The following is a 143,789-nucleotide window of genomic DNA, read 5'->3' on the forward strand; positions in this document are numbered from 1 at the left end:
TATTCATGGAATCTCTATGCATGGAATCTCAGACTTCCTTTCCTGTTTTTGTTTCCTTGGATATGCCCTCATTTTACCCAAGGACTGATATGCCTTAATATAGCTGAAGTTTTTGTATTTCATAGGGGATATATTTTGACTTAAATCCTATGAAACTGTACAGGAATTGCACAGGTCTGGAAGCAAGTTCAGTGGTTCTTTAAAGATATGCATAAACTTTTAAGAATTATTTTATTTAGTGATACAACAATTTTAGTTGAAAACCCCACCAACCTACTGAAAGAATTTATAGGATTTGAAGGAATTTTATTGCATTCCTAAAAATATCTTTTGAGTGATATTCAGTGTACATGTATGCATATAGAGAAAGAGAGAGCTCATACAACACAGTATGGAGGCATCTTGCCTTCAGATTAGCTTCATTTCTTTTCTGGTTTGTTGTCTTTCTGTTTGCCTCAAGTGCTTGCAGTGTCCTTGATCAGCATATTAACACACACGTGTCCTTTTAGTTCCTGACAGCATCTTCTCTGAACAATCTGTTCCTTTTGTGGCAGTGCAGGTGTACTCAGGTGTCTGCAAACCAAGACAGCAGGGGGGGAAAACAGAGGGTAGAGGGGGGAACTTGGGAGCCCTGCCAGCTCTCAAAGCAGTTCTGGTTTGAGTAAAGCCCAAGAACTGCTAGTTCTCTCTGCTTGACTGCTGCAGTTCTGTGTCCAGCACTATGGGAGCTGCTCTTGCTTCACACACATGGATGCCTCCAAGGACACAACCTGAGATGCTAAGCAAAAACAAACTTACCTAGAACCTTGCCATTTTCATCTCCAGAGCAGAGAGAGTCACTGAGACAAAAACACTTCTTGAAATCAAAGGAAAACCCAGAGTTGCATGCTTTTCTAGCAAGGCATGTTATGCAGTGTTGCAGTTTCCCTCTCCTCCCCTGTGAATCTTTAAGCCAGGTACTGTTTTGTGCCACCAGGAAACAAGCCTATCTATCTTAGTGACCCCCTGATAGTTCCTGAGTTGTTTGTACTCCAAGGAACATCTCTCTGCCAAACAGCAGCTGCTCAGACTCACTCCTGAAGTTACAGATTGCTGCATTTCAGTGAGCAGTCATCCCAGGTTGGGCTTCAGAAGTTGCTCTACTCTGGTGATTGTTAGCTGAGAAATAGGAAGCATTTCTTTGGTGTTCTTATTTGCTTTTAGGATATGATCTTTATCTCTTCCTTGTGCACCTCCAAGTGATGCTGTCAAAATTAAGGACAGCTTGGTTGTATGTCAATGAAGTTTGCACTTAGCCTCAGCCTCCTGACCCAAGGATCTTAGATAAGGTGAGAGCTGCGTTCAGTGAATTTTGAGAGGAGAGTCTTTCTGAGGTTAGAAGGAGCCTGTAACAATGCCTTGAACACTTTCTAGTCACTGGACACCTAACTGTAGTAAAAAGCTGATTTTTATTTTTACTAGTGACCTAGTAGAGCAGTCAAGGAGATACTAAAACTGTTTAATTTTATAGATGGTAAAAATTTAGGCCATAGTCACTTCACAGTCTTAAAAATCATCCTTTTTCTTTTTCCCTATAGATAAGGAGTCATATTGACTTTCCCTCAGATATGATTGTGGAGTTCTCCAGAAATGTTTTAAAACTTTGATTACTAAAAGCAATTGTTTGGAAGGGGTTTTTTTAGGGATATCAATGGTGACTACAAAGCTCCAAGGAGGACAGGATAAAATAAGAGACTTGTGTGGGTTGGCTGATTTAAAATACCTTTGCTCAGCATTTTAAGTATGTGGCTTGCTGGCAATCCATTTTATAGAGCCTGTCCTTGCTTCCCAGAAGCTCTAAATTTAGGAATGCAGTTAATGTGAAATTAAGAGCTGTCCATGCTTAACACACAGCTAACTATGGAGAAAACCCAAGGAGGAGCAGTTGAGCTGGAAGAGACTGGGATAAATATAAACTGAGTGTGATGTGGATGGATGGACTCTGCCAAACACGGTGGGTGAATCTCCAGGGTACAGTTTCATGCTTCACTTGACACCTTCTAGGTGTGTGGCAGTGCTGAAAAGGGACTCTCTTGTGCTTATTCCTGACTCCAGCTCTGCTCTTTGGATCACATCATGACTTTATCCATTTAAAACAGTTCCAGTAGGCTTGAGTGGTTTTTTCCTGCTGGTTTGTAGAGTGACTTGGCCAATGCAGTGAGTACCAGACAGGTGCTGGGGAAGAGAGTGGTGTATCCTGGAGGTACTGGTGAACTGCTGGACTGGCTGCCTGTGCACCTGCAGTGTATTTCTGTGTTTAGCAGGAGCCTGGAGGAAACTCTGAGTTCATGTGCACCTGAACTGTGGCTTTCTGCATGGGCACTGGGGGGGGCAGAGAGCACTGCAGAGTTCCCAGCCAGCTGCCCAGCCTTGCTGCTGCTCTGAGTCACTGCCCAGAGTGAGAGAGGTGACACAAGGACAGGAAGGAAGGAAGGAATGCCCTTTGGAGCAGAGTGAGTGTCAGTCCCTGCTCTGCAGCAGGTGAGGCATGCCTGAGTCTGTCCTGATTTGCCAGCAGTGCATGTGGGCAGCGGCTCACAGTGGTGAGTGATGACAGCTTCTGACTCTGCTCGTTTCACAAAGCCCCACGGTGTGCAGAGGTCTGATTGCAGGTTATACCAGTGATACCCCTACAGGAACACTTACAGATTCTGGCTAAAGCTAGGCTTTTATCCCTCAGCCTGAACTCCACTGGTACTGGTTCCATGGGCACATGTTTGCAGAAATCAGTCTGTGCAAATGGCAGTGCCCAAACCAGATCACTGAGTGACGTGATGGAGACCTCTGAGGGCTGGTCACCCCCTGCAGACACAGGGGAAATTTCAGCAGTTGTAATCATTGACACATGTCTGACCTCTTCAGCAGGTCTCTCCCTCATTCCACAAGGGAGGAGCAAAAGCAATTGTAATTACTTAGGCTAATTATTGCAACTCATCAGTGAAGCTGATATATGTAAGCAGTGAGCTGATCCTCCCTCCAAAGTACAAACTCTAACAGTTAATTTCCTTTATCTCTCTGTCACCTGCAGTGAATTGATGTGCATTTTCACCCTTGCAGAGGGAAAGGTTTTCCTGACAGCTGCCTGTTCCAATGTGAGAGACATGCAGATTTCCTTGATTCTCCTTGTTGTAAGGGTTTGAGTTTTAGTGTGGACCAAGTCTTTGTGAGTTGGGTAGGAAATTCTGAGAGTATTAATCCTGACTGCATCTAGGTAGTACTAGCCACATCACAGATCCACTGGGGAGATTTGTATTTCTGTTAGTGTGTGTAAATTAGGTCAAGGACAAAAATATACACTGATTTTCATTTTTGGGGGTGTGGGGCAATAAAGATGAACCAGAAGAATAGCTTGAAGGCTGTATATTTAGTTATATTTCAGCCTGACCCTAAAAAAAAGCACCCAATTGTGTTGGTTTTCCTATTTAAAACAAAACAAAACCATATAATGACAATAACAAGAGCTCTCAAACCCCTGATTCAAACCCCCAGCTTTGTTTTGCTGTTCAGAGTTTCAGGAATTTACTATGGTCGTAGAAAATATTGTTCTGTTTTGTGGAGGGATATTTTTTCTTTTTGTATAGGAAAAAGGAGGACACACCCCCCATGACTCTTAACTGTGTTGCAATGCCTCCAGTAGTTCAATTTGGTAAGATAACAAAACCAGTGCAGAACTTAAAAGGCAATTAATGCTTTTGAGAAAAAAAAAAAAAATTTAAATGCCATGCTGATGGTTTGGGGGGTTTTTTGTTTGTTTTTGGTTTGGTTTTGGGGGGTTTTTTTTGGGGGGGGTTGGGCTTTTTTTTTGTCTTTTTTTGTGTTTTGTTTTTTGTTTTTTTGTTTGTTTTTGTAATTGAACCGTTTTTCCACAAAACCTGGTGTTGCAGATTAGGTGCTCATGTTCAGGTCTGCCCTTTAGTGAAGTGAGTGTACTAAATGGCAGATGGGAATGTTGATGATTCACTGAATATATTTATGTGTCAACACTACCTCACCAGAAAACAGCTTACCCAGAGGGATATGGAACTTAAAATTTGTTTTCAGTGCAGCCTGCTCTGTAGTACAAATACAGGGAGCTCTTGCTGTGAGAAGACAGATGGGAGAGCCCTCTGTGATGCCTGTCTGATCACCTGAGAGGGTGATCTTTGCCTTTCTGCTGCTCTCTGTGCTCTCTGCCCTTGCAGTCGTGGCCAATAACAGCACCTACAGGCTGTGCTGCTTTTGGACATCCACTGCCAAGTCAGCCCCTGTTCACTGTGATGTGCTTTGTCTTACCTGGGAGTTCTCACCTGTGTGTGGCCACTTATCTCCTCCTGGCAGAGATGAAAATACCCTCTGCTATGGAAAACTGCTGGGAGCTTGACATCCTCTTCTGTAAATCTTTGACCACTTCCAGCAGCTCCAAGGCAGCCCAGGGAGAGGTTGGCACTGACCACCTCAAATTCTCTGCTATGCAATCTGAATAAATTTGAAAAATGCCATTTTTAATCTCTTGAGCTTTTCCTTTCAGCTGCTTCTCTACAATCATGATAGCCATAAATCATGTTTAGCCTAATCTCATTCCTCATTTTTATTTTTAGTATATGACTCCAGGAAGTGTGGCTTAAAAAAATAATTTTAAAAAGAGCCAAATGCTCAGTAAAATCTGTCCCTCGAAAAGAAATATAAAAATCTGTCCTTCCAACAGTATTGTTTGGCAATTCAATTAGTTTTGGTTGACCTTCAAATGCCCAGTCTTGCTGGGCTGTGCCTGACATTTTGCCATTCAAGGAGTAAAGGATTATCAGCAGGAATTTAACAGTAGTTTTGCAAGCCAAGTGCCTGCCACTCCATCCTGTGGGTGGGACTGGGGCAGCGCTTGTGTGACTTGCAGTCGACAAAAGTTGATGGCAAATTACCAATTTAAAATTTTATCAATGTAATTATCACCTGGTTTATTTCCTCATCTCCTCCCTTTAGAAGAGATAAAAAACCCCAGCATTCTTGTTGTGCTCACAGAAATGATTACAAGTAATAACGTTATTTACTTAGTACAGTAGATTATGGAAATAGTGAGACCACATGTGAACAAAAACATAACTCATTTTGTCCTTTATCTTTCCTTCAGGAAGACTTTGACCTGAAAGTCAAAGAAGAAGAGAAGCTGGGGCCTGGGTCAGTCCCAGCAGCTCAGCTGTTGGAGCAGTGATTCATTTGTACCCATTCTCAGTTCCAGCTGTGGTGCTGATAATGAAAAGCTGACAGCTGAAGGGCAGAGGTGGAAAGGACTTTGTCCAGCAAGACAGCAGCAATCTACAGCTGGGCTGGGCTGCTGAGATGTAATTTGTTCACCAGTCATTTGATTACTCAACAGTCTACATGGATTCACAGGACTTGAATTTCTAAACAGAATGTAGACAAAAGTTTCCTTTAATGTAGGACAAATCCCTGCAATGCTGTAGTAGAGTTGACACAGGGCACAGGATCTCTGCCACAGCTCTCTGCTGGGCTGCTGTTAAAATCAGGTGCATAATTCATGCTCAGCACAGGCAGTTGAGACCATGACTCATTTGTGCCTCTCTAAAATATTAAACTTCCAGGCCACTTCAATTACAAGCCTGGCAAGACATACAACCTGATACAGTAAAATATTTATCTATGTTACCCAGGTAATGGCAAAAGAATCCAGTCATTACGAAGAATGCTACTTGTGATTAATTATTTAATTAGTTTCTTTAATCATTTTGGCTGCCTAGGAGTAGAAAGAGCTGCAGTTGCATGGACATTTCACTTACTAAAGTATTTTGGAGATGCACAAAAGCTTTGCATCTTCAGGAATATAAGCCTTTAAGGTATTTGTGCATGTGTAAGCAAGTGTTAGTCTGAAGGAGGGTGGAAGTTAAAAGAAACTGGACAAACTTAAACTTCTGTAATAGCAAATATTAAAGATGAATTCTAAAAGAGAATCTGAAAAAGATCTCAAGGTATTTGAGTTTTCAGGAGGGGTACATACTAACAGTGCCTTTAATAAATGCACTCAAATAGCACATGATAAGTAATGAAGCTTTACTGATGAAAGACTAATTTAAATGTTCTTGATGATGAGGTGCAATGTAACAGAATTAGTGCTTCCAAATTGCTAAAATGAGAACCTGGTCCATGAGCTTTCTTTTTAATCTAGATGGTAGCAAGAGCTAGATTTCACATCCATTGTATCACAGGTTCAAAATTCAATTTTTTTGTGTTTATCTAGGCAGCCCTGTAGAGCTCTGTGTGCAGACAACAGATGTACCTAGCAGTGGACTTTGCCTGGAACTGAATGCATGCAAATGGCTCTGAATGTGAAACTGTAGAATGCACTGAAAAATCTGAGTATTCTAGCTCATGTTTCCCTGCATAATGAAGTCACTGACTAGCATGATCAGATTATAAAAAGTCATCTTTGGTGTTTATATAATTCCTAGGTTCAGCTGAACTATTTTTAATCAGGAATTCAATTGTTTATCTTGTATGTTCTTTTATATCCTTTCATCCTGCACTTGCATACATTGTGATGACCTTTTGTGGAAACCCTGCAGGATTTTTATAACAGTTCAGCTGAAATTCAATGTGAACTCCATCAGCTGTTCCAGGCTGGGTAAGATCTCAGCAACACAACTCACAGGGTGAAGAGCTTCTGTGAACAAGGGTACAGAGAGTTTTTCTGTGATACTCATTGCTTTTCTACTGGAACAGAATGTTAATCCGTTTATTTTGGAAGGATATTTAATTTTTCATCTGTTTTTAAAGACAGTGACCAGAGACTGTAGGGTTTTGGCAGCTGCTGATCTCTGAGTTGCAGCATTGCAAGACTAAAATTGCAAGATTTATCTTTTTGTTTTGAACATAAAGTCAAGTAGTGTTTTCTAAGGCCTCTGGCAAATACTGTTGAGGAATGACTGCTCCTGGGTGTGTTGGTTACAGCAGTGGTTTGCAAATCTTCCTGAGGTTCTGCAATGATTAAGGCTTCTGCAGAGTGTATTACACAGTGTATTTGAGCAAGCTTGATCAACTTTTTTCCCTGCAATCTATTGCCTTGATTCTGCAAATTCACAAGTGGATTCTACTCAGTTGTGTCTTCACTCAGCTGCTAGCTTGCACTTTTCCATCCATCTCCTCAAGACATAATCCACAGCTTCTAACAGGCCATCCTGCACAGCAGTGCTTGCACCCAGTCCTTCCAAATGCACACTTGGATTCTTTCTGTAACTCCCTGGGGTTACCTTTGAAGAAGTTGTGATGCTTTGGGTTTCTGTCACAGGAGGAGGAGCAGAATGAGCTGAGCAATGCTGTGCAAGTGTACAGTACAGATCACCCTGGCTGCTTTACACTCAGTGGTAGCCTCTGCCTGACCACATGGCAGGGCTGTTCCCATCCTTGCTCACCTTTCACATGGAAAAGTTAGTGACCAGGAGCAAGTGTGAAGGTATCTGGCAGCATAATGAGTAGCAGAGATTACCTTACCTGGAATGTGAGCCTTTCTGCTGGAGATTTGGACATGTGTAATTAATGTTTGCTCACAGCCCCAGATGCTCCATCTAGGAGGGGGAGCCCAGGGAATGTTTTTGTGCACTCCTCCAACGACTGATGTTGGTCTAGGTTGGGGTTGGTTGGCTGGGGTCATTGTTTGTTTGTTTTTTATGTATACCACATCCTTAGGGGAGAGATGATCAATATTTAAGGAATGTAACAACTCCTATATTACCTCCTCTTGGAGACAGAAGTTACCACAATAAGAGTGTGTGTTGTAGGGAGTGGAATGTGCAATATCATTTACATAGTCCAAATTACTGGCCTCCACCCCAACCTGAGACAGCAATAGCTGGTGTGGAACAAGAAGGTGTCAAGCCTCTGCTTCCATTCCTCCTTGCCTTCAGGAAAAGAAAGAGCTTATCCCTGGGCATGGTAGATACTCCTGGAATATCTGAGACATTGCCCTGGCCAGGGCTGCTCCCTGCTAGGTTGGCAGCTGGTAATCTCAGGCACCAAGATAGTCTGGAATTCAAGAACCACCCCATGGTATGTCCTGTTTCTTCGCCAGTCAAGCCTGAGAACCCTTACTAACAAACTGTCACAAATGCAACATAATTTGTTCTTCAACTGTTGTTTATTTTTGTGTCCATTTTTGGTAGCTTTGCCTTGAAAGAAAGAATCTAACTCAGTCATCACTAAGTATTAACAGTGGAAAAGAGGATGCAAGGCTGGGTTTAGGAGGCAAATTCCTTGGAATACACAAGTACAGAGAAGAGAACATGAAAGAGTAGGTTAAATACTCAAGCCTACACTCTGCTGTATTGAGCTCTTTCTCCAGCATATCACTGCTTTGATCCATACTTACAGTTTGCCAATCAAGACACATTTTATGACAAGATAACATTTTACTTACTTTTTCACATTCTTGTTCTGACTGAGACTTTCTGCTTCTCTGTAAATGTTTGGCCTAAAAGGTTTGAATTAATGTCTTCTCTTTAGACAGATGCTGCCATTTAGAAGTGTTATCTGAAAGACATGCAATTAATTCTTGACCTCAATTAACTCAGTGCACCATTCTCAGAGCTGAGTGTGATAAGCAGTTATGGTTCTATGATACTGAATTTGCTGTGATGTATCATTCAGCACTACCACAAGGCACATCTTGTTTGATAATTTTTCAGAGCTTCAACACATCAGCCTGTTCTTCATTCTCCTTCCTCCTGCCTTCCAAAACTTGTAGTGGCTTCCACTGATGTCTCAGTCTTGACAATTTTAAGTGGAAGCAAGTGGAAGGATCTGAGTTCTACCAATAATGAGACTTCATTTATCAATCTCACAACTTCATTTAATGCCATTTTTCAACCCCCAAAGCTGGGGATGGATCCCCACCTGAACAGCATGGTGAGTGTCCTGCTCAGAGCCTCCAGCTTCCAGTGGAAACCTTGGGGCTGTAGAGCAGGGAGGTGACAGCTGGGACCTTAGAGAAACTTGCATTTGAGACAGTGTGAGATGAGGCACAAAACACTGGTCAGCTTCAGCCTGGGCTACATTGGATTGACAAGGGGGTGTAGGGCTCCAGAGAAGCTCAGTGGAACTGGGACTACTGATATTTCCATATGGAGAAAAAGGGGTAAGAGTTGAGCAGATAGTTGAAAGGGTTTTTATCTTCCACTTGCATCACTTCTGTTTGACAAAGGGAGTTTCTGTTATGCTTTCACTTTCCTCAATATTTTTTTTTGAAATACATAGTATTACAAAAATAGTATTACAGTTATAGCTATCATTAGGAAACTGTATGATTTTGAAACCTTACTTTAGTTTCTTTGTTCCTTTTTGTTGACTTAGGCTGAACAAATCAAACTGTGTAATCCCTTGTGGATTCATCCATGCCATTAGGATTGCTTTTCTTAGCCACAGTTAACAATGGAGTAATGGGTTTTACAACATTTTATTAAGTTGAAATGCATCAATAGCACTAATGATAAACAATTGTGGTATTTCAGGAAGAACAATTTCCAGCTCTTACTGCACATGCCAACCTATGGAGCTTCTGGGCAGCACATGACTGTGTGGCATGAAAATAGGAAGTAATTGTCCCTTACAAACATGTTAGTGGCACAGACTTAAGGGAACTGGTCTTGGATGTCTGTGGTAAAAAACACATAACAGCATTTCTATCATCTAGATAAAAGCTCCTCTTTGACTGATGACTGTTGCCCAAGTCTGTGCTGTTGGCTGCTGTAAATCAGGATAAAGTGGTTTGGATTGGCTGTAGGGAGGACAGGAATGGCTTTATTGTTGATGCCAGTCATAGGACAGGGCGTGGTGCCTCCTCCCTTCCTCTCCTGCTGAGCACATTGGGCCTGCCCCTGGCTTAGGATGATAAACTTAATATGAAACTACCGCTAAGATCTATAAGGGTTTTCTGGAATTCAACCTTCTCCTGCATCCATGGAAAAAAGAAGGCTTCAGTTAGGACCTAATTGTGGCCTTGCAGTACCTGAAGGGAGCCTATGAGAAAGATGGAGAGGGACTTTTTACAAGGGCATGTAGTGACAGGACAAGAGGGAAAGGATTCAAACTGAAGAAAGTAGGTTTAGATGGGATATTAGGAGGGAATTCTTTACTGTGAGGGTGGTGAGGCACTGGCACAGGTTGCCCAGAGAAGCTGGGGATGCCCCATCCCTGGAAGTGTTCAAGGCCAGGTTGGATGGGGCTCTGAGCAGCCTGGTCTAGTGGGAGAGGTCTCTGCACAGAGCAGGGGGGTTGGACTAAACGGTCTTTAAGGTCCCTTCCAACCAAAGCCATTCTGTGATTCTATGATCTTTCCCTGTAGGGAAAAAAACAAACAAACAAACAAACAAAAAACTAAAACAGGATACCTTTTAATGCTTAACTGACAGTGTTGTCTACCTTAATTAATGATTACTCATTAACCAGTGCCAAGAGTATCTTTAACTGAAGTTTTCCCAAAGAAATGCTTAATTGCTGTTAACAGTGGACGTCAGTATTCTGCATTCAGCAGAGAGAGTGCAACTGTGTTTTTCAGGCAGGTAGTGAGGCTGCAGAGGATGTGGGCAGCTTGAATGCAAATCATGGTGTGACTTCTCCTTTTGGATTTCCTTGAGCTTCTGCAAAAACTATATAAGCAGCTTGCACCATGGATGTGTTCATGACCTTCTTTGGGTAACCAAGTTAAACATAGTCTTGAGGAAGCTCAGCAAACAGTTGCAAAGCTGCATATGGCATCATAAGACAAGGAGGTTGCATGCTGTGCTAAACTGGGGGAGGGAAGATGAGGAGTATTTCAATAGATCTCTGTCCTAATCAGATTTCAGTGATGGTATTTATTTTACAATACTGGCTTCCTGGAAATGTACAGTGGACCTTGGATCAGACCTATTAGTTTGTCCCCAGGTCTTCAGTCAGCTCAGATAGGATGAATCTTTGCACTTTGGCCATTGCTGTTTGAAATCACTGGAATTCAGCACATGGACAAACAGACTCCCCCACAAAGACAGCTGTTGTTGTTACATTGGACTCTCTACTTTCTTTTTCAACTCAAAAATCACCACTTTCCTGAAACATCAATATTAATTTTAGGTTGAACCGATATAGAATTCAACAAACATAAGAAGGATAAAGTAGTGTGAATAACTCTTTTATTTTGTAACAAGCTGTTCACTAGGGATTGAAGTGTGATAATCACATTTAATAACAGTGATAAGTATTTATTTAGTTCTCTAGTATTTATGATTTGATCTACAAACACTGACTTGGTATTAAGAGTTTACCAAAACCCAAGTAGGTCAGTCTGGTAAATGCTGACTTGAAGTGAACTTGAGTTACAATAAGAGCTTCATCTGATCTTTATGCAACATATGAACTTTATGATCAGGACCATACAGCATAGTGCTTAGTTTGTCAGTACAGATGGAGAGAAATATTAGAGATTAATTCAGGGCTGTCAAATTCCTGTTTTTTTCTATATATATTTTTTAAAAATGGCTAATCACAAAACAGTGTGATAACTAGAAAATGTTAGGAGTCCCATCTGCCTAAAAACAGGTTGGCTTCATCTCTGTGTTTGTAGCAGGCTTCCTTATGCAAACTTAATGGGCTTACAAAAAAATCTTGCAAAGTGCAAGCTTATCTATAATCAGCATGTTATCATTGCCTGGAGTAGTAAGATTCTGTAGATGGGATTGAATTAAATCAATGTTATGGACAAAAGATTTCATAACCAAGCAAACAAAGAGGTTAAAGATTAATTAGTTGGAGTAACTCTAGAGCTGCTTTCTTTCAAAAATGCCAACAAACCAACACAAAACAAGATGCCACAAAAATCAAAAGCAAACCCTCAGCTCAAGCTTACCTTGATGACAGCAGTGTCAATGGGGTGAAGAAAACACCCATGGAACTGAGTTGAGGACCCAGTTTTGCTGTCAAAGCTGCCCAGTGACTGACACACAGGGAGCAAGGTTAAAACACTCCATAGAGCAGCAAAGGGAGTGCTGCTCACTGGCCACCTGGCTGCATTGTGCTGTATCTGTTACCCACCTTTAATAAGAGGCCTCTGTCAAAGTCTTCAGTTTTGCTTTAATGTGAAATCAGACACCTCAAAACACCTGAATTATTCAGCTCACAATGACAGGGGCTGGTATGGAGACTTTATTACAGTATGAAAAGGCATTGTAATAGCAGGAACAACCTCTCTGGTTTTTAAGATTATATTGATTTGGCCAACTGTGAAATACATTGAGTAACCTTACCAGATCTGCATATGAGTTACAGAACATGTAGCTGCAATAAGAGGCCTTATATTAATCATATGGTGGACCAAGAGTAACCCAAAAAATTATAAATATGATGTGTACATCTTATGTAAAACAGATTGAAAAGGAAAATCCAGGAGTGGCATTGTGTGAGGGTTAGCAAGCTCTGCCTAAGAGGAAAATTACGAAATTTGCATAGAGCTGGTAGAAGAAAGGGAGCAATGGCTACATCTGCCTCATCTTCTGCTAGTCTTGACTAGCTGGCAAGTTGGATATTGGAAAATGGGATATATTCTGGGTTTTGTTGTCTTACAAATGGTGAAGGTCATGAAGAAGATGACTGCACTCTTCTTAACAGCTCCAAAATTCCTTGATTTGCTCCTGTTATACTGCAGAAAGAATAAGTACATTCAGATATTAATGTACCCAGATTCTTTTGGGAGATCAAGATAGCCTTCACTGAAGCATCATCTGGCTTTGTTCCCCTCAGCAGCTTATCCTTAGAGTGTCTTTAGATTCTCTGTGGTGGAAGTAATACAGATGCTGGTTATCACACACAAAGGAAATAAATGCATCCAAAACCAGTTAAAAACAAACCCTTGACAAATCCTAAATAACAGAGTACTTCTAAATATTAGAACATAATCCACACCTGAAAAAGTTTATGAACTATCACTTTTTATGTGTCCATACCCAGTAAATCTATTTTGACACTGCCTTGGACTCAGCAAACAATTGGAAAGTGTCGGGTTCGGCTGTCTGTCTCTGCCCCAACACGGGTAGAGTGGTTCTTGGGTGGCACGCGTTTTAAAGGACGAGTCTGGACTCTTCAGCTTTTTGGTCTTCGAGTTGTTTATTATTTCTTATCTACAAAATTTTCTGTCTGCCCAACAGAGGTCTGATCTGCAAGCAGTCACAGGCACTCTCTGACCACCCACGGGGCGGTCATGTCTTTTTATACTAATATCTACGTACATAATATTTACCTTTATTTCCCAATGCTTTTCACCCATGTTGGCAAGTGCACCTTCACCATAAACCAATCCCCAAATGCCAACATCACAACAGGAGATGGAGGACAAGAAGAAGAAAGAAGAAGGACGAGACACGCCCTGATCCCTCCATCTTGTCTCCATAACCCCCCTGTACCCAAAAACCTCAAAGTCTATATTTCACCTTCTAAATGTGTCCCTTTTACACCTTTTACTCTAAAGTGATTCTCTTGTCCTCAAACTCTTGTTATTTCTGTGGATGGATCAAAATCAAGCCACCAGACACTTCTGGCAACATTCCAGGATTTTCGAGACCCCCAAGGGTTCTCCTGGCATCTCTGGACATTGGGAACGATGTGCTGAGATCCCACAGGAAAGCACATGATAAATAAAAATTAGGTATTAAATGGGACAAAAATGCCTTCCCTTAGAGAAAGCCCAACTATGCTGGCCAATTAACTTGAGCAGCAGCAACCCACCAGATGAGCTCCATCTGAAATGCAGAGCAGGGAGGATGCAGTACGCGTTCTTGACAATCTCACTATATAAAGACCCGTTGGACGCAGGACTCAGTAGATGGAGTGATGGGACCGCAGCCAGCCCCAGCATTAGACATGAGCAGTCTTCTCTCTTCCCCAGTACTTTTGCACACTGGTATTTTAGTATCCTGATTTTGTGTAGCTTTGTCTTCCACGTTGCATGGCCTCCTTGGCTTGCTTTGCTCTGAGAACACCTCAGAAGCTGTGTGTCAAACTTTATTTTTTACTTTGTGTTGGACAGAACTTCAAGCATTGCACTGGAATTGCCTCACTGGAGCCAGAGTTTCTTCTTCTGTCTGTGTCTAACTGTATAAAATTCCCTTGGGCAAAATTACAAATGCAATAATGCCTGGTTATAAAATGTTTACTTGGTCTCATTTAGGCTTACAAAAATTTTGGAATGAAATATTAACTTAAAGAGCTATGTAACATTCCAACTTGCATCATATTTAATGATTCCTGGTTAAAAAAAACCAAACAGCCAAACAAACAACATCCAAAACCCATTTCAGGTCAAATGCTGCTATTTCAATGCTTCAACTTTTTATTCACTCAGGAAAAAATACATTTAGTTTAGTCTGTCTTGCACTAGTGATAAAAAAATGGCCCTAAAACAACTCGAGACCTTAACCTGGCATCCTGCAGTCTTGTTAAACGAGCACAGTCTAAGATCTAATGTCAGCTGAAGCTAGTAGAAGGGAGAAGAAAAGTGTGCATTTATCAGGAGCCTGAAAGTTTTGGTCATGCTTGTGATGTTTCCTCTGAGGCCTATAATTTTTTTAACGTGAAAAAACTTAGCCTTTCATCCAAAGGTTTAAATATTAGAGAAAATGAGCAAAAATGACAACTCTGTTTGCTAGAGCCAGGGGACCTGGCAAGGCTGCAGCTGGCTCGTCTTGGTGAAGGATCTGGAGGTGCAAGCAAGGGAAGGAAACTTGTCAGGGGGCTGAGGTTCAGTTAAAGCCTTTTTACATAAATTCAGGAATGTGACAAGTGTTAAAGTCAATGCCACAATTTACTTCCTTTTTAACTGCTGCTTCGTGTTACCCTGAAGTGTCCTTAAATTATTATAAGAATTAAAGTGCAAACAAAAGCATCTTTGACTAAAAGGTCAAATAGGCTGATAACATTTACTTCCTGGAGAGAAATGACAAAAGGCAAGTGGCCTGGGTTTTATGTTTTGTGTATGATAAATGAAGGTGAGCCTTCAAAGGCACTTGTGTGTCTGAAAGATTACTGAAAATAGATCTTGTAAAAAGCATGGCTGATATTGGATGACTGCAGGAAAGAACATGGGATCAGCTTGCCACTGAAGTTCAAGGGACTCGGACAAGCACGGTTCCTCCTGAGGTGCAGCTGCTGGAGATGGAGTAACTGATACTGCCCTTTAAATCTGAGAATCTACTTGGAGAATGGAAGTAATTTTGTCTTTCTTACAGAGGTTGCAGTAGAAACTACTGTTACAGAGTATTTTGGAGGGTTTAACTGTTGTAATGAAAATGTTAAATGTTCTAAAGACAGTAATGCAAAAATCCCTCACACTGGGGTGTTTGACACTGCAAAGCAGCTCAGAATTGAAGGTTAAATGTAATTTATTTTTTTCCATATCCTAAAACTTCCTCCCTTTTGTGTTTTGGTGTGGGTTTATCTTTTTTCCCCCTTTTTCATTGCAGATTATAGAAAACATAGGTTCTTGATGCTTCTTCAAACTATGACTTTTCCAAATCTAATGCTAACTACTTAATTCACTTGAGATGCTTTCTGTATTTATGTTCCCCTGAGTATATTCCCCATTTCATATTATGCATCTTTCAGCAGCCCATGCTCTGCATGTTCCCATCTCTGTAGTTCCTCATGGCTGTTTAGTCTTCTTCCATGTTTTCTATCATGCTCTCTTTTTAAAATAAAATTTTAGATAATTCCCCAAGTAGCCAGTTGTTTTTTTTTTTCTGAGAGGCTGGAAGCAGTAGTTGTTTTCTGTTCTGTAGAATTTCTGAGTTTTCTCAGAAAATTTATTTTCTTGTCCTTGCTCTCTGTATGACAGAGATTATGATTTGTAAAATGCCATTTTGTTTTTACTGTTGTCAGCACATGAGTGCATCCTCTTAACCCTTTCTGCTCCAACCACATGGCATCTGCATGGAAAAGATTTCAGTTTGCTGCAAGGAGAGCAAGCAGGGAGAGCTGACTGAATCTGGTCGTGACAAATGAGCAGCTTCTGATTTGCCAATCTGTGACCCAGAGTGAGGTTCACAAGCATTCCAAAACTTGCTGTTTCCTAACTCCAGAAAGCAATCCTTCAGCTGGCCGGCGTTGGCAGCTCCCAGCCTGGATTCCATTATGGCTGTGCCTCGAGGACTGCTTGGATGGCTGTGCTGCCATTTACTCCTCCTTTTGTTGTCCACCCTAACCCTGCAGCCAGGCTGGGCTGCAAAGATGTGCCACTGAAGGGCACAGTGTGACAATGACAGCAGCTCAGTCACTTCTGACAGTGCACCCAGCCAGGAGACGCGTTACCTTCTTCAAAAGGCCTCTGAGGAGTTTGTGGCTGACACCTGACTGGAATCAGAGCCAGAGCTCAGGTCCAGCCTGTGCAGTAAGCTGGGTGCTCCTCTGGACAATTGTTAAAGCAGCCAAATACAAACAGTTTGTTTATTACTGTGTCCCCTTCACACCTCTAACATGTGCTCCCTTCTCATGGGCAGGAACAAGCCCATCCTTCCCCTGTGTTTGTGGCCTGTGGGTTTTATGAAGGTAAGTGGGAGACAACTCCAATATTTATTTATCTGCTCCAGCAATCACTGACATTGGTTAATGACCTAATTTTACCAATGTTCATATCTGTAGCTACCAGTTAATAAGCACATTTAAAAGTATTTTCACAATGATCAGTAGTGACATCCCTGTCAGTATTTCTGTGAGGCTGAAAAGAGGAAGTTATGGGGGGGTATTCAGTCAAAAAACATGTAAACTTTAGAGAAATTATTTAAAAGGCCACAAAGTGAGAGCTGCTTGTATTAATACTTAGCCCTTTTTTTGCATTTATAGTAGTAAAAAGACAAACTATATATAATGAAAGCTCAGAGATTGAGGAATGGCTTCCAGAAAAGGGAATTTATTTTCTTAAAATCGAAACCAAAAGTCACTTGTGATACTTCTGGGCTTCAGAGTTATTGACCTAATAAAAATTTGCTGCTTTTAGTTGTCTCCTTCTTTTTGTTTGCAGTAATGGCACACATGTAACTTGGTACCAGAAAGGATTCTTCAGAGGCTCAGACTGGGTGGCACAGCTGGCTTCTCCAGAGCAGTGGGGTTATTTCATTGTGCACACTTCCTAGCACTGGGCTGTCCATGGGAAGGCCAGGAAATGAGGAATAGGGGTGGGTCTTTGCTAGGAGCTCATTCAGCAGAATGCTAAACCACAGCTTCCTAAGCTCCAAGGCAGTCACTGACAAAGAATGAATGCTTTGTACAGCTGCTTCCCCATGTGCAATTCCTTTCTGCAGGATAAATTGCCTAATTCATTACTTGTCTAACATCATTTCTGCAGTCCCTCATTGGATGCACCAGGCTTCAGAATAGTGTTCCAAACTGTGCAGTGGGAATAAAATTAAGAGACTTTAAATTTTCTAAAAATTTATTATAATAAATATTCTAAAGCTTGGAATGATACATAAACTAAGCTTCATTTTGCTGTTTGATGTAAAAAACTAAAATGTATTCTTAATAATGGCCTAAAAATTGTCCTTTTCCTACCTGAGAATTTTGGAGCAAAATTTTGCTGAGAATAACATCAAGTGTATGCCCAGAGTTGTTTGTATGAGATATATGGGAAAAAAAAAACCCAAACCAACATAAAACTCAAGTTCTACTGATGCTGGTAGCACTTCAGAAGAGCTCAAGCTGACTGCATAATGATTACTGAGCACAACTGTCAGGTTTAACCTAGGAATAAAAATAACACAGGCAGAAAAACACCCAGACTTGGAGACACTTATGCAAGATGTGTCCTTTTTGTCAAAAAGGTCAGAAGTTTAGTGTTTTGTTTTGCTCAAGTAGAATATGATGGTATTATTTGGTTGTTTGCATTTTTAAGTTCTCAAATTAAATTTAACTGCAATAACAACTTTGTTTGCTTCCTGGAATAGAGGTTGGGATTTAATTTTGTTGATGGTACAGTCATCCCTGAAGAATCATTGTCTAGGAAACAGTCGACTAGCTTTGCACATGGCATGGTTAGTATGGGAAACCGATAGGTTTTTCAGTCCCCATATTACAATTTGAACTTTTTTTTTTCTTTTTTCAGCACAAAAGACCTTCTAGCACATCTCCTTGTTAAGGTGGTTTCAGCTGCTGCTCTTCCTTAGCAATGCAAGCAGAGTTAAAATCATTTGCAAAGCCATTCTGCTCAGTGCAAGTGTTTTAACAGCTCAAGTAAGCAGAGGGAGCAGCCTGGTCAGGCCAGAGAGAGCTGATGCAAGTCTGGCAGCGCTCTTCCATGGCCCTTTCAGGGGTTACAGAGAGGGCAGGAGCAGACCTGTGTCTGACAGGCACAGTGAACAGACAAGAGGCAACAGTCCTGTATCACCACAAGGGAAGATGCAGTTACACAGAAGGCAAAACATCCTCACTCTGGAGTGGTTTTGTAAAGGTGCAGGCTCTCTGGATGGGGCTGTTGGGTCCCTGCCCTCAGCTGCTTCTGTGCTGGCATCAGGTGTCTCTGTAGGCTGGAGACCATCACAGAGTTGGTTTGGAGGTGGATGATGTTTGTGGCTGCTGGGCAGGGATGAGAGAGAAGGAAGAAGACTGGAAAAGTTGAGCTATAAAAAGCACACACCAGGGACTTAGACTACAAGGACAAGACAAAATGCACTGTTGCTGTCTGGGCCCAAAGGATCTTTCTGGCAGTGCTGAGGGAACCTGTGGAGCATCCTCTTCTACCTTCCCTGACTGCCCAAATTTAACCAAAACCCAAGGGTGAGGGGGAGTGGTGGGGCCGAGCCATGCTGCTCCCTGCTCATAGAACCACAGTTATACGGGATGGAGAGCACTGGTTATCCCATCCAGCCCCGTGTCCTGCCCAGGACACCCCCAGGAGTCACACCGTGTGCCTGCCTGGGAGTGTGGTCCAAACTCTCCTTGAGCTCTGCCAGGCTTGGTGCTGTGACCACTGCCCTGGGGAGCTCGTTCCAGTGCCCAAACACCCTCTGGGTGAAGAACCTTTTCCTGAGATCCACCTAAAACCTCCCCTGACACAGATTCAGGCCATTCCCCGGTTCGTCCCCGTGTCGCCCAGCCCGGCTCCGGACGGGCGCTGAGGGCAGCCCCTGCTTGTGTCCCCTCCGCGGAGCGCGGGTGTGCGCGGGCTAGCCCGGGATGCGCTGCGGCACCCGTCCCGGTGTCTGTCTGTCTGTCTGGGTGTCTGGGTGTGTGTGTGTCAGTGACAGCGGGAGGGTGCAGGGGCTGTGCGCTGCCCGGCGGGGGCGGCGCTCGTTGCAGCGCCAGCCCCGCTGCCGGGCGGTCAGGGCGGACGCGGCGGGGGCGGGGAGCGCGGCCCCAGCGCCCGGCATGAACCCGCGGCGGGAGCTCGGAGGCGGCGGCGGTGCCGAGGTACGAACCCCCGCCCCCGGCAGGTGCAGGGTCCTCCCCCTGCCCGCGGCACCGCCTGCCCTTGCGGGGCCGGGGCTCGGCGCGGTCCCGCCCGCGGAGCGCCGAGCCGGCAGGGAGGGGAAGGGTAAGCGAGGGGAGGGGAAGGGAACGCAAAGCGAAGCAAAGCGAAGCGTGCCAGGCCCGGCCGCGGGCGCGGGAGAACCGAGGTGAACCCGCGGTCTGCGCCTGCCCGCCCGCCCGGCCCGGCGCTCCCGCCTCCCCCGCGCTCACGCCGCCCGCCCCCCTCTCCCTCCGCAGGGAGCCGCAGGGCGAGCAGCGCTGCCGCGGCCGGGCCAGCCCCCGCCGGGTCCATGAGCCGCCGCCAGCCGCCGCCGCCAGCCCAGACCGCCGCCGCCGCCGGGCCCAGCTCCCCCAGCCCCGCCGCTTCCGCCGCCGCTCCGCCGCCCCGCCGGAGGTGAGTCCCGGGGCCGGGCCGCCGCCTCCCCGCCCCGCGGGCCCGGGCTCCTGTCAGCCGCGCCGGGCCGGGAGAGAGGCCGCCGGCAGCCGCCGGAGCGCCCGCCGCCTTTCCGTGGAGGGGGAGCCGGAGGGCGGCCGGGAGCACGCGTGAGTGCCCCGGGCCGGGAGTGCGGGCTGGGCTCCCCCGTAGCCCGGGCACGGAGGCGGCGCCGGCCAGAGGTCGCGCCGGAGCCTTCGTGCCTGCCCCGGGGCGGGGGTCGCTGCCTGCCCGGGGACCCACGGCCGGCGCGGGAGCGGGCCGGGGCCGGGCCGGGGACACCCGCGCCTCGCCCCCTCGGGCACCGCTCCCTGTGCCGCCGTGGTTTTGCTGTCCCCACTCAGGGAGCGCTCCCTGTGCCGCCGTGGTTTTGCTGTCCCCACTCAGGGAGCGCTCCCTGTGCCGCCGTGGTTTTACTGTCCCCACTCAGGGAGCGCTCCCTGTGCCACCGTGGTTTTACTGTCCCCACTCAGGGAGCGCTCCCTGTGCCGCCGTGTTTTTGCTGTCCCCACTCAGGGAGCGCTCCCTGTGCCACTGTGGTTTTACTGTCCCCACTCAGGGAGCGCTCCCTGTGCCGCCGTGTTTTTGCTGTCCCCACTCAGGGAGCGCTCCCTGTGCCACCTTGCTCTCCCTCTCTCTGCAGGACGGTCCCGTGCCCTCCGCTGTGAAGAGCATGGCCGTGACTCTAGAGCAGGCCCAGAAGTTGGGCTACACCTGCCTGAAAGCACTCCTCAGGTTCGCTTTTATGGTCGCCAATAACCTGGTTGCTATTCCGTCCTACGTCTTGTATTTAATTGTGCTGCAGCCTCTCCGAATATTGGACAGCAAAAGCTTCTGGTATATCGAAGGAGTGTTATTTAAATGGCTTTTAGCTATGGTGGCTTCCTGGGGCTGGTGGGCAGGATACACAGGTAAGAATGTCTTATTAATTTAAAACATACTAATGTGTTAAAAGACTGTTTTCATAAGGGGATGTATAGGGGAATATTTGACTGTAGTAGATATGCAGGATGTTCTTCTTTCAGTTGTCTTACACAGATGTGTTTCTGGTTGAGATGCTGTGTAGTGAAACATTTTCTAAGTTATAGCTAGGAACTTTATGTGTTTTAAGAGGTTTGCAGTCAGTATTTTGTGCTAGTGAACTGGGAAATATGACTTCTCCTTAGTATCTTGATCATGTTTAGTGTTTCACGAAAAAGATACATCTCAGAAGAGAGTTGAGTCGTACTATGCACGTCGCTAGTAGAACTAAACTTTTCTTATATTAAGTGTGTGCATCTCTAAATCATCTCCCCTTAGAAACATCAGGAGCCAAGGCTAAGAAGTTTGACACGAAGCTCGTGTCAGAAGAGTAGGTCTTCTGCTCCTTGCAACAGCGACTGTCTTTTGTGCCGTCTCAGAAGGGAGGGAAGCAGAGGGAACCTCTTTCATTCAAGTAGTGATGCGGAATGTTTCTCAACCGTATGACTCTTCATTTACTGTTAGCAGAGCTAATTACAGTATCTGTAGGGGTTTTCCTCTGCATGCTTGCTTTGTGGTTATTACTGAACTTGTTTTTGCTCGTTTAGTATTCATAGGCTCATCAAGGTGATGGACTGAACTGAAATATTAAGGAAGGCTCTGGTCTTGTCCTCGAATGCACTGATTTTCATCTGGCTACTGCACTTCATGCAAAAAACCAGCCATCAGTTCTTTGTATGAGCTTTGGAAAGGGAAGAAATGAATCTATTGAGTGCAAAGTGTGAGCAGCCCTCCTAAAATTCTTTCCTTCTCTTCTGCCCAGGCTGCATCTGCAGGTCTTGTGTAAACAAGAAAAACAAGGAATGGCAGCAGACAGCTCTGGAGTCTGGTCAGACTCCTGATTAGTCAGAAAGTCAGTGTTGGCCCAGACGGAGGCTTGTTAGGCAACGAGAGCTGACGCCTCAGTGCCAGTGTGGCTTTTGGTACCCTGTCCTGTGCCTTTCCAAGATGCACAAAGGTTCTGTGGATACTCTAGGTGAGCTTCCCTTGCTTTTTAAGGACATGGTGGCAGCAGCAGCAAGCTGGACTCTGATCTGTCGAGCTAGAACTGTCACAGCGTTGCACTGCTTCAAAACTGCCTTGCCTGGTACAGCTCAAGCTTATCCAGAGATGCTGTTTAAAGACCTTTTTATATGTTTGCTCATTAAAAGAAGTCCACATGGTGTTTGCAGTGGCAGGTACACTTGTAAAAGTCTGCTTTGTGTCATAAAGCACACGGGTCTTCCAGGAGGAAGGACTGACTTTCAAGATGTCTCGTGTACTATTAATTGGAAATGGGAAAGTTTATGGCCATAATGGTGATGTTAAAGTCATTCAGCTTGTGACCCCGAGGATTAACTGTGTGTACTGAATGTGCTGGTTAAAATTCATTGTCCCATGACAATTTTTGAAAGCCATTTCCTCAGGGTAGTTTCACTGCTGACTGCAGAACTGTGTGGTTTCTTTTGCCTATTGCTTGGAAGGTGGTCTTAGCATGATCTGCATATCCTAGAATCTTCCTGAAGCATCTGTTGGTTGGTGTTGCTGATGTATCTTGACAATTTGAAATAATTTGTTTTACAGTTTTGAAATGTCTCAGTATATTTGTTTGAAGTATTTACAGACTGCTATGCAGAAGTGTTTAAGGGATGGTGTATGGGTAAGGAGGCCCTTCTTTTTGCTTTTCACTATGAAGCATGGCTGTTGGGGAGGATTTTGAGAAAATGCTTGTATGAAAGTTTAGTTTAAATGCATTTTATTTGACATTAAGGCGTTAGTGTGTTTTATACTGAAATTATATGAATTAGCAAGAACAGTTTATTTCTTTGTCCTTTCTTTAATCTCATCAGTGCTCTCTACCACTTGCAGAACAAACCTGGAAAGTGTATCTGGCTTCAACATATGCAAACAGAGTAATCTGTGTCCTTTTCCAGATTAATAGTTTTTTAAAAACCTGCCACTAGGTTCCCTGTTATTTATACAGTATGACATAACTAACTCAGAACTGAAATACTGCTTTATTAGAGTTGGTGTCCAAGACTTGCAGTGGTGCATCTGAAAGTGACATTGCTCCAGAATTCTTCTGTTCTAAATTCAAAAAAACTAAGTCAGAGGTAGGCTTCAGTATGTCCTATCTTTGCAAAAGTAAATACAAGACAGTAGATATGCATGGGTTCATGGAAAAGATTAAAGTTTTTGTCTTTTGAGTAGCAGAGTAGTTGGTGATGGATTTTTTGTTGGTTTGTCTTTAAGAGGGTAACCAGATAAATAAGTTCACTTGTCTTTTAGTTGGAGGGAGTAGTCTGTTTCAGTTGTGTTGCAAGTATGTTTTAGTTCTTTTGTTTATTTATTTTTTCCCTTTCCAAGCTTGGGTAGTCTCTTGGGTAAGAAGTGACATAAATAATTTGTAATTAAGGACTTAAACTCAGCCTCCAGAATAGATTCAGGGCAGACTTTTTTTGCTCCCATAATTTGTGTGTAATGTGTAGGAGAAAGCTCGACACCAAATGAAGAGAATATGGTGAGTGCTAGCTTACCCTTCTGGGCTTTGCTGCTGTTGCATAATTGTTGGTATATTTTATTGAATATAGCTGGAAGAGCTGAGGAAGGACTCCTGAATCATGTCTGCCCTTCTCTTCCTCACCCTGTCTAAACCTGGGGGTTTTTCTTAGGAACATAGAGGATTTATGATCACAGAAATTACCTGATCTGTGTCTGTATCAGTAGCTCTAATCTGTGCTTTTTGATAAATGTAGGTGTTTTCTGTTTGCAGATGCACTTGATATTCTGTAAAGAAATAGCATATGACTGCACAAGCAAATTAAAGAAGGGACTGGGAAGAGAAATTGTAAAGGTCACTGTCCTCTCCCTAATCTTTTTCTTCTTAAGATGCAAGTATGAGAGAGAACTTGTGCATAATTGGTTTACTTTGATTTTTAAAGGGCAGAGTTTGATAAATATCTCTGTTGTTCTCTTGGGCTTCATAGGGTTCTTACAAAAATGAAAAATGGATATCTTTTTATGAAGAGTGTACAGACAGTCTAGCAATGTTATTTTATTTTTATATGATTTCAGAAAGGCCTTCTTATAACTCTTCTAAATCTCCTTTTTTAAGGGCATTTTTTTGCCTTCAAAATAAGTGTGTTGCTCTTGTAGGAGCTGTTCAGCCAGGGCACTTGGAATCTGCATATTAGCGTGATTTGAAAGGCACCTTTGAATAATACTTCTAAATATTTTCCTGCATTTGTTGGAAGATGCATTCTAAAAAAAGCAAGCTCAAGAGTGCTTGATCCTTCATTGGCAAGTACCTTTTTCCCCTGTACTACAATTTGTCATTTAATATATGAGTATGCCAGATAGCACTAAATAGTGTGGTAGATGGGAGGGAGATGGAGCATATCTGTGGTGGTGAATTTCTGACGATCTTTTGCTCACCTACAAAACTAGTTTTAAAGCAATTATCTGAGTGATTTCATCTTCTTTGGTCAAGTATTGCAGACTCAGTGTAATATCCATGTACTTAATCAAATCACCAAAAATAGGACTGCCAGAGAGAAGCTTGCTTAATTAATTACACACAGAGGAACTGTTTGGTTGCCTCTGTGCAGTCGGAATGCAGGAGTTGGTCAGAGCCCGTGATGGTGTTGTTGCAGTGTTGCAATGAGGAGTCTCTGGGACTCAGAGCAATCAGCTGGCAGTGCAGCCCTGACACTGGGGATGCTGATGTTCTGCTCCAGTGTGTTCCACACAGCTCATCCTACCGTGGGGAGCGGGGCTGGTGCCTCTGGCTGTGGCTGGGGAGGGGCTGGCAGGGTGAATTGTAGCTATGATATTTTCCGAAAAATCTTTTCCTTAAGATTTTTTCTCTTGAGAAGCTGAGAAGCCTCAAGAACAAAATGTAAACAATAATTATCTGCTGCTTTGGAATGCAACAGGTGGATCTGTGATTGGTCTCATGTGGTTGTTTCTAATTAATGGTCAATCACAGTCCAGGTGTCCGGACTGTCTTGGTCAGTCACAAGATTTTATCATCATTCTTTTTCTATTCTTAGCTAGCTTTCTGATGAAATCTTTTCTTCTATTATTTTAGTGTAGTTTTAATATAATATATATCATAAAGTAATAAATCAAGCCTCCTGAAATACAAAGTCAACATTCTCGTCTCTTCCCTCATGCTAAGACCCCTGCGAACACCGTCACAGCGAGTGTCCTCTGGCTGCAGCAGTCATCAGCTCTTGTGTCAGCACCAGCAGAGAGAAGCTGTGGGCTCTGCAGGCTTGTGTGCACCTGGGCAGGGGGTTTCTTCAGATCTGTGCCTGGAGTATTTCATATTCCAGCAGGAGAGAGGACACCTTGACAAAAACTTGTGTTTCAGCCTCTCAGTGACACACAGAGCAGTATTGGATAGGTCAGTGGGCTGTGGGCAGGTGGAATGGAGTAATACACCTGTGACCACACACTAAAAACTATGAGTGCTGTGACTGTGCTTGCTGGTGTAATGATGCAGTGCTTAATTAAAAGTGGACCAATCCTATGGTGTTACTGTTCTGTGTCAGCCAGGATGGTGACTAATTTTAAAGAGTGTCTGTAAGAATTGTCAGGTTTTGTTAAGTGAGGAGAATTTCTCTTTCCTTCTCTGTTCAGCCAAGTAAAAAAAGCTAAGACTGAGATTTTGATTTTTAGTTGTCCCCATCTCTTCTCCTTGCAAGTCATTTAGCTTTTATTGGCTGATTTATACAAGGGATTAGAATGAGACCACTCTATAATTTTTTCAGCAGTCATACCTTTTTTTTCCTTCTAATGCAAAATCTTGTTTACGTTTTATCAGCCAACAGCCTTAATTCCTCTAATCGTCTAAGAATGCAAATATTTTTGTCTTCCAGAGCTGTAAAAGACCACAGGTGGAGTTGCTGTGACAACACTTCCTTGGTGCAGACAACATGTGCTGTCTGTGCTGCTTCTCCTGACAGGTTGGCCCCTCTCCTTGGGCAGGAAGAGCAGCAGAAGCTGAAGGACAGCAGATGAGATAAAGTAAATTTTTTGTCCCATACAAGGCAGGCAGTGTTATTTCAGGAGACCTGTCTGTGCCTCTAACCCTGCCACTGGTTCTGCTCTCCTCAGTTCCTACGGTGTGATTTTTCACTGGCAGTGTTTTGCTTTTGGGTCTGGTCACTACTCTGAGGACTGGGCAGGGAGAGGCACAGGGAAACAGCTTCTGTTTTGAGGTCAGGCAGTGTGTGAAATGGAGAAGGAAAATGGTTCTTGATAACGTTTTCTTAGAATGTGCAAAAGTACCTGAGATGTGCAAATGCTGAGATCAAGCAGGAATTTTTGCCTTCATTTTGCTGTTTGTAAGAGGAAGTTTGTGTTTACCTTTGGAGCTGTCTGGATAAGAAAAGGTCACAGTTGGATGAGCTGGGGACATTGGAGCTGTTTCCACTGTGGCCTCAGAGCAAAGGCCCATCTCAAAGGCAGCTTTGCGTAAGAGGAGGGAAGGTGTGCACTGAACTTGGTGTCATCTTCTTTGTACATGTCATGTGTCTGTACAGAATGCTGTACAAAGACCCTTGTCCTTTTCTAATGGCATGAGAAATCACATCAGAAGATCCCCATATCTCCTTCTGGGGACATGGGTTACAGTTACCATACTTCTTTGTACTTCTTCTAATGCCAGCAAATGTAATCTAATGTGTCAGGAGCAGTAAAGCTTGTAATTAATTTTTCTATTGTATCATTTCACTGTAAAGGGTCATTCCAAAAGATTAGATAATGAAATATTCTCTGAGTTGATTTTTTTTTTTTTCAGAAAGCTGCTGCCTCCTGGCACAAAGCTTAGAGTAAAAGCTCACACTTGTTTTTGTTGTTTGTTGCTATTTAAGTCCTTTTTAAATTTCTTGTTTGTTTGGGTTTTTTTCCTTTTTTCCCCCCTTTTTTTACAGCAGGTTAGTCTCCGTTCCTGTTTCACCTACTGTGGATAATACAAGAATTATTGCAAGCCTACCAAAGCATAGTAAAGATGAAATTATTGATGAATACATATACAGAAAGGTATGATTATATAATTTGAAGTCCAGCAATGGCTGTGGAATGCTTCTAAATTAGCTCATATGCTCACAGCCAAAGGAAAGTGAAGTTTTAGCAATTCTGGGTTCCATTCTTCCTTATAGCCGAGTTTGCTATTTTTAGCATGTGTTTTTATCCCCCCTACTTCATCTGGGCCTTTTAGCATATCTATTCACATTAGTCTTCTTACTTCTCCCTTCATTACTGAGGGGATATGACTAAGAATACCTGAGAGATGTGTCTCTGTTCTCTTTACCTTTTGCTGTTCTTTTCCTTGATGTAGGCTTTTAGGAACCATGTGAAATAAATAGAGGAAAGCTTTTCTCCAGCTCTGATTTGGACAAGCATAATCTTAGAGAGTTAAATACTTTGTCCACAAATTCTTTGCAGTGAATTTTTTTTGCAATTGAACAGTGTCATCATGTGTATTGAAACATGTGAGAAATTATGCCTTTATGTCAAAGATGCAATTTCTCACTCTCATTTAATGTAACTAAAGCATGGAAGTTTTAGAGATTTTCTGGGAGAAAATCTGGAAGAAAGGTGGAGGAAAATAAAATTCAATTTTTAATGTAGAGAAGAAAGCTCTTTTTCTCTAAAGTTTTGTTCTAGGAAATTACTTTTTTAGAATGAGGCTCAAACAGATTAACAGAATACATCACTTTCCATTTTTCTGTCATGTGTGTGAGAGGGACAGAAAAGTCTTGCCAAAGGTTAGTTTGGCAAGGTTTGAAGGTGCTGAAAAATGGAAGAGTTGTGCAACCCTAATTAGACAGGGTAGTTAGTAAATCCTTTATGGGATATAATCATAGTGCTGTAACTCTGCAGGGTGAACTGAGCCAAAGTACAGCTCCAAGATATGTAGTCTGGTGTGTGTTGGAGTGGGGTGTCAGCTCTGCTGCTGGGGATGAGGTGTCCGATGCGGGATTGTGTAGGCACAGAAGTGCCCTGCTCCTGCAGCCACACGGCTCAGTCCAGCCACCTGTGGGTGCACTTACTGAAATAAATAAAGCTAGTACGCTTGCATTCCCAAAAATGGTCCATGACACCAGTGAGGGATGCTGTGTATGGGGCTGTTCTGGCCTTTTCCTCACCCCACACAAGGCATTTCAAGCAGGAAGTGCCACAGCAGAAATCCATCCCAGCCTTTTATACTCATCCTGCCACTGCTTCAGTTTTATTGGCCAAATATTTTATGATGTATGGTGGTCTGGATCACAGCCAGCTCTGGCCTCTGCTAACACTACACATCCACCCCTTTTTTTTGCTGGGTGACATAGAAGACACAGTCCCTAACCCAGTTCTTTTTGTGGGTGTGGTGAGAGAAAGTAGGTACAAAGAGCAGAGAGAAAGAGGAAGGAAATGCATCTTTTGGTGGCAGCACCAGCTTTAGTGTATTTTTTAAACTACTGCTTATGGCCTCAATTCAAGAGAGCAGTCCCATGCAGGTCAGGGCTTTAGTATGTGAATGTCACTGAAGTAGATTTCTTCATCTTTTCTTACTATTTTCTTAACTGGTTGATGTTGTTTAGACTGGAAGAGTGCCTTCTGCCAAATTCTTTTAGAGAAGAAAAGTAAGCCTAGGGTGAGAACGAAGGACTAGGATAAACTGAAAACTAGTTCATAATGAAATAAGTTCTGGTGATGGTTCTGGTGCAAGCTCAGCAATGGGGTTTCTCTTAAGTTTTATATGTGTACTATTTGAATTTGTCAGCTACAGAGACAGTTGTAGAAAACTTCAAAAGTACTTAAGCTGCATGAATAGCCAAAACAATGCAGAAGTTGTTTGATGTTCAACAATATAAAGTAATAAACATTTAAGTGAAGTAGCAGTTTAGGAAATAGATGAGTATCATGGTGGAGAGCTTAGGGAAAGTTTTGTCCCAGTGAACAGCTATACCTTCAGTTACAAAACTTGTAAAGAGCAGAATGGAGAATAATACTAAAAAATATCAGTGGTTCACCTTCACAGTCCAGTAGTTTCATCTCAGTTGTTCTAAAGCTATTGAAGAATTAAGACCTCTCTAAGAGGGTCACCAGCCTCATTAGTGCAGGCTGAAATCAAACCAGAACCATTTCACTCACAGCTGAACTCAAAGCAGAACCAAATTGGACAACTCAGTGATTCTGCTTCCTGGGCAGAATGGAAAAGATTCAATCTCCTTGACTCTGTGTAAAGGAGAAGGTAATTTTTAGTGTCCCCATTAAAAGGTAGAACATTGCAAGTCGTGTGAGATTTAATAAGACAGCAGTACCTGGAGGTTATGTTTAATTTTTTCCTTAAATACTTCCATTATACCTTTTCACAAATGCTTTGCCAGATAATGCCAGTGGTGTTCTTCTTTTTTTGATTCATACAACATAACCGTAAAACTTCTTGTTCAAATGTTACAGTTCTAAAGGTAAGGAATTGTCCTTTTTTAAGGAGTTTAATAGTTCATAGCTTAGAGATTCACCTCAGTTTTGTAATTTAAGTAAAGGAGGAGAGGAAAGATGAATAGCTTTATTACTGCTTCTCACTTGTGTGGAACTAAAAATAGAAGTGGTGTTCTAAGAGCAAGGAGCAGAGCTGCTGCTGTTTGGGAGGACATGGCTTCAGGAAAGTTGACTCTTTAGGACAGTGGTGTGAATGCTTGTGGATTTGGGGCTTTTTTGGTGGCAAAAGGGAGGACTTTGTCTGACTTCTCTTAAAATTTAGTTTAATTTGTTTTCTATCATCCTGTGGTTACAAGCATGTGGAGTTTCTGTGAAAGTCCATAGTGTCTATGTTTGTTTGCCAGAAGTGGGGGAGAAAAGCCCTATCAATATTAAGAACACATACTTTTGGTTAATTTAAGCATCAGTTATGTTTGAGTGTGGTGTTTAAGGTGGGCCATCAAACACCATTTTAATGTAATTTTCTGACTTGGGTGTTTATTACCCCTGTAGATAAATGTGACCATGTTTAAGTATAGTTTCCTGATGAGATTCAGCTACTTGTTTAACAGCTATTCTTTCTCTCAGCTCTCCCACACTTCTGATTTGCTTCCTTGCAAATCTGTCTGCAGTTGACCAGATGGTTCGGATTTCAGGCATGATTGTGTTCTCATGAGTTTTGTGAAAATTGACAGCTGAGCAGAGGAGAGAGACCCAAGTTTGTGCCTCAGCTGAGGGTGCTGCAGGCAGACTCAGCCATTGTATGTCTTATTTGACATCTGCTGCTTGTTCAAACAGTGCATCAATGACTCAGGGTTTGCCACAGTGCCAGTATATCTTGTCCACCCTGTTGGGGAGAAGGAGTTTAGACAGTGGGTTTTTGGGAAATCAGCATTTGTTACTTCTGCTTCTGGAGCAACACATTAACCTGGCAGTGGCAGATGGTGCTGGAAGCAGCATCCTTTCCTGTGGGGTTTGGTACACCTTGCTTATCATAGTATTTTAGGTCCAAAAGGCATATGCAGAAAACTCTTTACTCCTAATATTAGGAAAAAGGCTAACTGGTAAAAGAACTTAATATATTGAGCTTTTAATACCTTCTACTAACTTATTTTTACAGAAGTTCATGTAGCCTCCTAAAAAGAGGACTGGAAGGATATCAACCTGACTGAAACTCCATCCTGATTTTGGCTAGGATGGTGTTAATTTTCCTCTTAAAACCACATCAAGCTCTCAAGAAAGAGCAGTGATGCTCAGATTCCTGTAGGCAGGTCAGAGTAAAAAAAAAAAGTCAGTTGTGAATCTGACCCAGGGACATGTAGAAACTTGAAGGTCAAGGCATATTTGAGTATATTTGGGAAAACCAGGGAGAGAGCAATGGTGTGGATTGTAAGGAGCATGAGAGTCTGTCAGGAAGGGTTCTGTACCACTGTTGCACCACTCTGGAAGGCATCACGTTAGAAGTGTGGCCTCTGGAGTTATGTACCTGAGCCTGTCCTATTTTGATATGCATAAATATATATAGATGGCCTGGCAAATCTCCAACTCCAATAGCTGCCAGTTTGCTTTCCAAATGCATTCTTCATTCTTGCCCATTTTTATTTCCTGTGGTTGTCTCTGGCATGAAATTCAGTTGTTGTTGCTCCTGTCAACAGCATTACTTGGAAATAAATAGAACCATAGCCTGTGTATGCATTAATAGAGAATGAAGGACCTGTGAGGCTCAGCTTACATATGTAAAAATGTTTCCAGATGCAGGCATGGTTAATATAAATGTCTGTTAAACCTCTTGCATGGAGTGGATGATGTGAAAATGAACAGACGAGTATTTTTTGTGTTTGGAGCTCTTCTGTTTGTATTATCAAACCTGATACTTTGGTCTTCTAATGTAGTAACAGAGGAAAGGAATGGGACAACAGCAAGGTCTTTGCCCAGATAATTCTGTTGTCTTGGTTAACACATCTCAAAATTCTCAAGATCATTTGATGCCTATCTTGGGCTTCTCAAGTTTGACGAGATTTTTTGCAGGCTAGAGGAGCACTTCTGTTCCTCTTCTCCTTCAAAGGGAGAAAATACCTTTTTGTTCCTTTGTTGCTCACCTGCTCTGATTATTTTTAACATCCCGCTGAACTTTAAAAGCTGAAATGCAGCACTGAGTTCATGTAACCACGAGCGGTGTCCCTGTGTGTCACTGTAGGAAGGCAAAGGGTTCTTCTGGGTGGCTGCTGTGGGAAGGAACACTAGCAGGTGGCCTCCTCCTTTCTTTTCCAGTTCCATTACCACCCTTTCCTGATGCTTTGCAAGAACTGCGTGGTAAATGTAAATCTGGCTGTCTGGTCACTCCCTGGGTTTGATCTGAGGCATTTTTTTTTGAGCAAAGCATGGAGGATTTGGTTGGGTAGGTAGAATTTTGTGTTTGAATGGTACTGACCAAAGTTCTTACTCTGTGGGAGTGCTAGACTTCTGTAGCCTAATTTTTTTTAAAATTATCTTTTCCTAGTTTTCTTTTTGTTTGAAGAAAAAGTCATTTGTAAGACTTCTGGCAAGAGTTTTAGGAGTAGGATATGCCAAGGCACTAGTAGCCACATGTCATAAAAAGGTGCATTTAAAGTGCTTACAGTGCCCATTGCTACACACAGACTTAAAAATATTCACATTAATCATTTAATTGTAAAGCAGAAGTTTGAGAGTCCTCATATCTTCTTTCATTTGTGGCACCCTTCTATATTTGAAATGGAAAAGCTTATTTTCACAGTCTCTTTCACAGCTCTGTTGTTCAACCCCTTTATGGGTGCTCTCCAGAGAAACTGCTCTGCACTAAAGTAGTTTTTAACTGAACTACTCTAAAGTCTGTTCTTTTTCTTCTTTTGTTCCCTAACATTTTTTCTGCTGTCATTTTCACCATTTGTTCTAAATCTATTGAAACTTTTTTTATTTGAGCTGTAGAATTTTTCTTTAATGTGAGCAGTGAAAAGAGAGAGAAAAAGAGAAGCCTCAATTACTGTCATTGCAGTAGCATATTTCACAATTTGAGCCTGAGCATTTCATTGAAAGGTGCATTCAGTACTGGTTTGTGCACCGAGCATGAAGGATAGGTGTTGGAATCATCTGCTCAGAATGTTCCAATAAATTTGTTTCTAGGGATTGACTATTTTATGTTAGTAAAAGGTATTGCTGAAGTACTTCCAAGTACTTGGCCACAAATCCAAGGTGCTTCTTGCAGTTGTCAGCAGGTGTAAGGGGATTATTTGTTTTGTAATAGTAACATATGCTAAACTTTTTGTAAAATTAGGAGCAGTAAACTTTCTGCTGCTGCTTTGAGGTACGTCAGCTAGAATAATGTAATGAGAGAGGCTGTTTTTTCCTGCTAATTGCTTAATTTGTGATAGCCTGACTATGCCATCAAAGGTATTTCTGATGTTATGATGGGCTTCTGCTTACTGTCAACCTGAAACCTGGCCACACACTTAATTCTTAAAAGTCACTGAACTGTATAGGATAACTCGGGGCAATTTAATAAGATGTTTTGTTCTTATTTGTTGTGTCATACCAACAAAAGTAATACATAAGTTTCCAGCTAGAATAGGTATCATACACATTCCAGCATGCTTTACAAACTTACTGTGGCCTCTTGTTTTAATAATGGATTTTGCATAAACAGAAACATAAAACTAAATATAGGCATTTGCTATTATATTTATTTGCATCATTAGCTTCTAATTGGTTTGTGATTAAATTATTTCATTAAATTTGTGGTAACTGAACATCATTTCCCCCAACCTTTATAAAATCCATTATTTGGAAAAAATTACCCTGGTATCTTACAGGTCCAAGGGACAGTCTTTTCACAGTTCGTGTTACAACTTCCTTGTGGTAGGTTTTAGATGAGAAGTTTTTTAAAGTCCTTGAAACATAATGATGGAAACATTTAACACTTCTCTTAAAAGGTTTATCCTTTTTTCTTGCATTTGAATGTAGTTATTTTTTGATTCTTTGCAGGCCTTTCATTTTGAAGCGTGCCCCTCCGTGGTGCAGGTTGAGCATGTCCAGTGCCTGGCTGTGTTCTGTGGCACATGGCCACACTGTCCTGCTGCAGCTGGAGGAGGGCACAGAGGTGTGTGGGTGGAGAGGAGAGTAATGCTGCAGCTGCTGATTAGCAGCCAGTTTTATGGCTTGAGGATATTGATTTTCAGATTATGCTACATCTGCCTTCTCAAGTGTTCTTGTGATCATTCAGGTGCTCAGTATGTGTTTTTTCTGTCCAGACTTGACAAGTTGAAAAGATTTAAATGGTCACTGTAAGGAAACCACAAATAAATGCAGAAAAGGGCCTTTTGCCTTTCCCATGTAGGCTGTTTGACCAAAGTAATCTAAAAGTAAAGGATTTTCCTGGCACTGCTTTTATGTGGTGATTATTTGTACTGGACAGTGAGCTGGGCTGAGAAACATTGGCTGTAAAACAAGACATCGTCGCATCTTGTTGTGGTAACTTAGGCAAGAACTGAAGAATATGAAGAGGTAACTGCAAGGTGTCAACTTGGTTCAGGCAAACAGAAGGTAATGATCAAACTGGGATATAGGGGTGGTCTTACCACAGGTAGAATCTTGACTTCCACTAATAGTATTGTTTTCTTGACTTGAACCTTCAGCCACTGATTAAAGTCATGCAATTTGTTTCCCTGAGGAGGAAAAGCAGATTAAGACCTGCTTTTGTTTGTTTGTATTTAATCAATATGACTTATTTAAAGGATAGATGAAATACCATGTTTTTCTGAGCCCAGTTGATTTGAACACTGAGGAAATGGTTTCCTTTCTTAGTCGTGTAATTAGATTTTTTTTGTAACGTAGCTTGTATTTTGAAGAGCACAGTCTTAGTCCTTAACTGTTGTCACTCTGGCAGCTTTTCTTGCTGTGTGCCCTCTTGCTGTAACCCTTGCCTGCCCCTGGTCCCAGTGGTGCAGTTCAGAGCTAAGCAGTTGAATGCTTGGGGCTGATCAGGCCTTTTCACCATGCTATTAATTAGGGTTTCTACGTAGGGAGAGATGAAGGCAAACTCTCACTTGGAGTTCAAGCAAGTTCCACATCTTGTATAAAGAAAAAGCAATGTTTGCTCACTTCCAGTCTGATTGCAGTTTTCTGGTTCCTGTGTTTCATAAACCTCAAGGCACTTCAGAGATTTTCATGGCTACCAGAAAACCCTTGGTGAGTTACCTCTCTAACTATTATGTAAGTGCTCTAGAATAGCTGTGTTTTATCAGTTTCCTGTGAGAAATTGGGTTGCAAGAAAGGAGAAAGCAGTGACAGTTTCCAGGATTCTGCATACCTTTTACCTCCAAGAGTCTCTTGGGTAGTGCTCTGAAAAGTTTGTAGACCCAAATCATACAGTAACTTAAAACTTTCAGTGAAAAATGTGAACGAGACTTACAACAAGTGTGTTTTCATTGCTGGCCACCCTTTCCAGTCCCCATGCAGGATGTAATAACTAAATTTGGCTGAGTTCTTCTGCTGTTCCCAGAAAGACTTGGTATAGCATGGCCTTGGGATATTTGTTGGAAAATTGCTGCATATGTCGTGTCATTTCTGCAGCTGTGTTTTTTGGGAAAAACATCTGAAAAGCTTCAAGATGCCCTGGTTTCCTTGTTATTATATTGGAAGCTTGCAATCTGCAAATCTGAAAAGGAGAGGAACTGGCCATCTCTTCCTGGGCCATTTCATTGCTATCTGCCACCAGTTACTTGCTCTTTAAAGCCCTACTTTTAATTTACTGGAGGATCTGGACTAAGTGAGAGCAGAATTTTCTGTATGGCTGGAACTGTGGCTTTCAAAATACCTCAACACTTTTTTTCCCCCTCTAAAGAGTAAAACAGCAATTTTTGCAGAACTTTGTAGTGGTAGAGCTTGCTCCTTCAAAAGTAACAATGAACATCTTCTGCAGTCTTTATCAGGATTTGACTTTGAGCACCTCAGCAGTTATCAGCAGAATATACTTAAAGTTTCTGTAATAAATTCTTTCAAGTCTTATGTATTGCTCTCAGAAGCAACCAGGACTTGAATCTGTCCACTTCAAAAGCAGAAAAATCAAGTGTGGATTGCATCCACCTATTTACCTATCTATGATAATAGATGATTCTTACCTTTTTTTCTTTATAGCCATCAGACTTTATAGCCATAAAACAGCTCATGTTTTATTTTCTTCTTGGAACAGCATTACAGATTTTTTTCCAATTATTTATTTAAAGCCTTGTTTTTGCCTTGGAAGTGCATTTTTTTTCAGTGAGTCTTTATCCAGTTTATCCAGTTTCCCCATTATTTACATTATTCTGGACTACACAGTGCAGACCCTGTTTCTGTCATATAAAGAGGAAAATTTGATCCCAAACAGCATGCACCTCTGCAGAAGCAGCTGAACAGTTGAATGGGAGCTGTGGGAGTGCTGTCTTCCTGGGCAGTGACTTGTTGGTTATTAGTTTTGGCCAGCTTGGTCTAGGCTGGCCAGTTTACATCAGGATTCCCAGAGTGAACAGCTGAGATTGCAAAGCAGGTTTCAGCCTTACCCCCACTCTGAAAGAGAGAGCTCTGTCTGGAGGAGAGACCATTATCCTAATGGGGTTTTTCACACATTTGGGTTAGTGTACTGTTTTTTGGTGTTGATGACACAATCTGAGATGCATCCCTTTGCTCTAGGGCTGAAAAATTGGCTCTCCTTTCTGGGCATTGTCTCCCCCAGACCCTGACTGGGTTTTGTCTGACTGCCTTATCCCTATATCTATTAGCTTGTTAAGGCTGTTCGATGTGCGAGCTGTACTTTCTGAGCCACCTTAGCAGTTGAGGCAAGTGCAGTACCTTCTGAAAGAGTCTTTTTGGCATCAGGGGAGTTTCACATCTGGAAAGACAAGCAGCAGGATCAGATTAGTAATGCATACCATTGCTAGTGACTCAAAAGGAAACCGTAGTAATGGTACTGTAGTTTTTGGTACAGCCTCTGGGTGATTTCTGCTGCCTAGTCAGTTGCTTCTGCAAAGGCAGCTCAGGTTATTGCTGGGATGCAGTACTTGAACTGTGACAGGGGGTGTGCTTTCAGACTGCTCTCTTGGGGAGAAAATTTTTTCTTTGTTTTGCTTTCCCCAAACAAATCCAAAGCCCACTAAAAATTAAGCAGCTGTCACCCTGTCCCTGCCTCCTAAGTAGTGGCTCTGTATCTCTGTGACATATGGCTACAAAAATTTTGTACCAAGGGTGTTTTACTTTATCTTGTACATCAGCCTACAAAAAAGTGTGGGGAGGATGCAGGTTTTCAGCATGTTCTAAACATGTTCTTTAAAAGAACAAAATTCTACACTTGCTATGCTTTAGAGACCACAACATGCCTAACAAGTTTGTTTCAGAAAGAAATTCACAGCAATTTTGAAGGTAACCTGGGTGACTTGTCCTGCTTATGCTTTTCTCGTTGGCCCAACCAGACTTGCCCAGCAGGTCTTCCAGCGTGGCCAACCACAGTTCTGTAAGGATTCATCCTGGTTCAGCTGGGGCTTGCTGCCCCATCATGCCATCTTCTGATAGCCCTGATTGTGCTGGCTTGCCCCTTCTAGTTTTGGGGTTTTTTTTCCCACCAGCACAGATTGTCCTGTGATGTTGCAGTGACTCTCTTCTGCTTCTCAAGTATAAGAGCAGCTTAGGTAACTATTTTAGATAAATATCTTGGATAAAGATAATGTGGGAAATAATTGGGGCCTTCCCACTTTACATGTTGGAGTTTTTTGTTTACTTGTTATTGCTCTTAAGTTTTGTATTTGAGTAGGTGTCACTAGCTGTATCTGAGCATTAAATAGTAATTTGGGTATCTTGGTGTTCCAGTAACCTAAAGTAGTTCAGTTTCAGTCTCGCTGCTTTCATGTGTTATGTTTGTCATGCAGACAAAACAGTGTCCATAGAGGAGTTTCCATACTGTAGCTAAAGAGAAAAATATCTAAATGAAGATCTTCAGATGAAAATATCAAGACTTCCTAGCAGTGAACACAATGGCTTATTCTGAATGGCTAAAATGCATTGTTGCCTCCAGCTCCTGGGGTTGGTCCCACTTTTTTTCCTGAGTTTGATGATCCCAGATGAATCATACTCTGCTTCTTTCATATTAAGATTTGAACTATCTTTCAGATTTATCTTTGCTGCAGTTCTGCAGCAGTAAGACAGAAAAACGTTGCCAGTTTTTATTTGCAATATGTGCTTTGTGATTGTAAAAGCTGCTCCTTCTCATGCTGCAGGATGAAGTTGTAGGTTTTGTTGTAGCTGCACGTATCCACTAAGAGAGAGTTCTGTTAACACTGTGTTTTTCCTCCTGGTATCAGGCTGTTAGAATTGTTTAGGTTTTTAGGACTTTGAGGATCATATAGCTCAAAGCCAGGTTAGTTGCACAGGTTTGTGTCCTGTCAGGGTTTGAACGGACGTTTCACAACCTCATTGTGCAACCTGGAAACATACTATAGTAAAGATGCTTTGGTGGTGTGGTTGTTGTGGGGGTTTTTTGCCTTGTGTTGAAGTGGGGTATCCTGTATTTTTTATTTGTCCCTGTTACCTCTCAGCCTGTCACTGGACACTGCAGGGAAGAGTCTGGATAAGCCATCTTTACACTTCTCTCTGGGTCTCTCTCAGGTACTGACACATGGGCATGATTTTCCCTCTGAAGCTTTTTTGTTCTTCAGTCTGAGCAGTCCCAGCTCCCTCAGCCTCTCCTCCTATGAAGATGCTCTGGTTCCTTCATCATCTCAGTGGCTCTTTGTTATGGTTTAACCCCAGCCACCCCCCAAGCCCCACACAGCTGCTGGGTCACTCCCCCACTAGCAGGATCTGCAGAGAATTGAAAGTAAAAGTGAGAAAACCCATGGGTTGAAGCCAAGTTTAATGGGGAAAGCAAAAGGTGGGCACACAAGCAAAGCAAGGAAATCTTTCTGCAGTTCCCATGGCGGGCAGGTGTTCAGCCATCCCATCCCTGGGAAAGCAGGGCTCCATCGCACACGTGTTTGCTGGGGAAGACAAGCACCATCCCTGCAAACATCCTGCTTCTTCCCTCTTCCCCCCACTTCATATACTGAGCATGAAGTCCTATGGTATTTTCTAACTTGAACCCAGGAGGGAACAAGTTCTCCACTCATGCAGCAGATGGGTCATTTTTATAAGATAACAGTAGTTTTTAAAGGGAAAATAAAGAGAAAAGTGCCGTAGCACTTCTGTTCCTGTCGGTGTTTGCTGAGTCAGAGCCTGTTTGTCAGCTCTGTTCCTGCTTGCTTAGTGGCACAGCAGTGATGGTGCAGATGAGCATGGGTAAAGTGCTGTAGCAACCTGCTGGGTTCAAGTTATTAAAAATACAGAGCCTCAGCCAACTGCTGTTTGCTTGAAAGGGTGATAAGGGTAACAATAATAGGAAACTTTGTATTCATAGCATATTTTCCTTACCCAGCAGCACTGGGATGTTGTTTTACCAGAGAAAACCAACACTCTTTCCTTCTCTCTCATTCCTCTGTAGTACTTAAGCTTTTGCAAAAAAGCATGCTGGGAATGTTGTAGTGGTGTTGTATTCCAGAATTGCTGCTTTCAAAGTAACTTTTCTTTTTAATTCTAGAAAAGCCAGGCTGTTTTTCATAAAGCAGCCTTACAGATAGAGTTTTCTTTGCAATTAGGATATGGTTTGCATTGTAACCATAGTTAAATTACTGTCATGTGAATATACAGTACACTGAAAAGGACTTCTAAGGTAGGGCTTAGGGTAGTCCAGCATCAAATTTGCCTCTTGTAAAAGCAGACATCAGTGTTACAGGTGAAACCCTGAAATGTTGACTCTTGCATTTTAAAACAATGGAAAAGTATTATGTGGATTCAGTATTTAAAGTTGTGTGCTTAATTGGTGAAAATCCTTTTTCACTTGTAAAAATTATTCCTGTGGATAAACAGACCAAAATACAGGACCCACAGCCTTGTCTGACAACAGGTCTAATTAAGTAAGTGCCAACCTCTATGAGTGGAGGTAGTCTGTGCTGTTTCCATCATCTTCTCTGACCTTGGACTTGAATCACAAAGTGCAGAATGGTAAAAAAAAATTGTATGTCTTGGCTGTCTCTTAAAATTTTCAAATCCATACTCTCTGTTTAAGGAGGAGTAAAACATCTCTGGACCAAAATTCCATGTGACATTTTTTTCATACGATAGATCTTGTGATCAGTGATTTTCAAATGAGGTTACTTCCATTGTGCAGTCTTAGTAAGCTGCAAATCTTGTCTTTGCACTATGTAACAACTTAGCTGAGATCCTTCTATTCAGAACCTCTTTAAAAATTGATTTATGAAAATATGATTCTTTGCTTCCATCACTTATGGCATTACAACTTTTTGGTCATCCCCAGCGTTTAGAGGCTTTTGACCAGGAAAAGGCAGAAGTTCATCTTTAGCTTACATCCTTTTTTTTGGTTTATGGTAATCTTAAAGACAGTCCTGTAAAATTAGTCTCTATTTCATGTTGGAAATAGATGTTTTTGAACGTTATTTCTTTCCACACTGTAACTGGGAATGAGCAGAATGGTACAGGATGTCAGCTTTGCGCATAAACTGAAGTGGTGGCAGTTAATCTGAACTGTGTTTACTCTTGGCTCAGATTCATCTGCCTTTTTGGGGCCCTGGTGACAGTGTGCTTCTAACTAGGTAATTTTTTGTGTGCGTACTTTAAAACTTGTCAGGATAATTTTCAACTTTTAGGCCCGATATTTAATTGCAGTATCCCTTAATAACCTTACCTTGTGCTGATTTTTTATTTTGAAATATTCTTTAATGGTGAGAAAACTTGCTAGACTACCCCACTGTTTTGCTTCTCCTTCTAGACTTCAAACAAACTATTTTTTTTCTCCTGGCCATTATACCATCTGCAGTCTGTAAGGTATTAAAGCTTTAGGATATTACTTCATGAATGCATTGATGTTCTTCTGAGTGGTTAATGTATTTTATCTGTCACTGGGGAGGAATGTGCTGCTCAGCTCGCTCCTTCTGCGAGTGCTGTGACTCATGAGCACGAGGTGCTTCAAAAGGATTTCAGCACTCCATCTCCTTCTTCAGTCTTGCAGTTGCTTTTCTAAGAATAGAAACAGCAAAACAGACAGCGGGGTTCCTTCTCAGCTGCTACAGTTCATTACTACTGTAGTCATGAAAGTTGACATCAACCTTCACATCTCACAGTTCCTGTTTACCTGTGGGGCTGCAAACACTGTGACTTGTACTGCTCCTTGGGAGCAGGCACCACCATCTATAGCTGGGCTTCCAATTTGGATGATCAAAACTATGAGATGTAGGATTTGGGTGCCTCTACATGTCAGGCAGTGTTGTGAGAGCAGCATGAAATAACTGAGACCTCCAGAAAATGTGGGGGGTATGTCCAGTGCAAGACATGTTCTTGTAATTCTTAAGATATATTGGAGCTCTTCCTTAAATATCTGCTGTGGTCATAGCTTGTTATTCTGACAGGATCTTTTAATTTTAAAAGTTTTCTCATCATGTAAACTGCTTGCCTAATACAACTGCGAAATGCTGAAGCTCTTGAAATGGTATTGCCAGTGCTTAAGTCAGTGGAAGAAGTTTGCTTCCTTGAAGGTGAGCTAAGGTTTTGCTGATTATTGATTCTCATTCACATATGGGTAAAAGGAGCCCTCTCTTCAGCCACAAGCGTCATCTCTTGTGCCAGTGAATTATAGAACTCAAGTAAACTGTACCCTTGAGGTCTTGAACGTGCACTCCAGGAAAATTAAGTCAGTCTTCAAAAGCAGTCATTGCTAGAGCCTCTTTCTAAAAGGAACTGCTGTGCTTTGGGAAGAACCTGGTTCTTGGCTTGGTTAGAGAGGTGACAGAGCCAGGGCACCTGTGTTGTAATTGTCTCCTGTTTTTAACACTTCTGACTGTTGGTTAATTGAAGTAAGAGGGTGGGTTGACTTAGGGGATAAATATTGTGACTACTGAAGTGTTCTTGTCCACAAAGCACATCTGACTTTAAACTGCAGGAGGAGGGAACAGAAGCTAAGAAGAACTGAGAGCAAAAAGAAATTTGTGTTGTTTCATACAATGAAGCATAGAGGTGTGCAAAATGGTTGGTCACAAAAAACCAAAGATGGTGACTGGGACATCTTAAACCCAGCCTTGGCTTATTAACATATATTGTAGGAATAACCTCCCTTTATTTGCAGCCTTCCCTTCCCTAGCTTCTGTTCCTACTCTGAATTTTCCATGTCAAGTGTTTTTCTTGATTGAAATAAAGGGGAAAATTGTCAGTGCAGTCAGTTTGTCATCATAACAATCTGAATCAAGTTATCTGTAAAGGATGCTCTTTTTGTTAGCGAATTTTGGTTTGAGATTGCATGTTTACCACCTAAAGATATGGATATTGTGGTAGCCTTGAAGTCAACAATACTTCTGTTAGAAAGGGTACATTCTTTAATAGAAGAAGGACAGTATATGAAGTGAAGCTATGTTTAATGAGATATGATATTGTATGTATGTTCTTCCTTTTCTGTGCTGTATTTTTATTCATCATCTGTACCTCTTGTGTGTTACTAAAAACCTTCCTTGGCAGTTGGAATTTTGGAAGGAATGGGTGGGATAAGAAGAGCTGTTTTTCTCTTTGAAGTAGTATATGTCTGATTTTATGTAGGTGCTTTGAAATACATTCTGACCCTAAAATACATGCTTAATAAGTGTAAAAGACTAACTGTATGGTAATTAGCTTAGTCCATTTTTTGTTTTCCTTTTTTTCACTGTAGACAACCAGTGCTCAGAGATAAATACCTTAACCTTTTTGTGAAGGGTAAAAAACATCTAAGTAGTATTTAACCTTTGGCATCACTTCTGGGATTTCGTAATGTCAGCTATCAAAGAATCCCATCTATTAAGGAGAGACAAATGAGTTGAACAACTCTACATGGTTACTCCAGTTGAAACATGCTTTGAGTTGTTAGTGAATAACAGTAAAGCAGGATTGCAACTTGCCAGACATAAACGCTTGACTAAGAGGGGAAATGTTTAAAAGATAGAAACCTCGTTGTCAGGCATTAGTCACTGCTCAATACCTTACAATAACATTCCTTCTGCTAGGTAGCTTTTGAGGAAGGCTGTTCCTCAATAATGCTGTTTATTTGTTGCTGGAGGTTTCCAAGCGATCTACTAAAGGTGGATCTGTTCTGTTCTAACAGTTGCCAGTCTGCAGCTTCTTGGAACGAGTTTTTATGAAGTCTTGTGAAATGGATGCAAGTGATCAGAAGGGAAAATAAACGATGGAGGGGTCTAAAAAGGCAGGGTCCTGTACCTGGGGAGGAATAACCCTGTGCACCAGCAGCACAGTCTGGGAGCTGGCCCGCTGGAGAGCAGCTCTGTGAGAATCACCTCTAAGTCCTGGTGGACACCAAAGCTGTCCGTGAGCCATCAGCACCTTGTGCCAGGAAGGCCAGCAGTGTCCTGGGGTGCACTGGGGACAGCATTGCCAGCAGGTCAGGGGAGGTGATCCTGCCCCTCAGCTCTGCTCCAGTGAGGCCGCATGTGGAGTGCTGTGTCCAGTTCTGGGCTCCTCAGTACAAGAGAGATGTGGAGCTACCAGAGCTGGTCCAGTGGAGGTCTGCAAAGACGATGCAGGGACTGGAGCATCTCTCTTAGGAGGAAAAGATGAGAGAGGTGACTGAGAGGGGACCTCATCAATCAAATTCTTAGGTGTCTGAAGGGAGATGTCAGAGGATGGACCAGGCTCTGCTCAGTGGTGCCAGGCAGTAGGACAAGGACAATGTGCAGAAACTGATGCATACGAATTTCCACCTGAATATGAGGAAAAACTTTACTGCACAGTGACCAAGCACTGGAACAGGTTGTCCAGAGAAGTTGTGGAGAGTCTCCCTCACTGGAGATATTCAAGAACTGTGTGGATGCAATCCTGTGCCGTGTGCTCTGGGATGGGCCTGCTTGAGCAGGGAGGTTGAGCTGCATGAGTCACTGTGGTTCCTTCCAACCTTACCCATTCTGTGATTCTGTGGAAAGTTCTGGTGTGGAAGTTCTTAACTTCTTCCAGCTTCTAGAGAAAGTTGTGAATGTTGCGTGGACTCAAGCCTAAGTAGCAAAAAGAGTGGATATCCAAATCAGTTACATGTTTACGTATATTGTAACTTTTAGGTGATTTGTGTTTTAGTAGTTGTGACTGGAATGCTTAAGGTGACTTCCTGACCTTGCCATAAAATGTCAGTCTTTAAAACTCAGGGCTTTTTGAAATAATAAATTAGGACTTAAGTTGTTATGAGGCCAAGGAGATCTATGCCAATTCTTAGGGGACACTGTAGTGAAACTACTGTCTATAACAAAGAAGAGATGCTGAAAGTTTCAGAGCATTTTTTAAGTTTTAAAATACAGTATGCAGAAAGAAGTTGTTCATATTAATGTCTGAGCAATTGCACAAATAAGTAGAGTGCCATTCTTCCAGGTATATTCAAAACTAAAAAATAAATCTAATGAATGGTTAGTTAGGTTAGTAGTCCTTTGCTGAGCCTCATGACATACTGTAATTGAAGTGCTTGAATATTTATTCATAGCATCACTTGCATGCAGACAGTTACATTAAGGACATGATTACAAAGTAGCCAAGTGTTCTGAGAACCTGAAATAACTAGTAATAGTTCAGTAAAAATATGGAAAATTGTATTACTTTTGTTCTCTTCTTGAAGCTCTATAAGAATTAGCTCATAAAGAGCTAAGTCTGGAGCTCATTAAATGAAATATTTTCTTGATGTTGTACATCTTGCACTTCTTTTTATGAGAGAAGGATAAATATTTCTGTCCTGGGGCTCATGTAATTGCAAGTAGATTTGTCTTCATCCTTTTCTGGTGAAGCCTTTTGCTCACAACCTGAAGTCACAAGTGAAGTCTCTTTAAGCTAAATCACTTGTCTTGCCACATTAAAATGATTTCCTGCTCTTTATTCCCTTTATGTTATTTTACTATGTTAAACTGCATTTGCAGAAATTGTAACTATTGTCAGCCTGTAGACACAGAATTGCTGTCTTAAGAAATGTGCTCTGGCAGTAGAAAAAAGCTGTGGAGGAAAGTTTGCTGGATCTCAGGACCTCAAGTAACAAATATTTGCCTTTAAGCTGTTTTTTGTCTTCTTACAGTGGAGCAAAGCAGTGTTGTTGGTTCTGCTGCCATGCAGCTGAGGTTTTGATTTCAATGTTTCCAGCTGCAGTGGAGGAATGTAATAGTGCAAGTATTTCTTAAAGCAAAAGGTTCTTCTTTGTGTGGGGAGAAAATTGAAAATGAGCATTTATTCCCCCCACAGAATTTAAAGGGACACAGTGAACTTAAAACTCTAGAGATTTGAGGGTTTGGTTTTTTCTTCTTTATAAAACTGTAGCAGTGGCAGTGGTTTTTCTGCACACTTCTGTGGTTTGCTGTTCTCTTTTCAATCCAGAAATGCTCTGTGAAGGACTTGGACAAAGTGATTCTGTTCTCCTTGATAACCAGGTCAATCAATTGACCATAAAGCGTTACTAAGCACAAGAGACAGCCTGGTTGCCTGAGGAGTAGTGACAGAGGGGGAAGAAGCAAGAGGGAGGCCAGCTGGTACCCTGGGATTTAATAACCCACTACCTGTCAGCTGAGCTCTTGGCTTGGCTGCTTGATAGGTGCAATGAGTGGAGTCAATCAGCTTGAAGAATTAAATCAAACTTCATTTTTCTTCACCTTGTGTTTGGAGCTCACCTTTTTCTTGCTTCTCAGCTGAAGCCTGTTAGTGCATTGTGAGCTGCTTGTTTGTTTTATACTCTCTTGTATTTAACAACAGTAGGTAAAATTGGTAATGAGAGGTTTTTTCCCCTGTATTTCTTTGACTGGGCCTATCTGAAAGTTTCAAAGTCAAACATTAGTCTTCACCTAGTATGTTAAAAGTGTACTTTTTTATAGCAAATTGAGCTTTATAAGTTCTCCTCTTTAGCTGTTTTCAACTGTATGCTGCTTCTCATGGCTTGTATTTTTCAGTCATGACCTTCATTTTAATCCATTGTGAAGTTAGATTTCTGAATCATTTTTGGAGAGCTTAATGTTAAACTGTTCTACAATTTAAATTATTAGTATTAAATTGCTATGTTCCAGGGAAATATTTATAGTAAGGAAATGCATTTATTTTCTGAGTGATCTAGAAATAAAATAGTTTTATTTGGAAACAATTAGCTACTTTTGAGAAATGTAATTTTGTAGATACTTGATATATTTCGTACTTAGGTTTTATTACTTTTAGAAAGCCACAGTTCAGTAGGACTATTGTATATTGGCTGCTTAATAGAAACACTGATGTAATAATTTCAAAGTTGGTATGTGGTTGATTCATTTCCCTTTAAAACAATTCTCTTTCATCTTAATTTCTTGCTCTGTGGGACACTGCCATGGTGAGATATGTGCAACACTTGATAAGGAAGGTCAACTCCAGCTGCCATGGCCAGGCATTTTCCAGTGTTCATGGAGTGAGAGAGGGCATTGCAGGGAATGTGCACATAGTGGGGAGGAGGGATAAAGGGGCTCTTCCCAGTTCATGGTGAGACAAATAAGGAGAGATCTGTGCTTAGCTTTCCCAGGAAAGGAAAGGAGATTGAACATTATGGAATGGATAGTTCTCTTCACCCTCATGTCTCTAGCCTGATTTCATCTATTTGTGACCAAACACAGCATTTTCTTTTTTTTATTTTGTGTTCAAGTCTCAATTCAGTACTAATTTTGGAGCTGTTAGAAAGTAATAAAGTGGCAGTTTTTTAAAGTGTGATACTAATTGATTTCTTCAAGGACAGGGAAGCTCTGCATGGATTATTGCTTCTTGTCTTCAGTGCGTAGCCTATTACCTTTGCATCAGATAAACCATCTTTTAAAAGACAGTAATTAGCCTGTGCTGAGAGTTTTTCACTGCCTGAAGAACTTTTAACAGTACAAAAGAGTCAGTAGTGCAGGTGAAATATTCTGTTTGTTGTCAGAACTGAAAATTATAGCCAGTAGGAACCTCTGAAGGTACAGAACAAACACAGAAAAAGTTATGTCCTACATGCACGGGCAATGCATCTTATTTTTCTTTTGGAACTTCACAGAGCTCCTCTGCCTGTCTCCATCCTTTCCCTTAACCCTGCACTGCAGTGTCCATTATTGCAGTGTCCATCGCTCTCACTGAAGAAGGACAGACTCTATTCACTTGTCTCTTTGCCCCAGTAGCAGCATTAGACATATTCTGGTCTTTAGTTTACAGCACACTGTAAACTGGTTTCCCATCCTGTGTTCTTTGGGAGACAGTCTTCTCTTTCTCCACTTACTTACTTCATGATGATGGAACTATCAAATTTAACCCCTCTTCCTTATCTCAGCATGGTTTTGATAGTCAGTGTTAGTGTTGGGTGATAATCAACTGTATCTTCCTTCTGACATCATTCTTGCCACTGGAGCATCTGGTCTATGAAGTATTAACTAATAGTTTCTGTCATCTGAGCAGCATTTTCTGAACCCACTTCTTTGCCTTTAGCTAACTTGTTTAGATTTGAATGAATGAGTTTGTTTGACGTAGCATTTTAAACCTAATGATCCAAATACAGATTTTTTGTTTTGCTTTTACTGGAGTAGAATAATAATAGTGAGTGTAGAAATGAAAAAAACTTGCTAAATAAAAAAAAAAAAAACAAACCAAGCCCAGCCAGCAAAACCCAGAGTTGACAATATAATTTTCTTTTTAATCTAATGAGGTGAGATAGATGAATATGAAAGCTGGGTCAAAAAGCTTATGTAATTTTCAGACCCTAAATATAGAATGGTGTAATGACACAAAAAGATCAATCTCTGTGCACATGTTCTGGTAGAGTATTTTTGTTTTCTTCTTATTCTGTGCATGCAGTTTCAAACTGAGCTGGATACCCCCTGCTTGGATAAACACTCTTGCTAATATTCCTGCCCTATGCTAAGTGCCAATATAAATTGACTTGTAGCATGTAGGTTTCTTTATGATTGTAGTCTGGGTGTGGGGTCGTTTTGTTGATAGAAAAATGTCCACGTTCTCATTGTTAAATTTACCTTCTTTTTTTATTGATAGTAGTGGAATGGGGTGATGATGTCAAAGCAGTGTCAGAAGATGAAGCCATGGTGCTGGTGAACCACCAAGCGACGGGTGACGTCTGCACGCTGATGATGTGCCTGCAGGACAAAGGCACGGTAGGCTACAGCCGGGGCAGGGGGTGGCTGCTGGGCCTGCTGGGCTCCCTGCTCACATCCCTGTGCAGCCCTAGTGGCTCACAGTAACCCAGCAGGTCATCTCAGTAGGGAGCTTTCTGTTTGGATCTGCTCCAGAGTGAGAGCCTGGAGCTTGGAGCAGGTGTAGACCCTGGACACTCTTCGGAGAAGGTGATCTGTGAGCTGAGTCACTGTGCATCCAGTCAAGGTTAACACAGAGGGAAGCAGATCTCCTCACAAGCAATCATGTACTTGACTTTTTCCTCTTACCTCATGCCTTTGTGCAACTCAAGCCAAATTTGCTCAGACCAGCATAGGTCAAGCTTGTTGGTTACGACTTTATTCCAGCATGGAATTTTTCTCAAAGTTAGAGCAAGCTGTGTATGGGATTTTGGTAGGATGAGGGCATGCCAAAGCTACCTAGCTAAGGTCCAAATTACTTGAACTCTTACTTCACAAGCCCTTAAGGATTTCTTGGTGAGAAGTTTAACTAATGTTAATTGTTCCATGCATTGCTGTTCAGAAAATTCATGTGTAAGGAGTGGAAACCAGAGTATAGGATCTTAACAGGAGATCAGATTTCTGTACAAATCAGGAAGAGGGGCATGTGTGCCTGATTAGGCTACAAAGAGTAGGAGGCATACCTGTCAAGCTGAAAAAAATGCATCAGCTGTATCTGTCTTAGTGTTGCCTTCTTTCTTTAAGTGTCTTAGTGTTGCTTCCTTCATCATACCCTGAAGAAACAAGGAAACAAGAACTGATTTTTGTTGCATCTGCACAATTTGTACCTGGCACTGTTTTTCTTAGTGCAAATTAATATAGTTATGGGTACGCTTACCTTTATCAGTGATTTACCATTTTATAGAAAGTTTTCCAGATCTTGCTTATGACAGCAAAGTTGATTAAAAAAACCCAAACCAACCAATTAAAATACCTTTTAAACAACCCCACCTCACAAAGTATGAAAATGGTACTCAAGATGGAGCAGAGACCTTTCTTTCTACTCTAGTCTAGAGCAGGCTGTTGTAAAAGTACTTTTGATTGCTTTCATTTCTTTTGGAATTGAGGGAATTTGGTATAGATGGTATTCTGTGCTGTACCCAAATGAGTAGAATGATGGAATAAACTCTTTAATTTCCCTCATCAAAATTGTACATGGGACAATCTTATGGTAAAGATGTGACTGTGAGGGTGTAGTCCTGTGGATGTGTATGGCATATATTCTTAACCAGTGGTTTATAGATATAAATCTAAGTCATGCTTATCCCATTTGACCCCATAGCTTAAAAACTTCAGTCAAGACAGAGTAAGTTTCAGTGAATGTAGGAGATGCTAAAAATGAAGGAAGCCATTGAGATCACAAATAATCTTCACCATGGAAATTATTCAAAAAGGCAGAAAATCCCTAAAATCACTGTTTTTTCCCTCAAGTAGTTGCAGTCATTGCTCTTGGAATGTGCATGTCCACAGCTTAGTATGGCTTTGATGTTTTTAGCTAATAAAGAAGTAAAACAATATGAGTTTCAATACATGCTTAAAATACAGCATGAGTGGTACAAGTGGCTGAAAATAATGAGAAAGATCAGGATAGTTCATGTTTGCTAGAACTTGCTGGATCAGGTGCTTTAAAATAGCATGCTTCATATTTCTAAAGAGAATTTTCCTTACTTAGTGTGACTGTGAAAGTACTGGAAGGAAAAAAAAAATAAACCTACCTGTCCAGAAATAATCATTGTACAGTATGCAAATGCTTAAATTAGTCAGCTTTCCTTAAATCCAGTTTAAACTTAACATAGAGTCCTTCACAAGCTTGATACTATTCTATCAGCAAGATTGTAATTTTCAAGAATTTTTTTTTTGTTGTTTAGGAGTGTTAAGCTTGTGCTAGTCCAGAACTTCTTTTGCTTGCTTTACCAGCCAGTACAGACCAAAACCAGATGTAATCTGCAAGCACTTATAGTTTAATGCTGCTTTAAAAAAAAAAGTTCATGCAAGACATCAGAAGTGTTCAATTTAAAGTTCTGGATTTTTCTATGTAGTGAGGAAAACTCATGAGACAGTCTTGTAACTTGACAGTGTTTCCCAAGGGTGGTGTCAGGAGCCATGATGGTAATTTTTTCCAGTATTTTATAAATCCTTTTATACCAATGAGAGCGTAGCCTATCTGTTTTAAGTAAATTTAATCTCACAAAGCAGTAAGATAAAATACATGTGCTGAGATATTTCTGGTTTTCTAGATTAACTTACATGAATAAGAAAAGAACGATCTCAGATTAGAGAAGGGGAATTTGAGCTAAAAATTAGAATTTTAGTGGAAGGACTGGATTGGCATTGTTTGATTAATACATTATACCATAATATAAGCCAAACAGCAACATTTCAGGGGAAGAAGTGACCTAGTTATACTTTTTTTAAAGTTTGAGAAAATGTTCTAATTTCTTTGTGAAAGTAAGAGTTAAAAAAATTCAGTAAGTAAGTTGTGTTTTCACAAATATTGAAGGTTATGTGTTTAATGCAAAGAAGTAGGTTAAAATGCTGCTATTACTGCTTTCTGACTGGACTAGGACTGATAAATGTGGGGTTTTTTTCTGATTTGGAACAGAAAGCAGTGCCAGGAAGGGTGTAGTGGGGACAAAAGTGCAGCTTGCAGTGGTTTGTGTGCAGATTTCAAGTCATGCCTTCTCAGGTTTCATTATTAAGTTACAGGCGCTTGAAAGATTAAAGTCAGTCTGTCCAGGTTGCTTTGTTATGACATCTGTGTAGACTCAAGTGGGCCTGTGAATACAAGGCGCTTAGATTGGTTTTTTTATATAGTTGGAAAAAGCTTTTTCTAGCTTCTGAACTTACTTAACCAGGAAGCATGAAGGAAAAAGGACCTGAAGTGGCAATCAAAAGTTCTCTGAAGACATCAACAACTATTACATTGTGTTCAGAATATATAGTTCACAACTATAAATTGTGTTCTAAATGTCTTTGTTTAAACCTCCTTGAAATGCAAGTGATAAGATGCTCATCTCATAAGTGTTGCTTTATTCCTGAGGATACTAAGTAGAGGAGTCAGTACCTAGAAGAGTTACCAACAAAATTTTGCAGTGTCTTCTATTCTGCCCTTGCTAGCAGAATAAAATGCATATCCATTAATCTCATTTGCCTTTTGAGTGCAGACAAGATAGCTGTGTCCTATTCTTTGAACTGCTTTTTGATTTGGTATGTTAGTATGTGTATATATATTATTTCATACATAAAAATACTTTCTCTTTGTACTTCTTACCATTGCCTAGGCTTACAGGCAAATTTATGATCACTGTGCTCTGAAGTTTGTCTCTTTGTAGCCCACACTGTAGACTGTGTGTGTCTCAGTTGTAATTTGTGTGTCACACTTATCTTTGACAAATCTCATCCCTCTCAGAAAGACTGGGAAAGCTTAGGGATGCTAGTTGGAAGCCCTGTGGCATCTGAAACAAGGTGAGATGGACTTCAGACTTTGAAGAGCAGTGATCATCTTGCAGGATAAATCTACCATTACCTAAAGACAGCATCAGATGGTATGGCAGGGGAGAAGCTGTAGCACTGCTGGGCAAGAGTTCCTCATCCAGGAATGCCGTGGAGCATCTGGGACCAGTGCTGACTCCTCAAAAGACACATTGTCTTTCCAGCAAAGCAGAGTATTAAGCTTGCTTATCTCCTCCAGTAAAATAGATTGTGTTGGTTTACCTTCTGCCTGATACAATAGAAGGTAGTTGTCAGAATGCCAAAGTAGTAGATGAACACTGGCAGGCCTGCGTACTGCTGCAGGCTAAATCATCATTAGTGAAATTTTGGTGGTGTTTCTATCAAATGATGTGGTTCCCTACAGCAGCCTGTCCCCTTTGGGTGATGCATGGGCATGAGTTTATTGTAGTGCCTTGATGAGCAGTAACACCTCTGAGTGATGCTTTTTTTGACTCTTGTCCTTAGGGCACACCCTTCTTTCTTGGTTTTTTTGCATAAAGCTTTTTAGTTTACTGAAATAGAAAGAATGTTAATGTCTGCAGAGAAGAATTTGGCTTTAAGATCCTCACTTTAATTTAACATAGCCTGGAGATCACTGTAGGATAAACTATTTCACCAGTATTAGTCTCAAGTAAGGCATTGGATCTAGGAACTAATTTTTCTTTTATCACTCACAAATACATAATGTGCCCTTGGTCCTTTGGATGTGTAGCATCTAGTAAGGAATACCACTGGCAGACAGGAAGGATAGTATAGCATGTTATCTTTATTTCTTAGGCTGCTTTCTTCTGTGTTTGCCTCAAAGTGCGTGAGAAAGATGCCAAGCAGAAGGTGCTTGCACGATCATCTGACCACCAGAGAAATGTCACAGTCCTTCATATTCTTTCTTGATAGTGGTAAATGGAAGTGGTTAAATGGTACATAACTTCAGGTTCACTGAACTTGTGTCAGTTGTGATGTGGGCTCATAACCCAGGGAAGAGAAAAGGCAGCCTAGCCCATGATTGGGAGCATGTAAGAGACACTGGGTGTTGCAGTTTTGGGGAACCACTTCCTACCCCTCTCAAAAACTACATGTAGGAGATACAGAGGAAAAAGACCTTGTGAGAAAAGAAGCTTTTCCCTTCTGTTGTTTACTTTTTTGGGAGTAATTCTTCTATTTTAAATCTCAAAGGACTGAACAGGTAAAGTAGCTGCCTTCACTGTCCTGTAAGAAGCAATGGTCAAGTGAATTGATCGGTTCAACCTTGCTGGTTTTGCCTTCCCACTGTGCTGCTTGACTGGGACAAGCAGCAGGCTTTGATTAAATTCTCAGGAATACAAGTGGCTGCTCTGGCGTGGCTAATGCTGTAGAGCTGTGTATTACATAACAAAAAGCCATTTAATCCTACTCTCGAGGGAGAAGCGTAGCACCTGTGCTGCTTTATATTTGGGCATAAAGGACCTTATTCTATTTATTTGCTAGTTTTATTGCTGTAAGAATGACAAGAATGTGACCAGTATGTACATAATTCATCATTCTCTGCACTTGATAATTCGCTTATTTTTAAAATGTATTTTTACTTTTCAGGTTGTCCGTCAGATGATGTGGCTGATGGACCATATTTTTAAGTATACAAACTTTGGCATTGTGTCTCTAATCCATGGAGACTTCTTTATAAGACAGGTAAATGGAAACACATAAACTACTTTGATTTATACTTACATTTGGAACATCATGGTGTTACAGGACTTCCTTATCACCTTGTGGTTGGTTTGCACAATGAAATAGCTTTGCTGTGAAGTGTATATTTGAGGAGTGTATATTTCTTTGTTCTGAAGCTACTTTATTTTCCAAGCTGTTTTTATTATTTGCATAGACACAAATGATGATGGAATGCAGTTGTGAAGAGAGCCTGTTATGAGAGAGGCATACAAGTAAAATACATGGGCAGTCCTTTTTATCTCTGTTTCTGAGCACACCTCTCATCTTTCCTTAGTGACCTTGAAGCCATGCAGGGAGTCTGTCTGGTTAGGTCACTCTTCTGGCTGCAAAGTTTCAAATTAGGACGAGCAGAACTGTCCCTTTTGATGGTGACATAGCAGTGGATCAATTTAAGGTGGTGTAAATAGTAATTAATTGGTTCTTGAAGGTTAGTTATTATTTGAGCATTAGGAAAGAATGTCTGTTGAGCTCAACATCTGAAATATTAATGAATGAGACCTTCAGATTATTTCATACAGCTTGGGCAGGGTTTTTTGTTGTTTGGTGGCTGTTGATCAAACTGCACTCTCTGAGCAGAAACTCAGTAGGCCGATGAAAAGCATGAGCCTGTTTCAGTTACATGAACTGCAATATCCATCATACATGTTTCTTTCCTCTCCTTATTCCTTTTTCTGGACATAAAATGTGTAGAGAGCCAGAGAGAATTAATGAATTTTCACATTGCAGAGAAGAAGTTAATTTGCTCAAAATTTGAGAATGAAATAAAGAAATGCGCAATACACAGCAATACACAGCTGAAGTGAGATTCACTAACACTAGAGGCATAGTTAGAAAACAAAGGTCTCTAGAGGCACACAGCTGTGTATTGTGAGAGGATGGATGGAAGGAACAGGGCTGGATGCTTTGTAAAATGTAAATTCTTTCAATAGGTAGAACTTACAATATGCCCATTTTGAGGTACACAAGGCTGTCACCTTGTTAGTTACAATTTCTGAGTGTGGGGTTGCAATTCCAGTCACAAAACCAAACCATCACTGAGCTGCAAAAACAAAGGCTTTTCCTCATTTTTGTCAAGTGGCTGACATAGACAGCATCACAGATACAATGATGTCATTGTGAGTCTAAAGATAAGCCAATTGAAAATATAATGTTTCTAGGCTGTTAGCCTTTGGGTGTGGCAAAATACTTCATTTGAGGGAGTAATAGTCCTTTGCCTAACTCTAGTAATATTTGGATGGTTATTGTTCACTGCTCTTTTCTTAACTACTGTGCTATCCTGGAGGTCTGATAAGAAAGGACTGGCTTAACTGAGGACTTTTATATTGCTTTATTATTGCATTAATATGAGCAGGGAGAGCCTTTTCCTTCCCTTTTGTGCTAAGTTGGAAGTAATTGCAATATGGGGAGACTTAAATGTAGGAGAAGCACTTTCACAAAACTCACTTTTGAGAAAATACTGTCTTTCATTTAACCCCACAAACTCCCTCTTCCTTCCTCTGACCAAAAAACCCAACTAACCACCAGTGCAATGTTTGTGGCAGTTTTGTTGACATTTCAGAGAATTAAAATCACCTCTGCTGAGGAGAGCTTTAATTTTTCCCTCCTGTGTCTTTTGAGTGATTTGACAAGGTCACTTTGAAACACTCAAAACTGCTAATTAATGTAAAGAGATTCCTCTGAAAATTTGGATAGCTTGGTGCATGCAGAGATGGGAAGAGGAAAGATTGTTCCTGAAGATATTTGTGCAGTAATTAAGGCTGTATCTTACTGTTCATAAATGAAGAAGTTACCCTAATGCACCAAAGAGGAGAAATGAGTGGGTCGTTGGAGCAGTGCAGATCGGAGTGAGGTCTGTGGTTCTGCTGTGCTAACCCAGCTGAGGCCTGGTCTATGGGCCTCCAGCAGGTACTCCAAGGAGAACATTGCTTTTTATTGTATTTTTATTTTATCTCTGAAAAGATAAAATCCTTAGAATTAATCCTTAATTATTATGTCTGATATTACCTCTTTTAAGCAGTCATTTTATTCAGATAATGTTTTATCCTTACAGGGGAGAGCACACCGTGACCAGCAGCTCGTGTTACTCAAAGATCATCTAGAAAAATATTACAGGAGCCGCAATAGGAAATGGATTGTTTTATTTCCAGAGGGTGGCTTTCTTAGAAAAAGAAGAGAAACAAGCCAGGCATTTGCCAAGAAAAACAATTTGCCATTTCTTAAGCATGTCACCCTGCCAAGACTTGGGGCAACACAAGTCATTCTGAAGACACTTGTAGCGCCGCAAGAAAATGGAACTCCATCAGGTGGAGATGCTGCGAGAAAAGGTAAAGATCACTTCACTCTATGGGTATAAAGCAAATGAATGTCAAAGACTTGAGTTAAAAAAAACTTGTGTAGAATTGGTCTCTTTAAATATCAAATACATTGTATAAATGTTTTCATAATAATTTTAGTTCTGCTAACTTTATTTTTGATGTTGAGACAAAAGAAACCACCTTAGTTTTAATTTGATTTAGTTTGTGGTATGGCTGCCTGAGTGCTTGGCTTGGCTCACATGATGGGTGAAGCAGATACTGGAATAAGCACCCAGAGTGAGCAAGAACATGATCTACTCCTTTGGCAGGATTGATGGTTTGCACTGGTTTGTGACAGCATGGAACTATAGTAAAAGTATTTCTGGAATATGCTAGCTGTGTTCATATTTTTATTCCAGGCTTTAGAAGTTTCTTTGCATCCACTGCTGTTTACTTTATTCCTCTTCTTGAACTCTTTTCCACTGAGTTCAGGTTCTTCTGTTCTGTACAGACCTTTGTGTTGCCTGTCTCCATTGTTGCTGGAGTTAACTGTCACTGATCACTAGATTTGAAGGATTGCTTTTGGCTGTCATGTCAGAAGAGTTATGAGGGAATAAGAATATTCCTGCAGCATTATTGTTCTGGGTGCCTGGGCTATAGGGGAGGGTATAGCTGGCATATAAATAATACCTGTGGTTATGGGACGCGGTGCTTTAGTCTCTTGGTTTTTAAAATTAACTTCTTGGCATGTTCAAGAGCAGGGTTAGATCTTTCTGAACTTTCTTGTGGATTTCTGTTACTTATTATAGAAACAATGGCTTGGGGAGTTGCGGTAGTTTCTTATTGATGGGTGGGGCTGGTGTTTCACAGCCAAATTTTGATAATCATTTAACAATTTGAAACGAAGATCCTTACTAATGAAGCCACATAAGCAAAAGACTTGGAATTATTTTCTGTCTGAAGTTCAAATCTCAGGGTTAGCAAGAACCCTTGTACAGACATTGCTTCCACATTTTTAGTTTTGAAGTTATTCTTGTCAACAGAGGAAATAAATTGAGATGATGTTCTTGAGAGGTGAAGGTAGGATTTAAAATGAGCTGAAAAATCAAGCTGTGGAATTCACCAGAGTGTTTCCTGTCAGGCTACATTCAGCAAAGAAAGGCTGAAGAAAGCTCTTGTCATAAAATATCTTAGGTTTAAAAGAGAGAAACTGAATACCCTGGTCCTTGTTAAAAAGTTGGGATTTTTCTGAGGAGAAAAGTTTGGCCTGTTCCTGTTCTATTTCTTGCTATCTTAAAAAGGTATGGAGAGTAAGAATTTCCCCAAATTAATTATAAGTTGTCTGGTTCTGGAGGGAGGCCGAAAGTGCTCGTCAAATACCAATTTTATATTTCCCTATTCTTAGGTTGCTGTCAACTTAGCTGAACATTGAACTTGGCCTTCCTTTTTTTCCCCTCTTTGAGTGGCATCATTCAGACTCTAGAGAAATGAGCATTTGATAGTAGTGGACCTAACTGGGTACTAAAATAAAGGAATTCTCTCAGAAATAAAATGGAACCATATTGTCCATCCTACTCAAGAAAAGATAATTGGGCAAAAATAGGAATGAAGTGTGTGGGTTTAGCTGTCACTCTTTCATAGTAATGGACTTGAAAACGTATTAAAAGAGATGAAAAAGAAAAGTGAAAATAAATTTTATATGCTAGGAAAAAGTAGTATTTGATACGTAGTGACACTGAGGTATTTTATGTCCTCTCTTCTTTTAAGCTCACAAAAATATTTCCAGCATTGTAAAACTTGCCTTTCAGAGATGTATGAAATATTAGTTCCTGATTGTATCTTGTATAAAAGAGTCTTCCTCTCATCTGTTGCTTTCTGAATGCTTTTATTGGTCTCTTACCATGTCAGAAATGTTTGTTCAGTTGAATGAAATATAATTCTATAAATTGCTATGGTTATATTATAAAGTTAGAAGTCTAACCAAGTTAGTGGATATCTTTACTTTTAATCTTTTCTCTCTTTTCCCTTTTTTTCTCCCTAATCCCATGAAAAGCCCATGTCAGTGAAATCGAGCTTCCCTCCTATTCAGGTGGCCATAGTTGAGCTGTGGGTGCTAGAGCCAGGTGTAGTGCACAGAGTAAAGGTTTAGCCAGGGGCTGGCATAGAGACTGCCTGTAAAGCTTTTGGACATTATAACTCTTCTCCTTTGCTTGGAAAGTGGTTTCTTTATCAGAAGCATCACAGAAGCAAACACTTCATGGTTTGCTGGACACATTTTTCATCTGCAACACTTCTTGTGCTCTGTACTATCTTAACAATGTTCCTGGAGTCCTAGCTTGCCAAATTATTCACTTTACTATAATAAGCTTTCTACTTCATCATTTATTATTCTCCCTATTTTTTTGTTTCCACCAAGCTTTATTGATACTCATGGTAATTCACCTTCCTCTCCCACATGATTTTATTTCAATTGGTTTATAGATTAAGAGTTTTCCTCATCAAAAATTATGTCCCCCTTCCTGCTGAGTTTCCTTGGTAGCTGTTTTAATGTTGAGTCATGATACACAGTTCTGTTCTTCATTGCTGTCATTTTATTAGTACTTAATTCATTTTAAATGATCCTTGTAGCTTTTATACTGTTGTAAATTTGATACCATTCTACTTTCTCAGTTGGAGAGATGTGTAAAACTGGGTGAAAGAAGAAAAGATGACAAAGGAAACTAGAATAAAAGGTGGTTTGTGCTTAATGCACTGTTATCACAGTTTGACACAAACCAAGTCAGACAGAGTTGTTTGATTGTGTCACAGCCCAGCTCCTGAGCCCAGCTGGCTTTTGTATGTCACATGTCACCAAAGCTGTGGCCTTCAAGTTGTAGTTCAAGATTTGAGCTAATTGTAGCTCAGTGCTGCATCATCTGTCCTGCTCCAAGGTCTCTAATCTGATTTATGGCATCCCTTTGGTAGAGGTGGGTTTATGCTGAGAAGTGCAAGGTTCAGTAACCTCCCCAAAAATTCATTAGTCTTAATTATGATCTTACTATCCAATCTCCTTTTCAATTTATTTTTATGCTAGTAATGAACTTCTCACAGTTTAGGAGCTGATTCTTCTTCTGTAAAGTGACAGGAAGAACAAATCATATGTTCCTGAGCTGTACTATATATATATATATAAAACATTATATTAATATACTGTTTGATAATTGTTGTACTTAAAGTGATCAGTTCTTTATCAGGGGCTTTTCCAGGACAAGAAGCTTCTATTGTCTTAAATTTTTCTTCTTAACAGTTTTCTTTCATATTTAAAAACCCAAGTACCAGCCTTCGTCGAGTGAATTTTAACTTATTGCTGGTAAATACTAAATTAAGTTACTGAAATGCTTATTGCTTTTGCTGCCTTTTGAAACTCTTTTTTAGTTTAACAAAATTATGTAGTTGTATTCCTAAATTGTAGAAGGATGGAAAAACATAGGAAAGGTTGTGCAGTCTGATAGCATGACCACTGTTGAAGCTGAATAATGCAGACAATGTAGGTAAGTGATGTCTGTCCCTGAAAAGAGAGTTTAAGGTACTTCTGATGTCTGATGAAAGCCTCCAGGTGGGACAGATGGGCCAGCACTGCTGCCAGCACCTGTGTCCCAGAAGAAGGTTTTAGTGCAGAATAGAAAATGGGCAGGATAAAAACACTTGATGAGCAGCCATCATCACCCTAACCCAGTAGTGACCCAGGGTGTGTTCACAGGGGTATTTTACAGCTTTTTGAATTTTTTTTAGCACAACACTTACTCTTTGACATGGTTGCAAATACACTGTTTCTTCACTTGATAAGAATTGATTTTGTGAGTTTCAGAACTATCAAAATGTTCTAAATGCCAAAAGCTGACAATTCAAAGGAGTTTGGAGCTATTGTTCTTCAAAGATGCACATTCCAGAGCTTATTTTTGATCAAACTTGCTCTAGTGTGTTTTTAAAAATCTGTTTTATTCTACCATGCAGCAATTTTTTGTCTGATAAGAGGTTACTATAGTTAGAGCCATACTGAAATCTTACCTTACTGTTTTCAAATGCAGCAGAGTACATTCAGTTCTGACGCTGTTTCTCTCGGAGAAATTAAATTTTCACTTCTGCAGGGCTGTAAATTGAACTACATAATTGATTTTTTTAAAAATCAAACTTTTTCATTCACTGTTACCTGAGGAACGTGACTTGAATAACATGTGAGAAAGCTTTTGATTGTTGTTTTTCTTCCCCCTGGAAAAAAAGACTTCTTGTTTTGTTCCAGGTGGTTTGTTGCATCAAAATCTTGGAATGATGAGTAGTATGTTCAGTCTGAGAGTTAATCTTTGGAGAAAAAAGTTAATTCTGGGGCCAGTGATCCAGCTGATCACACAAGGACAAGTAGAGAACAAGGGACAAGCTACAAGAACAGATTGCTGTGCAGGAAGAGCCAGCAGCCTCTTTGGCTGCATTCAGAGTGGTGCAAGTGTTCAGGAAACCACACCTGCATACTGGTGAATGCTAACAAATACTCTCTTTTCCAAGTGCAAGCTGCAGTCCTCAGGTGCACACCTGGCTGGTGCATTCCTTCCACTCTGAATCCAGTCTGGCAGTGTGACACCAGCCAGAGCTCAGCTGGAGGCAGGCTTTCCTGCTGAAATCTATGATTCATTCTTTTTCTCAGTGGCAAACACTGGCAGTCTGCTGGTGGGTTTGAGGGGCTCTGTGCATCATCTGATCTGGTGTTTAGCATGAGTTGACCCCAGGAAATAGCAACCCCAGGGAGGACACGGAGGGGGAATGAAGAGAAGCTCTGAACCCCCATAAATTTGTGATTGTAGACAGTCAAGTTGTGAAAGGACTTCAGAGGATGACAGGTCGAGTGCCTTAAAGACTCTGATGATGAGTTGCCTCTAAGTAGATAGGGAGCAACTGAATACCCTTGAATCCACAGTGAAGAAAATAGTTGTGAAGATTTGCCTCTGCTGATGACTTGGAAAAAAAGCCCAAAACCCCAAACAACAAACAAATTAGGAAGCTGTTTAAATTTTACTTTTGATTTTTTTTTTTTTTAATTGTCTAGGCCAGAAAGTTGCTGTTCCTTAGATTGTTCAGTTTTGGCTTAGCACTCATAAGACAAGTATGTACCATTCACACTAAGGTGCCTCACTGCTGCAGGGTTTGGGTGCTGTTGTGCAGGGCAGGTGCCTGTGGGCATGTTCAGAACGTTTATGTGGCATTTTAAAAAAATCAGAGTGTTAACATTTTCAAGCAGTTTGAAAAATCCATACCTTGTGCTGGAAGTGGTAAGCAGAGTGACAGCACAGCAGAAAAACCAGTGCTTGGAGAGATCAGCTGAAGTATGGTCTGTGCAGCAGCTTCTTCTGCTGGAGCCTCTGACAGCCAGGCTGCTCAAGCTTTCAGCAAGTACTAGAAATGAAAGATAAGGGTGCCTTTTAATGGTAGGCAGAAAGTTGGAAGAGTTTGGCTGTCAGAAAGGTGTGGCTGAGTTGGCCAAGGCAAGCTGGGTGAGAGGAGTTCTTTAGCACAGGTACATGCAGGTCCCTGATTGCTCAGGTGCAAATGCCAGACCTGAGATTCACACTGTTATAACTAATGCACAGGCTTTGGTTTGAGCTCCTGTTAATGTGCTCCATTTAAAAAATAATAGGGTTTATTCTTGATCAGAGGTCTGCTTACACCTGAAAGCAGCATCCTTGGAGATATTTAGGTACCACTCCTTTGTGTTTTGTGCAGTTGTCAGTTTCTTTTCCAGTTTCAGGATCTGTCAGAGCTCCTGGACTTTAAAATAAATTTGTTTATGAGCAGGTTGCAACACAGTATAACCCCTCTCCCCCCCAAAAAAAAATTCCAAGATGTATTGCAAAATTAATTTTCCTAAATCCTTGGTGATGTAGGTTTTTTTGGCAGTCATATATCTTGGATGATTATGTAAGGCTTATTTTAAAGCAGAGCATGCACCAATACTGTGATTGGAGAGCACGTGGAGGTAGCTGCACTAACACCTGCTTGCTCTAAAAGGAGGTCTCTAGAGGCTGATGTTGCTGACAGAACTTTTTTTTCCTGGCCTGGGGTTTCTGGTGGGCTGTCTGTTTTTTTTCCCTCACCCTGCCCTGACAAGGGTTGGAGGAGAGTTTGGAGCTGGACTGAGGAATCCAGTGCTGCAGCAGCTCTCTCCACAAAAGCAGAAGGTAGGAAATCAGCACAGCAGAGGACTGCAGGAGTCTTCCCTTAATGAAGTGCAAACCATTATCCACTGAAAGAACAGCTTTAAATATAGCTAAATATTGAATAAATTATTTTGAAACACTTTACTGTAAATAATTAGAAAATGTGCCCATATTCATCTGGCACTTTTTCACTGCAATTAATGATCTTTGTTGCTTACTCACTTAGGCAATTTAACTTTGGCAATTTACTTGCCTTTATCCATTCTTGCTTTACATCTGGGAAAATAATAACTTGAATGACTTTGTTTCAAAATCTATTTCTAAATTAATACTTCTGTTGATTTAATATTAATTTCATATTGGCTCTTCTCTGATTCATTGCTACTTTTAAAATGAAGCACTCTGTAGTTAGTGCTTTTCTTAAGAGAGACTTGACAAGCACTCTGTCAAGATGCTGGCAAGCCTGTAGCCTCCAGTTCTCATTTCATGTGTCTGTCAGGGCTCTAAAATACTGAATTTCCAGAAGGTAACACTGAATGCTTCAGCATGACCTATGCAGCTTGCCCTGGGTCAAGTTTTGGAATAATATGTTGCATGCTGCTAAGAACTCATAATCTAAATTTTAGGAAATGCTGCCTAGCCCTGTTGGAGTAGTGCATTTTTAATGAAGCAGTACAACTCCACTGATGAGCAGACAGCAAGAAAACGCTGTCTGCTTGTTAAAATAATTGATAGATACATGTGACAGCCTTGCTGTAATTTTCACACTTAATTAAATTAAATGCAAATGAAATTAAATTAAATGCAGGTAGAAACTTGCAAGCCAGTCCTTGCATGCACATTCTAGCTGGAGTCAGCAACTGTGGCTCAGTGTGCTGCTCACACTCAGTGCTGCAGATTTCTTCAGGTGTGTGGTAGATCTTTAAAATCAGAGTGGCTGCTCTGGGCAAGGCCACACTCTAGCCCAGCAACTTGTCCAGGACTCCAAGGAAATTACAGAGTGAGCACACAGCAAGGAAGCATCACACTTCTCCCACATATTCTCCAAGCTTCTGACAGTTTCCTGTGTGGTGGGTTTCCCAAGCTAGGTGGGGATTTCTGCCTGGTTAGTCAACCCTCCATGGTTATTCAGTTCCCTCTTGATCCCAGCTCCTGCCATCCTTGGCACCCTTTAGCAAGAGATTCCCAAAATTTATTTTTCCCCCCTCTGCACAGAGGATCATTTTTCTGTTTGTTATGAAAACTTTTCCTCTTGGCTGAATTTTGAGTGTCTGTCCTTGTATAGGGAAGGATGGTGAACAGTCAATCCCAGTACATGTTCTTGGTGCTGGCAATGCTCTTGTCAACCTCTGTTACATTTCTTTTGTAGCTTTCTCAGCTGCAGGCTTGAGGAGTATTGTACTTTGTACTGAAAGCTAACACTCCTTACATGCTCTTGCCCATGGGTGGCTCTTTGTGATAGTCAGCTTTTTAAATCCTTAGAGATACTGCCTGATGTGGTGTGAGCATGTTGTACTGGCAGGCAGTAAGTGAGCATTACTCTGCTGGCTGGGGCATAATGTGACCTCAGACACAGGACAGCTCCAGAACAAAGAGAAAATTCACAGGCTAAACTCCAAGTGCCATCTTGGCAATGTGGCCTTCCTTCTTGGTTTGCTCTACAGATCTGCTGCTCTCCTCTTAGCAAACCTGTGAATTGAAGACCAGAGAGGGGTCGTTGATTTATAACCTGGACCGTTGCTGGTTGTAACTTATATTCAGATTTTAATAGAGTCATGGAATATTCTTAGTTGGAAGGGACCCACAGATTTGATTCTCTTGACTTATCTTAATAGCAAATATTTTCACCTCCTTTGATCCTTTTTTCAGTTTCTAAGTGGGCTGAGCAGCATATGAGCATGTACTGGTGTCATCCTCTCCTGGAACCCTGTGGGTGCAGTATCTTCCCCTCTCTGAAAACTGACCAGCTTCTGTTCCTTGCTTTCTTACCCTGAGCACACCCTGAAAGTGATGCTTTTCTTCTTCATCCTGCAACTCACATTTTTAAGAACCTTTGAGAGATCTAAATGGCTGCTGCTCCATCAGTGATCTTTTAGAAAGGCCCAGGTGCACATGTGCTTGAAGTGCAGACCAAGAAGCTTGGATGTTTATTTTGGGATTTTTTCTTTGGTGAATGGGGGGAAGCACCTGACCTTGGAGCCAAGATGTCCTGTGACTGTACTCAGACCTGGTGAGTGAACTTGTTCTATTCTGTGTACCACAGTATCTAAGGACAGCAGAAATAACCATGAAATAAAATGTAGGTCCAGCTGATGTTAGTAAGGGTGTTTCTGTGCCCTATAATGAAATCTGGATTTGATTTTTGATGGTCTTATTTGTGCTTCATACCTCAGGAAGTGATATAAAAACTGCATAACTCTCAAATAAGTGACATGGAATTTTCTTTTTTATTCCTAGAGAGCAAATCCAAAGGCCTCCAGTGGGTGATAGATACAACCATTGCATATCCCAAAGCTGAACCTATAGACATCCAGACCTGGATTCTTGGCTACCGACAACCAGCAGTGACACACGTGCATTACAGGTAGGAAATGAAGCTGCTCCTCCTACACTGAGCTCAAGGATTCACAAATCACTTGTGTCATTTCAGGATGGGGGAAATCAGGAGCAGTGGGAGTGGGTTTTTTGTGTCTCACACAGGTGGGCAACTCATATTATTTAAACACAATCAATCTTTTTTTTTGAAGTTTGGTGACTATTCTGTATCTTAGGACAGACATTTAAGTTTTGGACTAGTGTCCTGTGGTTGAGTAGAGTTGTGGGGAATATACCTGAAGGCATCAGGTATAATGATGGTAATCATCTTTTTCACTTTAGTGTTAAGGTGCTGCTAAACCAACTTTTTTAAATTTTGTTTTTAGTAATGACAACTAATTAAAAATCACTGTTGTTAAATAAACAGATTTCCTAATAAAATATTCTATTTAACTTTCTGACAAAGAAAGGCCAGCTTTTTCACTCAAAGAATACTTTAAGTAGTTGAGCAAACAGCTGGAAAAAGCAGCTTGAAAAAGTTGCAGCTCTCATTGACAGCTGGGATGGGAGACTATTAAAACTTTTCTCCTCAGCAGTTCTTTGTCTCAAGACCTAAACTAATGGAGAGAAGTTGAATTTTGCTTTTAGTTTACAGTGAATTCCAGCTCACTCCAGGAGTATTTTAACACTTCCTATACTAAGTAAATTGTTGCATTTTATCCCAAAATCACATCATTTTGTCTTACTCCCTCTTGATGATTTGGAGAGCTTTTTTTTATAGAAAGCTTTCAAGGAGTCTTGTGTGGATCCCCTGGGTGGCAGTTTAAGTGGGAATGACCTTCTCCATCATCACAGCTGTGTCAGTGTTGTGTGATGCAGAGTACAGGAGCTCCTTTCCACAGCCGTGTTTAAATCTGTCCTTACTTTTTATAGAAAGCTGCCTTCCAAGTTCCCCTGAAGGTGAACATACTTACACCCTAATTTATATAAGATGGCATTATATCTGTTGTCCTTTATTCAGGTCACCTTAGTACTCTCTCAGATCTCTGGGATAATTGCAAGTTGAATGTATTTAGAATTCTTCTGAAAAATATTTCCAAAAATACTTTCTTTGAAAACAACAGTAAGTAAGTTAACTTAAGTTGAATTCATTTCCTGCTTCTAAATGTATATTCAGACCTATCTTTGATCACAAGCATAAATGCAACCTTTTTTGCATTGAACTTGAATGTTTAAGTTCTTGTAGTACTGAAATTCTAAGAAAAACATAAATTTTTGGGGGGTGTAAGGTCTAAGTCACTGGGTTAAACAGGGGCAAGCCCAGCCTCTCTGTTTGACTGCTTTCTGTATGTTTTTAATAACCTCTGTTTGTCATGGCTGACCCTGTAACAGCAGTTGAAGTGTGTCCCAAATGGAAAGCCATGCAGTATCTCTCCCTGAGCAAGCACAGGGTGTGTGATGGCTCTGAAATGAGCCCAGAGTGTCTTGGGTTTGCCTGGAGCTCATTCTGTCTTCCAGTCCTGGTAGTTCTTGAGGCACATGGCCCCTGCACTCTGAGGTGGGTGCAGGTGGGCACATGGATGTCCTCTGAAATTTTCTTTAAATGTATATCAAATCTGTCTGTACTGGTGTTATACTTTCCTGCATTTAGTGCAATAAAATCTTGCTCATTTTTTGTAATTTGGAATGTCTTGGGAGATAACATTTGAAATAAATTTTAAGGGTATTTTTGAAATAACTGGGAAGAGAGCACAATAGTTTCTCATGTAGTTTCTTTTAACTGAGTTATAGGGGGGAAAAAAGCACCCCTTTGGAAAAAGTGAAGAATAGTTTTGTCCAAATGCCATCTCTGTTGTATGAAAGAAGAATCAAGATTTAAACATGCTTATTCCCTTTTAGAGTAGTCCAGAGTTGAGGTTTTGATGTCTGACAGCAGTAGGGAAAAAAGGAACATTTTCTGTGCCACTCAAACTGGAGCAGAAGAGACTGCAGAGCTGCTTTTGTTCTGGTGGCTCAGTCAGTCCCTTCCTTCTGCTGTGCCCCTGGATCACCACCTGTCTCTTTCTGCCTTACAGACTTTAAAATTTGGTGGTTGCCTTTTCTCATAGCCTGGGCCTTTGCTGCAGGATTATTTCTTTTTCATCCTGCTCAGGGAGCAACAGAAGAGAACACAGCAAGGATGCTTATGTTACAATTTTGAGGTGCTTTTCTGGCTGGTGGAAATGGCAGAGAAGGCTTGGTTTAATCCAGTAATCTTTTTTTTTTTGAAAGCTCAATTTTGATAATGAGTTGAACCTTGGTTTTCAAACTTCAGTTTTCAGTACAAATGACACAATTTTCAGAAGTTCATAATTAGGCTAAGCTGTGGCCTGATTTTCCTCAGAATGTCAAAAGAAACCTCCCTAGAAAAAAGAACAATTACCACATTTGGATCTAAAAACACAAGGTGTGAGAACTTTACCCATCTATTGAATTGCTTTTTGACCCTGACTGACTTTCCTCATAACTTACTGGAAAGTGCTGCAAAATTCAGTTTGCTATCTAAAATATAATACTCAAGAAAATATCTAATGAATTTCCTCCAGGCCAAACAGCACTGGGATTTTTGTGGGAGATGTCAATGCATGCAAAGCATGCCAAACTAGAGGCATCACTGCAAGACCTGCCTTGTAATGAGTCTCTTGGAAAGGTTTGCTTGCTCTTCTCACAGAGTTTAGGTTTATGCTTGGCTCATTGTGTGCTGTGTGTTGCCTGTAAATCCAGACTTGCTACAATTGCTCTCAGCAGAAATGAGCTGAGTGCTTTGGTGTCCATGTAGCAAGGCCACAGACTGGCTGCTGTTCTCAGCTCCCACCATTTCTGTGCCATGAGTCGAGTTTGGGGTTTGTGTCTTTTCATTTCACACCAGGCACTTGTTTAGTTTGATTGGCTTGGTGTTTCTTAGCTGAACCCCAGGTTTCTCCAGCAATAATTTCTTGTGTGCTGCAGTTCTGTTGGCAGAACCTGAGACTTGCAAATATAAACCCCCTGGCTGTGAGGCTGGCTCGGTGCTTAGCATCCCCTCAGTCAGGGGTGGTGTGAGGCTGGGTTTCTTGCCTTGGTTTCCTTGCAGGGTGGTGCCCTTGGATGCTCCCATGCCACGTTTGGGCTGTGTGACAGTGGCTGTGTGCAGCAGCCCTGACGTCAGAGGCAGCCTGAGTCAGCTGTGACGCAGGGCTGGCCGTGCATGGCAGTGTCACACAGGCTGCTCCAGCTCTGTCCCCTTGCCTCCCTGCCAGCCTTTGCTGTGCCACTGCTGAAACAAGCTGTCAGCTGCTGAGCAAGTTCTATTTTTGTGTCTGCATTGATACAGATCTATTGAAATAAGCCAGGCTCCGAGCTATAAATAAGATGAAATGCATTGTGGTTGCTGAATGAATGTTGCAGAAGGGCATCCCGTTTGGCAGTGTATTTTAATGCACTTTTATACGCAAGTAACTTTATTTTTGGTCATGCCTGACATCTACCAACAGCCTCCACTGCCCTGGATTTATTTAGAGCCATTGAAGCAGCAAATAATATCATGACTTAAATGGAGTAGCAAGCAATACAGGACTTCAGTTCAGGGTAGGACAGGTGATAAAAGGCAGTTAGTACTTATAGTGGTAACCATGAATTTCAGAATTTAAATACAGAATCAGCAGTTGTTCTCCAGTAACGACAACTTAAAGGAGAAAAATGTTTCTAAGCATGCAATATTTCAGAAAATCCTGTGGTGTTTTCTGAGAAACAGCCTATCAGTAGCTAATTCTCCACAATTCTCACATATACCAGGATGTCTTTGGCAGTTAGATCTCCTGGTTTCTGAATTTTTTTTCATTTATTTTTTGTCATTTATTCTAATATAATCTGGTTTGGGACATGGACACAAATGTGTGTAGCAGTTTAAGAAGTGGCCATCCCTCAGTCAGGTACCCAGACTGTCCCTGCAGCTGCTGCCACCTCCAGCTGCAGGATAATGCTTTATTACTGGAAAAAGATTCTTTGCAGATTCCCATTGAAATGTGTCTTTATTTCCACCACCACTTTTCACTTCCCAGGGTGCAGCCTATGCTGCCACTGCTTTTAGCCCCTTCCCCTGTGATGAGGAGCAAAAAAGGTATTTCCATTCTGCTTGAATGTTCTGGTCAAATTCTTATCCAGTCTATTAAATTCCTTGTTTGCCACACCAGGAATAAAGATGCTCTTACTTTAATGAATGTGAAGTTAGTTTTGCCCAAAAGCTAGAAAGATCCAAGTGCCCCAGAGACTCCAGGAGCTCCAGATGTTACATGTTGACCTTATTCCTTGCCTTGGCAGTTCTGTGCAATATTTTATTCCCCTGAGGAGATGAGCAAACTGTTTGCTTCCAATGGCATTCCTGATCCTACATACCCAAAGGTGGGGTAGAGCCAAGGTGATGCTCATGCCTGACCACATGGACACCTGTTTACATATCTCACTGAAAATAAGGAACTTTTTTCTGCATCTTTTAACACCGGACCTGGCAGATGCCAGCATGCTGTGGTTGGGTTTGACCCTGTTCCTGTCAGAGCAGTGGCTTTCTGCTGTTGTTTTGGATTGCCTGTGTGGGGAGTTTTGTAAGAGTAGACTTGCTCACTCACCTTCCTGAACCCAGTCTCCTTCAAGAACACACATCTCTGTGTTCCTGTGAAACACAGATGCCAGCTGAGCCATCTGATGGGCAGAGAACCATGGCATTAGCAGTATGTTTAGTTTAAATATAGGGGGGTTTAGCTTTGCCTTATTGAGTACAGAAAGGGCTTCTTTCCAGAGTTTGAGGATTTTTTTTTTTAATATTTAATCTCTAATTTAGATCAGTCATTAGTAAGAATGTTCTGCTGGTAAAAATAACTCTGGATAATCTAAAAATACATTTGAAAATGCTTCTAAATACACCAGCACTTACCATTGCTGAGTTGTGGCAGCTAGTGTAGCATTACTGGAAAACCAGTTGTTTTTCAGTCTGTTAATGTTTGTTCAATCTGCGTGTAGCAGTGGCTGCTTCTCAGACTTCAAAGCAGCAGAATTTATCTCCAGAGATTCAAGCATTCTGGCAGCATTATTGATCCACACAAGAGCCTGGATGGATTCAAGCAGGGAAGTGGTGTGCAGTGCTTCCATTAGTCTCTCACAGAGCTGCTATCACCTGTGCTACTGCACTGCTCCATTAAAGTGCCAGCTCAGAAATTGTTTTTAGCAGGTATCTTGCAAGATCCTATGATGTTTCCAGATTAGGAGGAATGTACTTGACAAAACAGAGTTGTTACCCATTAGGTCAGGGAGAAGTGAAGGCAGAGGTGAAGAATATCTTACAGTCTACAATGGAGACTGCACGTGAAGCCAGGTAACCCTACACTTCTGTCCTGAGACAGCACACGTTCTCTTAGTTGTGAACCCTCTTAAAACCTGGGTAAAGCATCTGTCCTTCAAAAATACTCTGTGAAACACAGTATTCAGTTGCTGAGCCTTTTATCTCTTTACAGCAGATTGGCAGAAGAGAGTAAAAATAGTGCTTGGCAGCCCAGTTGTATTTGGGGACACAGAGTAAGTCTAAGTGTTTTGCCCTCAGCAAAATGGTCCTTGCTCTGTGGGTGTGTTTTTTACTTGCTGCTAGGTGGTTTAATTTTAACCTGCTGTACAGTATCTGGGCTTCAAGATAAAATAGTTCTTTATTGTTTGTCTTTGTTCCTAATTTCCAGACTGAATATTTGAGCTGATTACTGAAGCACCATTTCATAACATTTGTCTTTGGGCAAAGACTTTCCTTCAAACTCTGTTTTATCTGAGATAACAGTTGCTAATTTCTGGTTACCAGGACTGGCTTTACTGGAGCATAGAGAACTCCACAGTGCCAGGAGGGTGTAGGTAGAGTTACTCCAAAGGCTACAGAGATAGCTGAGTTCATGGTGATACCATAGTGTGTAAATAAAGTCGTTCATCTCCTTATATTGAAGTTGTCTCTGTATGCCAAAGCACTGTGGTTTGTAATTCACTCCTTAGAGCAATGCTTGCTGCTTGACTCCCCCACTTCCAGCTTATTTTTCCATGCATCAGACTGAAAGGAGGAAGGACAAATGACAAATGAACAAAGCTGGCAAAGATGTTGAAATTATAACAGCAACAAAAGCATTCTTCAGAAGGGCCTTATTTTCTTACTCTGACATTCCCAGATGATTGTGGTGTTACTTCCAATTCTTTGCAGTATGATCAGTTGAGAAAGACTGTGTTGAAAATGAAATGGAAATTCACTAATGAAAATAGAAGCATGGTGTAAATGAGAAGCTAAGTGGGTGCTCACCTGGAAAGAGAAACCTACAGTAAAGGCCTTGCATTTCAGAGTGTGAATTTTCCAGGTTAGCCTGATACACAAATCTCTCCTGCCTTGGCCTGCCAGTACAGCACACTGGATGTGTAAGTTCTTGTTTATACATCAAAAGGCACTGAGGGTCTGCTGAAGAGGTTTCACACTTACTCTAAGATTGGAAATGTGATTTTGAAATAATCCAGTGAGGTATGGTGGGTTATTTGGGAGTTTCAGGATGTGTGTACCACAGTGAATTCTGCTCTGGGTGTCTGTTTTTCTAAGTCATCTAATATTCAGCATATAAGTACCAAAATCCTAGCAAGTCTCCCGTTGGTGTTTTTTTAAAACAGAGCAGCAATATTTGAGTACAGGGTCAGTTTTCAGTGTAAAATGTGCCTTGTAAATTCAAAGAAAGCTGCCAGCATCCTTTGAAAAGCACAGAGGGCTTGTTTCCTGGGATGTGGAAGAGCTGTTGGTGCTTAGTGATGTCATTATGTGGCTTCTGCCTGCTGTATTGTTTCTTCAAAGCTATGAATTTACTTTCTTCTTTTTTTATTTCTTTCATTCCACTTGGTTTGTATTCTTCTTAGGGAATAGGAATATAGTGTGGTGGTATTCTATTAAAAAAAGAACAAACCAGTGCCTTAGTTTTTATCAAAAGCTGTAGTAGAGCATTTGGTGGAGACTGATGCCAATGTCTCTTTGTGGTTCTGGATGGCAGCCTGGAGTTTCCCACTCTTGTACCCTTAATGCCTCTGTGATCTGAGTTGGAGAGAGTGCAGGTCATGCAGTTAGATTTATACAAAAGTCTTGTTGTCTCTGTTTTGTGGTGGGCTGGGGCAGAAGAGTTTTGTTCTCCACATTGCTAGGTTTAATTTGTGTTTGTTTCTTTGATAGGATTTTTCCAGTGAAGGATGTACCTGCTGAGCCTGAAGCTCTCACAAACTGGCTGTATCAACGATTCATTGAAAAGGAGGACCTCTTGACACATTTCTATGAAACAGGTAGGATGCTACCTAGCAGAGAGAGCTGTGCTTTGCTAATGGCTTTCCTTACAAGAAGCCTCCTCAGAATGGTGCAGGAATGTGTAATTCCTTCACATGTGTGGTACAATTATTGCTATTACAATTATTGCTATTATTACTGCTTTCTTAGTGGCAAAAAGTATGATTAAAGAATTATGTAGGATAGGTAAATTACCTGGGCAACACTAGAAGTAGGGTAGTGTTTGGGAGCTGTCAAAAAAGTGACACACAGTTCAGCTGTGAAACGTGCTACTCTGGGATTTCATGGCAAAGCTCCATGATTGAAGTATGATTGGAAGGACCTGTGAGAATACATGGCACAGATTCTCTGGAGCTGTGATCTGCAGCCCTGTGCATCACAGTTGCTGATGGGAAATGTTCAGTGTCTCAAATCAGCTGAGTTTAGTATTCCTAGGTGACTGTGTTAAATGAAGATGCTTCTTCTGTGAGGTGATTTATTGCAAAGCCTGCTTTAATCTAGTTTTGAGTACTTAATTTATCAATCCAAGTGCTTAAAGAGATTAATTCTTTAACAATCCACAGTTGTATTTTGTTTTATGAAATGTTGCTGTCACTTAGCCACCATTGATGGCAGGGTTCAGACTCTGCTATATAAATCACATCCAAATGCACATATTGGACTTTATTAGACAAATAACTTTGTGAATATCTTTTAAAATACACGTGTGTCAAATACATTGTAAAGAATTCATGGTTTTGTGACATTATTTTATGCTACTGAAATAAGTCATACCTAGAAAATCTAACTAGTCTAGAATTTCTTAGAGTATAATTAATATAATCAGATTTATTCATTAAAATGCACTTCCAAAATAGCATAATTGGTAATAATTTGCCAGTGCAATCAGTATGAATTAATAAAGACATGTTTTAAATGTAAATGCTGTGACATAGGACCTTATTAGGCATAAATTAGTATAATTTAAAGTTACTGCCATTTATACTTTTTGAGAACTTGCTTGCATTGCTTTAGTTGGCCTACTGAAAAAGTGCTGCTGCAGTTTTTTGAAACCCCTTGGAAAGGTCCTGAGGTTGACTCTGAGGGGAGTCCCTGAGGCTGCTCAAGAGCCAGCTTTGTACTCACCTGGCACATGGTCACAGGAGGGTGTGGTTTTAAGACTTAGGGCTGTTTCTGTTATAATTAATCATTATTATTGTTATCATTATCATCATTATATTATTCTACAATACACACTGCTTAGGAACTTCTCTCTCTTAATAAAGCTTACTTCAAAAAGCTGGGGTAACATTTAATGCTCCATGAAACTTTAAAAGGTTGCATTGACTAAGCCAAGAATTCATTTCTTGGCTTATTTTTATTTGGGAAGAGAAAGAAACAAAGCCCAGAGCACCTTTCTCCATTTTGCTGTACTCTTTAAGTGTCAAGAACTTAGATAGATCATCTGTAATATTAGACCTCTGGAAATCCAAACCAAAAGAAAAGTATGCCTAAAATTTGATATGAAGCTAATCCCATAATTTTTTACAGGTGCATTTTACACATTTCATTTATAAAATTAGAACCATTTCAAGTTAATAGCTGTAGGTAACAGACTCCTGTTTTAGGCAGTTAGTGGAAAACTTATATTGGCAAGTTGTTGATTTCTCTGAACTCTTCAGCAAGACAGCCTTGAAGCCCTCAGTAACACAAGTGAGATTGCATTTAGCAGGACAAAAACACTTGGGGACCAATTAAGGAAAAAACCCCAACCATAAGCTAGGAGCAGTTGGAAAAGAGTGATGGTGTACTGAAGGCATTGTGCTCCTCATTCCCTGTGCTCAGAAGCCAAATGGTGTGAGGTGATGAAAAAAGTAAGGAATGGCTTCCCTAATGCTATGGAAACACTCCTTGTTGTGCCAGATCAGAAACCTCATCTGGAAATCCTGCATACAGTCCATTCTCCCTGTCAGGGAATACAGATTGAACTGGGAAGAGGGACAGATAATCAGAGCTGAGATTAAGGGAAGGTGGCGTCATTTCTGTTAAGGACAACTAAAAGTACTTGGCTTGTCTCAGGTGGGAAGGGAAGAGTCAGAGCTGGCTTGGGAGGGAGAGAGGGAGACAGCTCTCTGTACCTACAAGGGAAAAAGAAAAGGTGTTTAAAGCAGAGGTCAGTGTTAGTACAGAAAAACAAATGGGCCATGGAAGAACAAATCTAGCCTAGAGCGGACAGATAGAAGCTTAGCTGTGAGTTACTGGGGAATAATGATGTAGCAAGTCTGCCCAAGTGTGAAATACCTGTCAGGGAGAGGTGGATGGGGCTCATCAAGGATGTTTTTAGGCTTTTTCCTTGTTTACTTTTTTTTTTTTTTTAATTAAGAGCATTCATGCAGGAAGAAAAGCTTTGTCTCAAATGCTTGATTGCAGTTCCTCCAGTGATTGCAAATGTGAAGCACAGAGATAAGCTGCTGATGGTATCTAATTGCCCAAATTGTGTGGTTCCCAAGATTAAAAATTGACATTGCTGCATCTTTACTCTTTGAATCATTAATTTCATTTTCTTCTGAGAGAAGTTGAGACTCCATAATGCTGCAGCAAGTACATCATCTTCTCTGGTGTAATTCAGAGTTTTATATCCCTTGTTCAGGATTAACAGCAATAAAAGTGCTTTGTGTCATCAAGTCTTTGTGCATCTCAGTACAGTGTAACACAGATGATTTAGTATGCTGATGTAAATATATGCAAATAGTTTGCTTACAGCCATAAAGCTCTGACGTATTCAGGCACATTTAATTTAGTGTTGCAAGTCAGAAAAAGTCAAAGTATGGAAAAACTAAATTTTATTGTCAGATGAATCTCTTCCAGTCTTTCCCATCTAAGCAAGGATTTCAGTAAAGAATTTCTGGAAAGCTCCATGGCAAATGACAGTGTTTCCTTAGTCAGTATGACTGGGTGTTCAAACAATATGTGGAAACTGTTCTTTAAAGAAGGGGTGTTGTGTGTGTAATTACATTTTCAAGAGGAACCTCAAGAACTTATGTGTGTTGCTTCTTCACAGTATACAGTATCACCACCAAACAGCTGTAGAGTTTAATATGGATTCCATTCAATTTGATCATGGAGGTACTAATAAAACTTCAGAAATAACAAAAAACTTAATTGACAGTTAGATCTCTCTGCAAAGGTTGAGTACAGTGATAGCAGCTTCTAAGGAATGCTTTCAGGTTTATGCTTAAAGTTTATAAGGAAATCAAAATTGCTCTTATTAATTAAGGGGTTGTGTTTTGATATGGGGTTTTTTGTTTTTTTGAAGGCTTCTGGAAAATCTGTCATAAATTTGACAGCATTAGAGCATAGAGCAGTACCCAGTTAATTCTGTGTGGGCACCATTGCTGGGACAAGCAGTAGAGAAGCAATAAAGTGGTGCATTAAGGCTGTCATCCCTGGGCAAAGCATTAAATGTGTTTTCTTTTCTCTTGCAGGAGCTTTTCCACCACCCCAGGGTCAGACAAAAGCGATTTCTCGGGAGATGACCCTCAGTAACCTGTGGCTGGTTGCCATACAATCATTTGCATTTTTGTCAGGAGGGATGTGGTACTGCCTCTTTCAGTATTTGTACCATTGCCTATTTTAAAAGTGGAATGGGACCTGAGGACACAATGGGAATCCAGGCTCTTGCAAATGAGTATCATGTTGTATGTGCAAATGTGAATATTCAAGAGTAAAGGAAAATACTGGATGGACTTTTACCTCTCTTTGGGGGAATTTTAAACTCCACTAAAAGTGAAGATCAGTAACATAGTGACCTGATGATGTATTATTTTAAGAATTGTCTGTATTTTTAAAAATGTATACTCTCACCCACACTTAAGCAAATTCAGCATTTGGACAAAAGGTGCAATCGTACAACCACCGTAGAAGAATGTCTGTGACAAGAAAGCTTTGTCACCACAAGTATTTCTTGGCATTGTAGTTAGAGCTCAGAAAATTCAGCAACTTGTCTCTTCAGTAGTGTGTACAGCATTGGTGTGGTAGAGATTCCTCATTTGCACAACGTGTACTTTACTGCAGCCCATTGTGCTGGAGTCAGAATCCTCAGCAGAGCTGTGGAGGTGTCTTTGTGGCTACGCAGTCAGCAGTTGTTGTAGCAGACACATCGATCTGAACCCAACACCCAAATAAGATCTGGTGTCAGGTCTGTCCTCTGAGGCACTGGTCCTCAAACAAGCATTGCAGCATCACAGTGTGATTAAAAGCTGTCCACATGGGATGAATCAGCCCATCCCTGCTGTGGTCTTGCCATCAGCTCTCCGAGTTCCATGTGCTACCAGTGTCTCGTGTTACAGGGAAACTTGGAAAATACAAAGTCATTCGGTTAAATTCCCTTTTTGTTCAGAATGCAGCTAAACCCTCATCATCAGTTTTGAAAATGCACTTTCAAAGGTGAAAAGTCAGTGAAGGAAAGATAGGGAACAGAGGGAAACTTCGTTTGTCACACGTTGGAAGGCAGAGCAATTCTAGCTGTTTCTGAAGGTCTGCTGGTGCTGCTGGTGATTTTTAGCCACTTTTGTATTTTGTATACTGCAGTCCAACCAAGGTGACCTTGGAGTGGTTTATAGAGGCCTTTTTCTCCCTGCTGGTTGCAACACTGCTAAATATACTTGTGGGAGAGTTTGAATAATTAAATGCCAACCATCTTAATGTTTTGCTAAGGAGCAATAGAAGAAAAACTAGTTTCGTAAAGAGAAAAAAATAGGTATAATTGCTATCATAAATCTGTAGGAAGATACTACTGAAAAAATAAATATGGTAAATATTCTGAATAACTACATGGAGGGCAGTATTAATTAGCTCACCACTAAAATCTTACTGCTAAAATCTTACTGGAATAAGGAGGGGTTGAACTGAAGGGCAGATGGGAACAGAGGACACTTTCAGATGTGTAGTGCAGGATCCTTTTGAAAGGATGTCAGTGATGTACAGCCTTACTTCTGGCAGGTCTGGTTGGCATTGTGTTTATGTGATTATGCACAGATTTGCAAGAACGGTTCCTAAAATAAAACTAATCTCTCTAAATACAGGCAGGGTAGCCAGAACTTCAGATGTTGGCATACTGCCTTCTACAGAGTAATTTTGTTGAGAACAAAGTAAGCCCTCAGTGGTTTTGGCTCTGAGCTAGCAATATTGATTCCCCTTCTGTCTCCCTCTGCTGCTACATGAATCACAGGAGGTGGTGTGCAGAATACAAAACCTTGCCAGTGTTCTCTTTCTGTGGGGGGGGCAAAGAGCATACCAAAGCACGAGGCAGTGCCAATTTCCCCTTGCTTTGTGGAAAAATACTTTGTCAAATATGCCATCCCTGCCCCTCCCCATGCAGCAGTGGTTGCTCAGTGGGGATGGATGCAAAATGATACCACAGTAAGGTCCCCTGAAGTGTGTTTTCCCTCCCTGACTCCACAAGAGGCTGGAGGCAAAGTACAGTGGTCGCCAATAGCTTCATGTTTGAGGCAGGATGCTGTTTATAAATACCATCTCTGCACCTGAATTCTGGTGTAACCATTAAAAAGAGGTAGGTATGCCTTGAAAGGGAGGGAGTCTGTGGAGTATTTGTTGTTTCATGTTGTTCTTGCTAAAGTTCAGCTGATGGAATGAATGTATTTAATCTGCCATTTGACAGGGGGGTGTTGGGGCAGCCCAGCACTGTTATGTGTAAGTGGTTATTCTGCTGCCCATGGGACTGACTCCTTCAACTCCAAAAGGCAGGTGGCAAACTACTCACTTGCTGTCCTCCCCCATGTAGTTTGATCAGAACCACAGAGATGCCCAGAGTACAGCTCATTTTATTTTGAGCTAGGACAGACTGGACTGATGGAAAAAGGGAAGTTTATGTAAGCAGAATGCACAGCAGTTGCTCACATTAGGAGATTGTTCCTTATAGACCCTGTGAACTCCATGTAAGAGCATCTTGTTTTGTCAAATGCAGTATTTTTATTTTCCCAGTGGGTTGCAGTCAATAGCAAGTGTTCACGTGCTGCCTCAAGAAATTACTGCGCAGTAATGTTTCAGACAAGTGTTTGATTGATCTGGTCCTGTTCATTTTCACTTTGTTCCTCTGTAGTTCTTACTCTTACAAGAGGTTTGTTTCCAAGCACTGGTTGTTGTTTCAGTAGGGTGTGGAAACAGTGTCATGTCCCAGGCTTCCCTCCTGCCTGCACTGGGAAATGTGAAGAGCACCTGGCACCGCAGCTCTGTACGGCCAAGTTGCTGTGGGTGACACCGGAATGAAACTGTTGGAAAGCAACACCAGAGAGCCTCCCAGCATGATCCCAGATGCTGCTTCATGAAAGATAATAAATTGGATAAAATTAGTTTTGCTGTGAAGGGAAGAATGTAAAATGGATACAATATGTAGGAAATTCAGTGCTAAAAATACCATGCTGGTCCAGACTGTCTGGAGCTTAGCAGGTGAGTCTGTAAAACACAAATTTCTGTCTGCTGCAGTTTGGTTCTACCTTCTGGCAGTTGGCTGTTCTGGGCATTTTGCTGCACCATCCATGGGTTGCCTCCTCTGGAGAGTTCAAAATGTGTTTTGATAGAAACATTAATGAACTGTACAGTTGATCACAAATTAATATCACATTGAATTTGTATTAGGAGAAAAATAATGGAAAAAATAATGGTAAAATTATCAAAAATGAAAAATTCACAGAAAAAATTCCAACTGAAAGCTGTTGCATACAGAAGTGAGAACAGAGCAATTTGAGTGCATTGCAGATAATAAGAATAATAAGAATAAAGATGGTTCTCTGCCAGGGTTGCCCAAAAAGCATCTCCACATTTCTATGTTTAATTGTTCATAAAGAAGTTGTTAGAGTTGAAGTTTTGTCAGTCCTCATGGTTTAGCTTTGCTGCTCTGTGAATCCCATGATGTGAAGAGCACCTGTCCATCCACACCAAGCAGTTTCCTCAGTGCCCTGGGGTGAGTGCGCCATCATTTCAGTCTCACTTGGGTTCCACGTGTGGTTCTGTTGAATCTTGCAACAGTGGTGTCTCTTTTTCTTCTTTCTTTTTTTTTTTCCCTATTTTAAAGTTGCTATCACCAGATGTTGAAAAGTGAAATTTCAGTTTACCTTGATTTCCTGGAAATGAAAAGCTTCCCTCTCCCTCCTCCCCCAGCGTCACAAATAAGGTGCATCTCTTTGCAGTAAAAATAAAGCGATCACTGTGGTACTGTTCCTTGTTCACTTGGCTTGCAGATGATAAAACTTTTCTTTGTGTGACACTGCCATAAAGTGCTGTTAACTTTTCTCACCTGTTTGTACAAGATAATAACAGATACCGATCACTGTGTGTGACAGGATTCAACTGCTCCGCTTTGCCTTGACATAAATTTTGGGACCAAAGGTACCTAAAACTGGGATTTCCAAACCATGAGCCCAGGCTTGGATACATTCTCTTGACAGTCAGCTGAAGATTTTGTGGTGATCTGATACAATCACACAAAACAGTTACACATCTGGGGTTCTGTATTTTTTGGAAATAATGGAGCCATATGAAATAAAGGGTTATTTTGCAAAATTGCATACTTGATAGTTTTTACACTTCTTTTAAAAATAAATGGGAAGAGCAAAATGGAAACCATACTCTGGTTTAAAATGTCTGCATACATTAGAAATGCTTCTGAGCAGCTCTGCTTTTTCTGTAAGAGCTGTAGACTGCCTGGCTGTGATAGAAGTTGTCATTGGAAGGACTTTATGCATTTTAAAGTTAGACCTTTTATTTTATCATGAGATAATGAAGTAATTATTCACTGAACAACTGTCCTATTAAAATGAGTTAGTTACTTAAAATTACTCCACCATGATGTTCATACTGTATGATGAAGAGGGTATAGCAGTTTTTATAGCAGTTATCTTCACCTCCAGTTTTCTCCTTCCCTTCACTATTACCTGCATTTTTGTTTTGTGTGATAAAATGTGGAAACCTGAAGTGACTGTCAGTGGTTTTGCAAAGGACTGGTGATGTTTGGAATTATTTTGCTGAATTTATTTCATTGCATATTTTTTTATAAAATCTTTCCAGCAGCCAAGATGTCTTTCAGAAATGTAGACAGATACCAGAAGCAGCATTTCTCTTTCTTTTCCCTGGGCTGGGGGTGTTTTTGTTTGGTTTTGGTTTGTTGTTGTTTTTTTGTTGTTTTTGGGGTTTTTTTTGTTTTGTTTTGTTTTGTTTGTTTTGGGGGTTTTGTTTGGTTGGTTTTGGTTTTTTGTTTTTGTTGTTGTTTGGGTTTTGGGGTTTTTTTTGTTTGTTTTGGTTTTGGGGGTTTTGTTGTTGTAGGGGGGGTTTTGTTTGGTTTGGTTTTGTTTGGTTTTTTGGGGTTTTCTTTGTTTTTTTTTTTTGCTGTGGCAAAAATAGAGTTGATTTTTTTTTCAAGACTATTTCATATGCTTCTGATCCTTAATAGATGAGAAGATTTTCTTTGATGATTGTATTTATTGTGCTTATAACTAATGGATACACAACCTTTACTGTGCTTACCGTAAACACAACAAATAGTAAAATAACTCTTTGGTTCACTGTACAGCTGCAGTGTTAATTTGTGACAGATAACATTGCTTATTAGGAAGGATACAGACACAAATGTTTCAGTGCCAGAGGTGGCAAGAGGAGGAGTGGAGCAGTAGGGGAGAGAGGGGGCAGCAGCTTCTGCAGCCCTCACTGCAGCACCCACTAGGAAGCTGTGCCAGTGCCCAGCTGCAGAGTTCCTCTGCAAGTCACTGTAGCAATGAGTCTTCTGAAAGTTTCTGAGAGCTGAGGGCGTGCCAAGAGCAGAACCTGAGCCCCCTTGAGCCTGGTTTGCCTCCTAGAAGGATGTGACTCCAGCCTTGTTGGGGAAAGGAGGTTGTCATTGTGAGATCCATAGTTTTAAAGAGGGATCTGATTTTAAGCAACTCCAGCTGGGCAGAGCAATGCCAGGTGGGACAGCCCCACCTGTCTGCAGCCCTGGCACCTCCTGGCTCCTGTCACCTCTGGAGTTCACTGCTGGGGCCCAGTTCTGCAATGTCTAATGAAGGGAAAAGGAACTCCTTGGAGCACCGTGAGACATCTCGCACAATTTCCAAAACAGCGCCGTAGTTGTAGTGATGTCTACCTCTTTGTTTCCCATCTGGGTTTTGTCTTGGTTTTTTTGTGTGGTGTTTTTCTGTGTGGGGTGGGGGGAACTGGGGAGTGGGAGGGAAAACTTGAAATCTGAATATTAAGACACTGGTGTGGGGTATCCAGTGCTTACCAGCCGTGTTGTCATATTGAAAAAGCCATTGTTTTTAATTCCTGCCTAGTATGAAATGTTTGTTTTTAAAAAATCCTTCCTGCTGGAAAGAAAAATGTATTTTTAAAAAGAAAAAACATCCCTCTTGGCTATAAGAATGTCAGCTGTATGAGTTGTGACCATATCATGACATGCTGATCAGATAAATAAATTTTTATCTCTCAGGACTCTATTGTCATTTTGCTGTTCTCGTAACTGTCAGCTTTTCTGAAAGGATGTTCTTCATTTTTAAAGATCACTAATTTCAGCAGAAACAGCAAATAAAAAATGTGTGTAAATGTCATGAGTGCTTACTCTGGTTTACAAAAAAGCACATTTTTGTCTTGATTTAACAAAAAAAAAAAAAATCATCTTGTGAAAAATAATGAAAGGCTACAGGTAAAAGACCAGGCCCGAGGTGGTCAGGTGTTACATGCTGCAGTTACTTTGATCTCAAAGGCAAAGAAAAGGTGTCTCCTGGGGGAGAAAAAAGGAGGTTTTCTGGTCAGTACCTTCTATAGCTAGAATCTGTTAACTTAAACTCTCCATATGTCCTTGGGCTCTCTGTGGAATAAGGAAGAAGTCTCTTGGGTCTATTGTCCTTTCTAATGTCAATTTGGTTTTGTACCAGGTTTGGCTAAGACTTCTCCATGGGCTTGGAGAAGTGATGCATCAGGAGTTTCAGAGCAGCTAGTGCTGGGATCTGGTGCAGCTGAATAAAAAGGCTGCCAATATTTTTGCTTAAAAATAAGTCATCAAGTTTGTTTTAAATGGTGTTATTGTGTAAGTATTAAAGGCTGCTAAGAACAGATATTTACTGGATTAAAGGTAGCATGTCTTGGGAAACTGGAAGTTCCAAAAAAGTGGGTGTTGTGAAAGGGATCAATAAGATCAAACTCTGGGTCTATACAAAGAGTAAATAATAAGGTAACCTCAGTACAGCTCTTCTGTGTGGCTTTGGGAAAAAGCAACACTGGTCTTGCTCAACAGAACTACAAGACTAAATCAGATGGCAAACGTGGCTCATTATTATCTGCCACAATAGAGTTGGTGTTTTATAATCTCACTTGAGAAACTGAAGGAGAAAAACTAAAAGGTCAATTTATACTGAATTACTTTTGAAGATGAGATTTTTTTCATTTGCAGTTAGCTAGTATAATTCTGCAGATCTGTTCAACTGTGTACAATATTTTCATAAATTATATTAAATAAAGCACTTTTTATTGCTGATTGTTATTAAGGAGGACAAGTTGCTGAATGGTCCGAGTCACTTAATGCAGTTTATGTTTGATGCTGAAAAAAGGAAGGTCATCTAGCCACTAGGAACAGATGTCTTCCAGGAAGAGAATACCAGAAAACACAAGAGTTGAGAAATTCTGGCAACTGAGGGCTGCAGTGGCATTTCTGCTGTAAATACATAGAAGTAAATAAAAGGGAAGATTTGACCCTTTGAGCAGATAGACCAAATAGGAGCAGAGGGTAGTAGGATTTCCCTCTGCAACATTAGCGAGACCATATATTGAATATTGACTCAAAGTGGCAAGGCAAGACAGAAAAGAAGAGCCTGTCAGTGTTTTCCCCCAAAGTGAAGCTGTTGGGTTTTCTACTCCTGTGCTTTTGGCAACACTGAAGATGCTTCTGATACTGTTCTTGTGTTCCCTTCTCTCTGCATTTCTCTTAGGCAGACACACTGGGTCTTCCTCATCAGCAAGGATTTAAAGGGGAGAAACCCAGAGCTGTTAGATAGGGGCTGTGCTGCACCTTCTGTGTTGACGTGCACAAGATGTCAGAAAGATGCCTGACAAAAAGAGATGAGAAAAAGCTCCCTTTGCTGGATGAGACAGTCATTTTCCTGCAATGAAAATGCCAAACTTAGAACCTGTTAGAACAGAACTGATGGTTTGGTTTGCTTTTTGGTTTTGAGTTTGGTTGGATTTTGTTTTGTTTTTTGCCACTGCTCTGACAAAATACTCTCTTGCAGCTGGCAAAAGCAGTGGAACATTTTATGTGCAATGCTCTGCTCTGTTACACCATGGCCAAACAATTTACAGGACCTTGTGGACAAGCAATTTTAAGAGCCTTCAGGGCTGAACCTTGTATCCTATAAGGTGGGTGGGGTTGCTTTTTCAGGAGATTCCTTATCCAAAGCTGATGACAAAAACAGTTGTGAATAATATTTAACATTTAGTAGAGTCTTAAATCTAAGCTCTGTTAATTGCCCACAGGCCTGCAGTAATATTTGCTGAAGCAATGTTGCTTAGGTGGCACTAGATTAATTTCTGTCAAAAAATTTTTCCCCCACTTCTGTGTATTCCAATATTAAGTGTTGATTCCACTGTCACTTAAGGCAGCAACTGATGGGTTTTCTTACTCCAGCCATTCCCCATGGAAAATACTCACAAGATGCAGTTTGATATTCCATGTTTGTACCAGAGCTGATCCCTAAAGGTCAGAACAGGCAGCTAAGGATTTGCTAAGTGGGCAGAAGCACCTGTAGGTGAGAACAGTCACCAAAGGTTGCCTCTAACACCTGCTCCTGTGAGGCCCTTACCCAAGTCTCTCTGCTTGCTGAGAGAAGGATCTAGGTCAAGATTGATTTTTAGCATTAATCTTTGAATAAGCCTTACACACATGAAGTGAAGCTGTACCAACACAACCCCTAAAAGACCCCAGGCAGAGACAATTAAAGCTACAAAGTTAATCTGCAAAATCTTAGAGAAAGAAGGAAGTCTTGTCTGCTTAGCTTATCCAAGGGTTAAGTAAAATACCACTTTACTATGTACAAGTACTCAGCAGGTGCTGTCAGTCATGGACTCCAGGCTGGAAAAAAAAAAGGTTGAGGAGGCAGCAGTTCCATGCAGAATATAATGAGCTGAGCTCAGGATGAGGAAGGGAGGGAAAGCCCCAGCTTGGGCATGTTTTCAGTTCTCCATCCTTCAAGTCCTGAAATCAGAACTGTTGCCTTAAATGTTTTATTACAGAGCTGAAATAGAAGTAGGTACTGTTTAGCCTAATTACAGAGAGAGGTTGTGACCTACATTATGCAGGTAACAAGAATAAATAATTCATGGGCTTTGGCCCAAACATCTGTGAAGCTTTGAATTTTATTAGCAGCTAGATGGCAAATTCTTTTTTTATGCTTTTACCTTCTCAATGCAACATTTCTGCTTTCTGCTCCAGGCTTACAACCCCCAATTCTGCAAGAAATAGCAATAAATACAATGCTAATTTTTCAGATTAATCATTTGCATCTCTGGAGTAACTTAAAATATCTTCCTTTCTTATATAAGCACAGATGCATAGAAAGCATAGAGAGCTGCATAGAGAATCAGGCCCCAGATATGTCTGAGCCATTATCCTCACACCAGAATAGTCAGGACAAGTGCCTCAGAGAAAATTGTAAGGATCCCTGGAGTGGACAAGCACCAAATAACCTTGCTATATATAGGAATTTTCTTCCTAATCCTTCCACTAGAAGTTGGTTTATGTCCTGGCCCACTGAAATTTACATCCCTGTTTTGGTTTACTTTCAGTTTACCTCCCCGCTGTCAGGGTTTGTTGGTTTAGTTTCTGGTTTTATTTTGTTGACCTGATGATTTCTGAGCTTGGGAAGGTTAATGAGTCCTGCAGGCCACTTGGAAACTCTGTCAGAAGTGCACTTTTTTCAGAAAAAGTTTCATTCTTTATAAATCTTCTGGGTTTGCATTGATTCTTCCTTTCCTCTTGTGTTATGAGAGATTTAAAAGAAAAAAACCAAACTCTGATGGAGTTTTTTCCTCTCTACCTTTCCTGCTTTTATATCCCCTGTCAGTCTACCACGACTGAGTATTTCTCTGAACTATTTAAATTCCTGTTCTCATTGTGGTAGATCCATCACCTGCATAGTTAAGTTCCTTCTGCTTTTTATTACAACATTCAGAGAATTGATTGTCCTATCAGTATAATTTATTTAAATACTTATCCATATAGCTTGATGGTGAAAGGATTAGACTGATTAATGGATTAGTAATTTCCTGACTCCAGTGACACATATAAATCAAACAATACCTAAATCAGCAGCTGCAGAACAACACTTTTCTGCCAACAGTTTTTAATTTCCCACAAAAAAATACCCACATTTAATTTTATTGCATAGTGAAGGCTAAAAAGAAAAAGCTGTTCCGTAAGGTGAAGTGAGAACAGGGAAGTTGCTTCCTTCATATTAATCTGTCTTTCTTTTAAAAATAAAAAAAACCCAGTCAAATGAGGTCAAGTTTAATAAGAATGTGCTGCCATCTCCCCAAAATTTTTGAGATCCCAGGAGCTGTTACAGAAACCAACAAACTGCTAACCTGAACCAGAGCCACTGATCAAGAGCACTTTGGGGAGCTGCCCTGTCTCCTAAAGGATCTATGAAAAGTTGGCCGCTGATTTTTATTTGTGAATTTCTAATTTGTTATATGGAAATAAATACAAAAATATTCAATGAAGCCAAAGGATAAGGATGTGGAGAAACTCCATACAGGCTCCTGATCTTTATTTTCTGGTTTGCATTTCTCTCTGCAGCACTTTGTTGTGTAAGGAGCTATTATATATCCTGGGTATGTTAATGCAGGCAGCACAGCCAACCTGGCTGTATTAAGGGTAGAAATCACAAGGTCAGAAGTGCCAGTTGTACTAATTAGTGCAATCCTGACTAAGAACAGTTACATGACTTTATTTTTAATGAGCACAAGGATTATGGGAATTTAGATAGAACAATAATCTATTTTTATCTGGTATTTTGTAAGCTCAGAAGATGAATCAGGAATAAGCTGCATAGTAGGACAGGCCAGAGCTGCAGCTAAATTATCAAAACTGCAGGAACAAAACATTCCTTACTTAGAGCACTGCATGGAAGTCTCCAGGTCAGGGCAATAACCCTTACTTGGTACCAAAAGTATGTGTTACACTGACAAGGTGAAGTACAAGCATAGCACCCACCTCAGAACAAAACTTGTCAGTTGTTTTTTTATCACCTTGGTGTTTGCAAGTCAGGGGGAAGAGAAAATACATTTTGCTAGTGGTTAATCATACTTATTTCTTCTAATTGCTGCATCATGTGCTATTGAAGGCTAAGAAGGCTAAAACTGTTAAAACGGGAAAAAAATAACAGCAAAAGGAGCTCTTGGGACGAGGTTTCCATAAGGAGTAGGAGTTGACTTAGATGCATATGTAAAATACATGTTCTCTGTATGCAAAGTCTCTGCACTGGGATTTGCTTACTCTCTTTCCTGCCTTGTGCACTGGCTGCTGGTAGTTAAACATCAAAGGTGGGGTCTCCTTTTACCAGGAACACATCTGCATTGCTGCAAAGCTGGAAGCAAACAAAACCAAATCAGTGGGAAAGTCAAAACAACTTTCTACATCTTGGGAGATGGGAAAGAGGACACAGGACATTTAAAGGATCATTAAATCAGAATCAGAAAAGGATGGGGATAGAAAGCCAGCTTGTTTCTCCCACTGGGCTCTCTCTAAATGCAGCCTAGCCTGGAATCTGCAACCCACTCAGGTTAAGTGGGTAGGCACTTAAGTGCATTTGCACTTTGTCACCTTTACACCTGCCCTTGAAAGTGCCCAGGATTGGGTTCAGAAAACTAAAGTGTGACTCTTTCTCCTGTCCTTCCAAACCATAGTAAAACTTTTCATGCTTTTTGCCACTGCATTTATCTCCACCTGATCAAAGCCACATGTATTTCTATAATGACCAGATCTCATGAGTGTACCATCTCCCTGGATATGTAATTCAACAAACTGGCACACTCTGGTAGGTCTCTGTATTCCAGCACATTTTCCAGAGAGTTGAAGAGATAATGAAGTGCACCCCACTATCCTACATGAGCTATTTGAACAATTTGAAATACAAACATTGCTGTGGACACAATATTTTCTGGTGATTAATTGGGAAGGTAGGGTGAGTCACGGTATCCTGTTGGAATTTGTATTAACAGTTGATAATTTAGAATTTTTCAGATAGGACATAGAACAGGATTTTTCCCATATCAGAATTTAACATTAATGTCAGAAAAACTTAACTTGGGTGTCTGATTTAAACTGTGCTGTGCTGCTCTTAGTTGAGTAAATTCCCATGGTACTAAAAATCACTAGGTGATTTAACTTTTGGATTGCTACTTCATGCCCAGGATCCTGTTTTAGGTTGAAACCAAGTTTAAGAACACCTAGAGAAACTAAAGTTTAATGTAAAGGATAAAATGAATGTTTCAGCTTGTACAAGGCTTTGGGCTGCTCACTTTTTTGTTCTTTGCAGTTTAAGGATTTGCCACAAACAATTGCACAGGCCATCCTGTCTTGACCTTGGGAAAAGTCCAGTTTCCTTAAGATGATAAATCTCTGCTGAACACATCCCAAACGCAAAGTCCTTTCCAGAAATTATCTGCCACAGCTAGAGAGAAATGTGCTGTTACTATCTAACTACCACTTGAAGGCTGGAGAACATTTCCCAAAGAACATCCCATAGGCACCAGTGCACCTGGATTGCTCAGTGCCTTTTTGTCTGGTAGTGCAGCCTGACAGTGTTACCTGTCCTGCAGAGGCTCAGCTTCTTCAGTCCTTCAGGACACTCTCTTTCTTCCAACTTGCATCACTTGCATTAGTGGAAGTTTCCAGTACTGAAATGTTAAGAGTCCTTCATCCCCTCCAAAAGGAGATATATAAATAAGAGGATTATTACATCTGTGCTGAGATTTTTGGACCCAACTTGTTGTTATATAAGATCTGCCAAACTGGTTGCTGTCCTCAGTTTTCTCTGGTGATGCAGCAGATTACTAATCATGTTGCATCCCCCTGATCCCTGGTAGGTATCAGGTGTTTGATAAACTGACTACCAAAGAGATTAACTAGGAAGGCCTGGGCTTAGCATTGGTACCACTTGCTGGGCTGTGCTGGCCCAAATAGGAATTTCTCAGGCCAAGATCTGTGGAATCATGAGCTTCTGCTCAAGCAGTGACTGAGATATTTTACAATAAATGTTTCAGCTAAATAGCCAGTGAGATGCTGCTCTCTTCTCAGCCTTACTTTCTTCCTGCTCACCTGTTGTCCCAGAGCTGGGTAAGAACTCTGCTGACAACATTCCACCTGGATTTTTAGCTGAGTAATGGCTTACACTTAAGCCTCAAATGATGAGAAAGCTCACTTATTTATCTCTCAGGACTGCACCCTAAAACACAGAAAATAAAGAGGCTGGAAGGTGCTTCTATTCAGCTGAGTCACAGACCTACAAGAAAGACTTAGAATGATATTTAAAAGTTGAAATTTTCTTTAACATTTAGACAAAAGTGGAAAGAAAAGGCAGTAAGTGCATATGTGTCAAAATCAAAAAGAGAAGTGGCATTTATAATGATAAGTAGACAAGATGAGAGGGATGCACTACATTTTTGCACTGCACTAGAAAGTCTTTTCTTCCAGCTTTATAAAACATGAATTTTTATCTTTTTATTGGAGGGAGTGAATTACTAAGTAAATGCCTGAGGCTGCAGCTGGACCAGATGATTGCCTCACTGAGGTGAGATACCCTGTGGAAGAGAACTGCTCAAGCACAATCTCTCAAACCCAGTCACATCAACACTGCTGGCTACTGTTCAAAACACAACCTGCAGTCAGCTCCCAGTGCTGCATGCAGTCCATGAAAAGAAGCCTCTGGAGCTACCTCCACATAGCAGTGTCTCTCCTGTCTGCAGTACTGGCTCTCCCAGTCTTCCCAAAGGATGGGAGCACTGGGGGTCTTAAGTCATGGTCATTTCCTGATTTATTTGTGGCAGATGCAGAGCTTGCCTCCTACACCTCTCAGTTTCTCTGCCAGTGGTGACCACTACATTAGAAAGTGTAGGTGGTTGTTCTGCATTCAGATGTTCCATCCAGAGTGTGGCTTATTGGTTTGGCCAGGCTTTGATTTCAGTCTGTGTGAACACACCAGGCCAAGAACCAAGGCAGCGGAGTGCTGGCTAATAGTGCTCATTAGATCCCACAGCACTGCTCGGGAGGTTTCCAGAGCTAGAGGAGGGGGAGGAAAGTTCAGGGAAAGAAACAGACTTAAGGATGAGGGTCTGGTGAGCTCACCACTGAAGATGAACTTATGGGACAAGTACTCAGCATTCACCCTGATGGGGATTGGTGGTACATTTAGCAGCAATTAAATGCCCCACCCTGCCCTCTTTTGAACTGTTCCTTGTTAGGGGACTCAGTATTTTTATTAAAATTAGAATCTCTTCCCGCCTTTTATTCTTTTCTGATATAAGCACCTTACTTCTAGGTTATTCTTTCCAGAAAGCTGAAGAATTACTTGGCTGAAGCAGTTATTTTGAATGTTAGACACAGGAAGCAGCTTTGTAGAAGTAATTATCATAGAATCATTAAGGCTGGAAAAGATCTTGTGTACTTACATACAGGCTTTCCATGGTTTAGTTAATTGGCTCAGGCATGTGCAAGCACATTTAGTTAGCTTCCTCCTAGGTCTCCAAGTGCACCAGTTGGAGTGTTGTAAGCACTGCCATGAACTGGAGCTGCTGTGTAGCTCTGTGTGTAGGCCGATTTCTCCCTTTTCTCTCCTAAATCCATTGCTGCAGGAGTAGCACCCGAGTTCAGCATTGTTTTAATGGTGAAATAGCCTGTTCTGACAAATTGTTTCAAGCTTTGAATACAGATTAGCATAACCAAGCAGAGATGATTTTGTTCTTGCTTTCAGGAAGAATGAGAACAATGTCTTAAGAAACCCAGGCTACCTGCTCCTGGGATCCATTTCCATGGGGGTGTCTGCTCATCCCTCTGATGCAATGTGTTAAGAGGAACATTGATCCCTCTAAGCATATGCCTCTCGTCCTTGTTGACAAATGCACAGCAATAGATGCTGTGGGTGATGCATCATTATGTAATTGTGCTTGTGGTGCAGACATTGAACCTCCTGTGACATTACAGATCCTGTATTAAAGACAGAAGCAGCTTTATCCTAAGTATTATTGCTGATGGGAACAGACCTAAACACAGACAGATGCACTGCTACTACATGCAATGTTAGGCAACTGTGACATTAATAATTTTCATTTTAAAAACTGTGTCTTGTTTAATTTGTTCACAGAAAGAACCCAAATATTTGGGTTCTGAAGATTTTATAGATTAACATCTGTGGTGTATAGAGTTGGTATTAGAGAACTCTAAAATGTACAGTAAGAAACACATTTTGACCTTGACTACTCAGGCTTTGATTATTCAACCCTCCCAGTTATTATAAAAAGGGTCAGGTCCTCTTGTGTCTACTAATTAAAATGAAAAGCTAAAATGTTCCAAATTTGTCGGAAACCTCAAAACAAATTTAGTATACCAGCAGAGAGAAAGAGATTAAAAATATGGGAAGGGGGGAGGGGGAAGAAAATTAATGTCCCAATTCATCAGAATGCTATTGATTTTGACACTGAAATGTTGGAGGCCATTTCAGTATTTTAAGCAACACATGAAGCCTTGTGGTCTCTCTACTGGACTGGCCTTGGAAAAGCATTGGAAGGCATTCCCCTCTGGCCTGCCAAGTCACTTTGCCTCCCTGTGGTTTTGTGTTCTGCACTGAATAGCACTGACACAAACTTTAGGCCCACCCAAACCAAAGCTAGCTATTTTCTGCCAGCACAATATGCCAAATTAGCTTGTGGTGGGATCAAAGAGACACCAGATTCTGTGATTCTGTCTAAAGTGAAACTACAGAGGTTAGGTAATGGGTCAGCATTTCCCACTGGATGTGACCAACATGACTTTCACCTCAGAAACACAGGACTAACAACTCCCTTTCAAATGAGGTTTAAATTGGGGTCCTGCACCTTGTGGTATGTCTTCTAAGCTTCCTCTTTTCTTCTGGATGTCTCATGCAACCACAAACTGTGTCCTCAGATCATCTAATCACAGAGACCTTATTTGCAGCCAAAATTACAATTGATTTTACTTTGATTATTATTCCAGTACACCAGCACTATTCAAACAATGAATATTAGAGGACATTGCTATTTTTCACAGGCAGTTGAATCACAGACAGCAGCAATCTTCATCTGAATTTTTGATTTAAAAAATGAAACCTTTCATGGAGCTGACTAAGCTGTCTGTGTGAGCCACCAGGAGACAGGATTGATGGGTATCACAGGGGCTGTGCAAAGTCAGTGATCTGAACCACTGAGAAGCACAGAGCACACGGTCACACCCTTACTGAAGATACTGAGTTAAAGCTGTCAGTTTAGAACTGTGCAGGCCAGCATATCTTAAACAAGAATTCAGAGCCAGCTCTTGTTAATTAGGAGTCACATAATTATGTAGTATGTTTTTCCATTAAAGACATTAGGGAAGGCCTTTTGGGAAAAGAACTGTATTTTCTGGACAGAATAAGAAAAGTCTCCTCATCCAATCTTGGTTGAGTCATGTCCATGTAGTTGCAATATAGTTGGTGTCCTTACAGCTGTGAACTTTCCTGGGTGCTCCTGTTAGCTTAGGTAAAACCACACTCAAATAAAAAACTGAGCTTACCAATGACCTTGCTAGTGCTAGTGCTGTAAGCACAAATAAATGATACTGTAATACTCCTAACAGAGTAAGATGTATTAAAATAACTATTTGGACTGTCTGCAGTTAGCCAGGCCAAAGAACAGGCTGCTGCTTCTCCTATTACCTACACATCTTTCTTCAGCCTGTGACTTAAGGAATCTTAAGGCCAAAAAGTTGAATTCCATTGTAAAATGGACAGCTTTAGAATCAGGCTCAATACTTTATATTTTCAAGGCATTAGAAATGTCTATAATAAACTATCCATATGTGACATTTTCCCTTCTGAAATTTTAGACAAAATTACAGTCTCTATTCACTCCATCACACTAGCAGTTTTCAATAAAATATGCTATAAGAATTATCCCCCAACCAAGATGTTTGAAAATCTATGATTATATTGAGATACAAGATTGTTAAATGCTTATCTAGAGCATGAAAAAGTATTTAACCCTATCATGACAACACATGGAAATTATCTTTAAAATATGAAAATGCCCTCAGCTGATTGTATTGCACTTTATTGCCATAAAACAGGGTTGTCTGGGAGTATTGATATTGCATTTCCATCCCACACATGAGGGGTGGGAGAAACACCCTCAGTTTCCTAAAAGGAGAAGATTTTCATGGTTGATTAATCTGTTGTTACTCTGCCTCACAGATTTCAGACATACTGGCCATCCTTGGCTTCTTTTAAATCCTACAAGTGTGATCCTAAGAGGGCTTTTTACTGAAAAAAAATAATAGCTACACAGAGGGCAGACTCTCCAGCTTAACAACCCCCAAGTGAGGAAAAAGTGGGCAGAATACAGGCATTTTATTTAACCTGGTCAGCTGGCCAGTCTGTGATGGCTGTGGTGACTGCAGCGTGTGCTCTCCATACCCAGTGGGTGTTGCAGGGAACATGCAGCAGAGCTGCTATTAAGGGAGGAGGAAGCAGAGTTCAGGAGACAACTCAAATCTGCAGGAATCCAGCATTCCCTGGTTCTCTCACTCATAGAACAGCTTGAGAGGATTTATCTTCTACACTTCTTTGAGGAATAATTCTTGGTTTGTGCAATAAATTACTACAGGATAAACGTATGAGAATATTAATAATGAAAGCATCTTGCTCTTCTATGCTGCAGCTTATCAAAAGATCAAAATCTTGATCATTACCTGTCTCCTGAGAAGTTGGTAGCAGAGCTCATTTCATTCCAGAGAAGCAGAAGTGACACACAGCCCCTGTGCCTGCCTTGCCCATGGCAACACAGGAAACCAGCAGGGAGGGTTTCAGCAAAAACAAACCACCTCATTTTTATCAGCAGCATGTGGGATAACTGATGTTCCTGTTGTCTGTGTTTAAAGCAAAGGAAGGACTTACTTGACTGTGCTCTGTTTGAGTCTACTGAGATATTTGCTACCTGGAACTGGCAAACATTATTAGATTAGACCAAGTAGGCGGTGTTGTTATTCTTGTAGAAATTACATTTACAGAACTCTCCTGGAATCATCTTGTTTCCTGAAGTTTTCCAAGTATCATACTGATAAAAATCACAAAACTGATTGTTATACATGATATCTTCTTATGATAGTTGCTGTGGTACAGGGCTAGTTACTAAAATAAACCTACACCAGCTATTCAGAGTGAAGTCAGAAAAGAGGCTCCTATTGACTTGAATGGAGCTGAGACTTTGTGTTAATACCTTAGCAGAACACTAAGTACTGATTTTACAAATTTAGCTGCTGAGACATTAAAAGTTAAGGAAATTTCTTTCATCAGCTGCATAGGAACCTGTCCTTGCTTTCAATGCCTGTCCTCACACATCTTGGCATTTTTGCCATGTGTGGGTTTCTTCAGTGACCAGCATGTGTCTTTAGCCTGGCTCTCCACAAGCGGGGCACAAACTCATTACGTCCAGCAGGTTGGGATCAAGGAGAGGCCGTGTCCGAGTCACTGGCAGTGAGCCTGGGGCAGCTCTGTGCCATGCTTCCTGTGGTAAGTGCTGCAGCCTGGGGGCAATGCAGCCCTCTGCTGAGCAGGGATATCCGGCATGGCAGGAGCCAAGCTCCCACAAGGCACGTTGGAATCACATTTCATTTGAGAAATCGAAAGAGAAGTCCAAGGGAAGTGAAGTGCTTTTGAGTGCAGTACAAAGAGACTGCTGCTCAGTTTTTGTCGCCCTATGCCATTCATTATTTCAGGATTTTGCCTTCATTCTCAGAGTTGCAAGGCCCAAATTACAATGTGGGTGTTAATACATCAAATCATTGCAGATAGGGAGAGGAACCACTCTGATACTGTGTAGTGACTGCAGCCAGTTGTGTCTGGTTTTATAATTATATTGGCCTCAGTGCTATTCATTCTGCATGGATACCTGTGTTAGAAAGAAAGGAATTGCACATACTTTAAATTAAACCTGCACTGTTTTTTCTAGTCATGTACCCAGAATGCATCCTTCCACTGCCAGTTATTTTTGGGCATTTTAATTAGAAAGAGAGACAGAAAGAAGCATTTTTGCCTAAGATATTCTATGATTTTAGCAAGGTGTTGGACCACAGGAGCTCCAAAAATTCATTCCAACCAAAATTAGTTTATGATTCTAGGCCTGACTCCTGTTTAGAAGGAATTGCCCCTTCCCATGGACCTGTGTGTGTTCTGTACTTTAAAGCCCCTTGCTGATGGGGCTGTTTTGTACCTCCAAGCTACATCTGCTGTATCCAAAGAAGCCAAGTCCAAAGTTGCTGGTGTGCCTGGGTATATGTGAATGCATTAGGGTTGTCTGCTGCTCAGAGATTCCAAAACTTGGTGGGGGGGGATGTGGGGTATGTGTGAAATGAGGACAGGATGACAATGTTCATAGCAGAAATACCTCACAGTAATAGTTGTCAACTCCATTACTGTCAAATTAATTCTGAATTGTTGCCCATCATACACTGTTTAGCTTGAAGGCAGTGAAATGGTGGCTTTGCCTCCATGGCAGAAATAAGAGTAGCTCAGCCCTCCAAGGAGCCTTGCAAAGTGGCAAAGGAAATGTCAAATGTCATTTGGTCAGAGAGCATTTCTAAAGTCCTCCAAGGAAGAGTCCAAGGAGGGTACATTTTATCCTCACTAGATATATGAAACAGAGGGAACTCTTTATTTAGGAAGTATCAGCTTTCAGACAAAGCTGGGGATATTTGGAATTGAGGCTATGTTTGGACTAAGACAATGTAATTTGATTTTACAGGTCAAATCTGCACCTCCAAGCAGCTAGACTTCTGCCTTGAGAGCAGCAAAGAACACTAGATGGAAAACCACTGATATTCAGCATTAGCAGGCTCAGTTTCTGGATCAACAATTAACTTGGCATGTGACACTGGGCAGGTCCATGGCATTATCAGTACTCCTCCTCTGATCTGGCACAGTGAGAATCAGTGCAGCAGACCTTCCAGTCCAAACCAACTATCTCAATATTTGAACTCTTAGGCAATATCTCCGCATGTTTACACACTCTGGGAACTGAGATTGCATGACAATGAGTGTTAAGGACCTGAATAAATTAAATATTATCTATTTAGATGCCTAGTTAGAATTTAAATCCTCAAAGAAGTTTGTTTCTACCTTTGTAGTGCATGTACTGTGTCTAGAGAAAGGAAAAGATAAGGACAGGCTGAAAACAAGGGAAACTGATCCCTCAGTGGACCTGAACAATTCCGTGGATGCTTTTCTGTTGAGTTGTCATTTAAGGTTTTTTCCTTCCCTCACAAGAAAAGATCTACAGCAACTTTTCTTGAATCTCCAGGCTTACCAAATTGAAATTTTGTGGAAACACATTGAGGAAGACACTGCGAAGATGCAGTGCAAGTCTGTCTCTGAGAGCCAGGTAGACATCTTGAAAAAGAAGCTGAGGGTGCTGAGGGAGCTGAATGTCACGCTCTTGTCTTGGAAGCACAATGAAGCTGAGTGCTACCAGAACTGTACATTAATTCCAGAACTATTCTAGATGTATGGAGTGTGAAATAATGACCAGGCCTTCTGATCTGTGATGTTACTGGTGAGAATGCTACTGGTACAGAGAGAATTAGATGTTTAAGAGTCGTATACTTGGGGTGATCACACAAAATCTGGATTATTCTCTGGGGTCAAGCAACTGCTGCTGTTACTTAGGGCTTCACACATTAGTGGTCGTTCTCCATCTTGCAAAGTGACCTTAAAATTGCAGTCAAAAATGAACTTAAAAGTTACAACAACAGTCTGCGCCAATTACTCTGTTTGTGTGCAAGTATTTTGCTATCCATGCATTCTGTGTGCCAGGTTAACAACAGTGCAAGGTCCCAGCAGGTGCTGGTGAGAAAGCAGGTGTAACTGGTGGGGTAATCTCAAGGAGAGAACAACCCCTGTTGCAAACTCCTCTGGCAGGGACTTTACAGACTCGACAGATTTTGCCTTCTCCCTTGCTTTCTTTCCTGGGCTCACAGCGGTGGCCGTGTGGCTCCCTGTGGCCAGAGGGAGAATTGCTTTTCCTGAGCAATCCCAGTGAAGATTTTTTTTGTGGGGTCACTTAGACATAATTCTAGGAAGTGGCATTGTAACTTTTGACTTTTAAATGCTTCAGTCTTATCCATATAAAGCTCTGGAGCGTGACTAATTAATACAATAATCACCTCTTGCAGAGAACACATTAACTCCCTGCACTCTCAGGACTTACAGGATCAGAGAGAATGCTGGAAGTCGCTGAGAAATTGAATTAGCAGATTCTCAGGATGGCAGCCAGTGAGGGGCTTCATGCACTCAAGTGTGCTGAGGGATGAGCACCATGCCCCAGGGACCCAGGCAAAGCTGCTGTCTTCACTAGGATTACACCGTGTGGGTACTTCCCTGAGGACAAAAGGGAATGAGCTCCAGAGAGCTCTGGAGCCCTGTATTTATTCAAACTAATATTCTGTGAATCAAATGATCTAATTAGCTAAACATGCATTTGACCACAAAAATGTTATGTTATTTTTAGCTGGCTTTGCAAACCTACATCAGGGTTGCATCTTTTTCTCATTGAAACTCTGCATCTACTTTCTACAAAATTCTTTATCCTTTTTATTGATGAGATAAACTTCTAGCAGAAAAATAGACAGAAGTAATCAGGGTGTTTGAAATGAGTTTTACCCAACAATACAAGTAACGTTTTCTTTCTATTTTTAAACAGAAAAAGAGAGGGCAATTACAGATCGGTGTGATCCATAAAATTCATTCCAATCTGGATTTTTATTACACATTTCCAGGCTTCAAGGTAAATTCAAGATGATACTGAAATCACCAAGATGGAAGCAAAATAGTCTCAGATTCTGATCTTCAGCCCCTCCAGAACTGAATGAAGTACCACAGAAATCAGATTTCACATTGAGAAAGAGCAGTTCTCCATGGATTTAGGAATTTGTTTGTCACATGCCACAATAATTGTTATCACCCTAATTTTGCAGACCTGGGGGCTGTGGACTGCCTGAGGTGTCAGCAGCCATTACCCTAAACTGTCTCATGTATACTGTATCTACTCACAATGTATCGCCCTGTTGTGTAGCATCACTGTAACATTTTGTCTCTTTCTCTCTTTCCAGAAGGATCTGGATCTGGAAGAAAAAAAAAACATAATCAAAAGCTGCACAGATGGTTGTGTAACAGCTGATAGGTAGCTGCACTTGCTGATGAGTATTTTGGAGGTGGCAGACAGCAAGGGCAATGAAGAATTACTGCTAGCATTTAAAGGGACTCTGCCAGGCCACGAATTAATCCTGATAAAAGAAATACTAATCAATTTTTCCAGCACTAAGACTACTTAAATGGGACGAAATTCCCCCAAGGACCGGGACTTTTCCTTCCTTCCTTCCTTCCTTCCTTCCTTCCTTCCTTCCTTCCTTCCTTCCTTCCTTCCTTCCTTCCTTCCTTCCTTCCTTCCTTCCTTCCTTCCTTCCTTCCTTCCTTCCTTCCTTCCTTCCTTCCTTCCTTCCTTCCTTCCTTCCTTCCTTCCTTCCTTCCTTCCTTCCTTCTCTTTCTTTCTTTCTTTTCTTTCTTTCTTTCTTTCTTTCTTTCTTTCTTTCTTTCTTTCTTTCTTTCTTTCTTTCTTTCTTTCTTTCTTTCTTTCTTTCTTTCTTTCTTTCTTTCTTTCTTTCTTTCTTTCTTTCTTTCTTTCTTTCTTTCTTTCTTTCTTTCTTTCTTTCTTTCTTTCTTTCTTTCTTTCTTTCTTTCTTTCTTTCTTTCTTTCTTTCTTTCTTTCTTTCTTTCTTTCTTTCTTTCTTTCTTTCTTTCTTTCTTTCTTTCTTTCTTTCTTTCTTTCTTTCTTTCTTTCTTTCTTTCTTTCTTTCTTTCTTTCTTTCTTTCTTTCTTTCTTTCTTTTCCCCTCCCTTCCTCTCCTCTCCTCTCTCCATCCTTCCTTCTGTCCTTCCTTCCCACTCTCTCTTTCCCTCATTTTAAAGACTATTTTAAACTGTGCTTTGCAGAAGTTTTCAGAAATTGTTACCCTGGAAATAGAAATGTCTTAGGTGTCTTGCAAAAGCATTTTGCTGTGCCCCACTCTTTCTTGTGGGTAAGAGCCTGGGTTGTGACAATAACCACAGATCCCATCAAGTCAACTTCTGATGGAGTGCCAGTCATGCAAACTGCAGAGGGGGCCTACAGTGCAGTTAGTCTGACTCAGGAAGGAGATCTGCAGATCCTTTAGGAAAAGCCTTGGCAAACACCATGAGACCAAAACCATCAGCAAGTGGTTGTTCATTGCCCAGAGTGCTGCTGGCTCAAGGCACAGTCAGCCAGACCAGAACTGCTGTTCATGTTTCCCAGTCATCCTTGGCAGTGGGTTTGGAATGTGTGTAACAATCAGATATGATTCTGACATAATGCTCTCTCAAACATTAAGCCCTGAATGACAAGGACTGATGTTGGTTTAGGCTGCTGTGTTAGGAGCATGTCGTCTCTTAAAATTCAGAGTCATTCCTGATGCATTTAGCCTCTTTAGGCACTCCTGCTCATTTTATAGGTGCCCTTGCTTTGTTTGAGGGTCCACTCTGTGCACAGACAAGTGAAGCATAGCCATAACCTGTAACCGAGTTCTGTTCCTATTGGGCATTTTCCTTAAGCACTCTGAGGTGCTTTTAATTTCTGATAGTGCAGTTCAGCCTTTCCAGGAAAGCCTGACAAAAGATAGCCAGATTAAAATATAGAACTACCCTCTGTTGCAGTGACTTTTTTTCCCTCTATGAGCTGTCACAGAGGGCAAATAATCCAACTGACAGGTAATTCCCCTGGAAAATCCTGAGTAGAGATCTTCCATGCACAGGTTCTCCCTCTGGTCCCAGATATTTCCAGGTAGCTTTTGACATTTTCTGTTGCTGGATTCACTGAGTGCCAGAATAACTCCCCTTTGAACATGACAGGAACAGCTTCAGTGACCTGTAAAATCATGATCTATTTCTTCTTTTCCACTTGGAAGATCAGCCTTGAAGTTCCTGTGCTGCCACCAGCAGCTGAGTCTCAGTGTTTGGCACGTTTTGACAGGCACCATGGCACGGTGCTGTGACCTTAGTGCTGAGCCTGCCTGGTGCCTGTGGCTACACAGGAACTGCAAAAGTTCCTCATCTCTGATCATAGGTGTCCTTAGCTCACTCACTGAAGCATTCTGAGCCTGCTTTCCCAGTCCCAGCCTCACACCTCTCCTCTGCAGTGAGGGTAATGTGTGTCCAGTCAGCACATCCATGTGGGCTCTGAGGAGATAAATCAGGCTGTGCTACAGAATGGCATTCAGGGTCATGGGTGAAATACAGAACAGGCAAATACACTGAGACTATTGGAGACTCCTTCAGTAAAGGGCTGTGCTAGATTTAAGAAACAGGCTTAAAAAAAATTATATATATAAAAATGATATATGTAAGTACGTATGTATATACTTCTGGTTTTGAAATTCCCTTCTCAAAGTCTTTCTATATGAACAAAATGTGAAGCAAAGGACAAGCTTTCATAATTATATTGGCTGTACCAGTCCTGCAATTGCTGGCTCCCTGCTTTCTCCTATTAACCTGAATGTATTGTGCCTGTCTTTTCTATAATGAGTTCCCCTCAAAAGCTGGTGCTTCCCTTGCTGCCTAGGCAAGAGGTTATATTGATGTCATTAAGTGTCTTCCTGGAAGCCTCCTACAGAAATAAAGCTTAAAAACTGTGAGAAAAAAGAAGGAAGGTGGCCACCTTCCTCTTTAAATACTTATGTCTACCCACAGTGTTTGCTGATTGCTTCAAATCAGGACAGCTGAAAATATCTAATTCATATGAACATGAAAGCAAAATTTGCTAAAATGTATCTGTCAAGTGGAAATGTTCTAGAGGCATAGAAGGGTCCTGCCTTACAGGAGGGATGAGGCAGTGAGTTCCCTAAAGAGTTAGATGCCCTTCCCTTCTATTATTTCCATTGATGACAATGTCCTACAAGCCTCACTGCCCACCTCTTGCTTGCTCATAAAAGTTTAAACCACACCTGAAACAGGTATTCTACTTGTAATAGATAAGTATCATTTTCTCTTCTCCTTTTGCTACTAAGTAAGCAAAATGTAGGACTGATGAGGACTGAACTTGGACGTTGTCCAAACAATAGGAATAGGCGTCACACTGTGTCACACTGTGTCTCTGCTGGCAGCTGTTTCTAAAAATATATGACCAGTCCTTGGGCTGAGAGATGGCAGTTATCCTTTGTGAAGAGAAATATGTTTCATTTGATGCTTTCTCCTGGTGTGTGTAGGTAGCACAGGTTGTAAGACATTTTATGTTCTGCTTCACAGCATCCTCCCCTGACAGCACTGGATGTGGAACTTAGAAAGTTAGATTACAGATATTGTTAGATTACCACATGGATTGAGCCAAGCCATGGTCTTCATAAGCAACATGTGGTGGCCAGCTATTTCCATCTCTGCTGACAAATCTTCATGCCTCATTACATACAGAAGGTAGACTTGACCATTAAAGATAATCAGAGCACTTCCCTTAAAGACAGGAATTTCCATTTGCTCTCCAATAAGACTGAGAGATGAAAGTATTAACATATTCTTATAATCCTTATTCTTGGTATTGGTGAGTGATTTCAAAATTTCTGAACACTGTTAGATGATTTTACAATAAGAGGAGAGGATCTTGCTGTCATTCTGTCTGGCTCTTCTTGTGCAGCCTCTTTCTCTGGGGTTATTCGGGAACATTTCTCATCTTCAGGTACATCAGGACTAGAACAGTGTCTTGTTAAGTTTGGGCTGCTTTGTATCAAAGACTTTAGAAAATTGTGCCAAAAGGAGCTGGAACTCTCTTCCATTGTTATTTAATGGCCTTACATAAATTACAGATTGTGTTTCTGTGGCTTGCCTTACTTCAGAGACACTTTTTGCTGTGTCTAACAGTACTTGCTGTCATTTCGATAGGAAAAAGAATAATGGTATTGATGTGATTTGGGCTTGATGTGGTATCTCCAGATCAGGCTTTAAAATTTGTGTCTGAGGTTCTTCAGTAACTTGAAGAGGATGAGAGATTTCACAAATGGATGCTCTGTCCTCTTGCTTAGCATGAGTTAGTGAGCAGTCTCATGGCAGAAAGTGCTTTACAGCTGAGGTATTATTGCTCTGAGCATGAAAATCTGCTGAGAACTTTCCTCAGCCACCAGATGTCATGTCCCTATTTTCCAGCATGTTGAAATCTTTTTCACTGTTCACTTGGTGATCCTCTGGCATCAGAGCATATGTAGGACTGGTATTCATCTCCAGAAAACATACTTCCTACCTGGACTTAAACTGGCAGGGAGTTTCTACTTGCTTCAGTAGGAATTTATCCAGTTGTGCAAGCTGCTGGTGGACAGGACCCATTTTGTTTAGATGTAGCATTCCCTCACATAAGAAGACAGAATCTTCTAAGACACAACACAAGTAAACTTAATGCACATTTTTAATAAATGTGGTCTTAATTAAAGACCTTTACAATCAATTTTGCACTTTGCTTGCAGAATGATTTCACTTCAGCAGTCAATCCTAGCCTACACTACTCTGCTGTTGCAGAATGAGATCAAATAGCTTTGTCACGGCTTTTAATAAAGACGTAAAAAACAAATCAAGTTCAGATGCTTATCTGATACCTATTGAAACCTACTAAGCACCTGTGCTAGACAATCATAAGAACATAGCTGAATTTACCATAGAAAGAAATGTCAAATTCAAGAGTGTGTTATGAGAGAAAGGCAAAGACTGAGATGGATTAAAAACAAACTAACTTTGAATTAACTGCTGCTTCTCCAGTGATATTCTCCTAGGAATAACCTACTTATCTTAACACTACAGGCTTGGTTTTGTAGAAAGGAAACACACAATCACATTACTTCCATGTCAATCACTCAACTCTAAGGTGCTTTTAACCTTCCTAAATATTAAAAAACCATGAATTTTGCCTCCATAACTGCAGAGGTTCTACCACTTAACTTACCAAAACAAATGTAATAAAGATAAGTTCAGTGAACCTCTGTTTATGATTATGAAAATTAAACTGTGAATTTTTTATCTAGTAAAAATGAATAAACTGAAAAATAAAATGACATTTCCTCCTCATCTAGGCTGTACCTTCTGCATTTATAACGCATGCATCTAGATGTAATCACATAATTCTAGGACTCTAACCAAGAATAATTAGAAATAATTATATCAATTTTCAACAAGTTATTTGAATAATTAATTGCACATATAGGATTAATGAGGCCTTCTGCAGAAGCAGATTGTAAATCAAATTTTTTTCCTTTGCTTTATCTGATGAGTGGGGTTTTTTTGTTTTGTTTTTTTCACTTACGGTTTTAGGGATTTTTACCACATCCAGTATTGCAGTGTGATAAAGCTGGGACTGGTCTTCTGACCCAGAAAGTCTCTTAAGTGTCTTAAAAATCAGAAAGTCTTAGAAACCCAGGGTCATGAAATAGGTTTTGAGATAGAGAAATCCTGGTTAACTGTGAAGCCAGCTTAAAAAGCAGCGAATATAGCTGCAGAAGAAAAAGTCTCCTTCATTCTCAGAAGCCACAGCTCTTCTGTGAAGGCTCTGAACTTACTGATGTACTGATGTGGCTCATTTGCCATAATCTCCAACAATGCACCATTTTAAGACTTCCTAGACAGCTGTCATTGTTAAACAACTCCCACAGAAAGCATTAAAAAAATTAAAAATATATGTTTTGACAAAGAGACTAGCAAAATAGAATTAGAACTATTGTGTCACTGTGGTAGGAAGGTTTCCTGAGATCCCACAGACTGAAGGTGGCTCAGAGAGGGGCAAGCTGCCCCACTCCTCTTGCAGGTGACTGGAAGCCCTGTGAGTATCAGCACTGTTAAGGCACTTCAGTTTCTCTTGCCAGCAGACACAGGGATGCACACTTGGTGCCACTGCCACCAACTCATGCAGAGGACATACTTTTAGCTCTGTTCATCAGAGGTGCCAAGGTCCCTTTGGGGATTTCCTCGAGAGAGCAGGGAATGCATCCGAGAGCTCTGACCAAACGTCCCTGTACTGACGGTGCTGAACTTGTGGCTTGTGAGCTCAGTGTTACTCACCCAAACAATCCTGTCAGAATCACAGAACAGTTTGAGTCGGAAGGAGAGCTTAAAGATCATCCAGTTCCAACCCCCCTGACATGGGCAGGGACACCTTTCACTAGATCAGGTCACTTAGAGCTCCATCCATCCTGGCCTTTAACACTTCAGGGATGAGACATCCCCAGCTTTTCTGGGCAACCAGTGCCAGTGCCCCACCACTGCCACAGTACAGAATTTCTTCCCAACAGCTAATCTAAACCTGACTTCTTTCAGTTTAAAGCCACTTCCTCTTGTCCTGTCCCGATATTTTGTCAGTCCCTGAGTTTAAGAGAGAATCCCTTGTGTCACAGATCTCAAGGTCCTCAACACAACTGAAAAAAGAATTACTATATTCACATACATTAAAATATCCTTATTTATACAGTCAAAAAAAAAAAAGAATCTGTAAGAAATCCTTCTTTCTTCTCCCACCTCAAAACTCATTGACTGCAAAGCAGAACTTCAGACTTAAGAAATAAGCAGCCCAGATTCCCCTGTGACTTTGAATCCATGGATATAAATCTTTGCCATCAGAAGAGGTCTCACGATCTGATTGTCATGACTGTGGCTTACCCTTTCCCGAGTGCAAGGCAAGGCAAGGCAGATCCTTGCAGGGCTCCTCTGTCTCCTTTGTGGACACTGGCCTTTCACAGCATGGTTTTCTGCACACTACTGAGGCACATGACAGATTTTTGATTTAACAACATTTTGGTTTAGGAAACCCACAGAGTTTTTGTGGATTTTATGCAGTGTAAGTCTTCATTTACTATGTACTTTCCTGAAAACGTAGGTTATCAACATAAAAATGCTAGAAAGCTTTCTTTCGTTTTTTGTTCCTCCTACTCTTCTCTCTTTTATTTATAAAGCCTCCCACTGATGCATACAACAATTCATTTGGAAGCTTAATAACAGAAACAGCATAGTGGAAAAGACTCTTCAAACTAGACGATTCTGAGAGGGAGAAGAGAGTAACAGAAGGATGAATATCAGTCTTTGTTTACTGGAAACAAAACCCTGATGACAGTCTCCCTGACACTGCTCTGCCACTTATGGAAGCAAGGAGAATAGTCCTTAGCTCAGTACACATTTTTGTTAAAATGTAAAAGGCAAAATACTGTGCAGAGTGCATAAAATGTCAGTGATTTTTCCCAAGCTGTCAAATTCCTAACATTTCCCTGGCTACAATCTATCTCAGAATTTTGGTGACAGGATAATCAGCACAACATTTCAAACTTTCAAAAAATATTTCACAATCTCAAGCCGCGCTTTTTTTTTTTCCAATAATTTTTTTATGTCAGTATTTTCAACTTTATCATCATGTGATTGAGAATGAAGGCCTCTTGCCCCCAGGATGGTTGTGAGAGCTCCCAGCAAAAGTAGGTGACTACATTTGCCATCAGCTCCTGTGTGTGTTACCTGTTCCCAGAGGCTCTGCACACTCCCACACTGCCTTGGGACCATCCCTTCCAGGTGTACAGAAAGGTGCTGCATTCAGGGAAAGCTGGAGCTGCACCACATTTTGCAGGTGTGATGACCTGGGAGAGAACCTGGAAGAGATTCTGCCATCATTGCTCATGATGTGACTTTAATGTGAATTCTGTGCATTTTTCTCTCAAAGAAGAAACAAGGCAGGGAGGAATTTATTATTGGGATTATATCATGGGTTTGTAGACATTGGGAGTTAGAGAAATAGTGACTGACCTCATAATGAAAATATCTGTGACAATAATGGTGCATGAATTCTGGTGATGGTTGAAAAACTTTCTTGAAATATATTGAAAAACTTTCTCCCAACATATCTGAAGGGACTATAAGTACAAATAAATTCACGGAAAAACATTTGAGGCTAGCTGTTCCACAATAAGAAACTCTAATATTGTTGCTTTAAAAAAAACTAAGCAGCTTTACTACTTACTGTTTCACTTAAAGCAAAATATTTACTTACTGTATCACTTAAAGCATTTTTTGAGCATTTTGAGAGCTCCTAGATATGAATTTTAATCAGAAAAATTTCCCTTTCAAAAGAGGATAAATTGAGGCACAGATCCTAAACTTTTCTGCTTTCCTAGGAATGACTTGGTAAGCAAGTCAACAGAAATCATGGATGATCATACTGGAATCCTTCCTTAGAGACAATCCCATGTCTTTAAATTTTGACTTATTAAGGATTTAAGAGACTCTGTAATTTCATTTTTGAAGTTCTATACACATCAAATAATCAGTCTTTTAATCAGTTTAAATAGTGGTCTTAAAGATAATTCAAGCACTTTCTGTTCTTGAGGTTAATGAATACTATTTTGAAAATTAGCATATATATGAAGAATACATAACATATAGGGCTATTAGTTTCATTACAAGAAAGAGAGTAAGTAATTACATACTTTCAAAATGTCCAGCTGTGGACTGTATTTAAATATTACTTTACAGAACATAAGAATGGATAATAGAAACCTGGAGTTAGTAGAATTCATACGCTCCCCTCTCTGAATGCAAAAATGTGTCTTTCCTCCTCAGTCTCCTCCTCATTGCTTCCCATCCTCTTAGCTTGTCAATTTTACAGTCCTCTGTGCAAAGACTTGACCTGCTGCTGAATTTATTTCATGGGGGTTTATGTTTTCCCATCTGAAGGGTTTGTAATGGAAAACCTTCAAGGTAGAGCTGCTGCAACAAACTCCCTCACTGGAGCCTGCCCTGCTGCACCCATTGCTCTCGGAGTCCCAGTTGCCTTTGAATCCAAGCGTTACAGAAGATGAAAAATAGTGTGGTCTCAAGTACTAGAATTAATGCTGCTCTATTTGGTCCTTTGCTGTCCTGTCCACGGCTGTGTTGTGCAGAATTTCTTCAATGTTCTTTGTTCCCCTCACAAATCAATAGAGGGAAATTTTATCCTCTGGTACCTTTTAGAGTGTTTCTCTCTAATATCCCAATATTTTATATGTTTTTGTTGATCTTGTGGATGATTTTTGTTGTTAAAGTCAGTAAACATAACATCACCAAAAAATTATGTCATCTGTGTTCAACAGTCCTGGGTAAATGTAAAATGTCTGGGCATGGACAGAGAAGAGAGAAAGTGAGGGGGAAAAACCCAATGTGCATAAAGATAAGTAAGGACAAATGCAACTGAATGTTAAAAACCCCAAACTACTTCTATGGTGAAAATGAACTCAAATAAAACACTCATTGTCTCAGTCACTCCAGTATTTATAAGTCCTCTTGTTGTCATGTAAAAATATTTCTCTTACCTATCTAATATTGAATACTCAACTCCTCCTTTTTTTGCTAGAAGACTTTGGTACATTTCTGAGATCCTGGACTATGACTTTACATGTCTTTCACCTCTTTGAAAAGAAAAAAAACAACATTTATCTTAGTTGTTTTTTCTAATTATTTTTATAAAGTGCATTTATTTTTCATTATTAATAATTGTTATGGTTTCATTTTCAGTACTTTTCTTATTGAGCTTATTTTCACTTTCTGAATCTGTGCAATCTTCTCTGATTGGAAAACAAACAAACAAACAAAAAAAACACTGCCAGAAACAGAACTTAATTTCCTTCAGTACTTTACCACAATTTTTTACTATCAGTCTGAATAATTATATTGTGTTGGACTTTCACAGCAAAGTGTTACACATTTATTTTTACCCATTTCCACGTGCAAAAAAGAAAGTATCTTTGGAGAAAAATCAAATTGTCTACCATACTATTTATCTTCAGCACTTAGTATTTTGTCAGATAACTAGGTCCTGGAATAAGAGAAAATGTACTCCTTACAGCACAAAGGACAGATGTCATCAAAACTGGAAAACATCAGTGGGCAACTACCAAAGAGTACTTTTATTTTGTTTAAGTTTTGGGAAATCATTTGTGAAATTTGATGTTAAAAAATTAAAAAGCAGGATATAATATTAGAAGCAACATTATAAATATGTTATTGAGAACTATTTGGTGGCTTTTGAGGGCCTGGAGTCAGCACGTGTATTTTCAGGACTAGAAATCTGAGAGTTGCTCCTGAACTAGAGACCAGAATTGAAAAAACATGACAAAAGAGGCCCCCATTTTGAACTTGAGACATAGTTTTGGGATTTTTCTGTGTCTGGGCTCACTTGTCCATATATAAAAAGGAAAAAAATCTTATTTTTATAAGTGTGAAAATCAGAAAGACAGAAAATGGAGTCCCTGTCAAAAATTCTAATAACCACTTTTAGAAATGCATTTTTCTCAAAATTAGCCAAAAATAAAATGGCTCTGCTGCTGGCTTTTGAAGCATGACATTTTGACATTTCTCTGATTCAAACCAACATTTCTAAAGAAACTTTTAAGATAGTGCCTAGACAAAACACAGTATTGAAATCCTACGCTATTTCTTTTGAAATATAAATAGAAAGGCTCCCATTGATACCAGTGGGAATGCATGATGACCTTTTGCTAATTTGAACATACAGAAGTTGGAAATGGAGATATTTGAAACCAGTAATGAAGCTTACAGCCTGAATAATACATCCTGCACTGCTTGTCACTTTTATTGTGCAATGCCATAATTTATTCACTATGCTAATGGTGCAGGTGAGGATTTTCTTTCAAGGTAATTGAAATCAGTAATAAACATGAACCCTTTTGATTACCCTGTTACTCATTAATTACAAAACCAAAATATCTTTACACTGTAGAATTCATTTGCTCATTTTTTCCTGGAATGACCATTTATTCTTACAGATGGAAGTCTATACAATTTTTATAATGGCCAGCAGGAGTTTTTGTGCCTCCTGATGACAAAAGTAAAGGTTTTGATTTTTCTAAAGACTAATAGAAGAATATTTCATAAATATTCAGTCATAGCATGACACCTACTCAAACCTATTTCAAAGCTGAAACAAAATTGGGAATAATTGAGATCACTTGGAGATGCAAAATGAGGAACTACTCAGTCCTATTGCTGAATTTCTAGGTCAGGACATACAACTGTTCCCTTTCACACCTGATTCAGGAAAGGTGTCCCTGCCCATGGCAGGGAGCTAGAACAAGATGATCTTCAGGGTCCCTTCAGCCCGGGCCACGATAATTATTTATTATTACAAGTATGTTACAATGCTTTGCTGTTCCAGTCACAGCTACTGCCACATGGATAGAGATTAAATTGCATCCAGAACTGCACCTTGGTATCATTCCTTATCATAAATGATGCTAGAAAATACACTACATTCTTCTTAAAATGTATATAATGCCATTCGTAGATTGTGATGTTACTCAGTGCCATTTAAGGTAACCATAGTATTTGCTGGCTCAAAGTTTGGATGTGGACCCACAGTTTGCATTTTCAAATTTTATGTTTTAAGTCATCACATGCTTTGGTTTGTTTTCAGCAGGAGGTTTGTGTATGATGTAGCATGGCTGTTCATATGTGGTGGGACAGGAGAGCTGCCATGACTTTGGTAGTTATTAGTCAGTGAATTTTTGAAGAAAATTTTTTGAGGAAATTTTCCACACTAGTTTTAAAGGATGATTTTTACAGAACATACTGAGTTGGAAGGATCTTCGAGTCCAACTCCTGGCCCTGCACAGGACAGCCCAGAAGTCACACCATGGGCCTCAGAGCTTTGCTCAAACACTTCTTGGGCTCCATCAGGCTGGTGCTGTGACCACTTCCCTTGGGAGCCTGTTCCAGGGGCCAGCTGGAACCCTATAGGTGAAGAACCTTTTTCTAATACCCAGCCTAAACCACCCCTGACACAGCTTCAGGCCATTCCCTCAGGTCCTGTCACTGTCACCACAGAGCAGAGATCAGTGCCTGCCCCTGCTCTTCCCCTCACTGTAAGACTGTAGACTGCAATAAATCCAGACTAGATTCACGTTATTTTAAACAGCTTAAGTTTTTTTTTAGCATTTTTGAATAGTGAAATTATCTATCATTATCTATCTAACAGATGTAAGCATTTTAGGAAAGGCGATGATTTGCTGTTATTTTTGACGGAAAAAACCCACCCTTTCCTGAGGAGCTATGAATATGTGACTTACTGATACCTGCAGGCCCGGTGATTTGTCTAATCAGGAAGAAGGGAAGGAGAAGAAAGGAAAGGGAAGAAAAATGGAGAAGGGAAAAAGTCGAGGAAAAGAAAGGGCAGCAGCCGGCAAAGCAGCCGAGGCCATTCCCTCAGGTCCTGTCACTGGCACCAGAGAGCAGAGATCAGTGCCTGCCCCTGCTCTTCCCCTCACGAAGAAGCTGTAGACTGCAATAAATCAGTAAGTAATGTAACTCAGACTAGATTTACATTATTTTAAACAGCTTAAGGGTTTTTTTAGCATTTCTGAATATTGAAATTATCTATCATTATCTATCCAACAGATGTAAACATTTTAGGAAACGTGATGATTTACTGTTATTTTTGATGGAAAAAAGCCGCCCCTTCCCTTCCTGAGGAGCTATGAATATGTGAGTTATTGATACCTGCAGGCCCGGTGATTTGTCTAACCAGGAAGAAGGGAAGGACAAGAAAGGAAAGGGAAGAAAAATGGAAAGGAGAAAAAGTCGCGGAAACGAAGGGGAATCAGCCGGCAAAGCAGCCGAGAGCGTCTCCCTCGGCCGCGGGGCGGGGCCAGAGGGGCGGCCTGGCCCCGCCCCAGGTCTCGCGATGGGCGCTGGCCCCGCCCCCGGCGGTAACGGCCGTACCCGCCGGGCCTCGCGGGCGCTGTTTACGGCAGCGCAGCCAATGGGCGGGCGCGGCGCGCGGGCGGCGCGGCCAATGGGCGGGCGGGGCGGTGCGTTTGAACGGCGCGGCGCGAGCGCAGGGGCCCGCGCGGCCCGGCGCGGTCCGTGCGCTCCCCGCCATGCCCGGCCGCCCCGACGACTACGAGGTGCTGCTCACCATCGGCGCCGGCTCCTATGGGAAGTGCCGCAAGGTGCGCCGCAAGGCCGACGGCAAGGTGAGCAGGCGGCGGAACCGGCGGCAGCGCAGCTTTGCCGCTGCCGTGCGTCCCTGCCCGGTGCTGGCGGCTCTCCGCGACACGCGAGCGGCTCTGGCAGCCGCGCGGGCCTGGCCGCTGTCCCGGTCACTCCCCAGGGTGTTTGTGCCTCCGCAGATCTTGGTATGGAAGGAGCTGGACTATGGCGCGATGACGGAGTCGGAGAAGCAGATGCTCGTGTCGGAGGTGAACCTGCTGAGGGAGCTGCGGCACCCGAACATCGTGCGCTACTACGATCGCATCATCGACAGGAGCAGCACCACCCTGTACATCGTCATGGAGTACTGCGACGGCGGAGACCTGGCCAGCCTCATCGCCAAGTGCGCCAAAGAAAGGCACGTGGAATGTGTTTGGAGTGTCTGGCACGGGGCTTGGGCAGCCCGGAGAGAAGGGAAACTTACTTTGTAACTTCTGAGCAGTTTCGGGTTTAAGACTTTGGACTCAACAGCTCTTCTCAAATGTGAAAGGTTTTGTACAAAGTTAAAGCAGCGATGGGAACTGTGCTATTGACTGCATCACCGGATTGGGTGTTGGTGCTGAAGTAGTAAGAAACCCTGAGCTCTTCTGTGAGGCAGAAGCTGTTGAGGGGGTTCTGGCTATGAATGTGGTTAAGAACATAAGCCAGGAGGTTACAGCTCTTTTTGACAGGCAGCATGGTTTTCCCCATGAGTGAAACTCCTGGGACCCTGGAATTTATGAGAACGCCAAAGTGTGTGGAAGGGAGGAGTGATTTTGCATGCACTGTGAAAAGCTATTTTATCTGCCTATACGTAAAGCTTGGAGAGACATCAAGTTGATAAATCTTCACCTTGGTCTAATCTTAGACTTAGCATCCTACTTAAGTATAGTGTCAGTTTTCACATTCTTAGGTCCAACAAGTACATGACACCACCTATTACTTTTTGAGGGTAGTCTAAAACAGTTGTGCAGCTGCCTACCAGCATCGTTGTTTTCATTTAAGGGAGTTTGTATTGAACAATCAGCCCTGTTTTGGCTGTTACTGTATGTTGCTCATTATTAACAAGTGACAACATATTGTTATCTTAACTGATCAAAGGGACAGATCTCATCACAAAAGCATCAAATTGATGTTTGTAAATAGTGAAAATGCTATGTGTTTGTTAGATGATATGGGGGAGGAAGAAAATACTGCAGGGATTCTGCAATGAAAGCCTCAATGTCATCTAACATATGTGTAGTGATTTTTATTTAAAAAACCAGTTTTAAAGGTAGAATACATAGATGCCTGTTGCTGATTGTGCTTACTTGAGTGGCGTTTTATGATAGTGCTATGAAAAAAGTTATGAAACTAAAAGTGGCAGTGACTAATCAAACTGATGTGTGTTCAGAAAATCCATTAAACAATGTGTTCATTTTCCAGGCATTTCTTGGATGAAAGCTTTGTTCTCCGAGTGCTGACTCAGTTAACGTTGGCCCTGAAGGAGTGTCACAGACGGAGCGATGGTGCGGTCACTGTGCACCGGGACCTGAAACCAGCAAATGTCTTTCTAGATGGCAAACAAAATGTGAAACTTGGAGACTTTGGGCTGGCCAGGATATTGCACCATGACACCAGCTTTGCCACAACGTTTGTTGGCACTCCATATTACATGTCTCCAGTAAGACCTCCCTTCTATACATTATCTTCCCTTTTGCCCCTCCAAGGTGTGCTCTGTTGGTCTCAGAGTCCATGAATATTTGGGAGGTTTTAATGAAGCCTTATTGGCCTTAAATGCAGGTGACTTTTTTCATAAAGTATGTGTGTTCTGGAGACAAGGTTATTCTGCAGTCATTTTCATCTCCTTTCTTCCCGACACAATCAGCTTCCTTCTAATAACAGTTGCTCTTTGCTGTATAAGTTTTGTTATATTCTTCGGACACTAGAAGTGTTGGAGTATATTGTTCCTGAAAAGGAACAGGGAAGTTAGAGAGCTTTTATGCTTTATAATGTTAAGGTAAAGAGCTTATTAAATTACCTTCTAATGGTAGGATTTTAAGTTGTAGTGGAAATGAGTAGGAATTACTTTTTTCCCTGATACAGGGCACTTTGTATGGGAAAAATTAATGTTGACTGAGAGTTGCACCAATTAAAGATTGGTGCAACACTTCAGTCTTCTACAGTGCCACTAATAGTTAAAATCCTTCTAGTAAGAGTAGACATGGATATTAATTAAGATGGAATATTAGAAGTTGCTCCAGTATATAATGGTTTATTTCAGGTTTGAATAGCCATGGATCATCCTGCAATAGTGGAACCATGTCTCTGTTAATAAACCCAAGATTATTCTCTTTCTTTAGGAACAAATGAACTACTTGTCATACAATGAGAAATCTGACATCTGGTCGCTGGGATGTATTGTGTATGAATTATGTGCTCTCTCGTAAGTATGGTAGTGTGGTAACAAATGTGGAAACATAACTGCTAATGTAGGTGTGATTATACTTTGTGTAGGTGAAAGCTTAAAGGTTTCAGAGACTAGTCCTAGATTTTTATTTCTCTATTGGTCTTGACATCAGATAGTCAAAACAAACCTTGACTGCAGGTTTTTTTTTCATAGTCTGATACTTTCTTTTCCCTGCAAATAAGTCCTGTAAAACTACTGAAAGAATCCAAGAAAAATTTTCTTCTTCAGGCCTCCATTTACAGCTTTCAACCAAAAGGAGCTGGCAGAAAAGATAAGGGAAGGGAGGGTCAGGCGAATACCGTATCGTTACTCAGAGGAGCTGAACGACCTTCTCAAGGACATGCTGAATGTAAAGGTAAGAACCAATTACTAATTTTCCCACCTATGATTTGAGCTAGCATTGAAATACTAGTTTTTCTTCTCAATCATGAAACAAGCCTACCTGAAGTAGTGGTGGTTATCACCTTGTCACTGGCAGTGTCACTTGTAGAGGAAGGAGGGAGGAGTTTGCTCTGCTCCATCAGAGGCAGCAGCTCAAGTGTCATGCCAGGGTCACAGGATGCCAAAAGGTGGCCTCACTATTGGCTTACATGGGATTTCCTGATCGCATGCTTATTGAGACCTTATAACTTCAGGGTTAAAATGGTTCCAGTGTGTTTAGGAGATGGAAGGGGCTGTTTTTTCTTCATTTTGGGGTTGGCTTTATATGGCTAATGTATAGCTTGTTCCCCCACAGCTGGTGTGGAGGTATTGAGAAGAACATGGCAGGGGCAATGAAGCTGTAACAAGTGCCCAAGCCTCCAGTAGGCATGGATTGTTCAGCAGAGTGTTAGCTGAGGAATGTGCTGACAGCTGCCTCTGCAGGCTCGCCCACCCCCTTCTGACTCTGCAGGGAGAGGGTCCCTGGGCTGGGAGACACAGTCCTGAAGCTCTAGATCTGATGGCTGGTAGCAGCCTTCTCCCTTGGCTTTTATCATCTTGCTGTGCTACACCTTCCTAACTCCAGTTTTCTCCTCTCTGCTCCTTTGTAGCACCTTAGCTGATCTTGCTTGGAAATCTCTGGCCTCACAGTTTCTTCTTACAGATGGAACCTGTTGGTAATGCCTTTCCGTTTCCTAATTTCCTTTAGGATTACTGCCGACCTTCTGTTGAAGATATTCTGCGGCACCCCTTGATAGAAGATGTGGCAACAGAAGAACAAAAACAGAATTCTGAAAGAAGAGGCTTCAAAATATGGGAGCCAGAAAGGCTGCAATTCTCAGATGTTGTAGTAAATGAGCTGAAACGAAAGGAGCAACAATTACAGGAGCGAGAGCAAGCCATTAAAGAGAGAGAACAACGTCTGGAGCGTATGCTATTCCATTTTGGGAAGGGGGTGGCAATGGGATTCTGATTCAGTTGGAGGAAGAAAAAGTAGACAGTTTTCACAACCCTCATTTTAATGAACTAAGATACTGTAGTCCTGCATTCACCACTAGAATTGTGTCTCAAGACCAAGAATGCTAGGGGCTTACTCTGCTATACTAGCTTCTTTTTTAAGTTACTAAGATAGAATTGGTAGTTTGGGTATGGAAATCTGGTTTGTGAAGATTATTAAACCTGAGTGGCAGCTAGGAAAGTTTACAGAAACGTAGGGTCTGCACTGTGCAGTGTAGGTTGCTTTTTCACCTGCTGTGTAAGTAAACATTCCCTATTCTAACATGTAACCTAAGGTGAGCCTCATGCTGGAAAAAAAAATCTTTGAGTAAACTGTCAACTGCTTGTATAGAAGCTGCTCCCCACAGGTAGCTTACCTGTGAGTCTATAGGTGGCTTGTCCTCAAGTGCTGGTATTTCCTCCACATGAAATATCTCTCTGCATATGCAGTAGGCTCTGCAATACAGTTTTTTACCATATGTATTTTTTTATCTGAGCCTGAATAACAGCTGCTGCTGTTGTAAGCAGGGTGTTAAATCATAGCTGAATTATAATATTTGATATATAAATATTTAAACCTGGTGTCATGTGTGCCATGAGTTCATGTGCAGAATAGAAAGTTGCTGTCTCTTTGTTGTTGCAGACGCGTCAGAGTTTGGGACAGAAGTGTGCCTGGCATTTCAGAGTACTTGTTAGTGCTTTATTAGTGCATTGATAGAGGTGTATCTACACAGCAGTTACCTTTGTTTAGAGCCATAGGATGAGAAGTGTGGGTGCACCTGACTGGCTATTACTGCTGTCTTTCCCTGTAAGAGAAGCCCACCATGCACATTCACTCTAACATTTACATGTTCACGCTGCATACTACCATATTTCTGCTTCCAGAGAGAGAACGGGAGCTCAGTGTTCGGGAGAGACTGGCAGAGGACAAACTTGCTAGGTATCTTACTAACCTATAATAGTCTATATTAGAAGCTTTACAGTCTTACAACAAAAAGCTTAAACTTCTCTTCCCAAACCAGAGCTGAAAGCCTGCTGAAGAGGTGCAGTCTCCAGAAGCAGCAGCAGCAGGAGGTAACGTGCGCGGAAGGCCCAGGTATGCAAATACTCCGGCAGGCGCTTGCACGGGTCGATGTAGTCTGGTGTGAGCAGAAGAAAGCCCCTGGTGCTCAGCGTGCTCGCCACAGTCCCCTTGGGGCAAGGCAAAGCCCACTTATGGCTGCAAGGTTGAGAAGAGACTTTTGATTTTCTGCTTTGCAGAAGGACTTAATGAGTGATGCTCAACCATAAGCCTGAGTTAGCGCTGTTTGCACTGCAGTTTTGTGCTGTCTGAGAAATTAGGTTCTTGTGGTGACCCAAACCTTCCTCAGAGTTGCACTTATTTTATGTATGGATGTCTTTTTACAGACCTTTGATTTAGTTAATTTAAATAAAATTGCACATGTCTAATAAATTCAGTTTTCATTAAACTTCCAAAAGCTTCAACATGGGAAATATTATTTTTTTGCAAGAGACCCGGCTATTACTGGTGGGTGCATCATATAAACTATGAAGAATACACATTGCTATTATAGAAAGAAAAATTCTTATTTGAAAAGGTACTAAAACACTTCCTGACTACCTCTAGTCCAATCTGTTTTATAGTGGTATTTTATACTCACTTTGCCCTTGGTTGTTTATTCTTTGCTATCATAAGGGTATCATCTGTTCATTGCTTCCATCTTTTATTATTACAAATAATATTCAAGTATCTAAATGCCTTTTTAAATAGTGGTAGGGATAGTGAAGGGCTGGGTCAGAAGCAGTACTCTAGAACAAAGATGTGTGAACACTCTTTAACATGCAGTAACACTCTCTTCATTTAGTTTTGGTCTGATAAAGCAAGATAAGCATGTCACTGCCTCCAAAGCAAATAAAACTGAAGTAGCTTTTTTTTTTTCCAAGAAATGCCTATCAGAGCAGAAAAGGACACAAGTAAAATGCCCCTAGAAAGGGAGTGCTCCTTGAGCTGTACCTAACATTTCTGTCAACTTTGGGAATTCCACCCGTCTCTCAACATCTTGTCTGACATCGACACATTAAAGAATTTGAGAACAAACTTGCTTTTGGCTTTCTGATGTTGCATCTAAAACTGGATGACTGAAGGCAAATGAGCTTCAGCTCTTACTTCTGTTCTCTTCTGCATTTCCTACCCCTTTACATGATATTTTGACCTTACCAGGCATATTAGTTTTTGAGGATAGGCAAAACCTGTTTGCGTGGTTAATACCTCAAGCTGGATAATGCAGCAAAGTGAACATAGTTATTATAAAACTGACCAAATTTTGCAATATCTGTAGAGCATGTGATTTGCTGCTCTGCTATTTCACTCCATGGTGCTCTTGTAACACTCTTCTAAAATTATTCCTATTCTCATACAAATGGCCCAAGTGTTCTCCAGTAGTGGTACTAAGATTGCTTGCTTGTGTTTTCAGTTGCTCAAATATTGCTGTATTTTTCACAACTGGATTGCATCTCACACATCTCTTAGATCCCTGATTTCTCCTAGAAGTCCATTGAGTGGTTCACTTGACAATAAAATGGAATACCAATATTCCTGTTTTTTAAGACTGTGTCCAAGACACTGCCCTATTTTTACAGGGATGTTCTGATTCTTAGTAAACCATTTAATGTTAAAACAGACCTGACTTATACTAATGAAGCTAAAAAATGCTGAAATATTTACTGGCTTTTAAACTTCTTTTGTGCTTATTGCATCTTTGCTGTAGCCTCATAAATTGACAATTAAGGCTTCAGTGTTGAGATTAGAATAGTTAGACCTTTGATTGAATAAAAATCACACCTTAAGTTGGGCCTTGTGAAGTTGGCTCTTATGTGAGGCAACTCAGCTGTTATAATAGTTTTTGATGGCAATTTTTCTACTCTTGAGTATTAACTGCCTTTTGATGGTGGCATGCTATAGGATATGCTATGAAAATTCCTGTTCTGAAGGCTGCAGTGAAAGCAGCTTCTTAATTTTTAATTCACCTAAACTCATTACTCATCAAGTCAGAGCCTAATTTGTACCCCAGTGACTTAATACAAGGATAGAGTTGGAATGATGTGGGTGAAGTACAAAAACCACTGGCCAGGTTGAGTCTGCCCCTGCTGTGAAGCAAAGACAAGTTTTTTCAGTAGCTGAAAATGCATTCTGCATTTTCTTTTGGAACTGGCTTATGTTACTATTTATTTAATTCCTGTCCTTCAGAAGAAACATGTCTTCTTTCCTTAATCAACTAATCTTTCCTTAGGTATTGGGAGGTGCACCCTAAAAACTACTATGGCATATATCTTTTTACCATGATCATTTAAAGGCTTGTTTTCAATTTTTTTCTCAAAAAATAGAAAATAATTGTTGCTATTAACAGAGATGCATTTAATTAGATGACTTAAAGCCATAGGTAGATGACAAATTGGGCATCAGGGTTAAAAGCAATAAATGCTGGAAGATGCACTAATGCAGTACTTTTTGATTTCTTAAGATAACGCACTCCTGCTTCCCCTTTCTACAACCAAGAAGAACTTACACTCTGATGGAACTGAAGAGAAAGCTGTACCTCATAATATGGAAAACTATTTCCTTTCCAAAGGGAAAAGCTCTGATCTCAAAAGGCGCCTCTATGCTGCAAATCTACGGGCTCAAGCACTGGCTGAACTGGAAAAAAACTATCAACTAAAGAGCAGACAAATCTTGGGCATGCGTTGAAACTGTAACAGATACATTTATCTTTGAAAGGAAGATTAAATGTATAGGCAGATACTTGTGCCTCCCTCTCTTAAGCTAGAACCTACTGAGAAATTATTTTAGCAGCTTTACAAACTCTTCGTTTATGACAGGTAGTTTATGAAAAATGCATAAGATGCTATATGATGAAAATAGGTACTTTTGATACCAAATAAAACAAACTGAATTAATTGTATTATTAAAGAAAAATATTTTGGTCCTCCTGTTTACCATACTTTACTCTTCTGAAAATATAAAGAATGAATACATATAAATTATTTGTTTAAAATCTGATGTGAAAAACTTTTCAGGTGAAAAATGTACAGAGATTTATAGTCTGTAGGTTAAAATGCTGTATGTAATGCACAGTTGTTGATAAAGGAAGTGTTGATATTCTGTATATGTGGGAAAACAGTGCCTTCTTTTCTGCACTCGTAAATATTTTTTAACAAAAGAGTACAAAGATTTTATGCATCTCTTCCTACTAAGTAAGTGCTCTATCAAAGCAGGTTACTTTTAATTTTATGTTTTGACTAATGTGTGGGATGGGTCAGAATAACATAACTTCTGAGTTTATATTCCTTTCTGCCTGAGCAGCTGAATGCCTTGTCCATCCTCCTACAAGGCCTCTGGCAGGGCAGGGCATTTGAAATAGCACCTTCTTTGCCTTGCCTTAAAACTGTTATAAACTGATCCCCTGAGACTGCTGTCCAGGATGGGACACCATCCAGTGGATTAGCATCTGGGGTTTGGGGTGAGGCAGTTGTCCTTTAAATAGTAAATCCTTATTTTCTTGAATAACTTGTGTAACCCAACAACAGATCTGCTCTAGCAGATCCTTAACAACCCAGCAGAACTTAACATTTCCTTGTGGAGTGGTTGCTGTTTTCACCACAGCCTTTGCTTAAAAGAGTTAGACATGACTATTTTGTTTGCTAATCTAAAACTACCAATGTTTTGCTGGTCATTCCCTAGCAGTAGGTGTGGTGGGAATGTGCCATGTGGATCAGTGCAGCTTTCCTCTGCATTCTTTCATATTTCTGAAGCTTCTCACAAGTATGTGGAGGGTAAATCCCTGCTTTGTCACCATGTTTGCACACTCAGGTTTTTCTGTTCTGTGCCTAAATTACTGCATTGCACTACAATGCAGTTCTGGCCTTCATGTGGATCTTTATGGCTTAACCCATAAAACATTAAAGGTGCACCAATTGTACAGTGGTGTCTGTACAATTGAAAAAAATACAATGGATTCAAGAATATCTTGTCTATAAAATGCAGGTATTAGCAAAAGGAGGAAAAGAGGCAGCCAAGAAAATGAATACTGATTCATGAGAGACCGTATTCATAGAGTCACAGAATGGTTTGAATTGGGAGGGACCTTACAGATCATCTGGTTCCAACCTCACTGCCATGGACAGGGACACTCCACTAGACCAGGTTGCTCAGAACTCCATCCAGCCTGGCCTTGAACGCTGCCAGGAACCATCCAAGAAACATCCATAATTTCTCTGGGCAATCTGTTCCAGTGCCTCACCACCCTCACAGCAAAGAACTTCTTCCTAGAATCTAGTCTAAACCTACTCTCAGTTAAAAGCCATTCCCCCTTGTCTTGTCACAACATGCTCTTGTGAACAGACTGCCATCTTTCTTTTAGGCTCTGTTCAGGTATGGGAGGGCCACAGTTAGGTCACCCCAAAGCCTTCTCCGGGCTGAACAATCCCAATAATCTTAATCTTTCTTATAGTGGAGGTGCTCCATCCCTCTAACCATCTTGTGAAAGGGCTGGCATTTACAAATGCTTTGCTTTTAACACAACCAAGGTAAGAAAATGGCTTGAGGGTATTTTTTTTCTCTTGGAACTCACGTTTCTGTATTTAAAAGTAAAATGCCTTGAGAGAGCACTGTCTGTGGCATTCCTCTTCCTTTAACACTCTAGTAACCTCAAGATGGCACTGTTGCCTTGTCATTTATAAGAACATCCTCTATTATATATACATTCAAAATCTAATATCTTATTTACATTTATTTTTACCTGGTTTGTTCTAAGCACGTTGTTGCAAGATGCTGACTTTCTTTGGCTACGGATTCTTTAGTACTTGCTGGTGCAATTAATTATAATTATCTCCGATTTGCCATTTTGCATCTTTTATGCATGCATTATAAAAATAGCTGAAACAAAGTCCTGCTTTACAACTACACTGTTATGAATCCGAAATGCTACAGAGTGTGCAAACTGTATCAATCACAGTGGCAGTAATAAATGAGAACAGCTTAGGTTACAACTGTAGCATTAAGCTGTTTAACTGTATTCCTTACAGCATCTTCTTGAAGTATTATCACTCTAATATGATAAATGTGGTATTTCTTGAGGTTTTTGAAATAAGAACTTCCTACCAGTACGTGTCAAACATAGTAAAAGGCATCCTGGAGATGGTCTTCATTCTCCCTCAGGATTTTTGCTTTGGAGTACTGAAATTCACGTTTTCCTACAAGGGCGTTATTGTTTTTCCAATAGAACGTGTGTAGCATTGGAATCACACTCAGGATGCAATTTTCAAACATATTCAGGAAATAGAACATTCACAAAAAGAACACTTATAGGAATGGTGACTGCTTATGGAGTGCTTCCAAAACATTGCCATCATGCTGATGGATATACTAATGTCTTAGGGAAGGGAAGTGTGTACATATGGATATGGTACAGCTTAAGCCTTACGGGATGATAATAACGGTGTACACTGTGGAATGTTGTGAGAGAAATTAATTACTGTTTAATACAGGAATTTTAATAATATGATTAGTTGTGAGCACCTCTGAAATTGCAGAAGTTTTATATGCATAGAAACATCAAGGATAGCCAGGAGGGGAAATTGCATCATCTTTGAAAAATACAGTCCAGTCTCCTGGTTTTCAACAGTTATGCCCTGTCCTCTCTGCAGCCATTTGAACAGCACTTAAACAGTGGGAAAGTGCTGGCCAGCTGGGCACGTAAGAAACTTAATGAAAATCAGACATAAATATAGAGGACCATCAAGCTTCTTCATAAAAGTGAGAGATGCCACTTCTGAGTCTCCATCTCTTTGGTCCCTGTGGCAATTATGGCCCCTGTACCCTAGAAGTATCTTCTCTACAGTGGTAAATCTGCATTTCTCCAGCTGTGGCAGACCTTTGGCTGTTGCTCATCACCCATTTTAACAAAGGAATGAGGAAAATATGTGGGGGGACCACGATGCCATCAGTGGAGCCTATGCTGTGCCAGAGATCCAGTACTCCCTGCACAGGGTGTTAATAGGGTCTAGGTGTAATAGCATATAAAACTTCTCAAAACCACTATCTGACAGCCAGAACACACTGTTCTCTGTCATGTTCTCCACCTCCAAAGAAAGTTGTAAAATGCCAGTGGCAGCATTTCCAGGTTTTCACCCAGCTTTAGTGGTTAATGGTTCAGCCTTCAGTGTTTGCCACAGATTGTGGGGAGTTTATGGCTTACAGGGTATCCCTGTGGTCCAGGGCCTATGGTTTATTGATCCCTGTGCCCTCACGCCTCCTGCTTTTTTTGGTTTAAGATTCATAGCCTATGTTTAGTGTTTTGTGGTTTACTAGAGTAAATTATAAACTCCTGAAAGATACAATTCTCTAATTCTACCCCTGAAGTAAGATCTGTGATCTTCTTTCTTAACTGTACAGCGTTCATCTCTCTGTGGTCTGTGTTGATTGATGCTGGGACTCCTCTTAGTTTAGCTAATGAAGTCCTCAGAATGGGTCAGACACGGGTGGAGGAAGGGGTGGATGGGTGGGGTGCTGTCAGGTGTCATGCCAGGGTAGGCATTTCTCTTCACGAGGAGCTCCTGGGGACAGAAAGGAGAGGCAAGAAGAGACTTCCCTATCTGCCACAATCCCCTTCTTCCTTCAGTATCCATTTTCCTATCAATACAAACTATAGTTTATTTGAACACTTTCGTGCCAGGGGGCACTAAGCATTCCAAACATAACCTTGCCAGAGTCCAGCTCTGCCTGGCCATTTTGCAGGGGCCTACAGGTGGAAGATGAACAATTTGGGCAGGGGTTGAACTGAAAGGGCATTTTGCCACTTCTGATTTCCTCCCAGCTTTCACAGGGGGCAAGACCTCTGTCCCTGCAACCCACTTGCTTTTCACATTCACACATGTGTGCCTGGGTGGCATTTCAGGGTCGCTGAAGAGGCTGCTGCAGTTTGAAATAGGGGCTGTTGTTTCCTTCTTTGGGTTGCCTAACCCCCTCCTAAAAGCTGGTGAGCAAGGTCACAAAAAGATTGCCTTGGAGGAAGGGGACCAAAAGCATAAAGTTTATTTTTAACCATAAATAAAGTGTTTCATCCTCACAAAAAGTGTTTTCTCCTGACCCCCTTCCTTCAAGCTCACAGGCTGAGTGATGATGTTTTGATGTGGCGAGGTTCTGGCTCTCTAGGGAGAGGATGACAAGACAGAAACTGCTGGTCAGTGGAAGAAAACTCCTGTCCACCCTCTCCCAGTGTCCCCAGTGCTCAGGCCACACTGGGGCTGCTCAGAGCTGCAGCTGCACGCAAGCATCCTAATGGATTCTACATTTTGGAGAAGAGCAGGATGGAGAGATATGTGCCACCTTCTCCAGAGATGCAAGAGTGGGATGCTTGTGTGCCACCTTGCACCCTCCCAACATGGGTATTTGCTCTGTGCCATGGAGCCAGGTACCCACCCCAAGACTCCTGTGGCGTGAGGAACAGCCAGCCCTGGATGATGCCCTCTTTGTTGTGACAGGAAGGTCCCCACAGACCAGGGCATGGAGCAGGATGTCCAGGGACTGGATCACCCCTGAATGGCCATGGTAGCAGTGGAAGCAATCTGCTCTGGAGGGCGGTACTTCGGCACTCCTGCAGGACACAGGCAGAGCTCATCAAGGGGATGCAGCTCCCCCTCAGCCCCTCCTTTGCTCGGGCATCCCTGGGTAATCAGAACCGGAGGCCTGGCCTTAGGCTGCAGCTGATCATGTCTCCCGAAGTGTCTCGTAATGGGTGGGTTCAGATTTTCAAAAGAACAGTTGAGGAAATTGATGGTGAACAACGCCCTCGAGAGACGGATGTGGGGGGACTCCACCTTCACTGCTGTACGTTGTTGATCTAAAACTCTTTTGAGGCTCTGGTGGGCCCTCTCCACCACGGCTTGGCCTGTCAGGGAATAGGGGATGCTGGTCTTATGCTCTATTCCCCATTGTTGCAGGAAGCTACGCAGCTCCCTGGATTTGTACGCTGGGCCGTTGTCTGTTTTGATCACCTTGGGGATGCCCAGGACAGCGAACGCTTGTACCAGGTGTTTCTCACAGTCCGCTGCCCTTTCTCCTGTGTGGGCAGAGGCATAGACTGCGCCGGAGAAAGTATCTACAGAGACATGAACAAACTGGAGTCGGCCAAATGAGGGGATGTGTGTCACATCCATTTGCCACACCTTGCAGCTGGATAGTCCTCGGGGGTTAGCTCCTAGAGGTATTGATGGGAGCTGGTGGGACTGGCACTGGGGACATGTAGCCACAATCGCCTTGGCCTGTTCGCGCATAAGATGGCCAGATGGCCAGGGGCGTTTTGATGGAACTGCTGGTGGCTGATCTTTGCTTGACCGAACAGATCAGGGAGCAGGGCCGCCTGAACTGGAGCGGCAAGGGCGTCAGCGCGCCTGTTGCCCTCCACAATGAACCCCGGCAAATCGGTATGTGATCTGACATGCATCACATAGAAAGGTTGCTCTCGGTGGGAGACTAAAGTTACGAGCTTGGAGAGCAAGTTAAACAAAGGAATGTTTGACACCTCTTGTAAAACAGCATTTTCAGCTCTGGACACTACACCCGCTACATATGCCGAATCAGTAACTAGATTGAATGGTTCAGAGAACCTCTCAAAAGCTCTGACGACAGCGTCCAACTCAGCAACCTGAGGCGAACCTTCTACTTCAGTGACATCTGCCTCCCACCGCTGAGTTTGAGGATCCTTCCAAGTTATGACTGACTTGTGGGATGCTCCAGACGCGTCTGTGAAAACTGTCAAAGCATTTAGAGGGGTTCTGCTCTTTATCCGTTTCGTTGTTAATGTAAATTGAACATCTTGATTAAATAATTTATGGGCCAGCCGATCTACTGCAATTTGGCTGGTGTAGCTATCCAAAGCCAGTTGGAGCATTTCATTAGTCTTGAAAAGGTTGTCAAACATTTTTCTTTTGAGATGGCCCAATTCGAATTTAAGAGGAATGTGTATGCATTCAAAGTCACAACCTGCCAGCTCTCTGATCCGGGATCTAGCTTTTCGGATCAATTCTGCCACCAGCTCAGATGGCTGTGTCATCCTTTTGGACCTGTGATGGCTGAGGAAAACCCACTCTATGATTAAGAGGGGATCTCCCAAGCCTCGGTCTTTGCCTTTGATTGTGTGGTCCCACTGAAAAATCACCCCGTGGAGGTGTGGCAGCTTACCTAGAATGATGAATTTAAATGGCAGGCCCGGCTGACATCTGTGGGCCTGCCTGGCCAAAATGGAATCTTGGATTTTCTCCAGCGCTGTCTGGGCCTCTGGGGTAAGGGACCTTGGAGAACTAAGCTCCTCTCCCCCTTTCAATAAATTGAAAAGGGGGGCTAGGTCTTCGGTTGGGATACCTAGCCGAGGCCTTACCCAATTTAAGGACTCACACAGTTGGTGGACATCTGCCAGGTTTTTTATATTGGTTTTAATAGCCAATTTTTGCGGCACAATGGTCTGCTTTGTTATCTCTAGACCCAGGAGGCAGAAAACCGCTCAGGAGAGTCACTGCTCCTCCTGATGATGCTGCAGATGCTCTATTGGTCACTTGCTTTTTGAAAAATTCTTGTTTTTTCAGTTTATATTCCACTTTCCTGGAAGTGAAGTAGCACTTGCTGCCGAGGTCAGTCCTAAGCTCAGCATTATTGCCATGATTTGCAGCGTTTACATGTGGCTTGGCTTGTTTGCATTTCCTCAGTGGCATGCAAGACTCACTGTCAGGGAGATTGATTCTAAAGCTTTTCTGCGGGTCCTGCCCCTGCATCCCTTACCGAGCTGCTTCTCCACATCTTCAGCTTGGCAAACCTCACAACTTTCTCAAAGAACCCCAACACATACCAAAGAAAAACCCCCAAACCAACCAACCAAACAAAACCAACCCAAACCCAAAACAAAAAACCCAACAAACAAAAAAATAGCTGCCTCCCTCACCCCTCAAACCCCTCACCTTTAGAAAGTGGGATTGAAGAAATTACTAGCTATGCTGTAGTGAAGTGCTTTGAGATCTGTACATACTGAATAATGCTATTTAACTCCTAGTTAGTAGAAGATAAGATGTACTGTATGTAAACAATCGGTACAAAGTTGGAGAAAAACTGTGCATGTTTTGCATGGATTTATTATTGTTATTATTACAAAAACATGTACTACCAAATATGCTGCCAGCTTCAGTCCTAATCCTGTATCCCATAATATCGGGCTGTGAATTAATATTTTTTAGTGATCTTACAGTAGAATCACCAATTGTTCTCTTACAGAAAATCAGAAGCATCGACAAGGAATGCACTGAATAACAACGAGTGTTTGCAGTGGTGAGGACAGTTTTCAGTATATGCAAACACAGAATTGTCTCCTACTTTCCTTGTTAGTAACCAAACACAGAAAAATGATCCTCTTCCCCCATTTACAGGCTCATTCTCCCTGGTGACTCAGCCTGGAAGAATAGGAGCTACTCACTTCTTTAATGCCAGGAGGACTCCTTCCAATGCTGTAAATCCTCCTATGCTGTGCCAGCTCCAGCAGTGCTGAGGAACAGGACATGAGCCCAGCCTCACACCTCACGTCCCCAACCGCAATAACACCCATGAAGCGGGGTCCCTTCCTGTCCTTGGCAAGTAATAAGTAATAGTAAATGCATGAAATAAGCATGAATATAATATATAATAGATAATATTATATTTTGTGTATAAATATATAACATTTACATGCATATATTAAAATACAAAATGTAACGTCTAATAGATACATGTATGTAATGCAAACATATAATATAACAAAGAATTAAATAAATACACATACTAGACATTTCTCAGCCTGGGAGTTATTCTAAGGAAATTCCTATTGAGGCCTTGCATTACGTGGCAGTGAGTTTTGGTCTGTTTTAAGCATGTAGCTAGAAGAAACAACCCTATGCTGATATGTTGTCTTTGCACAGCTATTGGGTCCCTCTCAACACACCAACACAGTCCACAAGGTAAACTGAAAATGTCTCTGTGGCAACATCCAGCCTTCTAATTTTATTACTTAGATCAAGCCCAGTAACTGATGAGAGGAAATTCACCCTGAATTTACAGGATGAGCCTGTCTGTATGTGCACTCAATGCTCTGCTTCCTCACCTAGGTTGCTCAGAGTAGTGTTGTTCTTGCTTATGTGTTTCATGAAGTGGTTACTTCTTCAAGAAAGAGGAAGGATAATTTTAGGTAATTTTACGTAGATTACTGAGGAGGTATCAAAAGACTATATTTGATATGTTTTCCATTTTTAAAATCTTGTCTAAGCTAATTGTCCCTTGGTATGGGAGGGAGAGTGGTTGTTAAAACAATGGTAGTTTATTTACAGGTTTCACTGTAATTGGGGTTTCACTGTAATTTCCCTGCGATGGTGAAAACATTAACCCTAATTCAGCATAATTGGAAGCAAAGGATTTCCATGTAACTGCCTTTTCAAGGCATGTGTTATAATTGGGAATTCTAATTTAGTACCCATTTCACTGTTACGTCTTCCTCTGTGAGTTACAGAGAAACTTTTTATAAAAATTTGGTCTTAACATCATAATAAAAAGTCCATTGACCCCTTCAGTTGTTTATTAAGGTCATCTCTTTGGAGTGTATTATTTCTGGATTTTCTCTTATATTGATCCTCATTAATGCTTTATTTTTGTACTTCTGAAACATTTCCAGTGTGTGGACCAGAGTGATTGGGGCTGCTCTTGCCAGAAGACACCAGCATCCAGGGGATAGTCAGACTGCAGGGCTGAGATACTGAGGAATGAGGGGGCTTCCCCACAACCTGACACCTTTCCATCACTGCTGGATGGATTTCAAGAAGATAGTACACAATTTAAACAGGAGTTCCTGATGTGAGAATCTCTGAGTCAGGGTTTAAAGTTGTGTCAAAGCCACAGCTCCTAATGATCAGCCTTTGAGCAATAATTTCAGAGCCCCCCCTCGAGATTTTCTGTAAATTTTCTTTCATCTCCCTTAGAGCATTTGCAAAGGATGGAGAATTCCTAAGAAAACCCGTCCTTTTTCACAAAATATAAATCCTACTAACAACTATTGTAGTAAAAGCTGTTGACAAATGCATTTCCCCCATCCCCTGCTGGTAAGTCCTTTAAGTTTGAGGCGTGAGTGACATCAGAAGAATGACAGTGTGGGGGCTGCACAGCTCTGGGAGACATCTGCCATGCGTCAGACACTGATGAACTGGGGTTTGCAAACTACCAAGGAAAGTTGCTGCATAGGAAAAATGAGGGAAGGATTATTGGGTTTTGTCCTTGGCTGGGAAATGCAGGAGGAGTTCTGGCCCTGTGGGAGCCATTGATGCTGTTGTGGCCTGGGCTGCGTACAAAGTCCTGCCCTTTTGATTTAGAGTGTTTATTTGTTTCCAAATCTCTTTCCCCACCACCCCTCATTTCTACTCTCTCTGGGGATGATTCAGTGGAGTAAAACCACATAAGTATAACACCCATCCACCAAAACACTTGAGGACACACTTTAAACTGAGCAAGTGTTTTATTACTTCCTGAAGAAGAATGTTTTTACAAAGTGATACCCTTATGTTTATTACAAATAATACGTCTTATAAACAAATCCCTTTAACTAAAGGGAAACCTGTAGAAACTGCCCCTGTTGCCCAGCAATCAAATGAGGCTGGCAGAAAGAAGCAAGAACTTTGAAATTAATAGAAATAACTAATTCTGACTCTGCCAATTACTTGCTCTTGCTTTTCTTTCCCCTCTTGCAGTCTTTGTTCCTTCTTGACTGTCTGCTCCATTTCCTTTGTATTTTTCAGTCCCACTGTTGCTTTTTTTTTTACTGAAACAAACAAAACCCAGAAAATTACATTGTTTGTTTGGCCACTGTGCAGAGAACTCTTTAGAGGACTGAGGAACTCTGTTCACTGAAACCATCAAGGTAAATAGATAGCAGCACAGAAATAAGTGTGCTCAATGCAGGCCAGTATTTACCTTGGGTGTCTGCATATTCTTTTGATGTGAAAGGAGTACTGTGCTCTCCTCGGTGCTTTGCCACAGAAGCCTTTCTCCAGCAGTAAAACTGAGAAAGCAGGTTTAATCATTAGCTGGTTTGCACCTTGGTGGCTTCAGAAGGCTGTGTGGAGACCTTGCAGATCACGGCCCTCAGGCACACCCACAGGCTGTGCAGGCAGTCTGGAAAGGAAGAGCTGGAGGTGACCATTCCCCTTGCAAGGCTCCAGCTGTTATCTCCAGTCCAGATAAACACTCGTGCAGGAGTGAGGAGGGGGAGCGGGCAGCAGTGCTGCAGTGGGAGGGTCCCCAGGCAGATGTGCTATCCTGCTGCCCCAGAGGGCTCCCTCGTTGCCTGAAGCAGATAAGACAGAAACATGAAACTGGGCTGCCTCCAAGTGTGCGTTACACTGGGGCCTGGCACTCACAGGGCACAGCACAGCTCCTGTAACTGGTTGTTCCCTGCCATGGGGAGGCTGAGCACTGGGATTTGGCTGCCTGAGATCCACATCCATTCACTGGGATCTGTGTCACCATCCCGAGCAGCACAGGCAGGCTGTGTGACACACTTCCAGCAGGTCAGAGACACTAAGGAGGCCAAGAGGACTGAGAAGGTCAGGAGGATGCTGTGGTATCTGGGGCTAGGATGAATCACCCCAGCAGAGGGAAGGCTCACTCATGCTACACGCCCTGGTAGGAAGTGCTGGGCTCTTGCTGCCCTGACTGCTGGATCAGGCCAGAGCCATCACGTAGGACGATGGCAAATGATAATGATGGCTAAATTAAATTACAGCAATCAAGCAGCTCCTCCTCTCCCTCCTGAAACACTTCCAGCCTACACAGTGCCTGCATGTTGCCATACAGAAGATCTCAGGAGTGGCCACTGGTGCACACCCAAATCCTTGTTCACCCACGCAGTGTCCTAGAGGGCAATCCACTGGGAGAGCTGTCTCCCATGGAAGACTGTGTCAGCCCAGCCTGTTACAACTCCTTGGGGATATGTGAACATACAAACACTATTGGCTGACTTTCTGTGTGCTTATAGGCTGTAACCAAGTCTCCATGAAACATTTTTCCTACTTAGGATTAGATACAAAGTTGTTGGATATAATTATCAACAACACAGAAGCTTTGAAGACAATTTGAAAAAGATCTCCTAAGTTATTGATTTTTAACAGTTAGTGTCTGTAAGTGTTTTGATAATGCCTATGGTGATTTTATATCACTACAGTGCTATAAAATGCATACACTGGAGCTTTAACAACACTGGCATGCTATGCAACTGCTCCTCAAATATATATTTTGCTTATTTACACACTTCCTTTTTTACAAGGAGAATATCTTTCTGTAGCAGAATTTCCAAGAAAGAGATAGGTTCTGGTTTATTTAATTGGCAAAGGCACAAAGTTTGTCTATTTTATGTGGCTAATAAAAAACTGAATAAGCATATTCCTAGAACTTTAGTTGGCACTGTTCAGGATCCTAAGGTTATACACAGTTTAACTGCAGCTTTTTACACAAGAGCTTGACAAATGACAGGAAAAAAGACCTTTAGCCCCGCAGTTAACTAAACAGATAATATACATTGTTAGTCAATAAGGGAGATGGAACACGTATTTCACAAACAGATTACTTAGAAACTTGACTGACAAGTCCTTGCTGGGACAACCACTGTAACTGCTGGATTTACTAACTGCTTTGTCATCTTAGCAGTGATGGAAATGGGTTCCCTCCATTGCCCCTGCAGCTACTGTAGAACATCATTTAATCCACCCATGCCAATCTGAACCCTTATTTCCCCAAACATTGAGGCAGAAACATCTGGCTAGGTATAAAGCAGGTTAACACAAATAAAGCTTGCAAGAAGCAATGCTCACAGTCACTATTTTGCTATCCAAATAGCCATTGATAGTGAACTCTATGGAATTAGCTTGTAAGATCTGGATGAAGGTGTTTTCAAAACTCATGCCCCAAGTGAGGCTCCTCCATGTTCAATCACCTGCATAAATGACCTGCTTTCCAAAAGCATCCACCCCTTATGTTTGCTTCTGAGCAAACTGTCACCTGCCCAGGACTGATTAAATCAAAACACCTCCGCTGTGCCTGTGAATTTTAATTTGGAGACCCAGCCTTGAACATCACATTTCTAGCATATTGGTACAGCCATTGGTATTGGCAGGACAGGCCATTGGATTCTACTCTTCCTGCTGGCATTACTCAGTTTGTGTCATTAAAGAACTCACTTAACGCATGCTCTTTAATGTAAGAATAAGGAAGATCCTTGTTTTATAGTGGGCAAAAGTAATGGTGTGGGCAGGAGTCACTTCATTAACCCTTGACCTAATCTCTAGGCAATTCACACCAGGCTTTCTCTATAACCCAGGGCAGAAATGCGCACTCTAAGGATGGAATTCATCTGATCAAGTACACAGCATTGTAGGAGGAGATAAACCATGTTGCAGACTCCACTGACAAAGCTGATTAGATCTCTGCTGACTCTAAAGGGAGACTTGTGATCACAAGACGTTTGTGTATCAGCTACTGATTCCCAAACATGAATCCCTCCCTTCTTGTCCAGATGAGGCTGTGGTTTCATGACCAGCATCAGTGGATGCCAGTACATGGTCACACACTTTTCCCTGCCCCAATCACATGGTCCTGTGTGTTAGCTCTAGCAATCCTGCTGCTCTAGGTAAATAGGATTACCTTGCTGGACTGGCTGAAAAGCAATGAAGATGAAAAGGAATTTAGTTTTTGGTTGCACTGGCAGGCAAAGCTGATGCCCCTCATAGCATCACATGCCCTAACTGCTAGATCTGAGGCCTGGTTGGGAGCAGGAATATAGTTTCTGAAAGGGACTTGCAGTGGCCCCTTTTGGCATCAGCTTTTAGTTAAACCAGCCTAAGGAGAGAACAAATGGCCTCTGTACAAGGCAGTCTGGAAAATTAATAGATACAGTTATAGAACATAAACTTAACATGTCTATGTTTACTACCTTGGGATATGATTTGACAAACATCAAATATAATTGATCCTTAAAAAGAGGCCTTCATGTCTCCATCCTTATGTGAAGGGCATGTGGTGTCTGGGAAAAGCAGCAGTGTCCAGCATGTCTCAGAGCTGGGATAGCAGCACACTCCAATTCAAAGCACCAGTATTTATTGTGTAATAAATTTCATCAATCTAAATCTGACCCAGTAAATATCTAATACATGGATGGTAAAATGATGAGTATGCTATAGTTCAGCCACTTGAATGACTTTACAGCCTTTGTGTCAGGACAGAGGGCTGCAGCTCTTGCCTGGTGTGTGCTGTGGCAGCAGGAGCAGAGTGTGGCTAGGTGAGCTGGCTGGGAACACCAGCAGCACCTGGGCTGCCCTCCAGGTCAGACCTGGTGGCGCCAGGTCAGAGCAGGAGCCTGCCGGGGTGCTGCCCAGGGCCCCGAGCCTGAGCATGCCCTGCACATCCTGTGCCACCAGGCTCTGTGCCACGCTGCAGGCACAGCACAAATGAGAGGATGTGCTGTATCCTGTGCTCATGGCTGTTCCAGGAAGCAGCCTGTAAACTCTGCATGCACACAGCCAGGGGGATGGCTTCCTTTCCAATCTGCCTGGGGATCTTCCTCTTCTGGAACCATGCTCCTACACAGCCTAGCTCAGTCGCTGGGACTGAGGTCTTTGCACAGTGTGCCCTTGATGTCACTGAGCTCCCAGGAGACAGGGAGATAAACCAGCATAGCTCCATTCCTCAGGGCAAAATGTGCCACCAAAGGGCATTGCTTCTTTGCAGCACTACATGGAGGTGCTCTGCAGCCTCCCACAACTCAGAGCTGCACTTGTTGAACTAGTTTTGAACTGCCTTTTCCAATGCCAGTACATGCATGTTTATGAGTTCCTACAGTATTAACTGTTCCTGCAGGGACTTACCTCAAAGGACCTGAGTGATCTTCTTCCAACAAGACACCATCCAGAGATCCTTCACCAATGAAATCCAGCATCCTACTGTGAAAAAGGAAATTCCTGCCCCCAATTAAGCAGCTCAGGCACCAGAAAGTTCTGTGAGCTCTCTGAGAGGACCTGGTACTGTAAATAGGTGTAGCAGGCACCACTGTGATTAGCACACATCCCTCTCAGTGTCTATCCTTAGCAATTACCCATTGATTCCTTGATACTCATTATCACGGCTCCAACAGAATTGGCTTGTTCTCATGTTCTTCCTAAAGATAATAAAAGGCAGAGCTTAGCAGTATAATTTATTTAAAATGCCATAAGAAGGATAGTAATTTATTTCAGTAATAATTAAAAATGTTATGAACCAATCAGATGCAAAGACATTTTCATTCCAGAATTCCATATTTACAGAATTTTCCAATCCCTCTTGAGTCATTGTTACTCTTTCCACCAGAGAGCCACACTGTGTGCAAAAGTGAGTAACACCACAAGTTCTCTTGCCTTTTTTCCTTTAATGATTAATATGGTGATGATTTTTCTACTTGGATCCACTCAGGCACTAGCTGAATAAGGCATTAGTTCTACTAATACCTTATCAGTATTAATTTCACAGCTGATTTGAGCAACTATTTTGCCTGCTTACTTGTGGATTTTAGGAAAATACTATTTGTATAATAAGCAGACAAATTGGTAATCAAAGCAGCCAGGAAATGCTCTTTAGTCCACCAAAAAGGGCATGCCTGTTCATCAGAAATAATTACAGATTGGCCATACAGTTAATTGTGCCCAAAGTTCTGGAGCATTTACAGGAAACTGAATGCCATTGAATCAAGTGAGCAGCTTGAAAGTAAAAATGCAAAATAAAGGAAAGATCAAAACTGGACATAAGAGAGGCATATTTTTAAAATGAGCTGTTTCTTCATTAAGAAGAAAATGTTTCAGAAGGGGAAAAAAAGGGTTTTTAATCTGCTTTTCAAGGTTCAGAAGAAGTATAGTGGATGACATACTGATCACCTCAACTTGCCTGGAGTTCTGCCACCAACTTCCAAAGAGCCCAGATTTCACAGACACAGTAATCAGGCAGAAGAAGAAGAAATCACTTTGTAGAGCAAGGTGTCCTTCATTTCCTATCTCAGTGCCAATTACTGCTATAGTCTTTCTTCACAGGTCACAAACAAAAGCATGTAAGCACAAGCTTAACTTGCCTCTGTTCAAAGAAGGCCTTTTAATTAACTGCAAACACATGTCTAAGTCCTTTACTTGATAAAGCTACTGAATTTCCTGAATCAGGCATAACAGTGAATCCAACCTAGAGCTACATGAACAGAAACACTCACTTTTCATTTGTGTTGTTTTTCATTGCAAGGAACAACCTTTTTTATGCAGGTCTCTGGACAGCGAGTGCTTCTGATGGCTTTGGTGATGCCGACTGCATCTAATTTGAGGAAACCTTGTAAGGACAGCTACCAGAGAGAGAGAGAGACTCACTGCCTGTGAGAAACACAGCCTAAAATGAAAGCTGACAGCCTTGAAGTGGAACAGACAGATGGAGACATGTTTGCCACAGTCCCACAAAGCCCTCATTAAAAGCCGACAGGTCTGATGACTGCACAGAAAGGGGAAGAGTTAGGTGTTAAAAGGAGGCAGTGTGCTCTGTAATATGTGACTGCAGCCGTGGTTTCTAGGCAAGGCTTCACCTTTCCCAAGTGGAAAGGCACAGAGTGATGCAGAGCCCTCCGTGGTGGAGATCTCTCCACTTACAACCCTGCGCAGAAATTCAAAGGGAAAAAGCAGTGGCTTTATTTGCTCAGCAAACATGCTGAGTAACAGCAGAACTGCCAGCCAAAGTCCTGCTCTTCACACAGGGCTCGGCTGGCTCGGGAGAGCCCAGCACGACTCGGTACAAAACGTTTTGCTGCAGGACAGGTGACAAGCAGCAGCAGCTCTCTGTTCAGGCTTGTCTCCTGGCTCTGGGGGGAGAGAAGCTGTGTGCCAAACATCCACAGCTACTTCTCTCCTCGGAACACAGAGCTTTTATGGTAAGTAAACAGACTTTAGCTGGGTCCTTTCGCATCTGTGGACCGGAAACTGAGCTGAGAAAGAATTCTTTGAGTCATGAACAATGCCTGGAAGCCTAAAAAAAAACCCAACAAAACAACAAAAAATCCAGAGTCCTCCCTACTCTGAAGACAAAGTATTCTCCCTAAAAGCATAAGCAGGAACATTGTGTCTCCTGTGAAACACCATTTATGGTTTCATTAGGTACCTGTATCAGTCACTTTCCCATTAATCTTAAAATTGATGATGCTGCCAGATGGACAGCCCTAAGAACTATAGGAACTATCCCTGTTTCTCTTGGCTGGTGCACGGTAATACAATAGAAAAGCCTGGAAACAGCAGCATACAGCCCACTGGTTTACAAAAAGAGTGTGGGGAAGAGGTAGCAGCGTGAACTCCTGTGTGGTCCAGCTGCCAGTGATGCCTGGCACGTCCAGCAAGGGGACTGGGCTGCCACAGGGGATCATTCATCAAAGTCCCTGTGTTTGAAGCCCACAGAGACAACAGTGGCTGGGTCAAAACTGTATGCCCAGTTCTATTCATCAGGGAGCAGTGGAAGGCCTCAGGAACCATTTTTCTTCCCTGCCTGAGAAGAAACCACGCCCTCCCATTCTCCTGGGGTATATTGTCCATGTCTTGTGGCTTTTGGCCCCAAGTAGAATTAAGCATTCAGCATGGTATAACAGGACAAAAAGCTATCCCTGGACATGGCTAAGGATCAACAGGATGCCATCCTCTAAGGGGAATGCTGCAGTACACTGACCAGTGGTGTGGAGCAGATCAGGAGGTCTCATGGTGGAGAGACCTTAAAAGGAACACAAATGGATCTGGACATCATCTGCATACTAAGAAAGGAGTCCAAAAAGCCCTAACTTCCCTCCTTAAATCAGGCAAAGCTCTTGACAAGTTTATAATGAAGTTTTATTCGTCAGGATTCAACTAATATTGATATCCTGTTTATTTCTCTCAGGAAGGGACTGAGTACTTTTAATCAAGAAAATGATGACACCCCAGTGGCAACCAACTAAAACCCAGTTTAATGAATTCCTGGAGCTGAGCCAGTGAGAGACACCAAACTTGCTGTCCTCCCTTCCTTCCTACCTAAATTCCATTGGATTAATAGCAATCCCTGTAAAATGATGACCCACTTCACCTGCAGGAATTAAAAGAGGTTTGAGCTGTACCAGTTTCTTTGACCCATATATCCTAAATTTGGGCAATTCTTCCTTGTTAACTAATGGCCTTGTGTGGGAGTGAGGACGACACAACACGGGCATGTTGCGTTTCCATGTAATCACCGTTCAGCTTCCCGGTTATTTACTCCTCAGCGAGTGATGTCAGGGCATACGGGAAGCCAGGCAGGTAAGGAGAATGTTACAGCAATCTAATTGTTGACTGTCTTTACAATGGGCATTAAAGAGTTCTGGGTGCGCTGCTACTGCTACGTCCAGCGCGTAGCACACCTAGATTCTGACACAAGAAGCAGAAAACAGGGCTCAGGGTCACAGGTCAGCGCAGCAGTGCCCAAGCCAGCTCTGCCATGTGAGGAAGGTTACGCAAAGGTGAGGGAATGGCACATGGGTAACAGTGTGGTATCCAGGTGTGGGCTCATGGGGATGCTGCTGAGCACAGGGGAAGCCTGTCCTGAATCACTGCCCTCAGTAATTCTCATAGATAATGCATTCCTTGTGGACACGTGAGCGCCTTCTGTCATTTTACTGCCCAAACGAAGCCAGGAACCTTTGCACGGAGCCTGAATCACAATCCCTTTGAAATCTCCGAGTATAGGAAGGACATTTTGCATTCTGGCTAGCTCTTCCTTCTCAGGGCACCAGCTCTCCTCCTGCCTCTCTGGGCCCACACACAGCTACACCCACAGCTGCAGAGCCAGGGCTGCTGCCTCCTCTCACGTTCCGCTCATGGAATATTCTTTCACCCCTTTCTCTTGCCACCATGTTTCTTGGTTCTCTAAAACAGTGGGCAAAGTAAGAGGTCAGCTCTGCCTTTTCATAACTTTGAGCTTTATATTTTTTTAAAATTTTGTAGTTACGCTTCTGTGGTTTGTCTGGATGTCTCCAAACACTTGCTTTCCCTTTCCTAAATACAAGCCTAACAAACAGTGTTCAGGAACTGACCTTTTAGCATTTACTTATTTTCCCCTATATTATTATAGAACAATTATTATAAAATTTAATAATTAGTATTTCACATTTTAGCAACTATTATATATATTTTATGAATACATTATTATTTTATACAGCCTTTCAAAACTTCAAGCAAAACTTCTTCTCTTACAATTTTTTTAGCCGCCCATTAGTTATTAGTGATTGCGTCCGCACTTATCTTCCTGCCCTCAGTGACACGAACAGGAAAAGAATTAAACAGAGCCATCCCCCCCCAAAAAAGTCACCGAAAAGCGCAAATCCCACTCGAAATCCCGGCTCCGGACGCGTGACGTCACAGCGCCCCTCACGCCGGGCCCCGCCCCCGCGGCCCGCAGGGGAAGCCCCGCCCCCAGGCGCGCGCCGGGCAGGGGCCGTGTGAAGCGCACCTTTTGCACGAGTCCCGCTCGCCGCGGGCGGGGCCTGCAGGGGCGGGGCGAGAGGGGAAAGCCGGCGGCGTGAGCCAATGGGGATCCGTAGTTCCCCAACGCGTCACGTGTGGCCCCGCCCACTCCCCGTTTCGGGCGCGGGCGGGCGGAACGGGGAGGCCGCGGCTCGCTAGGCGTTACCGGGCGGGGGCGGGGCCCCGCTGTCGCGAGGGCGCGCGGGCCAATGGCGAGCGGGGCCGGGCGCGGGGGCGGGAGGGCACGGCCGGGCGGGCGGGGCGCGCCGGCCAATGGGGCGCGGGCGGGGGCGTGGCCGAGGCGGCGCTCGGGTTCCGTGTGAAAAGAGTGAGGGGGCTCGGGTGCAAAGTTTGCTCGCCCGGCGCCTGCGGAGGGAGCGGCGGCGGCGGCGGCGGCGGCGCGGGGGGAGCGGAGCGGAGCGGCCGCCCGAGCGCTCGGGGCTCCGACCGCCCGCCGCGCTCCTCGCGCCCCCGCCGGGGCAGCCGCGATGTGCGGGGGGATGGCGGCGCACGGTCCGGGCGGGCCGCGGTGCTGGCAGAACCGGCGGGCGCGGCTGCTGTGCATGCTGGCGCTCACCTTCCTGTTCTTCGTGGTGGAGGTGGCGGTGAGCCGCGTCACGTCGTCGCTGGCCATGCTCTCCGACTCCTTCCACATGCTCTCCGACGTGATGGCCTTGGTCGTGGCGCTGGTGGCCGTGCGCTTCGCCCAGCGCACCCGCGCCACCAAGAAGAACACGTTCGGGTGGGTGCGGGCCGAGGTGATGGGCGCCCTCGTCAACGCCGTGTTCCTCACCGCCCTCTGCTTCACCATCCTGCTGGAGGCCATCGAGCGCTTCACGGAGCCCCACGAGATCCAGCAGCCGCTGGTGGTCATCGCCGTGGGGGTGGCGGGGCTCATCATCAACCTGCTGGGGCTCTGCCTCTTCAACCACCACGGCGTCGGGGGCCACGGGCACGCCCACGGCCACGGGCACTCGCACGGCGGCCGGCAGCAGCACCCCCGCGGCGGCCCCAAGCCCGAGCAGCCGCCCGGGGACGGCGAGGCTGCGCTGAACCGCGACGAGACCAGCACCTTGGTGGAGAACTCCAGCAGCTCCAACGGAGTCAGCCAGGAGAAGCTGGGTAAGCCCCGCGGGGAAGCGCCGCTGCCTCATCTACGCGTAGAAAAGCGGGAGGGGTCCTTTCCCCGAGTAGGGCGGTGGCCGTCCTGGTCCCACCTGGTGCGGGCTCTGTCAGGACCCTGTGAGGACCATCTGTCCCCACTCCTGGGAAAGAGGCGAGAAACTTTCTCGGCAGCTCTTGGGGCACATGGCTGTCGCACCTCTTCCTCGCGCCTTTCCTTCGGATGCCCTAAGCTGCATGTTTGTCTTGCAGGCAGGTCAGAGTGTAAAAAAGAGTCTTAGGATAAAGCAGTTTGCCCTGGGAAAAAAGTTGGTTCTGCAAGGGAAGGCACATGACAAGCGTTCCTTGCCTAGCGACACGAGCTGTCACAAGACGCTCTCCTAATGCCATCCGAACTGGCTACACATCAAAAGGAGCGCGGCTCAGTGCCTCGGTCCCAGCAGCTGGATCGCTCCATTGGGTCGGTTATCAGCTACCTGGAAGCTACTCTCCATCTAAACCAAAGATACCAACATGTATTCCACTGCAATAACACTGTGCTTCTTCATAGCATCGGTATTAATAGGAAGAAGTATTGGAGATTGCCAGTCAGAACTCTGGAAGCCAGAATGTGGAGCATGCTGGTGTGAGGGCACATGTGTGGTGTCTTGGAATAATTTTTGTTTAGCTTTTTAAAGCATGCACCTTCCCACTGACCTACATGCAGGCATACGTTTAAAATCTTCCCTTCCCAATTGTGGTTAAACAGTTTCATGGGTAGGAATTTCTAGGGTTATTTTTTAGTGGATCCACAAGCCTGGATAGCTGATATTGAAGCTGCTTGGTCAAAGCCAAGTATTGCGTGCTAGCGGAGTGAAAGGTGTGTGTGATTGCCACTTCTCTGTTCCTAGGGCATCCTTGTCACCAGAAGGAATGGACTTCAGGCTTTGGAACCAATTTCTCTCCTCCAGCTTCAGGGTGACATCAGCAGACTATTGTTTTAGCTTAAAGGGAGCTTTAATTGATCGGAATGAACTTTGCTACAGTTTCAGGTTTTCTGTGATCAGAGGTTCCAATACACATTTGAGAAACTTAGTTTCTGTTTCGCTGACTCCCTGTTGGCTTTGGAAAGACAGGTTTTTCAAGAGGCTAGCAAAGTTCCTCTGAAAACACTACACCATCTTCTTGACCACATAATAAGCTCTTAATATTGGTTTAGTTCCAGCAAGGTATCCTAATAATTAGTTTCAGACAATGTAAAATTCCCTTAACCCTTAGTCTCATACATATCTTGGCTTGGGAATGATTCTTTAATGGTGAAAAGTTGTGCTTTTAGCCAAGTTTTGGACTAGTTAGAGAAAAAAAGTTATAGCATGGATTAAAATGCATATTGTTGTGAGCTAACTTGCCTGAAATGTCTCATGGATGTGCTTCTGGCAATAACAAATAATTTGTTGTGGGTGTTTAGGTGGTAATAGGACATAATTTTGGTCACAGTGAAACTTTGAAATAAGTTTGTATTTCCTTCATTGCCCTGTCATGATTATGTAATGGATGGAGCTTACTCATAGTTTGCCTATGAAAAAGTGGCAGGTAGAGGTGATTGGAGGCTTGGGAGAAGATAAAAGATGTAGAGATTCTGACAAAGGTGGTCCTGTGCCTTCACTGGAAATCACAGCGTGGGGTAGTCCTGATTTCCTAAGGTGGAAGTGAAAAGCAGGCATAGCCTTAGGGGCTAGTCATGCACAGGCATTTCTATGGGTGCACTTTATGCAAAATAATCAGGTTTTTGTTACATTTCAATGAACATATTTCAAATGGACGTGTTTTAACCATTTGCCATTAAAAAAAAAGTTCGTTCCAAGTTGGTTCAAGAGCTTTCTGGAACTATGTGTCCTGTTACCCACTCATATAGATAGCTGTACTTTTCAGATCTCCATTATTCCAAGTACTTGGTACAAAGTAAAGCGTTCCTCTTTCCTTGCTCTCATCGTGGACCTTGAGGTCTGAACTCTGTAAAAAAAGTTTGTATTTCCTTAAGATATTTCCCTCTAATGTATTTACTTCTCTGGAAAGTTACACGTCCCATGTTCCATAACTCCTAGGGGTAGTGTGGAAAATGTAGCTGGAGCTTCAGGGCAGAAGTGTACTGGATGAGGTAATGAGCTGGGGCTTGGAACTAAGCCTTGGTAGGAGCCCACTCCCTCTTCAGAGAGGTGAGGACTTGAGCGCACTCTGCAATTGCAGAATGGCAGCCACAAGGGCAGAACAGCAGAAGCTGCATGTCTTGTTAATGTTTACAAAGCTCTGAACTCAATAACCTCAGAAGCAGTAAGAGCTCCTTGTTTCAGTTTGTCAGGCCAGGGACCAGTGCCTGTTGCTTTTCTTTACCACTGGAAGTAGCCAAAGAAGAACTTCTGAAGAGAAGCAGGAGGTTAATCATGTACAGTTCTCTCCAATTTGAACATTGGAAGATTGTTTTCCTTCAGAAAGGATTCTTCTTTGTAGTGATGTGTATGTTTATTCCCATGTAGCTGGTTAGCTGTGTTGGAGTGATAAATATTGCAGGCAGTTGTGACAAAGGAGGGCACTAAAATGTTAATTTATGTACAGTCCATGACATATTACTTTGCACATCAGAAGCTGTATGTCACTCAACAGCTATACGTCACTTGCATAAAAAAATATAATTTTACTATTTATTTATTTATTCTGAAATATAAATAACAGTAATTCATATCCTCAGAGTTTCAATGATAATTTACACTGTCCTATAGTCAATTCTGCTGGTAAATTCTGTGTTTTAGACCTAAAATTTCAGCTGATTGTATCTCATGGTCCTGCTAACTCCATGCACCATCTTGGAAGAACTTCCTTTTCCTTGAATTCAGAAGCCTCTTGAAAAGGCATTGGTAAACCTGAAAAGAAGCTACTACACAGCTGTATCACACAGCTTTTGAGCTTCTAGCTTCAGATTTTAATATGAAATAGCAATGCAGTCCTATGGTGAAAGATGGATTTTAGCAATGTGATCAGTGGTGTTTCAAAAGAAGGAACAAATGTACCTAACTAAGCTACTTAAACCAGCTTTTTTACATACCCTCTGTAACTCTGCATTTTGTTTAGGAAACAAGCAGTGAATAGGCAAATGGTTATACAGCTGGAAAGGTGAAAGTAGTTTTTCAGTACAGTAATTAAAATGTGGTCATCTTCATTCTGTGCTACTCTACATCTTTAATCTCCACGTAGAAACAGTTGCCTTCTAGATTATTTAGATCACTTATTGGGAAAACTGAGTTTTCCTCAGCCAGAGAAGATGTTGCTAAGTGTGTGGGTTGAGCTGCTTTTCGGTTTCATACTCAGTGTGCCATGCTTACTGCTGGATATGATTTTATAAGGAATTACAGTACCATGTTGTATTACAGCTCGTGACTAACTGTTTTATTGTTTTCTTGTCAGGTGATATGAAAGATGACCTGAGTGACGTACAAGTGAATGGGAATGCTGGCCATTATCCTCTGGATGAAGAGGAAGTTGAAGAAGACTCTAGTGCACAACTTAACATGCGTGGAGTTTTTCTGCATGTTTTTGGAGATGCCTTAGGTTCAGTAATTGTGGTAGTGAATGCCTTGCTCTTCTATGGCTTGTGGAATCCATGCCCTGAAGATGGGCCTTGCTATAATCCATGTGTCAATGATCATTGCATGGAAAATACTACTTTATTCCGAGCACTTGGCAGCACTAACAAGTCAGAGCAAGACAGCATTACGGTGGCTGGTCCTTGCTGGCTGCTATATTTAGATCCTGTCCTCTGTTTGATTATGGTCTGTATACTCCTTTACACAACTTACCCGTTGCTTAGGGAGTCAGCCCTCATCCTTCTACAGACTGTTCCCAAACAAATAGACGTCCATTCTTTGAACTCAAAGCTACGCACCCTCGAAGGAGTTGAAGCAATCCATGAATTACACATTTGGCAGCTAGCAGGCAGCAGGATCATTGGCACTGCTCACATCAAGTGTCCTGACCCTTCCACCTACATGATGGTGGCCAAGCGCATCAAAGAGATCTTTCACGACGAAGGGATTCATGCAACTACCATTCAGCCCGAGTTTGCCAGCGTTGGCTCTGAGTCAGGGAGAGGGAAATGTGAGTTTCCTTGCAGGACTCAGTGTGCTTTGAAGCAGTGTTGCGGAGCAGGAGAAGATAGTACTGCAAAGAAGACAGAAAAATCGTCATCACTTAGTATTTCTTGTTCAGAAGTTGTCATTGAATTTCCGAAAACGAGGAGGACTAAGTCGGAGAGCATCCCTTCAGTGAAGCTGGAGGCGAACACCGATCAAAATGAGCAGTTTGAGTCATCTTTGTAACTCCCTGAAGGGTGCTACCTGAGCTGTGGAGACTTTGTCAACAGCTGTGTTGCAAGAGGAAGAGACAGACGTTCGAGATGCAATTTTGCCAAATAGTGTAATTGCTGAAGTCCTTGTTCTTGTCATATTGCTAAATATAGAATGCTTGTTTTAAAGAATATAATGTCACTGTCATGATACAATGCGTTTGTGTTGACTTTGTTTGACTGGGACAGACAGAAAGTGCATCCATGCTGTAACACTTCAGAAAACCAGTTTCAACATTTCAGCAGAGACACTTTTGCTGTGCTTCAAATTAAGATACTTTTTTCCAGTGAAAAGGTATTTGAGGGATAAGCATGTAGGAACTCAATTTGTGTTACAGATTTCTTGGACCTACTTTTTCCTTTAATATTTGATTTGTAGATACCTTAATATATTGTTTATTTAGAAGCCCTAAGAAAACCAAAGTTCATAGAACATTTTAAAAGATATAACTACTAAAAACTGGAAACCACTTTGCAGTTTCACATATTTTTCTTAAAGCTATGTAATAATAATAAAAATTGTGAAGGCTTTTCTAGTGAATTTATCGCACAGCATATTTTAAAGACAACATCATGTGATTGTCAGAAATTGTCCCCTCTTCTTCTGGTAAGGTAGCCAGGTAATTGAAAACAACAGAAGTGAAAGGGTTTTTTTCTGTCAGAATGGCAGTTCAAGCTACTGTATACTGCTCTGTGATCCAGACATGAGACTAGTTGATAAAGTAACACAGACTTCTATGTTTTATGGATTTTCTGCTGTTTTCTCTTACTTTCAAGTTGTGTCTGGTCATGAAAGTCTTTGAGGTTTAAGGAACCCTTGACTTAACAGTGCTAAGAATAAATACTTAGCTGATGCTGAGTTTACTAAGATAAAATAATTAGTTCTGTCGGTAAGTGCTCTGTTGGAGAAGGTCTGCCAAGCACTGACAGTATAACTCCTGCTTTCAAGCACAGACAGCAGCTCCCCAAAAATAATGGTGCATTTTGCTTCTAGGTCAGTGTGTCTGTAAACACTTGCAGTGACTTCAGTCCTGGTCCCCCACCATGTCCTCAGGTGCCCTCCACTGACTTTTGAGGAAGTGGTGCAGGGATCACTGTATTTCACACTTCAAGATGCTTATGGATCACATTTCACTTACTCAGTATCTGCATCTGTGATTTAAAACCTTGACTCAGTTAATTGACAACTGTCTCTAAAGAAGCTGTTACAGTGTGCTGCCAACTTACACCTTAGGAAAGGAGAAATTGCTCTGTGGACTCTGAATTTGGCAGAGATGAGGTGAGAGTTGAAAGATAAAACATACAAGAAATCTAATCTAAAAGCCTGGCCCTTTTGATCCACTCTCATGTCATGTATGGGAACTAATGTCTTGTGATTAACAGATTGCTCCTGTGTGCAAAACTGGAAAACAACTCAGATCTTCCATTCTTTGCTCTATGACTCTGGACACGATAAACACTTTGCCTCAGTTTCCCTGTCTTCAAATGGGGATAATACCTACCTCACAGGGGTGTTGTGAGGCTTAACTATTGTGTGAAGAGCTCTGAGATCTGTTACTGGAAGGCACTGGAAAGAGGATAAGATACTAGATTACCTGGCATTTACTGCTTCTACAAATGCATTGCAATACCTAGGCACAACCAGAGGGAACTGAGGATAGTTTTGGCCTTACGAAATTCTTTGATGCTGTGGTTTTCAGGTTTTTAACAGTATTTAAATAGAGATTTTTTTAAAAAGAATGTTTTGTTAGTGAAGGGAATGTAGCTTTGCCTCCAGATACAGAACACCTCCCTAGTTTGCATTTCTAATTTGTGTCTTGCATCATAATTGCTCCTAAATAGTACAAAGAATAGTCCTGCTGCTCATCAGACCTGGACTGGCCAAGTCAGTCAGTGGTCTCACCCAAGCTCTCAGCAGAGCATTGCAGTCAACTCTCGATTATCCACGGGTGGATTACAGTGTTGTGCATTACCTGTGCAGTGAGCAGGGCCAGCACCGGCCCTGTGTGCCAAAGCACAGGAAAGCTGGAGGTGCTGCCTCTGCTCCCAGGGAGCCCCGTCACAGGCTGCATTGCTGGGGTGCAGCACAGCACTGACCGGGGCTTCTGCCTCTTGGCTGCTCAGGTGCATCTGCAGGAAGCTGTGGGCTGTGGATGGGTAGGCTCGGCTTTGTGCTGGCTTGGGATGTTGGTGCTTTGCAGCCACCAGCATTGCTCACCTTCTGTGTTTATGCTTGTTGTATAGTCTCAT

General features: G+C 41.7%; 3 protein-coding genes across 5 annotated transcripts in view; all 3 read left to right on the top strand.

The window, feature by feature from the left end:
- The first annotated feature begins 19,369 nt into the window (after window positions 1-19,369).
- On the top strand, window positions 19,370-78,788 carry LPGAT1 (lysophosphatidylglycerol acyltransferase 1). Of its 3 annotated transcripts, XM_054514142.1 has the most exons (9): window positions 19,370-19,443; window positions 19,741-19,897; window positions 20,580-20,847; window positions 47,528-47,646; window positions 52,726-52,821; window positions 54,911-55,184; window positions 63,797-63,923; window positions 71,118-71,224; window positions 74,690-78,788. In XM_054514142.1, exons 3-9 carry the CDS (start codon window positions 20,610-20,612, stop codon window positions 74,839-74,841), a joined length of 1,113 nt encoding a protein of 370 aa, XP_054370117.1. In that variant the 5' UTR covers window positions 19,370-19,443; window positions 19,741-19,897; window positions 20,580-20,609; the 3' UTR covers window positions 74,842-78,788. The 3 variants fall into 3 exon arrangements, with proteins under 3 accessions (XP_054370117.1, XP_036237086.1, XP_036237087.1); XM_036381193.2 differs by lacking the exon at window positions 19,370-19,443 and having other exon boundaries at window positions 19,667-19,897; XM_036381194.2 differs by lacking the exons at window positions 19,370-19,443; window positions 19,741-19,897; window positions 20,580-20,847 and adding an exon at window positions 21,418-21,932.
- Window positions 78,789-109,466: 30,678 nt separating this feature from the next.
- Window positions 109,467-117,585, top strand: NEK2 (NIMA related kinase 2). Its single transcript, XM_036381195.1, has 9 exons — window positions 109,467-109,562; window positions 109,719-109,936; window positions 110,983-111,220; window positions 111,900-111,982; window positions 112,235-112,361; window positions 113,136-113,355; window positions 114,308-114,362; window positions 114,445-114,518; window positions 116,944-117,585. The coding sequence occupies exons 1-9, from the start codon at window positions 109,467-109,469 to the stop codon at window positions 117,165-117,167; spliced, it is 1,335 nt and encodes a 444-aa protein (XP_036237088.1). The 3' UTR covers window positions 117,168-117,585.
- Window positions 117,586-136,444: 18,859 nt separating this feature from the next.
- The window catches only part of SLC30A1 (solute carrier family 30 member 1), a 9,970-nt gene continuing 2,625 nt past the window's right edge, over window positions 136,445-143,789 (top strand). Inside the window, exons 1-2 of the mRNA XM_036381191.2 lie at window positions 136,445-137,164; window positions 140,603-143,789. The exon at window positions 140,603-143,789 is cut by the window's right edge and continues 2,625 nt beyond it. Coding sequence (XP_036237084.1) covers window positions 136,531-137,164; window positions 140,603-141,513 — 1,545 coding nt within the window. The 5' untranslated portion in view covers window positions 136,445-136,530 and the 3' untranslated portion in view covers window positions 141,514-143,789. The remainder of the gene's footprint in view (window positions 137,165-140,602) is intronic.

Source organism: Molothrus ater, chromosome 3 (assembly GCF_012460135.2).
Source record: "Molothrus ater isolate BHLD 08-10-18 breed brown headed cowbird chromosome 3, BPBGC_Mater_1.1, whole genome shotgun sequence".
NCBI classification, from domain to species: domain Eukaryota; kingdom Metazoa; phylum Chordata; class Aves; order Passeriformes; family Icteridae; genus Molothrus; species Molothrus ater.

Coding starts and splice junctions, on each gene's coding strand:
- LPGAT1 (XM_054514142.1), top strand. CDS start 20,610: ATGGCCGTGACTCTAGAGCAGGCCCAGAAGTTGGGCTACACCTGCCTG. Junction 47,647..52,725: donor GCCTGCAGGACAAAGGCACG/GTAGGCTACAGC, acceptor TTTACTTTTCAG/GTTGTCCGTCAGATGATGTG. Junction 55,185..63,796: donor TGGAGATGCTGCGAGAAAAG/GTAAAGATCACT, acceptor TTTTATTCCTAG/AGAGCAAATCCAAAGGCCTC.
- NEK2 (XM_036381195.1), top strand. CDS start 109,467: ATGCCCGGCCGCCCCGACGACTACGAGGTGCTGCTCACCATCGGCGCC. Junction 109,937..110,982: donor GCCAAGTGCGCCAAAGAAAG/GCACGTGGAATG, acceptor TTCATTTTCCAG/GCATTTCTTGGATGAAAGCT. Junction 114,363..114,444: donor GCAGAGGACAAACTTGCTAG/GTATCTTACTAA, acceptor TTCCCAAACCAG/AGCTGAAAGCCTGCTGAAGA.